We start from the raw sequence: 116,801 nt of genomic DNA, 5'->3' as shown, positions 1-116,801 counted from the left end.
TTTTTTGCTGTGAAACACAGAGGAAGAAGTTAGGCGCAGAAGAAAGTCGCAGATTTGAAACAACGTGGTGAGCAAAAAATTCAATGTTCATTTTTGTATGAGCTATCCCTTTCACAATGACACTAAAAGATGTCTCAGTAAACACTGACAAACACATATTGTCTGATGAAAATTTGCCAGATGGAACATACTAGATGTGAAGTTTTTAGCATACTGTATTTCTATAATGTTTAGTCAAAAGTTCATTTTCAATATCTGATTTGTAAATCCCCAAAACCTGTATTGGCATCCCTTGAGAGAATCTTAAATCAAGTCTCTGAATGTACTGAGCTCTTGTACATCTCAGACAGCTCCTATGATAATTTACCGCAATGAATCAGCTAGTGCAGAAGACAATCATTGCCACCGACACAGGTAATTACACAGCCTAGGCATGGCTAACAAGCTACATAATAGCAGCTGGATCATTGGTCGTGGCTGGGAATTGATGGTGATGGGAAAAACAAAGTTAACGTTAACAAGACTTTGCACTACTCTCTGTATAAATCTGAAATACAGGGCATTTTTACTTCCGCCTTCAAAGACAATTAAATAAAAGTCCACTGCATGTGAAATAGGCTTGTCAGGCTTGGGACAGAGTCGGTAGAAATGGTTTCTTGAAACAGAAGAACTGTCAGATATTCACATATGAGTGTTACCACATGTGAGATGAATATTTTCTAAGAAGTGGCATCAAGCATGAACTTCAAGTGGAATTGGATTTGCAGAGCATATAAAATCAGTTTCATGTGTGCTATTACTAACAACAAATTTAATATGTCTCATTTATAGTAAAACGTTTAGGCTTCACCCTATTTTTATCTACTCTTTAAAATGACAGTACTGTAACTAACCAAATATAACAAGGAAAGTTAACGTGGTTAACTTGTGGTTCCACATGAGTTCCAAGAAGAGCAGCCAATCAATAATACAAAGTTTGATTGCAAGGGAACATTCTCTTAACCCCAGTTCAGGGCTGCACACGGATTAAGCTTTGCAGTAATCTTGTGACTGCTATATTCAGTCTGCACACAGATTAAGGACAACATTTCAGTTATACGGTAATGTACCTTTTCTGTTTTTGGCATGTTTTGGTTTTTTCATTGGTGCAAATATTGACTTAATGTTGACTAATCAACAATGGCTTTTTTGGCTGACACAACATGCTTTTAAAGAGTACATATTATGGAAATAATACTTTAAAAGAATATGCTTAAGTGCAAGAATGTTAGGTTTTCGATTTAATTGCATGTTTATTGCAATTAAATAAAACTGTATTGTAGTTTAAATGTATATTAATTGCAGTTAGATGAAACTGTCGTTTGTTTGACCCAATTAAGTACATCTTTATATAATTTCATAACTACTTGTATTGTCTTTGAAATATGGTTAAAGTGTACTGCTAAATATACTGACATTTACTGTGTATTTATGGTAACCTACAATATAGAATATCATTTGTATTAAAAACCTTTATGTAAAACCTTTATGTAAAATGTATATATATTTAATATTGAATAACATACGACAGATCAAATTATAGTACAAGTACTATGTTCGTCAACACATCAAAATAAGTATACGTCTTTAAAGCACAAAACAATTATTAAAACAATGTACTTTAAAGTAAAACTTTTTTGACATTATTACAAAGTGCACTTTTTAAAAGTGACTTGACTTGTGTGTTAATAAACAAACTTATGAAAGTGTACTGTATGTACAGTTAAGTGGCTTTTTATTTCATCAATGTTATAATATCTGCAAGTAGACCAACAGTTTTTTTTTTAATTATTCTCTCAAGATTTGAAGTACACTACAAGTGCACATTTAATAAAATTAAGCACACTTTTTTTTCACAAGGGTACATAGCAATTCAAAAAGAAATACAATTTCACTGCATTCACACTGGGCGTCAACGTTTGACGGAGGGCGTGTCTGAAGCTTGGAGCATCATAGTGAAAACAGCCAATCACATTACTTTCCGGTGTTGCATGAACGCAATTGGCTAGCGTCTGCGCTAGGGTATTTGCATAAAGCGATGTGATTGGCTGACGCCTGCATTAGCGCTTAAAAGTTGAAGATAGGCTTATTCGAGATGCATCGGCGCTGCGCAAACCGATCGGCGTATGACATCAAAGTACCACGAGAGCGATTCAAAAGCATAAGGAGTCGTATGCTCTCCAAACGCTCTCGTGGGACTTTGATGTCATATGCCAATTGGTCTGCGCAGCGCAGATGCATCTCGAACAAGCCTAATTTTTCAACTTGTGCTGCGAGCAATGCCAGTGACGCGACGCAACGGAACCCACAATTCATTTCGGCAAGGCATGATGTCACCCATTCAAAGTAAATCAGAAGCGTTAATGCCGACGTCTTGTGTGAATGCACCGTAATCTAGTTGTGCTATTTAACCTAATGCAACTTCCACTCTCAAAGCTCCGTGGAACAAAGCTTTGAACTTTATTCTATAAAAAATACTACATTCTTAAAAAAAATATGATTTTACTGAATCCGCTCTTCATTGTAGGCTTTAAAGATCAACATGGAGAAAATCATCCTAAAATTCCCTCTGATATTGCTGGTGCTGCATATACAAGGAGATGAGTTCTCTGACAATCCAGTTCTTTTGATTGTCGGAGCTCCACAGCCGGAAGTCGTGGAGTTCAACAACACAATCTATGCCACTTGTGAAGTAACTCCTGTCCCCAATTTACCATCTAGCCAGCCAGAGATCTTTGGGCAAGTCCTCTTCAAGCAGCTCTTACCCAATGGAACTTTAGAAGTGAAAATCAACCTCCGTGGTTTGCCTGCCGTTGATAATCAAGTGCGTGCCATCCATATCCATCAGTATGGAGACCTCAGTCAAGGCTGCATCACTGTTGGTCCTCATTACAATCCGCAGGGCGTCGACCACCCTGGTCATCCTGGAGACCTGGGCAACTTTGTTTCTAAGCAAGGAGTTATAAGGCAGTTCCTGAAGCTCCCAGAGGCCAAGCTCTTTGGGGCTCAATCCATTCTGGGACGTGCGGTGGTGATTCATGAGAAGGAGGATGATCTGGGATTGGGCTCAGATGAGGAGAGTAAACGCAGTGGGAATGCTGGGAAGAGAATTGCTGGCTGTGTGATTGGCATTACTACTCCAAGCCTGTGGCAGAAGACTGAACCCGGGGAAGATGTGGAGGAGGGAACCGAGAGTCAAAGATGAGAGTGTCGGATGTGGTGGAAGGGCAGATGCGCTGCAGAAGAAAGGATGTGTTGTGTCTTAGAATAATACTTGATACTTACATTTAGGAACTATGATTGAAATAGGATAATAATGATTTACCTTGTATATTCTTTGTCTATGCCCTACATTAATATAAATTAATATTTAAAAATACCTTGAAATTCCCTGGATTTATTGCTATTACAAACACTATGACTATTTAAAGGGTTAGTTCACCCAAAAATGAAAATTCTGTCATTAATTACTCACCCTCATGTCGTTCCACACCCGTAAGACCTTTTTCATCTTTGGAACACAAATTAAGATGTTTTTGATAAAATCCGATGGCTCAGTGAGGCCTCCATTGACAGCAAGATAATTAACACTTTCAAATGCCCAGAAAGGTACTAAAGACATATTTAAAACAGTTCATGTGACTACAGTGGTTCAACCTTAATGTTATGAAGTGACGAGAATACTTTTTATAAGCCAAAAAAACAAAATAACTACTTTATTAAACAATCTGTAGTGATGGGCGATTTCAAAACACTGCTTCATGAAGCTTAAAAGCTTTACGAATCATTTGTTTCAAATCAGTGGTTCGGAACTACCAAAGTCACGTGATTTCAGTAAACGAGGCTTTGTTACATCATAAGTGTTTCGAACCATTTCGAAATTTCAATGGTTCACGTGACTTTGGCAGCTTGACACACGCTCCGAACCACTGATTTGAAACAAAAGATTCATAAAGCTTCGAAGCTTCATGAAGCAGTGTTTTGAAATCGCCCATCACTACAGATTGTTTAATAAAGTAGTTATTTTGTTTTTTTTGGTGCACAATAAATATTCTTGTTGCTTCATAACAAAGGTTGAACCACTGTAGTCACAAGAACTGTTTTAAATGTCTTAAAGTAGCTTTCTGGGCATTGAAAGTGTTAATTATCTTGCTGTCAATGCAGGCCTCACTGAGCCATCGGATTTTATCAAAAATATCTTCATTTGTGTTCCGAAGATGAACAAAGGTCTTACGGGTGTGGAACAACATGAGGGTAAGTAATTAATGACAGAATTTTCATTTTTGGGTGGTTTTCAATGCTTTTAAATAGCTTCCTGGCATCCAGCAATTCATGTTTTTAGACCAGTTTTGGTCTTTTTAGAGACATACAGGGGCATAGCTGGGGCATTTATATTTTTATGTAAACATGTACTATCGAAGATAAAATACCAAAAACAGGGGCCAAAACAGATCATAAGTTCGCCACAAAATTTAAAGTCTTAAGGTGCAGTCTAGACTGTTGTACCATGACAAAAGCTGTCTTTGTTCCCATTCTGCAAAAGTATTTTGAGCAGATAATCTGAAACGGGGCAAAACATCACATTGCTTAACTGTTGCCACCTGATCAACATGAGAGGGGAGATGAGAGGGTCTGTATCTCTTACCATTGGAGAAAGCGTAACGGCTAACTTAATCACGTGCGGAACCTCTCAGCCTATTGTGCAATGGCAGTGACATCAGTGCCCGCTGTTCAAAACTCCTTCCCTGCGTACCGCCTATGAGTACCGCCAGAGCCGGAGCATTAGCATTAGCCGTTACGCTTTTTTGGCTAAAGGTTGCAGGCTTGCCTTCCAGTGGCTTTGATAACATTATTCTTGCAAATATACTACAATGTGAGATATTTTAAGATATTTTTAATATTAATAAGATATTAATATTTTTAGATATTTTTTAATATTAATAAGATATTAATAAGATATTTTAAAGAATGTTTGTATCCAGACAGTTGACGGCACCCATTGTCTTCCATAGTAGGAAAAAAACCCACCATGGAAGTCAATGGGTGCTGTCAACTGTCTGGATACAAACATTCTTTAAAATATCTTATTTTGTGTGCAACAGAAGAAAGAATCTCATACAGGTTTGGAACAACTTGAGGGTAAGTAATGACAAAATTTTCATTTTTGGGTGAACTATGAAGCATGTCAAACTGCACATAGAAGCAATTAAAAATAATAAGATTCTAACACACATGCTTTTTTGTATATTACACTTCCTGTGTTTCTAAACTTGTGATACCCATGTGCTTCTTGGTCAACCTTGTACACATGCATTTTTTTTATTAAATTTGCCCACTGTGCAAGACTGACCATTCTAATTCAATGAGAATAGGGAAGTCCACATCACAGCTACATTAAAGTCAGCATGAAATAAATATTGCCAATTCTTGTTTTTTCTCTTCTCTGATTATGTGTATACTGGCACAAGGGCGGGACAACCTGTCACTCACATAAGATTGACCAATAGCAAACCACAAACATCCAATCATTCAATCAATTCCCCATGGACAAAATCAAGTCCCGCACTACTTTTTTGTTGTTGTTCCAGAAGCTGTTTCACATATATGTCTCAATAGAGAAGAAATGACTATCGCATCTTGTGTTTTATGATGACTTTAACACACATTTCAAAGTGACAGATCCAGCCAACAGAAGTGACATGACTTCCACTCACTAGTAAATATCTGAAATCCAGAAGTTTTCCTGGCTCAGTTTCACGATTTATGTACTGAACAACCACCGACAGACAAGCTGCCTCAATTCCCAAGGCATAAACAAATCAAACAGAATATAAATAAGGGCATAAAAAGCAATGTGCCGTGCGCTTCCTCTTAAGGTCTGTTTGGGACACTGCTCTTGAAGGGAGAACTGCTGAAATAATTGGATGCAATGAATTTCTTTCAGAAGGGAGATGCGATGTCTGCTGCGAAAGGCCGCCATGGGCTAAGTGAACAGATTTGAATTTAGGATTAGTGCTATGCTTGAACTAATAATGTTTATGCATAAAGTCTGAATCGGGATCGCTCTAGTGTTTGCCTGATATCGTGAACTGAAAAGAATTATAATATTTTTACTGTGCGTTGATTTATTCAAAGCTGTGAGCTGTAAGCCTATACACTTTCTGCTTCATGTACGTTCCTCATGCCTGATGAGAGAGTCACTCCAGCGGCTATACTTGCTGGGAACATTTTGCTTCTTAAAATATTGGGAGATACAAAAACTTATAAGCAAAACTGTATTTACTGCTGCCATTACTCAGATCACAGCTCAGGGCAAAACTCTAAAGCCTTTTGAGTTGTTACTGTATGTGGTACATTTCTTAAGGAAACTAACTGGAGGATGTGCGGTTATCCATTTTAAAATTAATAAATTAACATAATACATTTGGTTTTGTAAGGAGTAGTATGCAAAAACAATTTATGTTAGTTTAGCATTTGAGCCTTTAGATGAAAACGTATCTATCATGGAAAAAAACATCAATTCAGTCCAAGTGTGTCCAAACATTTAAATAAATAAATGTAAAATGAAAGCCAATGTCAGTATCCTGGAAAGCATATCTCACTGAGGTTATTAACCCCATGGAAGCATCAGTTTTTAGGTCAGTTTTACAGATGTGGACAAAGTTGTTTGATAAATATGATCAAAGATGACTAAAAATAAATCTGCATTATTTATCCTTTTGATCTTCAATTCATAAAATTAGCAAAAATCTAACCTTTCATTGAAGGAAAAGAATTGAAAGTGGGGGGAAAATCACATTATGAAATAAATCATTTTCTCCAAAACACGTTGGCCACAATTATTGGCTCCCCTAGAATATTTTATGAGTAAAATATCTCTGAAGTATATTCCCATTCATATTTACATTTTTTTAGCACACCAGGGTGATCATGAACATGAAATTGTCCAGCCATGACTTCCTGTTTCACAGGAGTATAAACATGAGGAAACACAAAGGCCAAATTCCCTTAATCATTCATCACAATGAGTAAAACCAAAGAATATAGTTCTGATGTGCAGCAAAAGATTGTTGAGCTTCACAAAATAGAAAGTGGCTGTAAGAAAATAGCTAAAGCATTGAAAATCCCCATTTCCACTATCAGGGCAAAAATTAAGAAGTTCCAATCAACTAAAGATGTTACAAATCTGCCTGGAAGAGGACGTGTGTCTAAATCATCCTAATGCGCAGTGAGGAGGAGAGTTTGAGTGGCCAAAGACTCTCCAAGGATCACAGCTGGAGAATTGCAGAGATTAGTTGAGTCTTGAGTCTCAGAAAGCCTAAAACAAATTATCAAACAGCACCTACATCCCCACAAGTTGTTCGGGAGGGTTTCAAGAAAAATCCTCTGCTTTCATCCAGAAACAATCTCCAGCATATTCAGTTGTCAGACACGACTGGAACTTCAAACGGGTACGGCTTCTATGGCCAGATGAAACTTCTGCCATGGCCATCCCAGTCCCCTGACCTGAACCCTAAATAAAATGAGTGGAGTGAACTGAAGAGAAGAAGAACCAACATGGAGCTGGGAATCTGAAGGATCTGTAGAGATTCTGCATGAAGGAATGGTCTCTGATCTCTTGTCAGGTGTTCTCCAAACTCAGGCATTATAGGTGAAGACTGAGCTGTTATCTTGGCAAAAGGAGGTTGCAAAAAGCATTGAATAAAAGGGTGCCAACTTGTTTTGGAGAAAAACATTTATTTCACAATGTGATTTTCTCCCCACTTTCAATTCTTTTCCTTCAATGAAAGGTTAGATTTTTGCTGATTTTATTAATTAAAGATCAAAAGGATAAACAATGCAGATTTATTTTTATAGTCATCTTTGATCATATTTATCAAGGGTACCAACAATTTTGTCCACGTCTGTAGTTATTTATTTAAACGAAAATGTTCATGGTTTTAAGCTTTAGTTAACTATAATAACCCTGGTTGTAGCACACCAAAATAACATTAAAATAGCATAGCATAACATAAAAAAAAATAATAATAAAAAAAAAGATTTTCCAGACTTTTTTTCCTGCTGCTTTGGTGTCTTTCTGACCCGTCATGAAACATTGACATTAGCTTATGCCAAATTTGAATAAATTCACTACAGTAATCCCAGTTTAGTATGCTTAATATTCTGAACGAAATATGATAAATATAAAAAGTATAACGTTTTATATTTCACCAGGAAGAGAATTATTTTCCTTTATCATTTTTTTTCTTTAGCAAAAAAAAAAAAAAGAAAAAAAAAAAAAGATGTGAATGACAAAAGTTTCATCACCACACTTCCATCGAAAGCCATTATTTTCATTATTTATGAGTAAGAACTGAACTGCTCGCAGGCTGCTCAAAATGCATGCGCTCCTGTAAAATGAATCCCACAAGATTTCATACAACCACCCTATCACCTGCTTCTGAATATTCTGTATGTTTCGCAATGAATAATTCAACAATGTACGTGCGCATCCTCCAGTACAAATGCGGCGTTTCTTGTCTAATAGGACCAAAGAGCAAGAAAAAGCAGCTGGTGAATATGTGTAGCAGTGGGAAGACAGTGACTGACGAGCTGCCATGAGGCAGCAGGGAGATTGCAGGCAAATATGAGAGGCAGCGCACCGTGGAGTCAATCGGTGTGTCACGTCAAACTTCTGATTTTAGTCCTAGTTAAGAAGTTTTACAGTACTAGAGTGAAAGGTAGTCAGTGGCAGCAGGGGACTGTGACAGGAGATGGTGGAGACGACAGTAGGCGGACTCAAAAGATTTGCCTCCTACTTGTGGCGAGATCCAACAATGCAGGCCCACCCATTGTGCAGCACTGTAACACGAGAAGTATTTGATTCTTTCTCTTGCTTTTACATTTTATATTCACCTTGTTTTGCAACATGAAATTAAGCTATTTTCTGTGAATGTGAAAGACTTCTGATTTATTTATTAGCTATAGGTAAATAACTAGATTAACAAAGTGCAGTAAACAGACAAACTATTTGCATTACAAACCAGTGTGTTTATAATTACAATATCAGTTTGCAATGTCAAGCAGCATAACGAGCTGTTTTGTACAGCTAAAATAACTGGAAGTGAATGACACTGAAAGCCTTGCGCATTCAAAATTCTTCAGTAGGCCTACCGTACAATATTGGAATTTTTAAGTTGCATCATGTCATCAGCATGTTCCATAAGGCTACACAGAGTTCTAGACAGACAGGCACCAAACGCCACAAAAAAAAAACATCAGCCGGATTTACAGTTCCTCCTGAACCAAAACAACAAGCTTATGCTCATGTCCGTAACCGTAATTACGAGATGGCAACCCGTGACGTTCTATCCGGAGCTGTTCACGTCCTCGTACTCGGAATTATGCGTTTCTATGTCAACACTATCAACGCCGAAATGAATCTGCAGCAGTCAGGTGGTACAAGTAAGAGCTCTGTGAGTTGTTTACGTTCATTATTAGTACTGTGAATTCGGACATACTTCTTTGGTCACATACAAATACCACATACCTGGGCTGCGCCTGAAAACTTAAAAGTGCTGCCTTAGGAGAACGCATTCCAAGAAGGGCTGGGACAATACATGAATTATCGATTCACGATACAATGGCTGCATACGAAAACTTAAAAATTTTATTTTTAAGTTATCTTGTATCTTTAATTGATGTATTGTCCCAGCCCTAATTCCAAGGTAGGAAGGCATCAAGGCATCCAAATCTGTCCAAATCTTCCTGTCTCCTGAGATACCTTCATCTGATCGATTTTTGAAGGCAGCACAAATGTATCCTTTACTGCCTTTGATATACCACAATCCTGTGCTTTCCAATCTGTGTCAGTTGAGCTAAAAAATAATGATGGCGTCTAAAAGTTGTTGTTGCTGGTCAAATTGTGTGTAAATTTATGTTTTTGACCAATGTTTTCAAATTCATTTCTAGTGAGAAATTGCTATTGTAGTAATTAAATATTTGCTTAGTTATCACCAAAGCTCGCTCTATTTTGCTGAAGATCATTAATTGTTACGCTGCCTGACAAGTCTGTCCGAAATCAGTTTTGTGGGGTACCTTTATGCTTAAACGCTGCCTACAAAGTCATTGCCTATAAAGCAGCGAGGCAACAAGTCAGCTGCCTTAGTTTTCAGACGCAGCGCTGGTGTGTTCCATTTGTCCTCAGAAGTGGGTAAGTCCTAGTTCCCAGCAGGAACTTTTAACTGGAACACCCACACAAGTGAGTTGCGACTGGGAAACTTTGGGGAACCAAAACAACTCTGATTGCTAAGGCTGCCCCGTAATAGTCAACTAAACCGTTACTTGACGAGAAGAGGCTTAGACGACCAAAATTTTATTAGTCGCAGGAAAAAAAATCCACAAGAATTGGCGAAGTCACGCAGTCTGACGGACAGAACAGCTGGTCTATGTGGTAATTTTAGTACATCCAAACGCTCGTCTATCATTCATCGACCTCAAATATGGCTTATCATCTTGCTTTAATGTTAACCTAGAAAAATGTGGGCTATTCAAACGTTTGTACAGAGTGTGAAAGCGGAATAGTACCGCACTTACTGCATGACAGCTAACATGGAGGCGCTGGCGTGATCACTTGCACCTAAAATACTCTGTCATTTTTGGTCATACAACTAAGAGTAATACATCTTTTGAATCTGTGAAGAGTCTTTTATTTGTGTGCACTCACAATAACAACAAAATGTTGTGCTTTTGTAAAATAATGAAAGCATGCAGGATGTGCTTTCTACCGTCTCTCTCTGTGAACTTGAGCGCGCCAAAAAAAAAAGAAAAAAGAATTGAAACTCCATTTAAACTGGCCTCACACACATAAAAAAATATATCTAAAGAAAACGAAATGTCTACTTTTAAATGAACAAATTCAAATGGAAAACAAATATTCTCATTTTATGTAATCCATATAGGCGCGTCCACTACTGCGGCAATGACAAGTCAGCATCGTCAACTTCATCACTGCAGCAAGAAAATACAGAAAACACTAGTTTATCACTTATTTAAATGTTAAAGCAATTTCTTTGCTGTTTTTCCCCGACGCACTCATAATCGCGGATTAGGCTATGTAGGCATTAAAGGCTCTTTATTGTGATTTATATGGTTTATTAATAAACATGCAATTAGTCGACTAATCGCTTAAAATGAACGACTACTAGTCGACCAGAAAAATCTTTAATCGAGGGCAGCTCTACCGATTTCAGAAATCAGTATGGCTGCACACACATCAACCGCAGTGAAACAGTAGTAGGCTAATATATATAGTTTTTTTTAGCACTTTTTTTTATCCGTCTCAAAAACTCTGTGGTGCTCACAGTAGCCTATTATCTAAAAAAATCCAAAATACCGCTTTTTATGTTTTTTCCAAAGCTTTGCCTGGACGTGTCCCTCTTAGTTTTCTGACCTGTGTACTGGAAAGTGGTCAACTCGAGTATGATGTCATTCCCAGCTACAACATCCCTCCTCCGAGGTAAATGGAACGCAGCATAATGTGGGTAGCAAGCAGATGAAAATGTGTTGTCAGAACTAATGAGAAAAATTGACCATGGGTCATTCAAAACAAACAGCAAACCTTTGGAGAATAGTTGTAAAAACAACAACAAAACTTTTTTTATTAGTTCACCCGCTGATGTCATAGATCCACGTGTTCACCGGTGCCTCGAACCACATTCATCCGCTCAGTGGAGCAGAGCAGCAGCAGCACAACCAAAACAGTGTTCTTCCACAACATGTGATTCTATCTTTAACCATTAGAGGGCAACAATTAACAGTGTTGCTTTCATTTTTTAATGAAAAACATAATTTGTTTATTTTTTTCTCATGCTTAATTATTCTTGAACAAGTGAATGGGTAACCTAACTAACCTCACCCTGCAGAGACTGTAAGCCTCATAACTCCATTAGCTCTGACTCCCATCTGTTTCCCAAAAGTCCTTCCTAATGCCACATCAGCTGCCTGGCATCATGCCGCCCAATGTGCCTGTATGTGTAATACTGAGAGAGATTAAAAGAGAAAAAGCTTGGCTTTGCAGAACAAGCAGTTCAAACTTTGCCTTTTGATGTATTTGCAGTCAGGAGCAGCTGCCAGCTGAGTCCACTCCAAGAGGTACGAGTGCCGCTTCTTCGGCTACTCATGGATGTATGTGTGTGAAAGGGACAGAAAGCAATAACTTACAAGTCTGTGTGTATGTATTAGGTCATAATCCTAATAAGTATTTTCAGGGAGGTCAAAATTAATATGTCTTGTTTTGTTTTTTTTAACTAAATAAGATAAAATACTTTTTTTTTTTTTTTTGCAGTGAATGAGACAAAACATTCAAAATGGAGGGGTTTATATTGGCTTCAGTATTGCATACTGTAAGTAATCTTTGACCAATATATTCACACATTATCTTAAGTAATTTTGCTTCAAGTAAATATATCTTGGTTTAGGAATAAATAGATGTTTGTACTGGAAATCAAGACAAGTCTACTGAGTAAGAAAATATTGTTTGCAGTGAATGAGACGTAAAACATTGACAATCGAGGGGTTTATTTGCTTCAGCAATGCATACTGTATGTAATCTGGATTGTGTTATGGATTTTTATTCAGCTACTTTGTACCTGACCAATAAATCACCACATTTTAGACTTCTAAGGAAAGCGTCTTCAGACCCTTCAGACCTTCAGTTCCCCCTCCTATTATAGAATAGAAGAGTCACTTGGTTCAGTAGGCTTTTTCTTTATGGAGGCACCTTCCAAAATATTTTCAAAGTAAGCTCTTGGAATTCCCACAGAGGCTTGAAAGTCGACATTTTCACAGGCGGTTTGGTCAAGAGTAATTGAAGACATTTGCACTACTTGAAGTTGTCCAGACATTGCTGGAGCCAGAGCCAAAGCTGCATCTTCAGCCTCCTCCGCTATCATGCACAACTCCCCTAAAACCTCACCCTCGTTCACAGTTGGGCCTCCCTCCATTTCCCGACCGGAACGTGTTTTTGTGCAGAAGCCTGTCTTTTTTTCCACAGGACCCTCCTTCACCTCGGTCCTGACCTGCCCATTAGTTTGTCTCACAATGTCTGTCCCACACAAGACGATCTCTTCCCTGTTGTCAGGGGTGACAGGTGTGTCCACCTCCTCTCCGCCTCCATCTGGACAGGGGCGGGAGCCGCGCCACATGTTCGGGAAGCTGTCACTGCCAGCTGTGTCCTGCTCCCATGGCGATGGCCCTCCTCTTCCTGTCCTGTCATCTGAGCCAATCAGGGAGACAAAGAAGATTAATGGACATTGTGTTAGTGCCATGCTAATGGAATGGAGCCCTGCGAGGCAAATGTGTCGTTTACCACAGTAGTGAAGCTCAATTAAGAATTCATACCATGGTGAGTGCATTTGGCCAACGGAGATCACATTATGTAGTTTCTGTGACACTAGCGGAATTACAAAAATAAAGCAACTTTGCAAATGCCCCTTTCATGTGTCATGCCTCTCCAACTCAAACATCATATATACAGCTCTACTGGTGCCTGTAAAGGCATGTTTCAACAGGTAAGAATAAGCTACTTTCAATAAGGTCCAACATATTAAGAATACTTTTAGCTGTGTTGCTATGAGTCATGAATAAGCAATTGAGTAGGCAAACGCTCTAGAGCGAACGTGAGCATCTCGCTTATAATAAACCCATTCAAAGTATCTGTACTGGGCACATTTTTTGATATAACATGCCACAACTCTTTTGGTCTAACTGGACACAAAGTAAACATTATAACCGGGAACGTTTGTCTCTCTGAATGGGTGCATGATGGTGCTGTATCGAAGCATCCATTGTAGTACATTGCATCGCAATGCCCCGTTTGCATGTGACCGGTTTAGTCTTTGAAGGTCTAACTGCACTTCTGTAACCGAAGCTGAATTTCTTTTCCCATGTAATGCGTCAGTCATAGTCCCACACCAGCGGCTCCGCCAAACTCTCGCTATAGGTTGAGCTGGAAAGAGATTGACAAGATCTGAATGGACTGCTGTTTTGATGGTGCCTGGGGAGCTCAATGTTTACACTTTTAGGGGACATAAACCAATGTCATGCTAATAAAACTCAGGCCTTGTTTACACTTGGTATTAAAGGGTTAGTTCACCCAAAAATTTAAATTCTGTCTTTAATTACTCGCCCTCATGTCGTTCCACACCCGTAAGACCTTCGTTCATCTTTGGAACACAAATTAAGATATTTTTGATTAAATCCATGAGCTTTCTGGCCTGTGATAGACTACAACGTTATTACCACATTCAAGGTACTAAAGACATTGTTAAAATAGTCCACGTGACTACAGTGTTTCAACCTTAATGTTATGAAGTGACGAGAATACTTTTTGTATGCAAAAACAAAACAAAAATAATGACTTTATTCAACAATTTCTTCTCTTCCCTGTCATTTTCCTTCTAGGTTCTACATCAGAAAGCTGGCTCATCATTGGCCAGCGTTGTTCTGACGTAGAACCTGGAAGTGCTGCACTGTATTCTCGCCGCTTCATAACTTTAAGGTTGAACCACTGTGGTCACATGGACTATTTTAACCCTTTGACACATACGATCACACCGGTGTGATCACACACAGTATTAAGAATCAATGGTTCACAAACTTTTGAACGGGATCATTTTAATAAATTCAGCTATTTTTTGTCTTGTGAATTATATGTAAACATCTTTTATGTAAAATATCTTAATCAGGACAGTACTAAATAAAAAAATAACATGCATTTTGTATTATCTCTTTTATTTTGTTAAAATTTTTCATATTTTCACAGATTCTGCAAGGGGTTCACAAACTTTCAAGTGGCACTGTATGTCCAACATTATAACATGTGTCATTGTGTACTACATCGCGGAAGTTAACGCTTTTTGGATGCAAGTTGAATGTGTATGGCTGTTGCACTGGAAGCTTGTCATTTTACTTACTAGGATGGCTGGAGGATGAACAAATTATGGGATAATTTTCATTTTTGGGTGAACTATCCCTTTAAAATTAGAAATTTTGCCTTGGCAACTAACTGAAATAAAACATTTTTTATTTTCCATTTCAATTAATGTTTATTTTATTTTAAGTAACAAAATTTTTTAGATTTAGTGAACTATAATAACCCCATTAAGGACTAAAATATAAGATTATCATGTAAAATAAGTGTTATAAGACTTATGAGACTCTACAATTAATCACTCTGAATTCTTACAAAGTGACAAAGCTATATAAGTTTCAAATATCACACCAACAAATAAAATACACGACAACAAAAGGCATCCAGCTGGGAAAAGGAGCGTGACGGCCTGTCAGCGAAGGCAACAGCTTAGTTCTGCCTCCCCTCTGCATCATTGCTGCCTATTCTGCTGGATTACTGACCCATATTTGAGAGCATTCAGCTAAAAGGTTAAACACTGCATGCGGCTTATTCATGGGACAACAGAAACGCGAAATACCACTTTACACAGCAGCATCCATATTTATGGGGCAGTCCCGACCGCAAAACACGCCCCAAAAGTTGGTGAATGTCAGCGAACGAGAATTTGCTAGCATTTGCCAAATGCCATGGCATTTGGAAGGGATTGGGTGTTCAGCCGGCCTGACCAATGAGAGTGTGCGTGAAGGATAGGCGTGATAGCAAAGGGACAAGAGGGGTGGGCTGGTCAGAGTATTAGCTAATTACAGCTCTTCAGCCTCTTGGCGGGACGATTAGCAAATGGCAGATTTGGTTACACACAATTACACACGCTCACCTGCAGGAGGTCGTGGGTTAGTGGTTTTTTGTGCTTCTGGCTGATGTGGATGGTCAATAGAGCACAGAGGTGTGGCACTCAGAGTGATGGCATCTCTACCTCCTGTTGAACGCCACAGAGAAGAAGTTGACATCATTTACAGTGTGAAGGGACTGTTATCAATGCAAACTACCAATAGACAATGAAGAGAAGGAATCTCTCTGATATAACCTGAGGTACAACATACTTAAAGGTGCAGTAAGCAATTTCTGAGAAACGCTGTGTAAAGTGGATTGGACCAAGCACCACAACACACTTGTAGCCAATCAGTAGTAGGGGGCGTGTCCACTCATGATGGGGGAGGAGAGAGAGTGAGCAAGAGAGAGATCTGAAGAAACACTGTAGAAAGAGAGATGGCTGAGAGACATTACAAAAAGATAAAAGCTCAGAGGAATATCACTGGAAAAAGAAAGGTTACGATCAGACAAGAGCTTTAGGACCCGCGTTAATATTAGAAAAGCTTTCCAGCGCTGGAGAGACTGAAGCGGAAAGGCCTGAAAATGGATGCAGAGGTTTCTGCTCTATACGTGAGTAACATTGGTTTTGCGTGTCATTGTTTTTTTGGAGCTGGTGTGCTGCTGGTGACTAACAAACTCTTGCTTGTATATACTCTTGTGTACTGTGTGTTCATCTTTGTTCTTCCTTGTCGTTCGTTCATCATCTTCAGGTATGCTAAAGAGACATCCACACTTTTACTGCGTGTTTGTGCATTTTTAGGGGTGGAGGGAGGGGTGTGTTTGTTTGGGTTGATTTCAAATATCAACAGTTTTTCTTAGAAATCGCTTCCTGCACCTTTAAAGCAATAAAAAAAAAATACAGTGTAATAAGAAATAGTATAATAATGCATATGTATGTCATTATATGTATATATATAATGTATAATATTGTCATTTCATAAAATTTTTATTTAAAATGAATTAAATGATAAACAAATTACATAATCATTAGTGCACACAATTTGTAATGCAATTTCATAAATTCAAGTAAAATAATATAAAAAAAAGGACAAAATTTGTAATATTGTAAAATTAAATAAATCATTTTTTACCTTTAATTTAAAATGAATCATGTAAATTATGATAGGTTTTTAAAAGTAATATTTTAATAAAATGTATAATTATGTGTACATTAAATGTAAAAATAATTTAAAATAATATTCATATTGTGAATAAAATACATATATTTTATAAATGTAAAAATGAATACAATTTAATGTAATTTTAATTCTATTACAGAGCTGGCTTTTGACTGCTCTGAGCAGGATGTGTGTCAACTATATATATATATATATATATATAAAAATTTTTAACATTTATTTAATGTATTTTCAATTCTATTACAGAGCAGCTGGCTTGAGACTGTTCAGAGCAGGATGTGTGTCCGTTGCAAATGATGTGGTTTTATGCAATGTTGCACTAAAAAGCAGCACAAAATATCAAGTGTATATAAAATATTTATTTTATTTCACATTATATCTACTTTTAATCCTAATTTAATATCTCTATATTCATACTTTCATATTTCTGTGTAAATGCATTATTTGCATCATTTAACAGGTGTGTAAATGCACCATCTTCAGATGCAGTTTCTGTACTGCCTTTGAAGAACAAAGGCATCATGATGTGACGAGGGAAAATAAAAACTCAAAGGATTTCACTGGTTTGTGATAAATGCCAAAATCTCATTCAAACACAAAAATTTACACCGCTCTCCTACACAAAAGGTGACATTTATAGAGGTACATATGCAGACTGAAAAGGATCAGACTGGCCACATGAACTCAGACACAGAAAGTGACTACAGCTCCCCTCATCTGTCTTCATTAGTACTGGCTGCATGCATCACAGGTTAATGCCATATGTTGCCCACAGGGGACTGAGCACTATATGCTGGTGCCATCATAACACAGGCCACCAGTGCTTACATGCTTCCACTGTCTGATCAGTTTAAACACCGCTTTCTAGGGCCACTGTGGTATGAAATATAATAAACAAGAGAGTCATGCAGTGAATAGGAACCACGGCAGCTTATAGCAGCACTGAGCTTGAGAGATCAACATGAACATGGATTGTAAGCCTTGAGGCCACAAAAAGTATTTTGAATACCTAAAAGTCATATTTAAAGGATTAATTCACTTCAGAACTCAAATTTCCTGATAATTTACTCACCCCCATGTCATTCAAGATGTTAATGTCTTTCTTTCTTCAGTTGAAAAGAAATTAAGGTTTTTGAGGAAAACATTCCAGGATTTTTCTCCATATAGTGGACTTCACTGGGGTTCAATGGGTTGAAGGTCCAATTTGCAGTTTCAATGCCGCTTCAAAGGGCTTTACACGATCCTAGCTGAGAAATAAGGGTCTTATCTAGCAAAATGATCTGTCATTTTCTTAAAAAATAAAAATTTATATACTTTTTAACTACAAATGCTTGTCTTTCGCTGCTCTGCGATGCATAATCACGGTGGAAAGGTCATGCGTGACAAACACCGTGTCCTAACCAGACTCGATGCGATAAGATTCCAGCAACGAGCAATTTGAATGTCCACACTAGACGCGACGCGAAAATGAGAAGCGATAAAATCAATTAAAAACCACAGCCAATCAGAAGAGAGTGTGGGCGGGCTCTCTTGGCAAGAGCACAGCAGACACAATGAAATGGGCAAGTACAAAGTAAAATTCATAAATATTACACAATTTAAATATTGTTTAAAGTACATACGGAGTGACTGAACCAATCTTTGTCATAGAATACACTTGTTTGTTCTCATTGAGTTGACAGTTTGAACGTTCTTGTGCCCATTTATTTATTTTCAAGATCTGAGGTGAATTAGCCAGTGTTGTTTTCATTACAGCTAAAAAGCTATGAACACAGAACGATATTCAAACTCACATTAGACGCTTTTAACATTAAATAAAGCACATAAACAGTACCTGATATTATCATTGCCATACTTTGTGCCATACTAACCAGCCGCGACGTCGCATAGAAATAGAAACCGTTTCTAAAATAGAATATTCGCGTGTCGCCGTCGCGGCTGGTTAGGACAAAAACTCTGATTAACATGGAAAAGATACCTTTTATCGCTTGTCGCAGCGTCGCGGCGCATCTGGTTAGGACACGGTGTTAGGTGGAAGTACTGCAGTAGGGTGGAAAACTTCAAACTCGTCCAACATCATTGTTTTACCTTTATTTTTTGTAAAGACCATTTGACTTAGTCTTACATAATGCGTGGTGCATGGCAAAGCAGTGCAGGACGAACATTTGTGGTTAAAATATATATATATATATATATATATACTTATTTTTTTTTTTTTTTTTTTTTTTTAATGACTGATCGTTTCGCTAGTTGAGGCATAGTTCACCCAAATTTGAAAATTCTGTCATCATTTACTCACTCTCAAGTAGTTCCAAACCTGTATAAATTTCTTTGTTCTGCTGAACACAGAGAACGATATTTGGAAGAATATCAGTAACCAAACAGATCTCGCCCCTCATTTACTACCATAGTAGGAAAAATAAATGGGAGTGAGATCTGTTTGGTTACTGACATTCTTCCAAAAATATTCCTTTTGTGAATTTTCATTTTTGGGTGAACTACCCCTTTAAGACCCTTATTCCTGGGCTGGGATCGTGTAGAGCCCTTTGAAGCTGCATTGAAACTGCAATTTGGACCTTTAACCTGTTGTACCCTGTTGAAGTCCACTATCTGGAGAAAAATCCTGGAATGTGATCCTCAAAATTCTTAATTTCTTTTAGACTGAAGAAAGAAAGATATAAACATCTTGGATGACATGGTGGTGAACTAATCCTTTACCCTATAAAGCTTACTGTATCATATTTGATATGCAAAATTCTAAGGCCTATACAATCATAATTTCTATTATCAATACAATCAGAAGGTTGCTGAAAAACCTGTTGCACACAATCTACTACATGCACTCAGTCGTCTGATTAATAGTTCATCCTTTTTTAGCAAGTAAAATGCCTTTAGGTATAATTGTAAAAATGTCCTCCTTCAGTGACTTTTTGCTGTAAAATCATTACTGATAATATAAAGTAAACCTAAGAATAACTTTTATATTACTATTTCCAGATGAACATTTACTGAACTGAAGCAACTTTGGTTTACTTGATAATCCACACATCATTTCATAGAAAAATCATGTAAAAATGGGAGTATCAAATATGATCCATCAGGCTTTTTAGGAACATTTATTTGTTCATCTCTCAATCATCATTGTATTGCACTGCATTATATAAAAACTGCAGAGCTCTGATCATAAAACTAAGATTTAAATCATATTATTATTATTGTTATTGGAAGATATAGACTGTTAACTGATATTTATATGCATCTTATGTAAGTAGTCTGCTATACTGTTATATAGACCTCAATGATTTACATTATAAGCTATCAGAATTTCATCCTTTTGGACATATAAATATTGACAACTGCACCAAATTGCATATTTTTGCTCAGTTTGTGCATCTGAATAAAACTGAGGTGTTCTCATATTCTCATTATATCATGAGCCATAAAGCCTGATGTATAAAATATGATTCTAAAAAAAACATATGCAAAAACAAACATATGCAAAGTTTTATAGATAGATAAATAGATATACATATAATTTATATATATATATATTTTTTTTTTTTTTTTTTTTTTTTTTTTTTTTTTGTATAAAAGGTTCAATAAACTGTTGCATTTGAAAAAATCTATATTTTTCTGACTATAATTTAATATGTCAGGCTTTACAGGGTTAAAATGTGATTGCATTTAGATAACAAAATATCAAACCAAGTGGTATCAATAAAAAAAAAAAAAAAAAAAAAAAAAAAAAAAAAAAAGATTAACCAGTTTTTAACCAGTTAATGGTGTCCAAAACAACATTTTACTGTATGGACAGACTTTTTTGTGCCACACATAAAGTCATACAGGTATGGAACAACATTAGAGTGAGTAAATTACGACAAAATTTTCATTTTTGGGTGAACTAAACCTTTAAATGTGGTTTGAGTGGCCAAAAACTTTTTGGGCACACTTTATGTAAATCTCCAGCAATGATCCTAGATTGACAGCTGACAGCAGCCGTGCGTCTCCATATGGTCCTCTGGACTACTTGAAGATCTCAAGAGAGGGTTTATTTTTAAGAGGCACCTAAATAATGCTTTAGCGACTCTATGCTCAACTTCCTTTGTTTGAAAAGGTCATTGTTGTGTTATGGAGACCGGCTTCTGAGCTAATTAAAAAGTCGGGCTAATTCTGTATGCCGAACAGCATGGAGCTTCACTGCGGCTGCTTCACAGCCCGCTGTGCAAAACAGGATGGATGGATGAGAGGCGATCCCCACCTGGCAGCTGCCCATCCATCCATTCATTCACTGCTTGTCCCTGCCTCACACTGGGGAACAAAACCATCTAGTTTTATGGACAAACCGAGCTTTGCGTCACATCGTACAGCTCGGAAGTCACAGAAGTCGCGGCAGAAGACTGCTAATTTCCTCTCATGGTGACTTCTGGCACATTTCAAACAAGAAATGATCTCTCTCACTTGTTGTTTTGTCATTGCGATGACAGGTAAAGAGAGTCGTAAGGGGAAAACAAGTTTAAGTCAGACAGGCTGTTCTGACAGGACAGCAGTAGTCAACAAGGAAACAAGTACAACCTGTCATCTAAACAGACAACAAGAAAAAAGGACGGGGATGTTCATGATCGGGAAAAAAAACGTCCTCTATTTTCTTTCTCGAATGCGCTCACTCTGTCCATGCTAAGTACACTTTAGCATACTTTTAAAAATAGTACTCATTACAGAAATAATATACTTTAAAAATATATACTTATTTAAAATCTGAATGTAAAGTTTTTAGACACTTAACTGCACGTTATTTGCAATGAAATTAACTGTAGAGTGCTTTTTTGACCCACATATATAGGACTTATCTTTATATGTAATTTCAAAATTACTTATATTGTCTTTTTAAATATCAAACAATCATTTATGGGAAACTAAAATACACTTTGATGTCATTTCTATTGAAACATATAGGTCATGTATATAGATATATTTAGAATTACACACTTGTAATTATGAAGTTGCAATTTAGTACATTTAAAATATATTAACTAATATTGAATAACACTGCAGTTCAAATTATAATCAAGTACTTTAAATGTGCTTTAGTATGTTACTCAACACATCAACATAAGGTACTTCTTTAAAACATGACAAGATTATCAAAACAATGATTTAAAATGTACTTTAAAGTACAGGTTTTAATTTGAAATTATTACTAAGTGCACTTTTAAAAGTGTACTTAAGTGCGTTAAGAAACGTAGTGTCTTTAAATACACTGAAGTGTCTTTTTATTTCATTGCTATTATATTATCTTTAAGTACATATTATCTACTTGTAAGATCTGAAGTACACTTCAAGTGCACATTTAATACTATTAAATGCACTTCTGTGAAAAAGTGTCATGTTGGCCAATATGTATTATACTGACACCTATTGGCGTGGAGGCACACACTAAATCAGCTTTTATTAGTCTACTATTAGTCTCCATCTCAAGTGAATGACTTTAAACATTTTACCAAAAAGACTATTCATTTCTTTAGAGTTAAAACTTCTTTAATGAAGGAAAAAAAAAATTGCGAGTGCACTTTAAACTGATTTCTCCTGTTCATTTCTGCAAGGCCACCAACTCAATCACTTTCAAAGACTGAGTTGTGATCCTCTCTCTCATCCACAAAGTTCCCTAATAATACCACATTCCCCAAATGTGTTTGTAATGTGGGCAATCAGTTTCAGTAATGGATGCTTGTCAGTTTTATGGCGGCAGAATGACAGTCTTATGACATGTGAGCGTGTGATCTGTGCTTCAGTGACAGTGCTTTACTACCCTCTTGTGGACGGCGACTCTAAGTACTTCTCTTTTACTGGTGCTTGTACTACTATTTTACAAAAGTAGGCCAATGTGGCCACTTATTAAATGGCCCATATCAAATTAAATGAGGACGTTGAAACTAAACTAAAATCGTTTCATTAGTGGAGCTTGCCAAGTCAACCATCACTTTTACTCATACTTGGGGTTTGGGATTTGAACCAACTCCTAACTAAAGTATTGTACCTATTACTTTTCTAAGTGATCAGACTTTTTCAAGTTTTGCCTGGTGCAGGATATAATATACTTTAATGCCATTTCTATTGAATCTTGAATGTCATGTATTTAAATTTATTTGTAATCATTTACACATTTCTAATTAAGTTGCAATTTAGTACATTTAAAATATATTCACTTTAAATGTACTAATCGAACAACACACTGCAGTTCAAATTATAATCAAGTACTTCACATGTGCTTTAGTATGTTAGTCAACACATCAAAATAAGTGTACCTCTTTAAAGCATGACAAAATATTATTAAAACAAAAATTTAAAATGCATTTTAAAGTAAAACTTTTAATTTGATATTATTACAAAGTACACTTTTTGACAAAGGTTATAGGTTTGGTCTAAAGTTGTAATTTTTGTGCTTTTGTAACAAGAATGACACCTCAAATCAAACAGCTTGTTGAGACAAACCTAGAGACTAGAATATCATTATTGCATTCAAGGCTACAATTTTATCCTATAAAACACAAAGATATAAGATAATTAGATATCTGATGATGTGAGGGTATATGGATAATTAATTATAGTAATAATACAACAATATCAACAAATGAAAAATGGAAAGCACAAAAACATGCAAGAAACTCTTACCTGGGAGACTCCAAAGCCCCGAAATTTCCAGAGTCTTCAACTTCCTCTCCAAATCAGCAACTCGGTTTCCCAGAATTCTATAATGCACAATAAATTCACCCAATACAAAATTTATGTATAACATGAGACATCTTTCTTTCAAAACCTTTTGTACAAAACCTGCAGGTAAGATATTTAAAGGGATAGTTCACCCAAAAATGAAAATTCTGTCATAATTTACTCACCCTCGAGTTGTTTCAAACCTGTATGAATTTCTTTCTTCTGCTGAACACAAAAGAAGATATTTTGAAGAATGTCGGTAACCAAACAATTGATGGGTTCCATTGACTTCCATAGTATTTTTTTCCATACTATGGAAGTCAATGGGGCCTGTCAACTTGAAGGTGCATTTTCATTTTTGGGTGAACAGTCCCTTTAAATGTTGATATTTGAAAGTACACTGTAAAAAATGATTTTGTTGAAGTTGTAAGTAAAGATTATTGGAGTACTTTTTACAAGAAAATACTATTTCTGCCTTTCTATGTCACGTTTAATTCAATGCGTTACTTGCCGTCTGAAATGTACTTGCGATTTCTGAGTGAAAATCGTTTCTACACCAATTTTGTTTTTCAGTTTACAGGCTATTTCTGAACTGTTAGTGCAAATATAGTTACACACAAACCTGTTGGTCTGTCTTTGGTGTTGAATGATTATGTTCTTCTCGTGAATGGTCTCCAGTAAGGCTGTCGCTAAAGACTTCAGGTCTGAGATAGACTGAGGTGTGGCTGGTAAACTGCAACCATTATCCTCTGACAACAACCCTTGAACTGCAAACAGCAGGAATAGAGCAGTATTTGAGTGAATAAATGTACACTGTGTATGCAGTCATTTGATATGCTGTACAGCAACATTTCTTTGCTTCTTTGTCAGTTCAGTTCATCAAGCTTTCTAAGAAAAAAGCAATCACGTGACCCAAGCACCTTGTTTAGGAGAAAGCACTCCAGTAAGAGCGCTGCTGTTAGACTTGCCGGTGATTTCAGGATTTCTTCTTCGATCCAGAGCAGTCTACAAGATGAAAAAATACAATATTGAAATAATACAATATTAAAGATGTGTAAAAGACTTCATAGCCTCACCTTATATTTCTGTATGTTACTCTTCAACAGGCTGACCTCCTCTTGAACTTGTTTTAATCTCTCATGCAAGTATCTGCAATATGACAAAACCTTTTGTTACATGAAAAAACACATCTCATCTAAACTGAAATCAAGACAACATGCCTGCCTTTATTAACCCCCTGGAGCTGTATGGATTACTTTTATGATGGATGGTTGCACTTTTTTGGGCTTAAAAAAAACGGCACCATTCACTCCTGTTTGGCTGAAAGAAGATAGTCATATACACCTAGGATGGCTTGAGGGTGAGTAAATTACAGGATCATTTTCATTTTTGGGTGAACTATCCCTTTAAGATGACTTAAAAGTATTTAAAATAAGACAGAACAAAAACAAAAACAAAAAAAAACAAAAAAAAAAGCTAAAACAACTAAAAATCAAGATAATTCTAATTTTAATTCATCCCTTCAACATCTGCTTTGATTTTTCTTTGAAGAACCAGGATTCTCATGGTCTTGAAAAACATGGATATATGGAGGAAGCCTAATTTTAAAAATATGATTTCTAAATGTCAAGTAAATTAATAAAATCTTAAAAACACCATATGCATTTTTATTAAGAATCTACATTTTCTAGTTATGCAAAGCTCCAAAATATTGTAAGTAAAAATTATTTTTTTAAAATTCTTGTTCAGTAAATTACAAACACCTGGAAAAGTCAAACATCCCTGAACAAAATTCAGCTCTTTAATGTTTTAATTTTGTAACTTATTTTAATAATAATTCTTTTAGTTACTTATTTTAATCTATGGACACTTTTAGTTTCTGTAAATTAAAAAAAAACTGTTTTGAAAACAAAACTGATTTATTACAGCATATGAAACCTAGAAACCTAGCCTACATGAGTGGGCCATCTAATATCGTTGTGGACAACAGGAGGGCCTTGGAGTCATATTTTTTTTAGAATCACTGCATTATAATGAAGATCTGACAAGCTACATTAACACTCCCTGACTTGTTCTCCATGCAGAGGGCGTCCACGTCAATGATGCGCTTCTCCTGGCCACCCAGGATGTGGTTCAGCTCGAGGTTGAGACGTTCAGCTTTCTCCTTGAACACTGTCCTCTCTGCCTTTATATCCTGCAGTTCGTCGCTCACCGTCTTCAGACTGTGTTCAAGCTCTTCTCTCTTAAGAAAAAACAGTACCAGTGGATATTCTCACAAAGCGCCATATTTGATTTACGGTCATGATAGTGAAAATATATGATTAGGACACAAGAAAGAGCAAGAAGAATATGTTTTCTCATTCAGTAGAACCTTGAGATTATAAAACTTTTATATAAAACTGATATAAAACTTAAAGACGCACATGCAATGCTGCTTTCTCCAGTTGCCTGACCAGATCCTCACGCTCATGAGCAGGGAAATGTCTGACACCGACTTCATCATCTCCAAGCCTCTGTTTTGTGATAGTCATTCTTAACAGCTATGAAGAGATGATAACAGCAGGGATAAGAAAAGAATACACACACACACACACACATATACATACATTTTATATATATATATATATATATATATATATATATTATATATATATATATATATATAAGAGAGAGAGAGAGAGAGAAAGTCATTAGCTATGTTTCCATCCATGTTTTATGCAAATTTTGGGATATTGCATTAAAAAACAAGATACACAAAAAACGTGTTTAATTGAGGTGGATAATTTTTTTTTTTTATTCTTAAAACTACAATGGAAACACATTTCATGAATAAATTCCTGAAGCATAAACACTCATGTGACTTTGCCTGTGATTGGATAACTGGACGAGCCAAAGGACCTATCACATCACACCGCATCTCAAATGTAGTCATTCTGGAATGCCTGAGCCAAAGTCTGTAATTAAAATTATTTGGTATAATTACCTCCCAGAACTATCACACACGTTTGCGCTCCCAAACATCAGGCATCCGCCTCCGAATGCAAGATAACATGATAGTGTTTGATATTGTGTTTCATTTGTGCGCTCTGAAGCACGTCAATTTTATGCAGGAAAAAAAAGTCACAGGCTTCCCCTGTTGTAGAAGCTTTTTATTATTGTATTACTGATACTTTGTGCGAGTTTCCAATGAAGAGAAGATTTTGTTCACTTGAACGCATGGGACAGAAACAGTGCTTTATTCGCAGATGTTATATACAATATTCCAATTTTTTGAATAAGTTTCATTCACAAATTTGGATGCAAACATACCTATTTTTGAATAATTTTATGTGTACCTTATTGTCTCCCTGGGTCTCACTGAGTCTCTGAGTCAGTTCCTTCACCTCTTCAACTAGCTTCTTATTTCTCTCCCTCGAATCCATCAACAACTGAGCCAAATTCACCTGAGGGGAAAGACAGAAAAGCAGAGAGAAAGAGAAAAGTAATGACCTGCAATAACTTGAAAAGTTAAATAACACAATCATGTATAAATCAACTGACCTGATTACGTTTTTCTGGGGGAAGTGAAGATTCACCATCCTGAAATACATTGTAAAAAATTCTGATGAACTACAAAGCCAAGAAAAAAACATCATAAAATATAATATAATATAATAATAATGCAGAGTATGCCTTCAGAGACACACAATTAGTTCTCTGTATTTCTTCTTCAAGCCCTGGTGTGTCTCTCGCAGCTGGTTGGCCATCAGTTTGTACTGGTCTCTCTCCTGCTGACAGGTGTCCAGCTCTTTTGACAGAATGAGAAGGGCATCCTTCTTGCTCTCCAGCTTACGTTTGCATATCAAGAACTGCAGAAACAAGAAAAGTACCAGTGTGGGCATGTATACTACCAGTCAGAAAAAAAAGTCTCTACATTTACATAAATACATAATTACTGTTAAACAGTCATATTCTGAAGTATTATTACAATTCAAAATAACTGTTTTCTATTTGAACAAACATATTTTAAAATGAAATGTATTCCTGTGATGGCAAAGCTGAATTTTCAGCAGCCATTACTCCAGTCTTCACTGTCACATCAGAATCACTGTTTCCACAAAAATTTGAAGCAGCACAACTGTTTTCAACATTGATAACAATAAGAAATGTTTCTTGAGCAGCAAATCAGCATATTATAATTCTTTCTGAAGGATCGTGTGACACTGAAGACTGGAGTAATGATGCTGAAAATTCAGCTTTGCATCACAGGAATAAAATACATTTTTAAAATATATTCAAATAGAAAACAGTTTATTTAAATTGTGATATTATTTTACAATATTACAGTTTTTTACTGTATCTTTGATCAAATAAATGCAGTCTTAGAGAGCATAGGAGACTTCTTTCAAAAACATTTTTTTTTTTTTTTTTTTTTAAATCATTATTATTTTAAAATTTCAACTGGTAGTGTACATGTGTGGTGAGGCACAAAAGTGTCAACAAAAGTAACAAAAATATCAACAATACAAGCATAATGAGGCTTTAAATATTTAATTATCATGCATCAATAGGGCAGGTAGTTAAAAGTTAAATAAATAAAAAATGTATTTAACAGCATTCATTTATTAAAGTGCCATAAAGACTAAAGCAGTTTCAGTGGGATAAGGCAAAACTGTTACATAAAAACATCTAGGTTACTATTAGTCTCGCGTAGCCAGACCTTCAGACGGACAGCAGAAGGTCTGGACTCTATTGCAGCTTTCATTGGCCAAGGACCGCCTAAGAGGACGTTTGACTGACATGTAATGCAACCAATCACAGTTTGTTTGGTTCCGAGTCATGTTTAGGGGCGTGAAAATGTAAAGTCGATGTCCCTACAATAACAGACCGGCGTGCATCTAATAAATTATTCATTCAAGAATGTTATGCAAGTTTACTGCAACAATGAAGCCACGAACTTCACATACTTTTGAAAATCATTTAGTTGATCCTGGTAAGCGCTCATTGTTCTTCTTCTACGAGGGGGTTTGGCGTCATGGCATTTGTTTCCAGGCGGACCATTAAAGAACACGACACACACATCTCCCGGACATCCTGTAGAATTCAACCAAACAGATGATGACTTCGAAACTCCTGAAGTGTTTCCAGATAAGTGTGCCATATGCATCAGACGTTCAGCCAACGATCCAAAGGGCATGACGTCTGAGGCTGAGACTAGGTTACTATTGTAACCCTCCTTCCATGAAGGAGGGAAAGGAGAAGTTACATCAGAACTGAACTGCCGAACTGGGATCTCGCCTGAGAGCCCAGTCACCTTCAAGTGTAAACTAAACCAGCCAATGCACATTGGCATGCGAGATTTGCATTGCAATCGCACATTCAAGTTTGCGCTGAGGAGCCGAGCCGGTGACATGGCCGCTCAGAGGTGGTGCAGCAATTGTGGCGATGGAACGTAACATCAATATTAACCTGGATGTTCCCTTTCAGTCAGTCATGTTTGACGTTATGTCAGAACTGAACTGACGAATTGGGATCCCTACCAAAGTGCCACAATAGCTACCCCTTCCAGTGCTCTGCGTAAACCAACTGATCCACCCCCGCACCTGCTGTGGTGGAAGACAGGACAGGGCTTTACACAAAGACTGCTGTTAATTCTGACACATTCAGAGAGACTATTGGATAACACTGGGAAAGAATGCCTTTTCCAAGTGGAAAGGAATGCAATGGAGACCACATCCTACCCATAGGGAGGTGTCATTTGGAAATTACACATACGGACTGACCATTAGGGCAGTGCTACATATGGAAGGTCTCTGTGGTAGATTCAGCCTAGTTAGGGTGAAGTCAATTTCGACACAGAGGCAGAGCAAACTCTGCTTAGGGAAAGACACGGGCTCGCCGAGAGAGGAGCCATACCGTGGAAGAATACACATACCATGTGTACACATACATATGTATGTATTGCGATAGTGATCACAACATATGGGCACCTGGCCTAGCACAGGGGTCAACCACTGCCGTACTTACGAGTGTTAGGCCTGGCATCAGATGTCTCCGCCACGTCTGACTGCCGCAGGGTGCTGGAGGAACTCCAAAATGTTTCGTTAGCTAGGGAACTCACCTGAGGAGCAAAATAAGCACACGTATCCAGTCCTTAGGAAGTGAATGGCTCCTCCTTGATGATTGAGGTACACAGCGGCCGCAGTGCTGTCTGTACAGACCAGTACGTGCTTGCCTTGTAGCAGCGATTTGAAGCGGCCCAGCGCAAGCTGTACTGCTAGCAACTCGAGGCAGTTGATGTGCCAATGCAGTCGGGGTCCCGTCCAAATGCCAGAGGTTGCATGCCCATTGTATGTGGCACCCCAACCGGTGGTGGAGCATGCCTGGACACTTGTTTTAGGGGAACTCCTGACTGTAAAAATGCATGGTCCGACCACGGCTGAAGGTTTAGTGACAGACTTGGGTGATTGTCATTGGGACTCAGCTGTGAAGCCAGTGCTGAAGCGGCCTCATATGAAACAATCCCAGCGATGTTACCGCGGCTGCGGATGCCAATCTCAATCTGATGCAAACCAATCGCAGGGACAGATGCATTCGAAAATGCATTTATGCGTTAGCATCTTGAACGGGAGCTTGTAAGGGCCTGATTCAAAACACGGAGGTCCAAGATTGGCCGTAATCCACTGCCTTTCTTGAGTACAATGAAGTAGGGACTGTAGAACCCTGACTTCATGTCGGCTGGAAGGACCGGCTCTATCGCTGTCAATTTTGTTGTGTGTTTATTTTGTTACTGAGAGGAAAACGTGCCGTACATATCACATATTCTATCGAAATGCTTCTCAGCAGCGCGGATGACGTCAGGATGTTAAGCGAGCTCTCAGATAGAGTACCTCAGGGATTACGTGTTTTTGTAGGCAAAACCCGAAAGGACTTCCGGTTCCATCGCCCCAAAGTCAATTGGTTTTTTGAGTGGGTTTTTGCTAAATCGCCTGAAATAAGGTCTGTGGTTAACAAAGCCTCTAAATATTTTCACGTTTTGATCTATGACATAAAACACACCAGTTATAACCTGCTTATAATTTTTTAAACCTTTATTGTGTCTTAAAAACTGCAGTTGCTAACAAATTGCTAAAAGGGACTACTTCCTTTGGCGGGGACTTTAGACGTCATCGTGACAAACAGGACATTTGGACAGCATTTCTCATGAAAAAGTGGATAAGTATTCATACACAGCACAGATCATAATCAGCGAGCATGTTTTTAAATAAAGTTGTTTTCTAAATAAAGTTTGAGAAAGCTTGGTGGTGGTGACGTTGATCCGCGACCATGGTGTGCTGTAGTCCGTTTATAGCCTACTGTTAGCTTTTTATATCTGACGACTTTATTTAGGCTTCAAAATGTATAAATGTTGTGTTAACTTGTAAAGATTATCTTGATAGACAAAACGTGTAAGTGTCATAACACTTTGTTAAACACAGAGCTTATTTTTTGTGATTTTCTAAAAGTCTATGGGAAAAATGCATAGGCTTTCGATCGAGGGAACCCGTGCGCCACTAACTTCCGGGTTGGCCTACAAAAATACATCATCCCTGAGGTACTCTATTCAATGCGTTTCCCGAGTATTTGGATTTTAACGTCCTATTTTGCAAACAAAATGACTCTTGTCGATTTCCTTAGTGGCTCCTTTATAGCTGAAGCCAAAATGAGCACACACACTTCAGCTCTGTATACCGCGGGAGCGGAATAATTCTATCGTCTTGTGAGCTGGGTTTGCTAATGCTAACACCAGCAATGCACGCACCTTCACCTTGCGCTTCTCCGGCTCCGCGTCAGTTTACGTTCTGAGATAGCGGTTGGGTTTTATACAGTCTGTGGTTTAAACCGAACACAAAGCCACAAATCTTGGATGTAAATAAATAAATATATAAATATCGATACAGTATCGCCAAACATAATATCGCGATATTCACATGCATCGACATTTTCTTTCACCCCTAGGGTTTATAAGCGCACAGCGCTGCCTTGTTTACAGGGGTAACCAAGGAAGCGCTGTATTGCCGCTGTTCCATAAGCGCCACCTGCGGTCAGACAGTGAATTTGCGTTCTCATGCAGCCCGTCTGCTGTTATGAATTTCAATCTCAAACAAATGCTCTCTACTTCAATAAAACTGTCCTTGACAATCATCTTGATATTTTTCTCCTCACTGAAACCTAGCAAGTTCCTGGTGATTTTGTGCAGTTAAACCTACTCACATCGGAAGGATATAAATACTAGGGATGGGCATTTTTCCAAAATATTGTATTCGAATGTTTGGCCTCATAATATTCGAATATTCGTTTATTTAAAGGAACACTCCACTTTTTTTGAAAATAGGCTCATTTTGAGAGTATAGTTTCTAGCCATTTCGGCCTAGAAAATCGCAACTTTTCATTTTCCATCGGTCTTAGTACACGATGTAACTACAAAAGAGTCAAATTTTAAATAGGAAAAATATCGAAACTCTTTGGCCATTTTTAAGCGAGATGCTAACGGTCTAATCCGATTCAATGAACTATGCTAAGCTATGCTAAAAGTGGTACCGCCAGTTGGAAAATGACCCTATTTTCAAAAAAAGTGGAGTGTTCCTTTAAATGATGTTACGAGAAAAACGTTATTTTTTTAATTCATCAAGATTTTGTAACCATTTCTGAACAAGCTTACGATTAGGCAATATACACAACAAGCTTACGTTACATCTTAAGGTTTTCTTTTAGTTAAAAAAAGCATTAAACAATATGTGCAAACAAAAAAATATAAAGAACAAAAGCATTTAAGCAGCGCGAACGGGAAAAACGCTAATAAAGCAGACAAGCGACAGGTACAGAACGTACATATACACTCGAGGCAGTACATGGTTATGTTTATTGTTTCACATGTTCATGTTGAGAAAAACAATATCCACATGCTCGGGTGAGAAAACGAGCTGCGCTGACAGACGTTGCAGAAGACACAAAGATAATGGTGTGCTAAGCTAAGTTTCCAACAGCAGCACTTTGTGTTTTCGTAAATATGTCTCCCTCGAAGAAACTTAAAGGAAGCATATGTCTCGAGATCATTTTGCTATCAGATAAGTTATCTTCTCTGCTCACTTGGGGTACAGTTGCGTTTACCTGTCGTGAATGCAGTGATGGACAGCTGTCTTTCCTCATTCGACGGTTGTTTTGATTCCATGTGCTTTCTCATTATGGTGGTGATATTATGATAACTCGGTTTCATTAATTCATTTGATAAAAAATAATTCCATTTTGTAAGATTATTATCATCTATAAGTAATTCCAAACTTCACGAGGCAGACAACAACCTTATGTGACGATCAAATACAATAAACTTGTTAAACACGCTTCACAGCGCCACCCAGTGCATTTAGTTATAACTGCGAGCTTTAGTGCTTAGGATTTATCATGGATTTACTGCATTTACGGCCAGCAAAGCAACATAGTAAAATTCTAATAGTAATTTTATTTTTCGAATATTAATTACAGATCGAATATTCGACTATTTGTGCACATCCCTAATAAATACCTGTCCAGACCATGACTGCACAGTAAAGTGGGTGGTCTTGCTGTCATTTTTCGAGACAACCTCCAGCCCACAAAACTTAATTTTCATGACACCAATACTTTTAATATATGTGGTTCTGAAGGTTGACTTTTTATTATTCTACTCTACTGTCCTCCTAAGACATCTAACTTTTTTTTCTGAACTCAGTGAACTGTTAACCCTTGCCTGCCCTTTGTCTTCCTCTGTTCTTTTGCTTGGTGACTTTAATATTCATGTTATTGCTGTTTGCTCTTAACTCTAACCAATTATTGTAAGTTTTTTACTGTTTTAATTTGACTCAGCATGTTCATTTTTCTACTCATAAGCATGGCCATATCCTTGATCTGATATACATCTGGGGTTGATATTTCTTCCTTTGACACTGGCCTTTCTAAACTTACAGACTTTAGCTTTTGCTTGCCTGTGCATACAAAATGTCCTAAGACTATCATATCTTATCACAATCCTAAAACTGTTGATATTACATCATTCTGTCCTTCCACTGTTGTCTCTGATCTCTCTGATGTCTATGCTATCTCTTCTCAACCACTGATATAATCGATATATCATTCTACCATTTCTGAGATCTTGCAGGGGTATGCTCCTATTAGGCCAGATCTTTCCCTTCTGTTCACACTTCTCACTGGTACACTCCTGAGCTTTGTATCTTAAGTGCTACTGGTAGACGGCTTGAGCATCTTTACAAGAAAACCAGCCTTACTGTTCATTATTTTGCTTTCCTTGAACATCTTAAAAAAATACAAATCTGCTCTGAGCTTGGCTTGATCTAGTTTTGTCTCTGCTACAATCAACAAATCAAGTAATAGGCCAAAAGCATTATTTAATACAATGCATAAGCTCACCAAACCTCCAACTCACAATGCGTTAGCTTCAGATGAACTTTGCTGTTCCTTCATGCAGTATTTACTGGATAAGACAGATGCTGCCCACCAGTGTTTTTCCTAATGAGGCTATGAAGCTCAATTTTGTGCCCAATTCCTCTGGTTAGTCTCTCTCTTGCTTCTCTACAACTAATCCATCTTCCGTCTCGGAGTTAATTTTTAAAGCTAATTCGTCGCCCTATCGTCTTGACCCTGCTCGTACTCCTCTCCTAAAATTGTGCCACTCTGTTATTTCTGCATCTCATTTCATCAATGCATCTCTTACCTCTGCATCATTCCCTATGCCACTTAAAACTGCTGCAGTTACCCCAGTTCTCAAAAAACGCAACCTTGATCCCTCAGGTTTATCTAATTATCGTCCAATTTCAAATTTACTGTTCATTGCCCAATAACTGGAAAGCACTGTTGCCTCTCAGCTTCAGTCTTTTCTAGTTGAACACAATGTCTTTGATCCTTTTCAGTCTGGTTTTCTGTCTGACAGACAGTTCTACATTTCGTTGCAGGACTTTCAATCCCCTACTGCCCATTTGAAGCAAGGTGTCCCCCAAGGATTTGTTCTCGGCCCACTACTATTCATTATTTACATATTACCACTGCGTTAAATCATGTACCGACATGGTTTTAATTACCATTTATATGCTGATGACATTCAAAATGTAGACCAGCTTCACCCACTCAAATCAACAGAATCTCTGCTTGTGTACATGAAATAAAACAATGGTTAACCTCTAATTATTTTTTTTTTTTTTTAAATTAAACATGGACAAAACTGAGATCATTATTGCTGGAACTCACTAGCAGCATTCCTAATGACTTTTCCTTTGAAATAACTGGTACTCTCATTAAATCATCTAATAATGTTAAAAACTTAGGTGTTATTTTCGATTCATCTTTTTCCTTTCAGCCCCATTTCAACTCTGTTACCAAATCAGCATTCTTTCATTTATGCCAAGTTGCCGAGCTCTGTCCACGCTTTTGTCTCATCCCGCCTTGATTACTGCAACACCCTTTTCATTGGTTTACCAGTCAGCTCCATCTTCAAGCTACAGTATATTCAAAACTCTGCTGCCAGAATACTCACCCACACTAAGCGTTCTGCCCACATCACTTCAATTTTGTTTAAAGTCCACTGGCTTCCGGTTGTACATCATATTAAATACCAAATTCTAGTACTCACTATTAAATCTTTGCACAACCTGGCTCCCCGGTACCTCTGTGAACTACTCCTCCATTACACTCCAACTCGCTGAATACGCTCTTCCGATTCTGGCTTTCTCAGTAACCCTCAGTATCGCTTCGTTCAATGGGGGGTAGATCATTCAGCGCCGGTGTACCAAAATTATGGAATTCTCTCCCCCAATCACTCCACTGTGTCAATAATATCTCTGAATTTAAATCACTACTCAAAACCCACCTGTTCTCTGAATGTTATCAGTTGTAAGTTATTTCTTACTTTTATGTTGTTTTTTGTATGTTTTCTTTTGCATTTTGTGTCCTGTTTCCATTGTGCTTTATTATAATTTTTCACTTTGCTGTTGTATATATATAGCATTATTTCACAAAGCTAAAGTCAGACCATGTTCTGCTTCAAATGCTGAAATTATACAATCTAATTTAAATCAAAAACTGCTCATGCTACATGTATGCAGCATCTTTGTTGGGATCATGATTAAAATGCAGTGGCTGCCTATAATTTTAAACAGCTACAGATAGTTCAGCCTGTAATAGATTAAATAAACATCTTGTCCATGTACTCATATGAATAGATTTCTTTTATTTGTATTATTCATTTATTTATTTGATTTAGGTTTTGTTTTAAAATTTCAATTTAGTTTTGTTATAAAGATATTTCAATTTCACAAATAAGTATGCGGCATTTTGTCTGAGAAATATAATATTATAAGAAAATAATAAAAAGACACTTTCTCATTTATAAATTGTCTTAAATCTCATTTCAATCAGTATCGTGAATTGTATCGCATCGTGAGTTGAGTGAATCGTTACATCCCTAAAGACAACATATCAGCAAACCAAAACTTTGATCAGATTCCAAAACACATTCAGTCTAACACATTCATTCAGGATTTTTTTATTTTATTTTTTTTTAATTATTATTATTGCTAAAACTTTAATGAAAATTCTAGTTAATTAAAGAAAAGACAACTTCAGAAGGTTTTCACGAGGTTTCTAGCTGGTCCTTTGTGGTTACTAATTTCTCATGGCTGGTCTACTCTAAATGACCAATTAGCTGCTGTTGAGACTAGTAAGAGCTGGTAGTTCACCTTGGATCAGCAGCAAACCAGCTATTTTAAAAGTGGTTTTAAAAACCACTTTTTCACCAGTGGTTTTACACCAGGGTGCATCAGCAAACTTCAAAGGGGGCTATAAAATGACTTAAAATTATTTAAAATCAGACAAAACAAGCATTACAATAAGCTAAACCAACTAAAAATCAAGATATTTCTCATTTTAATTCGTACCCTCAACAACATTTTTTTTTCTTTGAAAAACCAGGGTTTCCACGGTCTTGGAAAACCTGCATAGGAGGTAATTTTTTAAAATAATTTAAAACAGAACATATTTGGCCTAGTTTCTAGATGTTACATTATGTTTTTTTAAACCTTACTGCCAAAGCACATTCTATTTTGTATGTATCAAACGCTAGAGTTCAGGTGGTTGGCAGCGACACAGTACCATATGGAAACAGCCGTCATCATCATCACCACCGTGTTTAATAAAGCAGCACTCACCTCGCTCACTAAACCTTGCCAGTCACTTTCACTTCTTTTGGACGAGTTCATTTCTTCCTGCGTTTGGCGATAATATTTAATGTAGTGCAAATATAAAGCTAGTATTTTCGCGAGCTTTATGGACAGGCAGAAACTTCACCCTTCCTCTCAGTCACTGTTTACTCTGGGTCAGCTGGTGCACAAGATCCGGGTTTGTGAAACACTGAACCAGCATCGATATTCAGAATGTTAGTGAGGGCGTGGCGATCAACTGTGAATTTCTAGTAGCGAATTTATCAAACAATGTGCAATAAAAGTGTATAGTTTCTTTTTTTATTATTGTAGAGAGGCATTGTACATGTCCGACCAGTAGATGGCGAACACGAATTATGGGAAACGTATAAGACGCGCAATTTGAGATGAATAGTAACATTTTTTCATTGTTTTAAAACAGCTGAATAGTCATTGTATATTTTATACAGATTATTTGCATACAAACAGCCGTTAACACATAACAAACCTCGTTGAATCCAACTCTTCAATGCCGTCAAACGATTAAAAAACTGCTATACAAGGACGTGCAGAGTTCCTCAGGGGCTCAAATGTAAAAAAAAAAAAAAAAAAAAAAAAGTAAGGTGTATAAATACACTACTATTTTTAATGTTTTTGAAAGAGTCTCTTATGCTCATCAAGCCTGCATTTACATTTATTTGATCAAAATACAGAAAAAAACAAAACAAAAAACAGTAATATTGAGAAATTTAAATAATGGTTTTCTATTTTAATATACTTAGAAGTTTGGGGTCAGTCTTTTTTTTTTCTTTTTTTCTTTTTTAAAGAAATTAATACTTTTATTCAGCAAGGATGTGCTAAATTGATTAAAAAAAAAAGTGAAATAGAATTTCTATTTTGAATAATTGCTGTTCTTTTTAACTTTTTATTCATCAATGAATCCTGAAAAAAGTGTAAGTTCCAAAAAATAAAAATAAAAAATTAAGCAGCACAACTGTTTCCAACATTGCTAATAAATTAACATATTAGAATGGTTTCTGAAGGATCATGTGACACTGAAGACTCGAGTAATGATGCTGAAATTAATTTAAATTTTAATATTTTTATCTGTATTTTTGATTGAATAAATGCAGGCTTGGTGAGCATAAGATACTTTAAAAAAAAAAAAATAGTAATGTGTCCAAATTTTTGTAGTGTACATAGTATATATATACTATTGCTGCATAATTATCAAAAATGGTAATATAATAAAGTCCTTTCACTTAACCATTTCGTTTTCTTGTCAGCCTACACTTCACCTAATAGGCCTGTAGGTGACACCTAGGCTTCTTTTAACCAACTATGATAGTTTGATCAAATTGTAAACGGTGTATCAATATATACATTGGCTAAATAAAAGTGACATGAATACTACTTACCATTAATGTGACTTTTGATGCTGCATGGTTTTGTGTGTAGTGCTTTGTAGTCAATCAACATTCATTGTTTCAACAAAACAGATTCAGATCGCTTCATAAATGTAAATTCAATAATTTCTTATCATTTGTTCAATAATAATTTTAATTACCAGTTAATTCAATAGCAAATCATGCGTGATACATCAGATGTTCCTACATGGGGAGTTTTACAGTACTGTAATGTGCAGTTGTCATATACAGTATTATGTAACCAAGTTGACCCAAAACTATTTACTTCCTGTTAAATCTGTCTAAATCAGTTATGAAAAGGTGTGATAATGATGAATTAATATATGACACTGTTTTTCTGCCAATCACTTATTTTATTTTATTTGTCACCCAAAACACATCAGAGCAGCAAACACCACAACAGCATGTTTTGCAGCACTGAAGGTTTCATGATCCATGAGGTCAATTGCATGCAATTACAAAATATTTTAAATTTAATATATATGTTTCAAACTTATATATTTTATAGCTTTATGTAGCAAAAGGATTTGTTGAAAGATTAAATGAACAGTTTTTTTTTCACTAGTAACTAAGAGCAAACCTAAAATAGTTTACTCAGTGTCAGTGTACAATTGTTGTGCTCAGTCAATATGTTTAAATTATTGGTGACTGCATTTCATTTCAGATTTACATTCATGAGTTGATGTCCATCATGACACTTTCTCTGGCGTTCCATCCTTTCTCCTTGGCAAACATGTACACACTCCCAAAAAGATCAGGGAATTCTGTCATCAGGTTGATTTTCACAGCATCTGCTTTACTGTGGAGAGAACGTCACACAAACAACACAATTATTGTGTAAGAAAGTCTTACTTAAAAACTCATCATTTCTATGATTCTGGCTGTTGATCATAATTGATCAGTTGTTACTTTATTTGTACTCTGCCTTGCATTGTAAACACATTACCAGCTTGGGTTGTATATTATTTTTCCATAATTTAACAGTCCGTTGTTAATTATTTCTGTAACTCACGAATGCTCGTGTAGGTTGCGTATAAAACGCAGCAGGCCCAGTGTGTTCTCAGGATAGGCTTTCTTCTTACCATCCAGTTTCTGGACAAGCTCAGACGGCAACTGAGAAAAAGATATTTTGACACATTAAAAAACAAAAAAAACAATGAAGCTACAATGTATTATAGCTAACTTTAACAATGATATTAAGTTCAATTATTATCTTAATCTGGCCAATAATAGCAGGTTTTTCTGATTGTTTTTTCACTTCAAGTTGCTCCCATGTGTCTGATGAAGCACCATTCAAAGAAGACAAAAGACAAAAGAACTTAATTGTATGTATTCATAAGTTATATGGACTGTATTGAGGTTTTACTTACTTTAGTTTTCCATTCAGAAAAGCTTTTCCCCTCTGTGTATTTTGCAATGGCATCAAGGAGCTCCTTATCTGCATTACGACAGTTTTGGGCCTCTTTCTCATTACCCAGAATTTTCAGATACCGCACTCTCCTGAGACAATTTCAGAAACATTAGAATACAATCAGATACCATCTACAGCTATATTATGACATTTATACAGCGGGTAAAATAAGTATTGCATACGTCAATTTTTTTTTTTTTTTTTTTTTGTTAAAATGCAGTAATGCAGCAATTCACATACAATTTTGAACAGACATCGATATTAACTTAAGAAATCTACACAGACAAAGAAATCATAATTTTCCAATCCATAAAAAAACTATATTTTTAATGAAGGGAAATGAAAAGTATTGAACACACTAAGTGAAATTTTATTTAATAATTGGTGGAAAAGTCTTTTTTGCAATGACAGCTTCAAGGCACATGCTGTATGACCAAACTTTAAATCTTGAATGTTCTGGAGGTCTCTCTTGTGAATTTTGATCCTCAGTTCCTTCCACAAATGCTCTGTTGGGTTTAGGTCTGGTGATTTACTGGGACATTCTAACAACTTTATTTTCTTTTTATTCAAACTCTCCTTTGAAGTGTGTTTGGATTGTTGTCCTGGTGGAAGGTCCACCAAAGTCTCATCTTTATCATCCTGGAGGAAGGCAACAAATTCATCTCAAGAATTCCCAGTACATGGCTCCATTCATCTTCCTTTCTTTAATATAGATTCTAACAGTACCATGAGAAGAGAAACAGCCCCATACCATGATGCTTCCACTTTGAAAACATCATTGTTGGTATGGTATTTTTAGGATCATATGCAAAGCCATTTCTCCTCCATACATGGCATGTGGTATTGTTGCCAAAAGTTCGATTTTTGTCCCATCTGACCACACTAAATTCTCCCAGTAGTTCAGACCTTTCCAAATGTTGTGTAGAAAACTTCAACTGAGCTTCAACATGCCTTTTCTTTAATAATGGAGCTTTCTGTGGTGAGCGTGCATGGAGGCGGTGGAGTGCATTTCCTAGTGACAACTGTACCTGCTGCCTCCAAGTCTTTCTGGGCCTCTTTCAGAGTGGTCCTTGGTTCTTGGGCTACAATTCTGACTTACCTTCTGACTCCCTGATCAGAAATCTTGCGAGGAGCTCCTTTGCATGGCCAGTTGATGATAGAATGATGTTCCTTTCAGTTTCGGAAAATGGCCCCAATGGTGCTTACAGAAGCATTTAGGAGTTGGAAAATCCTTCTGTAACCAGTACCGTTGTTATGTACGGCAAAAATCGTGTTGTGAAAGTCTTAGGAGAGTCTTGCCTCTACCCATCATGAGATGTTCAATACTTGTATTCAGAGGTTGGTAAGCCTTTTTCTAACCTAACAACATGCACTAACCCAACTGATTCTAATTTGCACAGGTAGAAAGTAGAGCTACTTCCTGAAATCTGTTGCTTTCTTGGCTTGTCTTGCCTTAGTGTACTGCTTTTTATTAGTGTGTTCAATACTTTTTTCCCACGTCATTTCACTTTATTACACATAACTTTTTTATGGATTGTAGTATTATGATTTCCTTATTTGTACTGATTTTTTGAGCTATACCAACGTCTGGTCAAAATATTATGTGAACTGTTGCATTAGAACTTTGTATGATAAAAAAATGTTAACGTATTCAATACTTATTTTACCCGCTGTATCATCTCTCTATAGTGTCTTTGTAACACCATCCATGTTAAAAGCTATATGCAAATAAATTGTTATTGAAAACATATTTTAGGCTTAAAAGGAATATATTGGGACTAATGGTTCATGGACACTTATTTCGTACTGTATTTCACCTGTCAAAGTCATCAATGTAATATTCTACCTTTCATCAGTCCAGAAGAAGGGGTGTGCAAGGGTCTGCTCCACAGTTGGTCTCTCTTCTGGATTTTCATTGATCATCCATTCGACAAGATCTTTCGCTACATCATCATCCAGATGTTCCAGTGAGTATCTTCCTCTTAAAATGTTGTACTCACAATCCACATCTTCACCAAATGGATGGTGCCCTCCAGAGAGAATGTAGTACACTAACATCCCAGCAACCTTCAAACAGGTTACAGTTACCATTAATTCAGAATCTAATACCGGGTCTGTACATTGCATTCATTAGTTTTTTATTTATTATCGATGGTAGAAATCTATAATATGCCTTTTTTTTTAAATAAGGAAAAAACAAGAATTTATTTTTATATTCAGGGGTAGAAAATGGATAAACAGCTTGAATATTTGATTTCCAAGTGTAGGCATGAATGAAACTCCCCTTTCTGCTGATTGGTCAACCAAACATTAAAACGTGCCATCATCAGTTCTTCTTTAGTTCAGCGCAATGCAATAATAGTCATCCTCTGTTATAGATGTATGGATTCTAAAGCAGTCTACATTTAATCTCTTTCGCATCAAACAACTATTCTAATGAATGGTTTAACACAAACCATACCGGGCAGTGCCTAGTCTTGCACAAAACTGAGGAAGACTGATAACAAGAAATAAGCTGAATTCTTGGTTGTTGTTGTTGTTTCTTTGTTTTGTTTTTTAAATGAAAAACAACAAAGGAGCCGTTTTCAATTTTTTCTGCTTTTAACGTCAAATCAAAAAATGAATGAATGTAAAGACAGATGGACCAAAAACACTTTGAGTTAATAGATTAACATTGAAAACACACCTGAATGTCAGAGCTCCTCTTGTATCCAGTGTTGACCTTCTCCTTTATGGTCTCCTTTGCCTTCCAGCATCTAGTTCCAGCAATTCTTGTTCGTATGGTGGTTTCGCCCAGTTTCAGTCGGCGACTTATGCCAAAATCAGCCAATTTAGCCATTCCTTTTATGTCTATAACAAACATAAGTTCAAATTATTTCAAGGGGGGAAAAAAATTGTTTTTTTAGAATTTTGAATTACTCTGGTTTAACTCCTACCAATCAGAACATTCTGGGGTTTGATGTCCCGATGAAGCACTTTGGTCTGCGGTTTGTGTAAAACCTGTAAGCTGCAGAGAACTTCCTTCACCAGCTTCTTCAGAACCAAACTTCTCTCAGCAGAATCATCTGGTAAATGCTCTTGGATATATTCCTCCAGTGTGTACTCACAAAGCTGAAGAGCAAGATATCCAAAATTGTCATCTTCTGCAAAGTCCACATATCGCACAATGGAGGAACTTTCCAGTTCTGGAAGGCGTAGAAATTCCTCCTCATTTTTGAGAACTTGGTAATTAAACCTAATCATTCGTTTAACAGCCACTTCTGTGCCGTCATTCCTCAATCCAAGGAAAACTTGTGTTCCATCACTTCCATTAGCAATCAGAAATTCAGGGTCGAGAACAAGAGTAAGACTTGGCAGTCTATACGTCTTTTTAGCATCCATGTTAGCTAGCTTCTCAAGCTTTGGCCTCCAACGAAGGCTGGTTTGATGCCACCTTCTTGAGTTCACAACAGGCGGTGTGAACGGCTGCACACTTGAGTTTGATTCCTCGATGGATTTCACTACAGTGTCTGGATACGGTTCCTCTTCATCTTGCAGCTTGCCTTCTTGTGACCCCACTTCTTGCTGGATTTTCTTTTTCTTCTTCTTTTTCTTCTTCTTCCTGGTTGTTGATAGAGCAGCAGTCTCCTCACATAAACTATCCACTGCACTTGAACCCGCTGGATGTCTCAATGATTCATCCAACTTTTGCAGCTTTTTTTTCATGACTTCGTCCATCTCTGTCTCTGCTTTGATAAGTATCATCTCTGGAATGGAAGGCAATCCACATGATGCAACCAGTTCAGAAGCAAAGTCATTTATATTGGCAAACAGTCCATAGGTCCAAAGTCTAATTTGACTTGAATAATCTGGACATGTGAAAGGCAATAGACTTTTGCATAACTTCTCATAGAGAGAATGGTTCCTATTCAGTTTCTGATCAGAGGTCTTCAACATCATGACATTGAGTGTTACGAGTATCATATCATTTACTATTTCTCCTTCTGCACTTCCAAAGCGCTGAAGTCCATTTGTTAGAACTGGCACAAGTTCACTGAATACCTGAGAAGAGATGTTTTCACTGACACACAAAGCAGCATTTAAGCAGTTCAGTGCAATTGGCCAGCGGTCCTGAGGGATTCTTGGGAAGCGCTTGATGAGTCCCTCAATGTATCTGTCTGCACTGTTTGTATCCTTTAACCACTTGATGGCGCTCTGACGATACTGCTCTGCACCAAGACCAATGACACCAAAGTAGAGCTCAAAATAAATCAAATTATCAAAAGGATCCTCTTGAAAGAAATGTTCCTTAAAGACTCTGTAAACTTCTGTCTGGTCTTTCGTTCGTACAGCACAAGAAAAAGAGAAACATATGCGTACTTTGTCAGACACTTCACCCTGTGAAGATAGTTGACAAATCATTCTCTCCACTTTTTTATCAAGCTCTGGATTCACCCCATAGTTCCTTGCAGGTGAAGCTCCAGCCTCTATAAGTGCTTTCACAATGTCTTCACGGCCATTTTTAACAGCACACTGCAATGGAGTAAAAATGTGTATTGATTGTCCATTTGGGTTAGCTTTTGCTGCAAGTAATCTTTTCACAATACTCAATGGAACTCCAGTTGTTAAAGCAGCATAATGTAGAGGTGTTTGTCCATTTGTTGATGGTTTGTTTGGATCAGCTGACTCTTTAAGTAGATAAGAGCAGATTTCTTCATTTCTGCATATAACTGCTGCTGTTAATGGTGTAACATCATCATTCCAGACTTCAGAAGAGTACAAACCATTAATATCTCTACCTTTTAATAATTTCCGAAGTCTCTCTGCCTTGTTGTCTATGATGCATTTTATTAGTAGGTCTGTTTTTCTAGGTCCTGCTGGAACTGGAACTGGAACTGTAACAGGAACTCTTACTTGGATCTGGAATGCCATGGATCTTCAAATGTTCTTTATAATCTGTCAAAAGATGTTAAACACTTGAAATTCAGGCACTGAGTAGCATTATTACTTATTTTCTTATTTCTTTTACATTGATAATAGACACAGTGTTAATTTTTACAAAGTTTTTTAGTCATAGTTTTTGTGTTTAGATGAAAGTCTATAAATTCTGTCAATATGTTGTCATGTCGTATGCATTAATCTCTGTACATTTTACTCTGATTAAAATGCCAATATTGTCAATGAAAAAAATGTGTGAATAAACCATTTTAATAAAATGTTTATATATTTTCAAAACGTTACATACTAGTAAAACATTCCAACTAAACATGTTCATAAACATAAAATATAACACAGAATTGTCCTTGTGAAAACCTGAGCTCCTGAAATAATGGCATACGAGAAGACTGAAGTATTATTTTTTAGTGGTGTTAAAAATATTCTTGCTTTAAGAACATTATTAATGTTTCATGTTTTACAGACTGTTTATGATATTGCACTTTGTGTAATCACACTTGTTACAGAAATGTAAAAACTTAAGTTACACATTTTGACTAGCACATAGGCTTTACTCTGTGATTTCACTTTTGTTGTTTGTCAGAGTTCAAAGAGCAGAGCAATCCTAACATATGATGATCAAACCAGAACATATAATAACTGGAGTGGAATTTTTAATAACCAATTTTTTAACTTTTACTTGGTCTCCCTCTTCTTCAATATTTAGTTATCGTTGTCTATAATATTATAGACTGTAAATATACACTAGTTTGCATGTTTTCATGAAAATGAAACTCGAGGATGGGCGGACCGATCTCGAAGAATAGCTAGTACTTTCGGTGATGGTCCTCACTTAACGAAAGATCCTCACTTAAATTACAAATTATTCAAGACTTGCAATTTGTATTTAACCATGAAAACGCGTATCACAAGAGATAAAGAAAAGGTTGTAAGATACAATGCCTGCTGCACGTGCAGTCGATAGCAGCGCGCTCATTTATACAGATAGAAAATTATTTTCAGAAGTTGTTTTACATCGAGTAGCCACGAATGGAAATGTGGCATTTAATATAACTGGTTTGTGTGTTTAAATTAAAAGTTGCTAAAAGACTGGCAATGATCTGTGATTGCTGATAAATGCTCAACAAAACTGAAGTCTGATAGTTAAATGTTAAAATTACGGCTTTCAAATATCATGTTACTTAAATGGTTATAATTACCTGTTTTATTCTCAGAAATCGCAAAAATTTTACATTCAAAAGAGATAGACCTGTCGGTATCTATCGATGATATCTGGATAGTAGACTACGTGGTATCCGATAAAAAAGCTGCAAGCTTCCTGGTTCTTACACACTATATACGTCATTCCTCCCACAAAAGGGTCAAACCCACTGAAACTTTTATCAAGGACAGTACAAACGAAAAAGCTGTTAAAACCATTTATTTAAGATTTTGTGAAATTGCAAAGTCTTTTATTGTTTATTTGGTTTATTATTTAGTTTTGTTTTTATTTACTTTCTCGTTTGGTTGATATTTTATATTTTTGTATCTTTAACGCTGGTATTTTTGTTGTTGTTGTTGTTTCTGGTTAGTAATTGTTGTTCAAGCATTAATTAAAGTAACCACTGAAACATGTTTGACACTTTCCTGTATAATGCACTGTCGATGCTACAGTATGCATACAGTAGGCTATGCTTATTCATATATTTTTTAATATGAATAAAAAATAAATAAATAAATAAATAAAAAACATCCTTAAATTAGGTGATAATATAAGAAAACTCCGCACTGGAAATGTACTAATTATATGTGCTTTGTAATTCTTTTTTTTTTTTTTTCCTCTCCAGTAAGTCTATTTGTTATATGCACCAAATGAAGCAGATGTAAAAAAATAAAATAAATAAATAAATAAATAAATAAAAATAAAAACTACAAGGTTTTGAACATATAATGATAATGAATGCCTACAGCCAATTCAATCCATTTGTCTTAACCCAGTAATTATGGCATTATGGCATAATTCAATGTCATTTTTATAATATCAACTTCATCAGTGATGAAACATCACCACCTTTCTGAAAGTTAACCATCTTCTTTGTTTCAAAACACTTTTACATTTAGTCAGAAACCAAGTTTCACAGACCTGCCAGGCTCATCCATCAGCCAATCACAGCGCACTCCTTCACCCGAGTACTTCAACCACGCGCACCTGATCCCCATCACCACACAATCACCGGCAGACACTTAAGCACAGCACTCACCTCAGTTCACTGTTCGGTCTTGATTGACACAAGGACTGCTACGCCCATGCTCTTGCGTTGTGGGGAATATTTACCTGCGCTATCTCAGTGATTCTCCTGGTCTCTGTGTAAAGTGTCTCCGTGTGTGTTCTCCTACTGTTCCTGTTTGGTCTGTTTACTTCTGCACCAGCCATCCGCCACGAGTCACTCACCTGCAAAGGAAAAGGACAGTATTACCATTCTTATCTGCTATCACAAGTATCTACTTCAGTCACTTATCTGGTCATCTGTTTATCCCACGCTGTTGTTCAATAAAGTCACTCATCATTACTAACCTGTTGTCTCCTGCTCCTCTGTCCGTAACAATGCAATGGCAACTCTAAAAACAAACTAACCAGTATGAAAACATAATACCAATCTTAGAAACCTTAGATACCTCAAGCATACCTTTTGTCCACAGACAAAAACTCTGTAGGCACAGAGTGGAGAGGAATGAAATCTGGCCAACATATGGTAAAATGACATCTTAAGCTATGTCCACATTAACCAAGATATATTTCAAAAATGCATTTTCATTTCCAAACACTTTCCATCCACACTGGTGTTTTTAAGTGTATTACAAAAGTTGCTTGTCCACACTGAAACGTCAGAAACACTTAAATCACTGTGCCGCACGTGTTAAACATCATAAAAAGCTCCCTGAGGTGATACCGAGACCAGACATAATAAAGTTCTCATGCTATTCTTCTGGCATGATTTTATTAGCAAAATATCCAACTGCTTAGTGGTGCATCCAGGACGCACTCAATCGCCATTTCATGTATGATCTAAAAGGGCAATTGCCCTCATGTTTTGCCGCAGGACTGCAATTGCAAGTAAATTTTCTGTCATTTTTGCAGGAAATTAATATGAAGATTGTACCAAGTAACATTTATTTTTAGTAACATTTATCTTTAGCAACAAGATGAAAGTGAATAGCAAGCAGAACAATGCAATTACAACCATGGCGATTACGGCCATTTAATACATCTCAGTCATTAATGCTTCAGATGTTTTCTTTTTCAGAAGTAGTTTTAGCAGTAGAAGTAAAAGCACAAAACAAGTCACAAGAAATCAAAAATATAAAATGTACAAAAAATCCAATACCATTGTTGGCAAACAATTATTGTAAACAATAAATTTTATACATTTTTGTAATCCTTTCTGTTGTAATCTACCGCCATATAATTGACCTTTTTCTATAACACTGAAGTCTTTTTATTTTACCTGTTTAACCAACAGCTATAGCAATATGATTAAAATTTTAGTTGGAGGACAAAATTAACAAAAAAAGATTGTAATTCATTATATAGGCCTATATGAAATTGGCAATTTCATAGAAGCATAGTGTGGAAAAGGATTATTTATAACTGAATCACATTCAGTTCTAAATAATCCTTTTCCACACTATGCACACTAAAGAATCCAGGTGGGTTTGTGTTCCCACTGGTATGTCAGTAAGGACACCTCAGGCAAGGATTCAGTTTCCAGAATTTAATGGAATGTTTAGAATCGACAGCAATTGACAGCACAGTCAGACCACAGGGCATTTCTTGTTTAGGCACAGGTTGTGGACATTTGTATAGATGTGGTATTGTTTCAGTGGTATTGTTCGAGCCTCAGAAGAACACCTGATGCTCCCCTCTCTTCAGCGAGCGATCACTGGCTGATGTCACACAGTAACGTGTGCTTATTGGCTGTGACTTCTTATCACTGCCGCCCCCAAATATGCTGAGCATATTTGCCCCTTTGTAGGCTTAATCAGTTTACTCAGCTAACTCAGTCAGGGGCTGAGTCTTTGACAGGTACATTCTCGTCTGTGAAAGCAGGAAGGGGAATCAAACGAGCAATAGCCCGGGTGTAGATCTTATCATTGATTTGGGTCTCTGCTTCTCTGATCGGGCCATCTGAACCAGAATCATTATACACAAACATTTCTGCTATCAGGTTCACATGCAGAATCTGTAAGATGTTTATATATTTTTTTTTATTGCCATGAGGTTGCTCTGTAACAGATATTTACATATTTTCCACAAGATAAAGCAAGAACTGAAACTACCCTGTTTAAAAATGTACTACTGACTCTTGGTTTTTTAAATTGTGCCTCTTTAACAGTAAATGTTTTTCAGTTGTCAGGGCCTCATTTCCCCAAAACAATGGATCTTAGTTCATGTTCCATCTTTCCTTACAGTTAAACTCATTAATGAAATACATTCATGATGCAAAATCAATGTACATACTGTAACCAAAAATAACAACAATCAAATCTGTGGAACTGAGCTGAAGAACTTCTTCAGACTCGCCCTGGAGTTCCATCCTCTCTCCTTTGCAAACCTGAACACACTCCCAAAGAGATCAGGGAATGAATCCATCAGGTTGATGCTCTCTGCGTCATCTGGACTATGTAGAGAAAAGAGACACCAAAAAACATGGTCTGACACACAATACTAATGTATTGAATAAATACTGTGCATCACATTACATGTAACTCACTAATGCTCGTGTAGGTTGCGTATAAAACGCAGCAGGCCCAGTGTGTTCTCAGGATAGCCTTTCTTCTTACCATCCAGTTTCTGGACAAGCTCAGAAGGCAGCTGACAAAAGAAATATATTTTCAAAAGTAAAATGATTTTTCAAACAAAGTGTAAAGCAGGGCATGAACTACATTCAAATGATTTGTAAGAAGGAAAGTCTTGAAGACATTATATTAGTTTTTTTTTAAGTTGTTACTATTTTCATTTAATTAAATATTAAAATAATTAAAATATGTTTATATTTATACAAATATGTTTGAATATGTCTGCACTGAAGTTAGACTCACTTTAGTTTTCCATTCAGAAAAGCTTTTCTTCTCTGTGTATTTTTCAATAGCATGAAGGAGCTCCTCATCAACATTACGACAGCTCTCGGCTTCATTCTGGTTCCCCATTTTTTTCAAATACTCCACTCTCCTGACAGGATTTTAAAAAAAGTACAATCTCTTCAGCTGATAAAAAAGTATCTACAGTAGATGCAATTTCCTCTTCATTTAAAATCATAATCTGCTAGTACTATAAGCAGTGCTGAACCTCTCTGGCTTATTTAGACTGATAAATGTCATTACTAAATCAATGGAATATTCTACCTTTCATCAGTCCAGAAGAAGGGGTGTGCAAGGGTCTGCTCCACAGTTGGTCTGTTGTTTGGATCTTCATTGATCATGCCACTCGACGAGATCCTTCGCTACATCATCATCCAGATGTTCCAGTGAGTATCTTCCTTGTAGAATGTTGACTTCACAAAATGGACCTTTACCAAATGGATGGTGTCCTCTAGAGAGAATGTAGTACACTAACATCCCAGCAACCTTCAAACAGATTACAGTGATACAAGTTTAGAATTTTCACCAAATGCAATTTAAATTAATTGTATTTGTAATTCTGTATTTAAGTCAATAATTAAATTTCTAATAATATATTTTTATTATTTAACTTTCAGTTATAATAATTACAGTATTGTTGACTTATAAGAAAAGGAGAGACCACCTGAATGTCGGAGCTCCTCTTGTACCCAATGTTGACCTCCTCATCTATGCTCTCCTTTGCCTTCCAGCATCTAGTTCCAGCAATGCTTGTTCGTAAAGTCGTTTGGCTTAAGTTCAGTCGACGACTTATGCCAAAATCAGCCAATCTAGCTCTTCCATTAATGTCTATAACAAACAGAAGTTTCAAATTAATAGGAGAAAAAAAAAAAAATCAGATAATTTTAATTACTCAGGTATAGCTCCTACCAATCAGAACATTCTGGGGTTTGATGTCCCGATGAAGCACTTTGGTCTGTGGTTGGTGTAAAACCTGTAAACTGCAGAGAACTTCCTTCACCAGCTTCTTCAGAACCAAACTTCTCTCAGCAGAATCATCTGGTAAATGCTCTTGGATATATTCCTCCAGTGTGTACTCACAAAGCTGAAGAACAAGATATCCAAAATGGTCATCTTCAGCGAAGTCCACATATCGCACAATGGAGGGATTATCAAGCTGTGGAAGTCGTAGAAATACCTCCTCATTCTTGAGGGCCTGATAATTGGACTTAATCATTCGTTTCACAGCCACCTCTGTGCCGTCATCCCTCAAACCAAGAAAAACTTCTGTTCCATCGCTTCCTTTAGCAATCTGAAATTCATCACTGAGTACAAGAGTAAGCCTACCGTTTCCCAGCCTATAGGTATTGCTAATATCCATGTTAGCTAGCTTCTCAAGCTTGGGTCTCCAACGACAGCTGGTCTGAACCCACCTTTTTGAGAAATTTTGGTTCTCAACAGGCGGTGTAAATGGCTGCACACTTGAGTTTGATTCCTCAATGGATTTCACTACAGTGTCTGGATACGGCTCCTCTTTATTTTGCAGCCCACCTTCTTGTGATCCCACTTCTTGCTGGATTTTTTTCTTCTTTTTCTTCTTTTTCCTGCTCTTTGAAGGAGCAGCCATCTCCTCATGTAAACTATCCCTTGCACCTGATGGATGTTTGAGTGATATGTTCAGGTTTTGTAGCTTTTTGTTTATGGCTTCATCTTCTATCTCTGCAGTGTTAAGTATCATCTCTGGGACTGAAGTCAATCCATACAATGCCACAAGTTCAGGACTGAAGTCATTTATGTAGGCAAAGAAACTATATGTCCACATTCCAATTAAACTTGAATAATCAGGAAGTGTGAGAGGCAATAGACTTTTGCATAACTTCTCATGGACAGAATGGTTCAATCTCAGTTTCTGCTCAGTCGTCTTCTGCATCATGACATTGAGTATTTTGAGTATCAAAAGATTGACTGTTTCACCATTTGGATTTCCAAAGTGCTGAAGTCTGATTGTTAGAATTGGCACAAGCTCACTGAATACCTGAGGAGAGATGTTTTCACTGACACGCAAAGCAATTTTTAAGCAGTTCAGTACAATCGGCCAGTGTTCCTGAAGGATCCTTGGAAAGCGCTTGATGAGCCCCTCAATGTATCTGTCCGCACTCTTTGTATCTTTTAACCACTTGATGGCGCTCTGACGGTACTGCTCTGCACCACGACCAACAACACCAAAGTAGTGCTCAAAATAAATCAAAGGAACAAAAGGATCCTCTTGAAAGAAATGTTTCTCATAGATTTTGATAACTTCTGTGTGTTTTTTTGTTCTTACAGCACAAAAAAAAGAGAAAGATATATGTACTTTCTCAAACACTTCACCCTGTGAAGATAGTTGAAGAATCATTCTCTCAACCTTTTTATCAAGTTCTGAATTCGCCCCATAGTTCATTACAGGTGAAGCTCCAGCCTCTATAAGTGCTTTCACAATGTCTTCACGGTCATGATCAACAGCACACTGCAATGGAGTAAAAATTTGTAATCCTTGTCCATTTGGGTTAGCTTTTGCAGCAAGTAATCTTTTCACAATATTCAATGGAACTCCAATTGTGAAAGCAGCATAATGTAGAGGTGTTCGTCCATTTGTTGAGGGTTTGTTAGGATCAGCCGACTCTTCAAGTAGATAAGAGCAGATCTCTTCATTTCTGCATATAACTGCTGCTGTTAATGGTGTAACATCATCATTGCAGTCTTCAGAAGAGTACAAACCGTTAATATCTCTGCCTTTTAATAATTTCCGAAGTCTCTCTGCCTTGTTGTCTATGATACATTTTATTATGGGGTCTGTTTTTCTAGGTCCTGCTGGAACTGGAACCGGAACTGCTACTTGGAACTGGATTTCCATGAATCTTCAAATACTCATTACAATCTGTCAAAAGATGTTAAACACTTGAAATTCAGGCACTGAGTAGCATTATTAATTCTTTTTTATTTCTTTACATTGATAAATAGACAGTGTTAATCTTTACAAAGTTTTTTAGTCATAGTTTTTGTGTTTATAAGAAAGTCTTTAAATTCTGTCAATATGTTGTCATGTCATATACATTAATCTCAATACATTTTACTCTGATTAAAATGCCAGTAATTTGTCAAAGAAAAAAAAAGTGTCATTAAATCATTTTGATAAAATGTACAAACATTTTGAAAATATATACACATTTAAACATTCCAACTAAAGATTTGTAAACATAAAATATAACACAAATCTGTCCTTGTGAAAACCTGAGCTCCTGAAATAATGGCATATGAGTACACTGATTTTTTTTAATTTTTTAATTTATTTTTTTTTTTTTACTGGTGTAAAAATATTCTTGCTTTAGGAACATTATTAATGTTTCATGTTTTACAGACTGTTTATGATATTGCACTTTGTGTAGCCACTTGTTACAGAAATGTAAAAACTTAAGTTACACATTGTGAGTAGCACATAGGCTTTACTCTAACTGTGCTTTCACTTTTGTTGTTTGTCCAAGTTCAAAGGGCAGAGCAATCCTAACATATGATGATCAAACCAGTGAGAATGTGTTGACCGGAACAAATAATAACTGGACTGAAACTTTTAATAACTAATTCTCCCTCTTCTTCAATGTTTAGTTACGTCTTTGTCTATAATAGCTAATATAGATTTTAAAATATACAGTTTGCATGTTTTCATGAAACTGAAACTCGGCGATGGGCGGACCGATCTCGAAGAATAGCTACTTTCGGTGATGGTCCTCACTTAACGAAAGATCCTCATTTAAAATATAAATTCAAGACTTGCTATTTGTATTGTTTTTTAACCCTGAAAATGCGTATCACAAGAAAAAAATAAAAGGTTGTAAGTAAGGTACAATGCCTGCTGCACATGCATAGCAGCGCGCTCATTCATAGAGAAATATTTTCTGAAGTTGTTTTACATCGAGTAGCCACGAATGGAAATGTAGCATTTAATATAACTGGTTTGTGTGATGTTTGTTATAAGTTTAAATTAAAAGTTGCTAAAAGACTGGCAATGATCTGTGATTGCTGATAAATGCTCAACAAAAGAGAAGTCTGATAATTAAATGTTAAGATTATGGCTTTCAAATATCATGTTACTTAAATGGTTATAATTACCTGTTTTATTCCCAGAAATCGCAAAAACTTTACATTCAAAAGAGATAGAACTGTATTGGTCTATCGTTGATATCTAGATTGTAGGCTACTTGGTATCCGACAAAAAAAAGTGGTAAGCGCCGGTCTTCCTGGTTCTTACACACTTTATACGTGATCCACCCCACGAAAGCAGGGGCGGAGCTACGGGTGGGCCTGGGCCCACCCAGTCAGATCCAGGGAAATGCATTATTTTTTTTTTTAATAAAACAATTTTCTAACGTTTAACAATTCTTCAATAACTTTTTTAAATTTGATTTGTTTTTTCATGCATTAAATCTCTTAATAAGAATATGCTAATTCGTCTCTTCTTCTTCATGTCACATGCCAGTAGTAGCTAGCCGTTATGTTCTTCGCGTAAATATCCGGATCTCAACCAGCAGCGCCCTTTATGTTAAAAAAAGGCTAACCCGCTATCTATGATGCATTTAATAAAGAAAAACTTCTTGACAAAGATGAAAGGACGCAGTAACATCTTTTATCGTTTGAACGAGAACTAATAGACTAATTAGTTTATGACGATATCAACATCTTCAATTCAAAACCCAGTCGACTTTGACTTGTTTAGAACAGACATCAGCCATACAAAGGTAAGCTATAGGTGTTTAGTCTGGCCCGCCGTGGCATGGTAATGCAATATTTTTTGCATGTAATATTTGTGAGCAAGGGGTTTTCTGAAATGTACACATATAAGCCACTTGTATGGCAGGTTGTCGATACAGGACTCTGGGGCCGTTCACATATCACGTCTTTTGCGCGCTCAAATTCGTTACTTCAAATGTAGGCACGCGGCAGCCGCGCTCATAATGGAATGTAGTGCATTTTCTATGGAAGGCCAAAAGGGCCAAAAACACGTGAATTTTAACACGTCAACAACACGTTAAATACGTGTATTTGACGTGTATTTCACGCGTGAAATATGCGTTAAAAATCAGTTTGAACGGGTCAGTGTCATTGGCTGCTGAAAACTTGGGTCAAACCATTTTTGTGAGCTTAAGGGGGTGTACCATTCATTTACTAGGATGCCACCATTTAACATGCTAGATCAGCTTATTCAGCCTTTTTATTTTGTCTTTTTTGTATAACCTATAGAAATAATATATTTAAATTGCCGTTTTATGAAAAAATAGATTTAATTTTTCCACTTATGCTTTTTTTTTTTTTTTTTGACAATAAAATGCGGCATTATAAGCTCACTGAATCCGAGCATGCTCTCTCTCAGCCATATGACCTGCAAAGTTTTTTCTCTGGTGTGTGTTGGGGTGGGACACGTAGGCTAGCTGAAGAAGATTGGTGTGTGACTAGAGATGATAGACCTGCAAAGTTTTGTTCTAAAGAAATAGTGCAGGTTAGTCATGCACAAATAAAATTTTAAACTGATAATAATGTACGATGCTCTCTGTGTGTGTATGTGTCAGAACATGGGAGCGGAGCGCAAGATCAAAACTTTGTGACATGCTGGATCGAAAATTATTTCTAGTCGACTAGTAGTTGTTCATTTAAGCCAATGGTTGACTAATCACATTTAAATTAATTTAATTTCTTAAATACTGGAGAGAATAAACCATAATGAGCGTTTAGGTAATATAGGTTATATAGCACTCAAGCGCACGCATAAAGCTTGCAGTAAAGAACCGGGAAAAGTAATGATTATGAATGTGACAAAAAAACAGCAAGGAGACATTTTAATTGTTTATTAATAAACTAATTTTTTGTGAATCAGTGTCGGCTGCAAAGATGTTGACATTGCTGACTCTCATCATCTCCGCAGAGATGCACATTTCATTCGGATTAGGCCTACATAATCAGAGAGTAGCCTATTTCTTTTCGTTTTGAATTATTTCGTTTAAAAGTAGACATTTCACGCTTTTTATAGATATATTTCTCATGTCTGCGAGGCAAGCAGCCTGAGTTTCGGTTCATTTAGCCAACAAGACTCGCTCCAGTTCACGTGCAAGTGATCGCGCCCGCGCCTCCATGTCAGGATTAAATTGCTATATTTGCTTCTTATTTATTAAATCCAGGCAATTGGTTGATGAAACATTGATTAAAATTAAGATACAATTTTTACAAAACGAAATTCACTTTCAAGAAAGGCTTTCTACAAAACAAAACTTAATGAAGTGGTCAAAATTATGTCTGACCCGCTCCATGTCTCCCGATATATTGCGCATCTTACGATTTTTTTTTTTTGTCTTAGTCATGCAGTTCACTTTTCATAATCAAATAGATGAAATTAAAAAATAACATTATAATAGCCCTATTTAAACATAAAGAAAACGTATTTGGTTTCATTTTTAATGGCTACCAACACACATATACAGTACAGAGAAATTGCATGTCGTGAGCAAGAGCGGATTATGAGTCGAGTCGGATCGAGCATAATTTATTTTTAGACTTATCTGTTGGCCAGTTGTGAAATACACGTCAAATACACATATTTAACGCATTGATTTTTCACGCGTATTTAACGGGCAGGCGCGTTTATCCGTGGCAGGTCGCGGGGCAGGCGGGTATAGCCGTGGCAGGTCGAGAGACAGGCGCGTATAGCGGTGACAGGGCGAGTGGCAGCTGCCCCTGCCACGCAAAGATTTTACTCCCTCTCCAATAATGAGCTGTTTCATCAACATAAGAGTGTGTTTAGTGTGCTGTGTTAATTGTTTTGAGAGCAACTACATTCATTTGAAGAAATGTGTCAAATTGATTGAGAAAAACTAAATAGCAGTGCCCCCCTATTTGTGTTATGATTTATGAAGATTAAAATAAATACAAATAAAGAAATGTATGCTATAATTATTATATGTAGGCCTAGTTGTAGCCTATTTATGCTCACTGTTAATTTTTAATGATATTGTTCAAAATTTATCCTAGTCTGCTTGTGCAGGAACGCCACACCAGCAGGTGGTGGTAAAGTTTTACGCGTTTACACGTCAGTTTCACACGTTTTGGCCCTTTTGGCCTTCCATATGTGACATCTCTATGAGGGGTGATTTCTACAAAATTTGATGATTGCTTAGCAAACTGAGAGGAGAACTAACGTGTATACGCTCGCCAGCCGTCTGGCCAAAATCCCATAGTATTCAGGCGTCAGACGTAAGATATGAGACGTTAGACGTCACGGTCACGTGTTGGAGCTCGGCGGCGACGTAGTTGAGAAAGTATATTTTTTACTTTGCGTCTGGATAACGTACGTGTGGACTAACGTCTGGATAATGTATGTGTGACATTGATTATAATATTTTAGCTTTATTCCTATTTTGCCCAAAGGAAGCTTTAAGGTGTAAATGTTCATAAGTTGGAGGAAGCATTACAAATCCGTCTCCCTGACTGAAGCTTGGCCATTCCTCCGGCCACCTCTTTTGCGCAAGCACCGCATTAACAGCTGACTTTTCTCCGTTTAAAGGACACACCGGCACAAGGGCCATTCCAGCTGAACTAAGGCCTTCACCTCTTAATATGGAAAATAATAAAAATTAACAAGCCCAAAGATGCATATAAGTGGCCATGGTAACACTGCAAGTGCGCGCTTGGCTTGAAGCAGCTAAACAAATAAAACACAACAGAGACGAGCTCGACGGTCAAACATGTTTTTTACAAGCGCATAAAATAATGTAAAGTACTGCAATGGCATAAAAAACCTTAAGGTTAGCACAACGAAATTAACAAATATATTGCATGGTTATACACGCTCGTTTGAGATGTGTTGCATTAATTATTATTAGTAGACTTATTTATTTGTTCTTATGTGCTTGCATTCGATTTGTCTAATTCCATAAATTGAATTATTATATTTAAGCTTTATAGGCTATATTTAGTCAAACATGTCACTGAATACATTAAGCTATTTATTATAGTTTTTTTAGGTGATGTTACTGGGTAAGTGAATTAAGAACAGTGCTCAGTCATAAAAAAAAAAATTATGTTGTGTGTGCGCGTGAGACGCCGGCGCGATCACTTACATTTTCTTATAAAAGCGGACAAATCCTGTTTTTCTCCATTCAGAAGCGCTGCAGGTGCCTGAAGATGATGATGATGAATCCTCATGTTCTGTTGTTTATTCTGCTATTTGTTCATGTAGGCTAAAACTAAACCCCTGGGATTTTATTAATGGGTCACAGACACGTATCCATCGTAATTTCGTTTAATTCTAATTTTATTTTACCTTGTCGGTTAATGAAAAGATAATGATCTCGTCGGTTGAAATTCAGGGGGGAAACGAAATGACATTGACAAGGCAACATTTCTAGTTTTCGTTTAGTTTAAGTTTTTTTTAACTAATATTTATATTTTCTTATATTACAGGATTATTTCGATTAGCATAAATGTTTTTAATAGTTTTAGTTTTTGTTATTTAACTATAATAACCCTGCCTGGGAAAAACATCCACAGAACTGCAGTACAGTCAATTTTCCAGCTGTTTAAGCCATGAATATTTACAAGTATTCACGAATTATTTAATGCCGTCTGGGACACAATCTCAGGCCGGGAGTCTCAGACTCATCAAAGCCAATAAATACAGTTATTGATGCTCGGGAAGCCAACAGCAATTTCTTAACGATCTGCATTTCATCTGAAAGAGGTTCACCTGAAAATGTTGTGCACTAGAGGGAGCCACAGGATAAGGAATATTTTAAGCTTATTTTCCTTATTTTTAAGGCCGGAACACATCAAGCCGACGGTCAGCCGTCGGCCAGTTTTTATTCGTCGGCCGACTAAGTTTTCTCAGTGTGTTCCGCACCGTCGGCTGAAGTTGGTCCTCGTCGGCTTTTCTTCGGCCGATTCGAAATGTTGTATCGGCGTTGGAGCTCGTCGGTCCGTCGGGCCATCTGATCATTCTGATTGGCCGTTCAGCTACTGCCACCTGCTGGTACGGAAATGCATTTCATCTTGCGCAGGCGCAGAATGACGTGCTACTTGGCCGTCGGGTGTCGAGCGTCGGTTTAGTGTGTCAGGGAAACTTTGGACACAGACACTGCCGACGTGAGCCAACCCCGCAGTCTGCTTTCGTCGCCACTAGTTCGTCGGCGTCGGCTTGGTGTGTTCCGGCCTTTAAGCTTATCTGTTTCCATACTTTTGAATGTATAACCATTAAATTTCTTTAACCATGTTCTGACAATATAGTTTTACTTCACATCTGTGAATTATAGGCTATAGCTTATTATATTATAATTTCTTTTAAAATATTACATGATTGAAGTGTTTACTTGATAATGGGCCATTGCTTGCACTCTGAATTAATCTTTTAATTTCGAATGTCTTTTAATTTAACTGTCTTTAATGCATCATGCACTTTTCTTATAAAGGGTTACTATGGGGGACAAAACTCTGAAACAACATGTTTTACTTGGATAATGCTGTCATTATCTTAGCAGTAGTGTTTATGACAGGAGAAATGTGTTGATTAGTTGTTTCTGGTTGTCATTTCAGGACATTAAGCCCAGGCATTTTCAAGTTAAGCAATAGTGTAGGTCATGTTTTCGTCAACATATTTAAACAAAATTAGGAATGGAGAAATATTCAGCGATTTTGAGGTGCTAAAATGTTAATGTTTTTTTCTTTTTGCTCAAAACAAAGCAAAAACACTAATTTACAGAACTTCAAAATAACAACTGGCAAAAGTTACTTCAGATGTCACGGCGTAGATGTCACGTAGCTTCTCACATGGCTTCTCAAGCGAGAAGGGAGGCGACGAAAGTGTCACGCTTCTTATTACACGTCATTGGTCACGGCTGATTGCTTAGTTAGCAAAGTAAATATACAGGTGCTGGTTATTTAATTAGAATATCATCAAAAAGTTGATTTATTTCACTAATTACATTCAAAAAGTGAAACCTGTATATTATATTAAATCATTACACACAGACTGATATATTTCAAATGTTTATTTCTTTTAATTTTGATGATTATAACTGACAACTAAGGAAAATCCCAAATTTAGTATCTCAGAAAATTAGAATATTCTGAAAAGATTCAATATTGAAGACACCTGGTGTCACACTCTAATCAGCTAATTAACTCAAAACACCTGCAAAGGCCTTTAAATGGTCTCTCAGTCTAGTTCTGTAGGCTACACAATCATGGGGAAGACTGCTGACTAGACAGTTGTCCAAAAGATGACCATTGACACCTTGCACAAGGAGGGCAAGACACAAAAGGTCATTGCAAAAGAGGCTGGCTGTTCACAGAGCTCTGTGTCCAAGCGCATTAATAGAGAGGCGAAGGAAAGGAAAAGATATGGTAGAAAAAAAGTGTATAGGCAATAGGGATAACCGCACCCTGGAGAGGATTGTGAAACAAAACCCATTCAAAAATGTGGGGGAGATTCACAAAGAGTGGACTGCAGCTGGAGTCAGTGCTTCAAGAACCACTACACACAGACGTATGCAAGACATGGGTTTCAGCTGTCGCATTCCTTGTGTCAAGCCACTCTTGAACAACAGACAGCGTCAGAAGCGTCTCGCCTGGGCTAAAGGCAAAAAGGACTGGACTGCTGCTGAGTGGTCCAAAGTTATGTTCTCTGATGAAAGTAAATTTTGCATTTCCTTTGGAAATCAGGGTCCCAGAGTCTGGAGGAAGAGTGGAGAGGCACACAATCCACGTTGCTTGAGGTCCAGTGTAAAGTTTCCACAGTCATTGATGGTTTGGGGTGCCATGTCATCTGCTGGTGTTGGTCCACTGTGTTTTCTGAGGTCCAAGGTCAACGCAGCCGTATACCAGGAAGTTTTAGAGCACTTCATGCTTCCTGCTGCTGACCAACTTTATGGAGATGCAGATTTCATTTTCCAACAGGACTTGGCACCTGCACACAGTGCCAAAGCTACCAGTACCTGGTTTAAGGACCATGGTACCCCTGTTCTTAATTGGCCAGCAAACTCGCCTGACCTTAACCCCATAGAAAATCTATGGGGTATTGTGAAGAGGAAGATGCGATATGCCAGACCCAACAATGCAGAAGAGCTGAAGGCCACTATCAGAGCAACCTGGGCTCTTATAACACCTGAGCAGTGCCACAGACTGATCGACTCCATGCCACAACGCATTGCTGCAGTAATTCAGGCAAAAGGAGCCCCAACTAAGTATTGAGTGCTGTACATGCTCATACTTTTCATGTTCATACTTTTCAGTTGGCCGCGATTTCATACAAATCCTTTCTTTGTATTGGTCTTAAGTAATATTCTAATTTTCTGAGATACTGAATTTGGGACTTTCCTTAGTTGTCAGTTATAATAATCAAAATTAAAAGAAATAAACATTTGAAATATATCTGTCTGTGTGTAATGACTGAATATAATATACAAGTTTCACTTTTTGAATGGAATTAGTGAAATAAATCAACTTTTTGATGATATTCTAATTATATGACCAGTACCTGTATAAACGACACCTCATACATCTCCCAACTCAAATACAGGGGCTTGAGAAACCATAGCCGATTCTCAATATGCGTTCTTGTCTGTACTTGTGTTCTTGTGGCCTTGTGAAACATCATCAGTCGCTGTCCAAGTACTGTTCCAATAGGTTGTTTGCAATCACATGGTTCTGGTGACGCGCAAAATTAATGTGGAGGGCAAGCAGTGAAATGAATGGAATGGAAGAGATGTGAATGGAAGAGATGGGGAAAAGTCCGTACTGTGCTGGTTTAGAAAGGTATAAACAGAAAATCACAACATATTTTGGACGTGAACCTTATGTTATGAAGAGGAGCGATATTTTTACTGAATTGAAAGACTTGACTGCCATCGAGGAGGTAGATATAGACTTATGTAGCCCCGCCCCTTTTCAGCGCTGCGCTCGTTGTCTTTTGACTTCGGGCTTGTATTTCCACAGCGATCTAATGTATTTATGAAAGAACTCATTTTAAAATCTTCCCGGTCTACTGACATTTGTTAAGACATCTGCTTTAAACATAACAATGCTCATGATAACTTTCATTAACTCTACAACAGGTAAATCCACTTCACCAGCTAATTATTCTTCAACAGTAATGCCATAGAAATATACAGAGCTACCGCAAAAACGGAAGTTCAAAGACTCTAAAGATGGCGGCGCGCTTGTTTCTCTGGTAAATAAGGTCTATAGAGAATGTGAAGCTGCCGTCACGCCGTGTTCAGGTCTGGGTTTGTTTATATCGTGCCGCCTTTCTACTAGTGACGTTAAGGGCAGTATTTTTGATTTTCTGTTGTGATTGTGAAAATGTCGCCATTGTAGGTCATTGAATCGAGGAGCTCACATCATCGTTCAGGGAAAAAACTGGACGGTGTAATACAATTTTCGCCTTTTCTACGTGTAAAAACACTAAGGGAAGCAGGTTGAGGAGGTGACAGGGAGACGCCGTATATCAAATCTAATAATTGTCACTCATTGAACCCACTGCCTATCACTCAATAAAATAATCACAAAGCTGAGTGTTTTTGAAAGTGTTGTATTTTGTTTGGTTTAATAATTAACATTACATTTGCGAGTATGACTCTCACTCGGCTTGTGAATGAGTATAACTTGCATGCAGCCACTTCAAAACTGTTAACATGCTTCTATGGGTTTGATTTTGGTTGTCATTTGTTGAAATAAATACAAAAAAAAATTAAAGCTGCAAGCAGTATTTACCGGGGTTCAAGCACTTTAAGGCCTTTAAGCACATATGCTTAAAAAGGAATTGTTTTATTTAGCAAGCATGTAACCAATGAAATCATAGAGGAACTGTTATTATATATGCTAAAACAAACACAGAAAGAAAAGGCTTAAACAATAATACTTGGTCCATACTAAGCATGCTTACACACACACACACACACACACACACACAGAGAGAGAGAGAGAGAGACAGACACACATATTTTCTTGAAGATTTAGTATTTTTATATGCATGATAGGTAAAGATGTTTTCTGCAAATCTCAGTAAAACATAATTTTCAGGTTTCATTTTACTCATAATGTGGCATAACTGTTAAAATTAATACTCTAATTGAAATGTAGTGGTGAATTTAGACAAAAAATGATAGTAAATGTTAAAATAGTGATTGTATTAAGTCTAAATATGAATTATAGTACAATATTAGTGAGGAGTATGACAAAATTAGCAGGTGGCAGCAGAGGACCACTTATTGGCTCACTTTTATTAACTTTCATTTTAAAAGTGTCTGTTTTGTGTTAAGTTTATTTTCCTTGTTAACTCCATTAATTAAACGTGCTTACACACACATTTTGTTGCAGATATGGATATTTAAAATCAATAATGAGGCAAGAAAATGTTTTTTTTTTTTTTCAAAAGTTTTTAAGCGCCAAATCACAATGTAGCACAAACCATAAGGCAAAACCTACCATGTTTGGTATCGTTGGACTCGGCAAGGATTCAGGAGTGTAAAGACGTGACTCCTGTGAAAATAAGTCGACCACATCCAAAATTATATATATTTTCATCTAAAACCATTAAAAACATGTTTTTTCACAATTATAGCGCCGCCTATGGTCCGATCAACACAAAAAATTGGTGTGCTTCTTTAGAGTCATATGCTGCATGTGCTCACCTATTTTCGTGAAGTTCTGAGTTTCGTTTAGGCTTTTGGCTATATTTAGCCACGCCCACTTTTTAAATGACCGTGTTATAGCGACCCAAAGGGTAAAGTTCAACTTTTTTTTGATAATTACTGATCTAGAGAGTCCAGAGAATTGTCCTGCACTGGTTTCATTCCGATGGGGCGAAAAACCTAGGACTAGTTCGCAAAAGTATGTTTTTCACATATTTGTGAATAAGTAATGAACGATTTGATTGACAGCATTGATTCTTGAGGTAAAGTTGTTCAGCATGAGGAGATCTATCAAATGATATGCATTTTGTGTGGATTTGTGAAAAACCACGTGATTACTGAGGCGTAAAACTCATTAGCACCAACTAGTGGCTGATTTCTTTCAAAATTCTTACAGACCTCTAGGCCCATGAGTCGATCATGCACACCGAGTATCGTTCTGATCGGCCTCCATTAACCTTGTCTAATAGGTGCTCAAAATTCATTGGCCGATGGCGGCCATGTTTTTTGAGATACGCCAATGTCCTCGTAGACCATCATGCCCCCTTGGACCAAGACACTGCATGCCAAATTTCAAGTTGATTGGCCACGATTTTTTTATTGTGACCAAAGATTGAGTCCGTACACATGTGTACCGAGTTTGGTGCAAACATCTCATTTCGTTCTCGAGTTATAGCCATTTTAGTAAAAGTGGCTCCACCCTCATCGTACGTTTTGGCGACCGTGAAACAAAATTTCAACTTTTTTTTGATAACTTTTGATATTCAGACTCCAGAGAACATTTCTGCACTGGTTTGGTTCTGATCGTGTGAAAAACCTAGGACTAGTTCGCAAAAGTAGGTTTTGGACAAAATTCAAAATGGCGAAAATTTTTTCTAGGCGGAAATGAAATCGCCAAAACACGTATTTCCCGATTTGAGCCAAGGATTCCAATGATTTAAGACACTTGATTCTAGGACAAACGGTCTAGGAGTTATGAGCGATTTTGCATTTTTGATTGCTGTAGCGCCACCTATTGGCCGATTGGGACGAGTCCGGGTATCTGAGTAGCGAGCAAGGCTACTACCATCTGACAAAGTTTCAAGTCTCTAGGCCTTATGGTTTGGGCTGCCTGATGCGTTTTATGGCGGAATAATAATAATAATTAAAGCTGCGAGCAGCATTTATCGGGGTTCAAGCATTTAAGGCAGTTTGCATAAAAAGGACTTGTCTTATTTAGCAAGCATGTAACCACTGAAATCATATATGCTAAAACAAACACAGAAAGAAAAGGTTTAAACAATAATACCTTATACATACGAAGCATGCTTACATACACACACACACACACACACACAAACCAAAAAAATCATAATATTCAGGTCACAATGTAATTGTAATGTTTTCTTACTGCAAAGACATAAATCACATAAACAAATGAAGTGGTAAACCTTTGAAAAATGTGATTTGTAATTTTATTATAAGTATTTATGTAGTTTAAAGGGATTTTAAATGACAAAACATTGAAACCTTGAAACCTTGAATTATATTAGTGGCCTTCTGCTGCCATCTGGTGGCACAAAATGACAGTGTCAGGCAATTTAATATAGAAAAATATGGTTTTAAAGGTTTTTTGACAGTTATAGCGCCACCTATTGCCTGATCTCCACCATTTTTTTGTGTTTGTGTGTCCTCAGAGTGTATCCATACATATGTGTGCCAATTTTTGTGAAAATATCTCATTTCGTTTTGAAGTTATAGACACATATATATGAGAGCATAAAAAATGACCCATGAAAGACTTTGATTGGATTTTTTTTGCCACTTCCTATCAAAATTTTGACATTTGGGCTTTAACATTTAGTAAACCAACTTAGGTTCCATGTTTCCTACGGTGGTTTCGTCTCGATCGGACAAACGGTTTCGAAGATATTCGCAAAAGTTTTTTAAGCTAAATCACAACGTGGCACAAACCATAAGCCGAAACCTGGCAAGTCTGGTATCGTTGGACTCTGCAAGGATTCAGGAGTCTAAAGACATGACTCCCATGAAAATAAGTCGATCACACCCTGCATACACTTTCAGCCAAAACCATTAAAAACACAAGTTTTTTAAAGTTTTCTAACAGTAATAGCGCCACCTATGGTCCGATCTCCATAAAAATTGGTGTGCTTCTTTAGAGTCATATCCTGCATGTGCTCACCAATTTTCGTGAAGTTCTGAGTTTTCTTTTAGGTTTTATAGGCTTTTGGGTATATTTAGCCACGCCCACTTTTTAAATGACCCTGTTATAGCGACCCAAAGGGTAAAGTTCAACTTTTTTTTGATAATTATTGATCTAAAGAGTCCAGAGAATTGTCCTGCACTGGTTTTATTCTGATCGGGCGAAAAACCTAGGACTAGTTCACAAAAGTAGGTTTTTCAAATATTCATGAATAATTAATGAACAATTTGATTGACAGCATTGGATCTTGAGGCAAAATTGTTCAGCATGAGGAGATCTATCAAATGATATGCATATTGTGTGGATTTATGAAACACCACGTGATTACTGAGGCGTAAACCTAGTGGCCAATTTCTTTCAAAATTCTTACAGACCTCTAGGATCATGAGTCGAACATGCCCACTGAGTTTGGTTCCGATCGGCCTCCGTTAACTTTGTCTAATAGGTGCTCAACCTTTATTGGCCGATGGCGGCCATGTTTTTTGAGATATGCCAATGTCCTCATAGACTATCATGCCCCCTTGGACCAAGACACTGCATACCAAATTTTAAGTCGATCAGACTAACGGTTGCATAGTTATAGCTGTTTTCATGTTTTTTTCGTTATAGCGCCACCTAGTGGCCAATTGTCACAATTTTTTATCATCGACCGTGAATCAAAATTTCAACTTTTTTTTAATAATAATTGATATTCAGACTCCAGAGAAGATGTCTGCACTGGTTTGGTTCCGATCGGGGCGAAAAACCTGGGACTAGTTTGCAAAAGTAGGTTTTTGAAAAAATTCAAAATGGCGGAAAAATTTGCATACCGGAAATGAAATCGGAGATCGAAATTTCCAATTCAGCTTTCCAATGATATAAGACACTTGAGTCTGGGACAAACCGTCTAGGAGTTATGAGCCATTTCGCGCATTTGATCACTGTAGCGCCCCCTATTGGCCAATTTGGGTCATAACTTTTGAGGTTCTCCCCAAATTGAGGACTATCATTTGGCCAAGTTTCAAGTCTCTAGCATTTACGGTTTGGGCTGCACGATGCGTTTTAGCGGAGAATAATAATAATAAAAATCCTGACAATTTCAATAGGGTTTCAGCACTTCGTGTTTGAACCCCTAAAAATAAAATACAGTGTGTCGGTGTCTGTCATAGACTGTAAAAAAGGGTGTCTGTCTGCTGAATGCCCATCCGATTCTTCTCCATAGTCATATGGGAAAGTGAATATTTACAAAGAAAACATTAAAACTACAGTTACATTTACACCCTTCCAACAAAGAAATTGATCGACTTCTGTCAGCTTGTTGAACATTTTTTTATTTGGACATTTTCTACCATATGATGGCTGAAGCTGAAGCAGCAGCACGTGCCCAGCGCGTGACACTGTTTTCACAGTAACCAGATCAACATAAGCTGAATTCTACAAAACTGAAGTGAAAACACCAAATGATCATGCAATGGGATAAAATATCTTCTCTTCCCTGCAAACGATACCATGAAGAATGTGATTATTTAACCAAGTCAAAAACAAAAAAGGTAAGCAGGTATCCATATTCATTTCAGTATCAGCAGACGCAAAACACTATAAAAAGGTGACAACTTTTAAAGTTAAAAAACGATGTCACGTAAACAATAAAAGCTCATTGTGGTTTCTCGGTTTCATAGATTTGAGCAACCATAAATGACGCAAAACATAGAAATTTTGAGTTTGTGATAGGATACCTATATAGAAAAATCACATTCAAAGTTCACATCTAGTCAAGTACAGTTAAAATCCCCGGATGTGTTCTTGATCCGCCCCTTTTATGGAGGATGCATCGAGACAAAGAGCTTGGAACCCAAGCGGCGACATTTTGATACTTTTTGGGTAACAGCCACTAGATGGCGCTCCGGTAGCGCAGCCGCCATTATGGGGTGAAAATACTAACTGGACCATAGAATCCTTCACATCCGCACCCAAAATCGGCGAATTTCACTGCCAAATCAGAAGCGCAATAGAACAGTTTTTTAAATTAAGTCACCAGTAAATTGTATGGCTCCTACAGTAAATGTTGTATTGTCTTATATATGTTTTATTTTACCAGTTGTGGAATCCAACCATTCATCCATCTGAGGTAATGTAGTTAGCCTACTTTTGAGTATTTCCATTTTATGCAACTTTACACATTCATTAATAATAAATTGATAATTAATAAATTTAAGATCATTTTTGCAGCGAATAATATATTTCAGACCTAGTGGAGTAGGCTAATAGGTCTGAATTGAAATATATCGTACGTTTTAATGGATCACGCTACAAACATAATGATCTTATAATACATGATGCATTGCTGTGTCCGTTATCGCATAATTCCTTTTGGACACTTTTGCTTTAATGAACATTAGACAACACTGCAAAATCAAGCTGTTATATTCATAGATTTATTGTCCAACATTCCCAATTTTTCTGATGTATGTCCTTAATTTAATTTCATATGTTGGTATTAATTCAGTGTTTATAATGCTAATGCTTGAAGAATTTTAACACCAAACTGACTGGGTTTCTAGTGAGCAAAGGTTTTGTGAAAAAAATGGAAGACTTAAACACAAGGTGTGTAACATAAACTGTTAAAAGAATTTGATGATCATTAGTGATAGTATTTTATTCTGTGTTGTCATCATTCAGGTTGGATTTCAGCTTTAATGTACGTTTTTTTAACAAAGCAGCTGATATTGCCATAGTGGACTGACGACTCGCTTTCACCCCAAAATGGCGGAAGCGCAGGGCTGCTGCTGGGCGCCGGTGCTGCAATGGAACGTTCTATTGAGTGTCGCTTCTTGTTAGTGTATATTCTTTGATCGAGAGGTGACTTGTGCGGACTTGAGACAGCCAGGTATCCCAGAATGCATCTCGCACTAACCAGAAAACCTGCGTAATTTAAACATATTACTGTGTTATTATGTCATGATATGTAGTTTTAAGAGTTTTTCAGGCAAGAATATACTGGTTTAAAGCTCAGTTTTGCAGTTTATTGATAAAGATAGCGCCTATTTGAAAATTTGATCTGACGTTTTCGGAGTTGTGAGATCCAGGCGATCACCGGGCGCTCAGCGCTCATGTAAGAGCCAAGAACAGCCTTACCTCGGCTAGTCCTTCTGATGTTTGCCGCTGGCTCTGATGTCTCTGTAGTGGAGTCATTCTATGAAACGGGTGCCATTTTCAATTTGCATTTTTCAAAATTTTAATTAAGAACAAACTTTTTCTTTAAACAAACCTACAACTTGAAATATATGTGTAACCAGGTGAAAAGTTTATGTTAATCACAAAACTGGTTATTAAAGTCCTGCTCTTAGTAAACAGCACCTATAACGTGTTTTACTGTCTTTCTCTTATGTTGATTTAATCTTATGCTGGCCCTTTAAGAAAACTTGACACTGTGGCTGTCTGGAAGTGCCGCGAGAGTTGTATGAGAGCAGCGCTATTCACGATGCGGTTCGGATGGTGTGCATGCGGTCAAGATTTAGTGCTTATAATGTTCACTAAATGAAAAAAATATTGAGAAATATACACTTTATGAGTTAGACACCGTTTCTCAGTGTTTTGTTGTTTTAAATGGCCGTGTACTTTGCCGATTAACACTGATTTCTGTTGGGACGCATCGTGTTGTCGAATCAAATCAACATTGTCTTTCAAAGAAGCAGGGGAGAAAAAGTGCTCCGTAGGCCTTCTGGGTGTGTTTCCGGTGCGAGCGTGAAGCATCAGAGGGAAAATCAAGCTCATCAGATGCCTTGTTAATGTGTACATGAGCTAGAGTGGTAATGACCAAATGAGGCTGCTACCGTTGTCTATGTTGGCTAGTTTTGAGATTCATTTCTTATTGTGACTAAGAACAAAAGAGACAAACTTTTGGGTTGAGAAGCAAACTTTATTGATTTCAACAACTGTTCACCTGCTTGAACTTTTCTACTCTGATTTCCCAAAAAATTGCATAATTAACACTGCACTATTTCAAGTGCAGTCTGGAATAAAAGATCCCCGTTTATATTCTTCATCCTGTGTCCAGCGTTATTAACTCACATCCCGGGCTACATATGTTAATTCGTCTTTTGTATATCTAACGGTTGATCTTTGGTCTCATGAATTTATAATTTGTTCCCTGGCAAATCGTTTTGGCTGAAGGCAAAGTGACGTTTCATAACTTTATATATTTAGGCTATTTAACTTTACCTTTTTAGCCTACTAAAGCGATTTTGTACGTTTGACTGAATTGTTTATTCCAGCGTTATTACTAACTCACATCCCGGGCTACATATGTTAATCCTCCCAAAAACATTTTCCCACCTCAGGCACAAAATCTTTATTAATATTATCCTTTTTATTCAGGCAAGGAAGCCATTCTTGTACCACCCCGTCACGGACAATATGTATGCCATTGGAGTAGTAAAACAAAAAATAGATTTTTAAAATCTAATGTTTTCCTAGTAGTAAAATGTCCCTTTTTTGGAAACCATCAATAGAAAGTCTGTAATTTAATATTTTTTCTTTTATTCTTGAAATATGAATTTGACGTTTCAATGGCCTCATTGTTTGTACTGAAAAAATGAATTCACTTAAAAAATACAAATAAAGTTACATTTATCTGATCAGTCCACACAACAAGAACATCATTCAACATTAATTTATGTAATATTTCATTTTCTTTCCATTTTTTTTCCCCATTCTTTCCATAATCAAATGATCCTGTGACGGCGTGGTAACTGATGTGACGGGGTGGTATGGACAAAGTGTTTCTCTATATGATCTGCTGGTTTTAAATTTTAAAAACTGGGGAGATATTAACATTGAGTGAGCGAGCCAAACAGTGTTGCCAAGTCTGCGGGCTACTTTTACACTGTTGCCGCAGGTTGTTTTTCATGTCCACGGGTTGAAGCGAGCCCAAATAACATGATATTTAGCCCTTGGAATGCACATTTTACCCAGGGAACCCTGCCAAAAAAAAAAAAAATGTTTTACCCCCCAGAACGTAATTTTTATCGGGGGGCATTTTGGGATGAAATTTACCACCCCGTCACATACCACCCCGTCACGTTTGGTAAATTTAATCCCAAAATGTCCGCAAATCTCCCATGTGGTCAAGTTTCTCACCTAGCATACATGCATTCAATCTGAAATATAATTTTCTTTGTATTAATAATGTAAAAAAATAATAAAAAACAGTTCCCTTTCGATACTTCACTCGTACTGCGTATGGGGAAAGGTCTCCTTTTTCCCCGTTACTGAAGCCTTTTTCAATAACGCAGTGTAACTGCATCGTCATTGGTTCACTCATGGAAAGTTGTTGAACCAATGACGGCGCGGCATAGCTGCGCGGCCTATGGCGACAAAGCGCGCGAAGAAGCCCGCCAAAAGGGGCGGGGCTTACGACTATATAAGCAGGCGTTTCGCCATAGGATTTCAGTTCTATCTCCTTCAGCGATGACAACGCATCTCTTTGCTGATCTCCGAGCTGAAGCCTTCGCCGCCTGGAAGAAGCTCTCGCCTAACAAGCTCTCGCCGCCGTCGAAGAGCCTCCCGAAGACAGCCCCGGCACCCTCGCAGACTGCCGCTTCGAGCGCCGCTCTCGAGCCGCCTGCTACCCGGTTCCGGCCGCCTCTCAGCGCGTCTCCGCACCCTCTACCTCTCAGGCAGCGCCAGCGTTCACGCCCTGCAAAGTGCTCCTCCTTCCTGAGACGTCAGGGACCCCGGCCTAAGATTTCGCTGGACCCGACGCCTTCTAAGTCCTCCTGATCTGCCAGGAAGGAAGAGGATGGGGCAAAGTCACCACCCCAAAAGCTCCTTCGTTCAGTCTCCCCTCCGCCCCGTTTAGTTCCGGGCATGGGAGATATGTTCAGTGTTGTGCTAACTGGACCCACAAATGTTGCATCCATGCAAAACGCCGTTTTCACGGTGAACACTATAAATACTTTACCTCCTCAAAGAAAGAGCAAACTTCCTCTTCCACTCTCTCCGGTGTATGGGCCCCCAACCGGCGGCCCGTCATCCGATGCCATTCAACCCCTTGTCACGCGGGCCGAGGCCTGGCAGGCCATCCCCGGGGTGTCAAGCTGGATCCTGGGGACCATAAGTCGGGGCTACTCGCTTCAGTTCGCCCGAAGGCCCCCGCGCTTCAGCGGGGTGCTTCAGACTTCAGTAAACACAGACGACGTTCATGTCCTCCGAGCCGAAGTCACGAAGTTATCTCGACGACTGGCTCATTCTGGCCCAATCGCGAGCCGAGTTAGAACATCACAGATCCGTGCTCCTCAGCCACTTGGAATGCCTGGGACTCAGGGTCAACTTTGCCAAGAGCTCACTGCTTCCCTGCCAATGTATCACGTTCCTGGGTGCAGTTTTCGACTCAGTCCGTATGACGGCGGTAGTCTCGCCAGAGCGCGCCCTGGCCATTCAGCAGCTCGCGGCTTCAGTCAGGAACAAAGCCTACCTCCCTCTGAAGTTCTTCCAGAGGATGCTAGGGCTGATGGCTTCCGCCTTCCCGGTTTTGCAGCTCGGCCTCCTCCGGATGCGGCCTTTACAATACTGGTTGAAGTTTCGGGTCCCTCCTCATGCCTGGCGGCACGGCCGCCTGCGTCTCAGGGTCAATCAGGCCTGTTTGACAGCTCTGAAACCTTGGACGAACCCTGTATGGTTCAGTCATGGAGTACCCCTTCAGGCGGTGTTCAGAAGGATGGTGCTCTCGACGGATGTGTCCAACATGGGTTTGGGCGCTCTTTGTGAGGGCAGACCGGCCTTCGGCTCGTGGTCTCGCAAGGAAAGCCATCTGCACATCAACTGCCTCGAGATGCTGGCAGTGATCCGAGCCCTTCAGGCGTTTCAGGCACACCTGACGGGACGCCACGTCCTAGTCCAGTCGGACAGCATGACAGTGGTGTCATACATAAATCACCAGGGCGGCCTTTTGTCCAGCCGCTTATGCGCACTGGCGAAGCGTCTTCTGGAGTGGGCATTACCGAGGTTACAGTCGCTCAAAGCGACTCACATACCCGGGAGAACGAACTTGGGAGCAGATATGCTATCTCGGAGCAATGTCCCCTCAGACGAGTGGATGCTCCACCCCCAGATGGTTCTCACGATCTGGGAGTTCTTCGGGAGGGCAGAGATAGACCTCTTCGCCTCAGAAGACAACTCTCACTGCCCAATTTATTTCTCGAAGGAGGAAGATGCTCTGGCCCACGACTGGCCCTGCACCCTCCTTTTCGCTTTTCCCCCGATCACCCTGATCCCTCAGGTCATCAGGTGAGTCAGGGAAGACAAACACAGAGTCCTCCTAGTGGCCCCGCTCTGGAGGAGCCAAGTCTGGTCCTCAGCTGTTCAGGCTTTCCACGGAAGCCCCGTGGCCGATCCCCCTGAGACAGGATCTCCTCTCTCAGGCGAACTGGACGATCTGGCATCCCCAGCCAGAACTTTGGGCTCTGCACCTCTGGTCCCTCGATGGGAGCCTGTAAACCTCCCAGGGGACGTGCTAAATACCATCTCTCAGGCAAGAGCCCCGTCCACGAGACGCCTTTATGCCCAGAAATGGTCGGTCTTTGTTGACTGGTGCTCTGCACGCAACATAGACCCTGTGGAGTGTGACGTATCACCGATACTGTCTTTCCTCCAGGGGCATTTAGATATGGGTCGCACCCCTTCAACGCTCAAAGTTTACGTAGCAGCCATTGCAACGTTTCACGCTCCTATCGCTGGCCAGTCAGTGGGACGAAACAGCCTTGTGGTGCGTTTCTTGAGAGGTTCTAGGCGATTGAATCCACCTCGACCTCTCACCGTTCCCACCTGGGACCTCTCTTTGGTCCTCAGAGCTCTCAAAGGGCCCCCCTTTGAGCCACTGTGTTCAGCTGACCTCAGGCCCCTGATGCTCAAAACCGCTCTGCTACTTGCACTAGCATCGGTCAAGCGTGTTGGCGACTTGCAGGCCCTCTCTGTGAGCCCTGCATGCCTTGAGTTCGGGCCTAACGACTCCAAGTCGTTCTGAAACCTAGGCATGGCTACGTTCATAAAGTGCTCTCGACTCCATTCAGAGCACAGGTCATTTCCCTCTCAGCGCTTCCTCCCTTGTCAGACGAGCGAGAGCTGGAATTACTCTGCCCTGTCAGGGCATTGAGGACCTATGTCGAGCGATCACTGCCTTTCCGGCAATCCGATCAGCTCTTTATCTGCTTTGGCGGCCACACCAAGGGGTCTTTGGTCTCAAAGCAACGTCTTTCGCGTTGGATAGTCGATGCCATTGCTCTTTGCTACTCCTCTATGGGCCTGAACTGCCCCATAGGAGTTAGAGCCCACTCCACTAGAGGAATGGCTTCCTCTTGGGCATGGTCCGGTGGAGTTTCTATTAAAGACATCTGTGAGGTGGCCGGCTGGTCCTCGCCATCCACTTTTGTCAGATTTTATAACTTGGATATCCCGACCTTACAAGCTCGGGTCCTCTCGGTATGACTCAGCGGCCTCTATCGAGCTCCGCCTCATGCCACTTTTGCAAGTGTAACACTTGGGTTCGATGGCTCCGGCCCTCTCACTTGTCCGCTGGTTCCCTCGCGGTGTCCATGACAAGTTCAGTCGTTCCCTGCCGTGGCACGGCGCAGTTGAATTCGTTCCCCATACGCAGTACGAGTGAAGTATCGAAAGGGAACGTACTCGGTTACTAACGTAACCTCGGTTCCCTGAGATACGGAATGAGTACTGCGTTACATGCCGTGCCACGAGGCTGCGGCTTCAGTGTCGTCGCTTCAGTCGTATGACCTGAAATCCTATGGCGAAACGCCTGCTTATATAGCCATAAGCCCCGCCACTTTTGGCGGGCTTCTTCGCGCGCTTTGTCGCCATAGGCCGCGCAGCTATGCTGCGCCGTCATTGGTTCACTCATGGAAAGTTGTTGATAATGGCTAGATAATGCAGTTACACTGCGTTATTGAAAAAGGCTTCAGTAAAGGGGAAAAAGGAGACCTTTCCCCATACGCAGTACTCATTCCGTATCTCAGGGAACCGAGGTTACGTTAGTAACCGAGTACATTTTCCCTATCTATTTTGTGTGACGGGGTGGCAAGTTTAAGCTTGACGGGCCCTGCCTAACATGAAAAAGCAACAAATAAACAATGTAAAAAAAAAAAATTACATAGTTGCCTGCTTTTGTTCTTGGTGGCTATAAGGCTCAAATGATGTCACTTCGGCTTTGTGATGTCATTTAAAGGAACAGTGCATTATTTATAGATAAAACAAGTTAGTGTGATGGGGTGGTAAGTCAAACTGGGACGCAGACAAATCATAAAATATTTACAAAAACAAAAAAAATGGTTTATTGTGAATAAATATATTTTGTGTAAACAGGGACACACATATAATCCTGAAAATAGTATATGTTTGAAAAAAATATATAACTTATTTGGTGATATTTTAGATGCAAATGTCATGTTAGTTAACACGGACATGTGAAATTGGCTATGTAATAATGAAAAATTATTAAAAATAGTATGTTAATCTTCAAATAAAAGGATTTTATCATATATCATGTTAAAAAGAACACTTGAATTAATAACTTTAAGCTTTGGAAACAGACTTTGGGACATTTTTTTGTGCCTTATGCATCTGATCAAACATTGCGGACCCAAATGGCACCCGTTTCATAGAATGACTCAGTGGTTAAACATGAGATAATTCATCTTTTGTATATCTAACGGTTGATCTTTGGTCTCATGAATTTATAATTTGTTCCCTGGCAAATCGTTTTGGCTGAAGGCAAAGTGACGTTTCATAACTTTATATACTTAGGCTATTTAACTTTACCTTTGTATCCTACTAAAGCGCTGATTTTGTACGTTTGACTGAATTGTTTGCCTTATTTTTTTATTGTATATATTCTTATACCTTTTATACTTTTATAATGGTTATTATTGATCGTTAAAACTGACATTTAACAAAAAGAGACAGGTGTGTTTTATGTTATATTTCATTTTATTACAGTAAAGATAATCAGATGCACATATGTTTAATATTTTTGAAATGTTAACGAAAAGAGGCTGGGTTGTTTTATATGTCGTTTTGTTATACATACTATAGTGAAGATAATCAATGAACGCGTTGCCTGAACCACATTTGTGAGGCTATATATGTTTTTTGTTTTGTTTTTTAAGTAAAACGAAAAGAGGCAGAGTGGTGTTTTATAAAACATTTCGTTTTATTGTTGCCTAAAATATACATACAGAGATAACCGGAGAAGCCAGAGCGAGCTGAGTGACGTTATCAAGTACGCTGCTGTACCATTTGCAGAATCGCCGGACTTAATTGTGTCCTCTCGTCCACGGAAGTCTGTTCTGCTGAGTCGAACTTGCCAAGTCAGAACTACTAAGGACGCAAGTCTGAACTTTGCGAACTTGGTATTGAGAAACGCCTCATGTCTCAACATGTAGAAGTAGACTATATTAAAAGACAAGACAATAAATAATGTCAACATATGAGGAATACTTTTAGCTGTTTTGCTAATCGGGTTTATGTGTGCGCGTTTGTCACAAGCTGCTTTTTTTTTTCTTTTTTTTTTTTTTTTAGAATCGTAAGGCAAGAGCTTACTTTTTTGTTATATTTATTTATCCATATAGCTTCCTGTTACCATGCCAGGTTATTTCCAAATGTGTGATTATTATTTTTTTTTTTAGGTTATTTTTTTAAATCGGTTGGTGCTGTTGGTTAATGTTGTAACTGCAATTTTTTTCTTGTTCTTATCTCGTTCTAGATTTACTTGAATTGATATTGTCACGTAATATTGTTAGATTAAATAACGTAATTTGAATTTGCCATACCTTGACTTTTAGTGAATTGACGCCACTGAGGGACGGTCCATCATTTTTTTCCCTCCCAAATTAAGCCAGTTGAAAAACATGGGATGATGCGAATTATTCTGGCCCACCCACACCTTTAGAGGCCCACCCACCATCAACTTTCTGCCTCCGCCACTGCACGAAAGGGTCATGTACTGTAAGTAACCACTGAAACATGTTTGGCAGCTTCCTGTATAATACACTGTCGATGCTACAGTGTGCTAGTAATATTAATTTTTTTCTTTTGGGGTTTTGTTCTCTCTGTATCCCAGCTTGCAAAACAGTAATGAAAAGAAGTTCTTATTTTAACGCACTTGTTATCAAAATAAGTCTGACATTACTGTCACTAGTGCTTAAAGGGTTAGTTCACCCAAAAATTTAATTTCTGTCATTAAGTACTCACCCTCATGTCGTTCCAAACCCATAAGACCTTCGTTCATCTTCGGAACACAAATGTAGATATTTTGATGACATCTGAGAGCTCTGACTGCTCCATAGACAGCAATTTAACCACCAATTTCAAGGCCCAGAAAGGTACTAAGGACATCGTTAAAATAGTCCTTGTGACTGCAGTGGTTCAACCTTAATGAAGCAATGAGAATACTTCTTGTACGCGAAAACAAAACAAAAATAACGACTTTATTCAACAGTTTCTTCTCAGAGAGCTCTGGGATTTCATCATAATATGTTAATTTGTGTTCCGAAGATGAATGAAGGTCTGGATCGACATGAGGGTGAGTAATTCATGACAGAATTTTCATTTTTGGTTGAACTAACGCTTTAAAGGTGCAGTAAGTAATTTCTGAGAAACACTGTTGATATTTGAAATCAATCCAAACAAACACACCCCTCCCTTCATTGCTCCGCCTCAAAAATGTGTGGATGTCTCTTTATCATAGCTGAAATTGAAGATGATAAGCAAACGACAAGGAAGAAAAAAAATAAACATATAGTACACAAGAGTAAATACAAGCAAGAGTTCATTGTTAGTCACCAGCAGCACATCAGCTCCAGACAAACAATGGCACTCAAATCTAGGGTTGGGTATCGTTTTAATTTTAGCGATTCCGATTTTGCTTGTCGAATCCGGTTCCGATTCCAATATTTTTTTATGGAGAGAAAAAAGAGCACATACTTCAAGAATAATGTTTTTACCTATTATTCTTGCCACATTTAGGCTATAACCAGTAGGCTGTAACTGTTAACTGTGACAATTTGTCTAATAATGAAATAAATAACACTTTCAATAAGGAATGATCAGAAGCAATTACAAACCAAAACTATTTAGGTATAACACAAAAAATACAACATAAAATATATAACAGGCAGTTGCTATTGGAGGCAGTAACATAAGAGAGATTAAAATGCAAAGTCAGTAATATTGAATACATTAGTACTCCACTAGGTGGCAACAAGTGGCTGTTTAAAAATGAATTAGTCGTTTAAAACGGTGGATCGTCCATTAACTAAACAAGTACTCATGAATAAAACAGAATTAAATAATTTTTAAAAAGTGATTGAATGAATGATTCAAATTAATATAGGCTAATTTTAAATAAACTAGAACATGTTGTCCTGTAGCTGCCCGAATGTATTTAATCGTGATCACTATTTTAAAAAATAAAGTAAACAAAACTTCTTAGGGGCTGTTCACATATCGCGTATTTTGCATGCTCAAGTTCGTTATTTCAAATGTAGGCACATTATTTAAAATGTTCATTATTTCAATTGTTTCCAGGCGCGCCTATGCTGTGGAGAGATGAAAACATCTCAACATTTCAGAATGCCGCAAGTGCACCGCAGGTCATGTGACAAGGACCAACTGATCAGCTTCGACCTTTCCGTAACAACAACAGGGCGGGTTTTATTTCTCATCTCCATAAATATATCTAGTAGTAAAGCTAATTCAAGGGCTAGAAATCAATTTATTCTTTGCTGATACTTCCTCATCATCATGGAGAGCACAGTTCATGGTTGCATAGCAACGACAGACGCCACGGGAGCGCAAGCGCTTTGGAAAGGAGGAGAAAGCGGCCGCGCTTTCCACGCATTTTTAGACGCGACATGTGAACGGCCCCTTAAACACGGTGCATTCCTTCAGATTAATGCAGTGTTGAAGCAAAAGTCAGTGGCCGTTGTAATGGACTGCACATGTGCGTGATGAGATAAGGTCTTTGTCGCAGGTCCTAGCAGATATTTACAACTGTAAAATGCTCACTACCGTTCGTCGTGCGAGAATGACTGAAAAAAGTCAGGAATCGATAATCAGAATCGAAATGCGTGCATCGTATCGAATCCCCGGTTCTTTGAAATTTGGAACCGGTTCTAAAATGGAACCAGTTCTCGATACCCAACCCTACTCAAAACTGTCCTGTTCCTATTGCTAAAATTACAACACCAGCATATCTTGGTTCTGTGAAACATAGCAAAACCAATGTTACTCATTTATGGAGCAGAAACAATGCAACCTCGGTGTCCATTTTCAGGCCTTCCCGCTTCGGTCTCTCCAGTGCCCCGTTAACGCGGGTCCTAAAGCTCTTGTCTGATCATAAACCTTTTTCTAGTGATATTCCTCTGACCTTTTCTCTCAAACTTCTCTCTTTCTACAGTCTTCAAATCTCCCTCTTGCTCACTCTCTCCTCCCCCATCATGAGTGGACACGCCCCCTACTGCTGATTGGCTACAAGTGTACTTTTCCACTTTCAACTTTTCAACACTTTCAGAAATCACTTTTTGCACCTTCAAATGTAAAAAGTTGTTTACATTCATTGCACAGAAGCAAAAAAAAAAAAAAAAAATCTTTTGACTCCAAAAGTCAGTTGGATTATTTGTTTGTATTATTGTTGAATATTCTGTATTAATTAGATGTATGATGGTTTTAAAGGTTTGTGCTTTTGACAATTTCCCTGTATTTAAGCATAGATTATCTTTTCCATTCACAAAAGGTTTCATTCTTGAATTCAATACACCCAACCACATAATCTCACATTTCTGCCTAATGACCACACAACTGAAATTTAAGTTTTGATTCACTTCACTCTGAAAAGATCTTAATAAATAAAATAGAGGCAAATCATTTTAACAAATTACTTGACATTACAACTTATTCCATTAACTAAAAGACAGATATGATTTCAATAAATATGTGATAAAATGAGGTAAAAATGTTCTTTACACTGTGTTCCAAATTATTATGCAAGTGACATATCAGTAGGATTTCAGTACAATAAACATTCAGATTTTAGTTTTTCTGTTTGCTTCCCAGAACTCCCTCATCCCAAAACCCACTAATTATATTGCCCAGAAAAATGTCAAATGCCAACTGCCGAAGGAGGGTTTGCTTCCTTGAAACACTCAAAAACCTTCTTCTCAGCATCCCACAGATAGATCTGTGAGAAGGTGTAGTCAAGTCAAGTCAAGTCACCTTTATTTATATAGCGCTTTTTACAATGTAGATTGTGTCAAAGCAGCTTTACATCGATAACTGGTACATTGTTTGGCTGCACAGCAGCTCTTAAAGAATAGTGTCAATGCAGGCAGATCAAAGCACTGTTGAATATCAAATGTCAAGTCAAGTGTCCCCAACTAAGCAAGCCAGAGGCGACAGCGGCAAGGAACCCAAACTCCATCAGGTGACATTAGGTGGCAGACAAGTGGCAAATTGGTGTTAAAATGGAGAAAAAAACCTTGGGAGAAACCAGGCTTAGTCGGGGTGCCAGTTCTCCTCTGGCCAACAGTGCTTTGTTACAATTCAGGTTGCTATCATAAGTCCAATAGGATCGCAACATTAAAAGTATTTATTTCAGTTCCATCCAATTGAGGATCGTATTGAGGATCACGCCAGTATGGACGGTTGTTGAGGAACTGTGTCATGGCTGTCGTGTCGATGAGGCCCTCACAGTGGATGATCTAGTTGACTCAATCTCTGCTGATACGTCAGGGCTGCGTTGTGGTCATGTCAAGGTGCAGGTCCTTGGTCTCACCTGGATACGGCCCGGATCCGGTTGACTACGGTGAACCTCGGGATAAACAGAAAGACTAATATTAGCGTAGATGCCATTCTTCTTCTGATGTAACGAGTACATCAGGTGTTATAGGAAGTGTTCCCGGTTCCGGCTGACCTAATTTATGCAGCCTAATAATCCTTTAACGGATTTGAAAATATAAATTGGTAATGTGTTATGTGTATGCCAGGTTAAAGAGATGCGTTTTTAGTCTAGATTTAAACTGACAGAGTGTGTCTGCTTCCCGAACAATGCTAGGAAGATTGTTCCAGAGTTTAGGTGCCAAATAGGAGAAGGATCTACCACCTGCAGTTGATTTTGATATTCTAGGTATTATCAGCTGGCCTGAATTCTGAGATCGCAATAGACGTGAAGGACTATAATGAATTAGGAGCTCGCTCAGGTACTGGGGAGCTAAACCATTTAGTGCTTTGTAAGTAATTAGCAAGATTTTAAAATCTATACGATGTTTAACAGGAAGCCAATGCAGTGTTGACAGAACTGGGCTAATATGGTCATACTTCCTGGTTCTAGTAAGAACTCTAGCTGCTGCATTTTGTACGAGCTGTAGTTTATTTATCAGGCGAGCAGAACAACCACCCAGTAGAGCATTACAGTAATCTAGCCTTGTTCTGCATTTTTCATTGAGAGCATATGTCGTAGTTTAGATATATTTGTAAGATGGAAGAATTCGGTTTTACAGATGCTAGTAACATGGCCTTCAAATGAAAGATTGGTATCAAAGAGCACACCCAGGTTCCTAACTGATGACGAAGACTTAACAGAGCAGCCATCAAGTGTTAGACAATATTCTAGGTTATTACGTGAAGAAGTTTTTGGTCCAAAAATTAGAATCTCTGTTTTTTCTGAATTTAGCAGTAGGAAATTACTGGTCATCCAATTTTTTATATCAGCTATGCATTCCGTTAATTTTGTGAATTGGTAAGTTTCGTCAGGGCGTGAAGAAATATAGAGCTGAGTATCATCAGCGTAACAGTGAAAACTAACGCCATGCTTCCTAATGATATCTCCCAAGGGTAGCATGTACAGAGTGAACAGCAACGGTCCTAGTACTGAGCCTTGTGGTACTCCATATTGAACTTGTGATCGATATGACATGTCTTCGTTTACTACTACAAACTGATAACGGTCAGATAAGTATGATTTGAACCATGACAATGCAATTCCACTAATGCCAACATAATTTTCAAGTCTATTTAATAGAATATTGTGATCAATAGTGTCAAATGCGGCACTACGATCCAGTAACACTAATAGAGAGATACAACCACGATCTGATGATAAGAGCAAATCATTAGTAACTCTAATGAGAGCAGTCTCAGTACTATGGTACGGTCTAAATCCTGACTGGAAATCCTCACAGATACCATTTCTTTCTAAAAAGGAACATAGTTGTGATGATACTGCCTTTTCTAGTATTTTTGACAGAAAAGTGAGATTTGAGATCGGCCTGTAATTGACTAATTCTCTAGGATCAAGTTGTGGTTTTTTAATAAGAGGTTTAATAATAGCCAGCTTAAAAGTTTTTGGTACGTATCCTAATGATAAAGATGAATTGACGATATTGAGAAGAGGATCTATGACCTCTGGAAGCATTTCTTTCAATAGCTTAGTCGGTATAGGGTCTAACATACATGTTGTTGATTTTTTTTATGATTTAACAAGTTTAGACAATTCTTCCTCTCCTAAAGCAGTAAATGAATTGAATTTTTCCTCAGGGACACTACAATGCACTATCTGACACGATACTGTAGTAGACGGTTGCATGGTTATTATTTTTTCTCTAATATTATCAATCTTGCAAGTAAAGAAGTTCATAAAGTCATTACTGCTGTGCTCTTTGGAAACATCAGAAGTTGAAGCTTTATTTCTTGTTAATTTAGCCACTGTATCAAATAAATACCTAGGATTGTGTTTATTTTCTTCTAAGAGTTTTGAAAAATAGGCAGATCTAGCAGATTTTAAGGCCTTTCTGTACTCAATCATTCTCTCTCTCCACGAAATACAAAATACTTCTAGTTTTGATTTCTTCCAGCTGCACTCCATTTTTCTGGCTGCTAACTTTAGGGCCCGAGTGTGCTCATTGTACCATGGCACTGGATTAATTTCCTTAATCTTTTTTAAACGCAAAGGAGCAACTGAGTCTAATGTGCTGGAAAAGACAGAGGCAATAGTTTCTGTTGCAACATCGAAGTCTTCTAAGCTGTCTGGTATGCTAAGGCGATGAAAATGATCAGGAAGATTATTTATAAAGCAATCTTTAGTGGTAGAAGTGATGGTTCTACCATATTTATGGCATGGAGGCAGTTTAGCCGCCTTGACTAAATGTAGTATACACGAGACTAGATAATGATCTGAGATGTCGTCACTCTGCTGCAGAATTTCAACAGCATCAACATCGATTCCATGTGACAATATTAGATCTAAAGTATGATTACGACAATGAGTGGGTCCTGACACATGTTGTCTAACACCAATAGAGTTTAGAATATCTGCAAATGCCAATCCTAATGCGTCTTTTTTATTATCTACATGAATATTAAAATCACCAACAACAAGGACTTTATCTGCAGCTAGTACTAACTCTGATAGAAAGTCAGCAAATTCTTTGATAAAGTCTATATTGTGTCCTGGTGGCCTGTATACAGTAGCCAGCACAAATGTCAACTTACATAATGTTACGTAAAGTACCATAGTTTCGAAGGAATTATATTTGAAAGACTTCTGACTAATACTGTAAATATTACTATAGATTACAGCAACACCTCCCCCTTTGCCTTTCTGACGGGCATTGTGTCGATAATCATAACCTTGAGGTGTAGTCACTTCCCAGAGCCAGGTAGTACCTTTCTTTGAAGGAAAAAGGCTGCAGGATCATGGAGCCTCTTGAAGGAAGGGCCTGAACCTCAGAAAACTCTTTAGCAGTCCAATGCAAGTCTTTGGAGTCACCGATGTACTGGGTCATGGCCAGATAAAGCTCCTCCTTGATCCAAAAGACCTTGACAGCAACTACATCTTCCATGTTAGGGATCTCACCCTGTGAAGGAAATTTCTGAGTGCTCCTGCTCCACTGATAGATGACCGGTACTTGGGAACGACTTGCTAGGATAAGATGGGCCTTACCATCCAAACTGACAAACTCTGCATCTGTATCACGAAACCATTCATGAAGGGACTGTTAGGAGTCAAAGCCCTTGTCGTTCAATTTATAGAGAGTGGACAGACCAGCCTTTGAGCTGTCAGCGATGATGAAGAATCAGTTGTTGCCAATCTGAAAGGCCTCAATGTCATTCGGCTTGGAAATCTTTGATGCTTCAATGTCCTGGAACTTTGTAAACTTGCTTTGGTCTTCATCAAACTTATAGATGTGGGAACTACCAAAGAGTTGAGCAACAATAACAAAGACCTGGTTCTGGATAATCACAGACTATCGCAGCCAACAATGGACTGACCTGAGATGAAAGAAAACACACCGTTGGGAGCCGCGATGGCCACGTACATGTCGTTCTTGAGGGAGAACGTGTCCACAAACAAAGACTCGGTAGGCACAGAGTGGAAAGGAATGAAATCTGCCCCACATATGGTAAAATGACATCTTAAGGTGATGATACATGGGGCAACTTTGCCGAGTGATGTTGCTTTGGCACTTTCCCATTGAGGATGGGCAACAAATTATGATCTAAAGCAGTGGTCGGGAACCTGTGGCTCTTTGACAAAAATTACTTGGCTCGCCAGTTGTCTCCTTTCACTAACATTTTACAGTTAAAAAAATATATAACTAAAACTAGAAATCTTTTTCCTACAGAAAATACAATTAAAATTCCTTTGTTTTACAGCGAATCAAAATGAATGAAAAGTCAGTTTACAGTAATATTACGTTAGGTTACATTACGTTTTGGCTGGTTAAGCTTCACAACACCAATAAACGGCAAACAATTTGCGTTTCTATGGTAATCTTGCGCATGCACATTCAAGCAACAACCATATAGGGCTACTGCTGAAACTGGAACTGGAACAGGAACTCTTACTTGGATCTGGAATGCCATGGATCTTCAAATGTTCTTTATAATCTGTGGAGAGATGTTAAACATCATTGCCATTATGGCCATTTAAGTTGCACTTAAATAAATATACCATTTGTATTTGTGCCAGTAAATAACATTTAAATAAAGGGAGCAATTCCAATAGGGTCGTCGCACCATCAGTGCTTGGGCCCTAAATACAGGTTAGGACTTTAAAGTCCTAAATATTATGCTGGTCATAACTGCATCCAATTTTAAAGAGGCAGTGATCAGATCTGAGGTTCTGTTTTTGTTGTGTTAAACGAGTAGCCTGGGACAATGACAAATTAAAAAAAAATACTTACGCACAATAGTTTCTTACTTTTTGAGTGTAATGGCGTTACAAGCACTCTTCAGATTTGCATGGAAATTAAACTTATACGTCCTTCCTCGTTCTCACACCTGGCACAACACGTAATTTATTACAGGATCACCTGAGTAAAACAATGTGTTCGGCAATTCGTTGAGTATATCATACTGTACATTTAAATTAGAAATAGTAAATAGGTTATAAACAATAAAATATTTCCCAATTGCGTAGACTGTGTGCTCTGCGTTAGTTTAACAATGACAAAGGGATTAGAAAATATATGTTAAAATAATAGGACAGATAACTGCTCACCTGCTCTGTGCTGCAGTTCTGCATGAGTTATCATCAAATCTATGCCTTTCTGCAGCTGCTCAAACCATACCTGTCCAAAGTTCTCCTTAAGCGAAGTTTAAAATGTAAGAGCCAAACCAGGTTTTATCTACAACACTGAAGAAACGATTGTAGGATGTTTCAAAGATGGGTTAGGCCTATAACTTTGTTTTGAAAGTCCACTTTAGACATTCTACTAAATATAAATAACTTTCAACCACATGTCAACTAATCTCATTAATTTGCAACTACATGTCAACTAACTCTCATTAGAGTATTACTAGACTGTTAGATTAGAGTTAAGGTTAGTAGAATAAGTTGAAATGTACTTGAAAAGTTACTTATAGTCAGTAGTGTTTGTTGGGGAGCATCAAAATAGTGTTAGTAGATATTAGTAAAAGTGTTAGCAGATATTAAGCAGACAGTCTACTGAATCACTAATAACTGGTAGATGACATGCTGTTACTTATATAGTTAGTAGAATGTCTAAACTATGGACTATCGAAAGTGTTACAAAAGATAAAATTAAGAAAATGAAAAAAAAAAAAAATGAACAGAACAACATTCAGATTACTATATTATATTTTACAGTATGATTAGAAAAGGACAAAGTTTGAGGTGGTTTGTAGGGACAGTTTAATTGTAAGATCTGTAAGAAATGCTAAAGCCAGTCTCACATATTTGAAAAGCTACAAAAAGTAAGAGATCCTGGTAAGCTGACTGCTGTAATTCATACGTTAGAGCTTCCATAACTGAAGGTGGAGGGTTGTTTGATAACATTTAGAGTAACACATCACTTCTTTAAAACAGAAATATTTTTTTTGTGACATGAATTTTTATTTTAAGCAGTTTAATATAGCCTTGGAGAATAATTTTCTTTCAAAATCAATTACAAACTTTTGAAAATTTGCTTCCAAAAATGTTTTACTTTTGTTGTGCCAGCCAAGGAATTGCCATTAAGATTCACTCAACAAGTGTAGCTTGTGTCCTGTGGGTTACTGTGGGTTGCTCTGGGTTTTACCATGGTTTAGGACAAAATGTTGCCCCAGTGAATATTATTCATACATATTGAGGCCATTCCAGCCTGTTTTGTCACGGCCACAGAGGTGTTTTTTGTTCTTCCATTTAAATAGTTGCATTTAGATCTGTTGTTTCCTTCTACTTCCTTGGCTTTGTGTTACAGTCACAGTTTTTATAATGAGACAGTCAGAAAATTTCATTACATCAATTTTATTAACATTTAATAAACTCATTCACAAAACATTTCTGTTATTAGGTTTACATGCAGAATCTGTAAGATGTTTATATATTTTTTTATTGCCTTCAGGTTGCTCTGTGAGATATTTACATATTTTCCACAGGATAAAGCAAGAACTAAATTACTGTTTAAAAATGTACTACTGACTTTTGTTTTTTTTATATTGTGCCTCCTTAACTGTCAATGTTTTTAGTTGTTAGGGCCTCATTTCCCAAAAAACAATGGATCTTTGGTCTTCTTACATCTGTCGCTACATTTAAACTCATTCATAAAATACCTTCATGATGCAAAATCAATGTACATATTGTAACCAAAAATAAAAACAATCAAATCTGATGAACTGAGCTGAAGAACTTCTTCAGACTCGCCCTGGAGTTCCATCCTCTCTCCTTTGCAAGCCTGAACACACTCCCAAAGAGATCAGGGAATGAATCCATCAGGTTGATGCTCTCTGCGTCATCTGGACTATGAAGAGAAAAGAGACACCAAAAAACATGGTCTGACACACAATACTAAATTATTGAACAAATGTGCATCACATTACATGTAACTCACTAATGCTCGTGTAGGTTGCGTATAAAACGCAGCAGGCCCAGTGTGTTCTCAGGATAAGGTTTCCTATTCATTTCCATTTTCTGGACAAGCTCAGATGGCAGCTGACAAAAGAAATATATTTACAAAAGTAAAATGATTTTTCAAACCAAGAGTAAAGCAGGCCATGAACTACATTCAAAAGATTTGTAACAAAGAAAATCCTGAAGACATTAAATCATTTTTTTTAAGTTGTTACTACTTTCATTTAACTAAATATATCAATAATTAAAATATGTTTATATTTATAGAAATATGTTTGAATATGTCTGCACTGAAGTTAGACTCACTTTAGTTTTCCATTCAGAAAAGCTTTTCCTCTCTGTGTATTTTTCAATAGCATGAAGGAGCTCCTCATCAACATTACGACAGCTCTCGGCTTCATTCTGGTTCCCAATTTTTTTCAAATACTCCACTCTCCTGACAGGATTTCAAAAACAGTACAATCTCTTCAGATGATAAAAAAGAGTATCTACAGTAGATACAATTCAGTTTTCCCCTTCATTTAATATAAAACCAGAATTTGGTAGTTCTATAAGCAGTGCTGAACCTCTCTGGCTTATAAATGTCATTACTAAATCAATGTAATATTCTACCTTTCATCAATCCAGAAGAAGGGGTGTGCAAGGGTCTGCTCCACAGTTGGTCTGTTGTTTGGATTTTCATTGATCATCCACTCGATGAGATCCTTCGCTACATCATCATCCAGATGTTCCAGTGAGTATCTTCCTTGTAGAATGTTGACTTCACAATATGGACCTTTACCAAATGGATGGTGTCCTCTAGAGAGAATGTAGTACACTAACATCCCAGCAACCTTCAAACAGGTTACAGTGATACAAGTTTAGAATTTTCATCAAATACAGTTTAAATGAATTGTATTTGTAATTCTGTATTTAAGTCAACAATTGAATCTTTAATAATATATTTTTATTATTTAACTTTAAGTTATAATAATTACAGTATTGTTGACTTATAAGAAAAGGAGAGACCACCTGAATGTCGGAGCTCCTCTTGTACCCAGTGCTGACCTCCTCATCTATGTTCTCCTTTGCCTTCCAGCATCTAGTTCCAGCAATGCTTGTTCGTAAAGTCGTTTGGCTTAAGTTCAGTCGACGACTTATGCCAAAATCAGCCAATCTAGCTTTTCCATTTATATCTATAACAAACAGAAGTTTCAAATTAATAGGAGATCATTCTTTAATTATTAATCAGATCATTTCAATTACTCAGGTATAGCTCCTACCAATCAGAACATTCTGGGGTTTGATGTCCCGATGAAGCACTTTGGTCTGCGGTTGGTGTAAAACCTGTAAGCTGTAGAGAACTTCCTTCACCAGCTTCTTCAGAACCGAACTTCTCTCAGCAGAATCATCTGGTAAATGCTCTTGGATATATTCCTCCAGTGTGTACTCACAAAGCTGAAGAACAAGATATCCAAAATGGTCATCTTCAGCGAAGTCCACATATCGCACAATGGAGGAACTATCAAGCTGCGGAAGTCGTAGAAATTCCTCCTCGTTCTTGAGGGCCTGATAATTGGACTTAATCATTCGTTTCACAGCCACCTCTGTGCCGTCATCCCTCAAACCAAGAAAAACTTCTGTTCCATCGCTTCCTTTAGCAATCTGAAATTCATCACTGAGTACAAGAGTAAGCCTACCATTTCCCAGCCTATAGGTATTGCTAACATCCATGTTAGCTAGCTTCTCAAGCTTGGGTCTCCAACGACAGCTGGTCTGAACCCACCTTTTTGAGAAATTTTGGTTCTCAGCAGGCGGTGTAAATGGCTGCACACTTGAATTTGATTCCTCAATGGATTTCACTACAGTGTCTGAATACGGCTCCTCTTTATCTTGCAGCCCACCTTCTTGTGATCCCACTTCTTGCTGGATTTTTTTCTTCTTTTTCTTCTTTTTCCTGCTCTTTGAAGGAGCAGCCGTCTCCTCATGTAAACTATCCATCGCACCTGATGGATGTTTGAGTGATATGTTCAGATTTTGTAGCTTTTTGTTTATGGCTTCATCTTCTATCTCTGCAGTGTTAAGTATCATCTCTGGGACTGAAGTCAATCCATACAATGCCACAAGTTCAGGATTTAAGTCATTTATGTAGGCAAAGAAACTATATGTCCACATTCCAATTAAACTTGAATGATCAGGACGTGTGAGAGGCAACAGACTTTTGCATAACTTCTCATAGACAGAATGGTTCAATCTCAGTTTCTGCTCAGACGTCTTCTGCATCATGACATTGAGTATTTTGAGTATCAAAAGATTGACTGTTTCACCGTTTGGATTTCCAAAGTACTGAAGACTCTTTGTTAGAATTGGCACAAGCTCACTGAATACCTGAGGAGAGATGTTTTCACTGACACACAAAGCAATTTTTAAGCAGTTCAGTACAATCGGCCAGTGTTCCTGAAGGATCCTTGGAAAGCGCTTGATGAGTCCCTCAATGTATCTGTCTGCACTCTTTGTATCTTTTAACCACTTGATGGCGCTCTGACGGTACGGCTCTGCACCACGACCAACAACACCAAAGTAGAGCTCAAAATAAATCAAAGGAACAAAAGGATCCTCTTGAAAGAAATGTTCCTCATAGATTTTGATAACTTCTGTGTGATTTTTCATTCTTACAGCACAAAAAAAAGAGAAAGATATATGTACTTTATCAGACACTTTACCCTGTGAAGATAGTCGACGAATCATTCTCTCAACCTTTTTATCAATCTTTTGATTTGCCTCATAGTTCATTACAGGTGAAGCTCCAGCCTCTATAAGTGCTTTCACAATGTCTTCACGGTCATGATCAACAGCAAATTGCAATGGAGTCAACATTTGTAATCCATGTCCATTTGGGTTAGCTTTTGCTGCAAGTAATCTTTTCACAATACTCAATGGAACTCCAGTTGTGAAAGCAGCATAATGTAGAGGTGTTTGTCCATTTGTTGAGTGTTTGTTAGGATCAGCCGACTCTTCAAGTAGATAAGAGCAGATTTCTTCATTTTTGCATAAAACTGCTGCTGTTAATGGTGTAACATCATCCTTCCAGTCTTCAGAAGAGTACAAACCGTTAATATCTCTGCCTTTTAATAATTTCTGAAGTCTCTCTGCCTTGTTGTCTATGATGCATTTTATTATGGGGTCTGTTTTTCTAGGTCCTGCTGAAACTGGAACTGGAACCGGAACTGCTACTTGGAACTGGAATGCCATGGATCTTCAAATACTCATTACAATCTGTCAAAAGATGTTAAACACTTGAAATTCAGGCACTGAGTAGCATTATTACTTATTTCTTTTACATTGATAATAGACACAGTGTTAATTTTTACAAAGTTTTTTAGTCATAGTTTTTGTGTTTAGATGAAAGTCTATAAATTCTTTCAATATGTTGTCATGTCGTATGCATTAATCTCTGTACATTTTACTCTGATTAAAATGCCAATATTGTCAATGAAAAAACTGTGTGATTAAACCATTTTAATAAAATGTTTATATAATTTCAAAACATAACATACTAGTAAAACATTCCAACTAAACATGTTCATATAACAAGGAATTGTCCTTGTGAAAACCTGAGCTCCTGAAATAATGGCATACGAGAACACTGAAGTATTATTTTTTAGTGGTGTTAAAAATATTATTGCTTTAAGAACATTATTAATGTTTCATGTTTTACAGGCTGTTTATGATATTGCACTTTGTGTAATCACACTTGTTACAGAAATGTAAAAACTTAAGTTACACATTTTGACTAGCACATAGGCTTTACTCTGTGATTTCACTTTTGTTGTTTGTCAAAGTTCAAAGAGCAGAGCAATCCTAACATATGATGATCAAACCAGAACATATAATAACTGGAGTGGAATTTTTAATAACCAATTTTTTAACTTTTACTTGGTCTCCCTCTTCTTCAATGTTTAGTTATCGTTGTCTATAACATTATAGACTGTAAATATACACTAGTTTGCATGTTTTCATGAAAATGAAACTCGAGGATGGGCGGACCGATCTCGAAGAATAGCTAGTACTTTCGGTGATGGTCCTCACTTAACGAAAGATCCTCACTTAAATTACAAATTATTCAAGACTTGCTATTTGTATTTAACCATAAAAACGCGTATCACAAGAGAAAAAGAAAAGGTTGTAAGATACAATGCCTGCTGCACGTGCAGTCGATAGCAGCGCGCTCATTTATACAGATAGAAAATTATTTTCAGAAGTTGTTTTACATCGAGTAGCCACGAATGGAAATGTGGCGTTTAATATAACTGGTTTGTGTGATGTTTGTTACAAGTTTAAATTAAAAGTTGCTAAAAGACTGGCAATGATCTGTGATTGCTGATAAATGCTCAACAAAACTGAAGTCTGATAATTATGTTAAAAGTACGGCTTTCAAACGTTACTTAAATGGTTATAATTACCTGTTTTATTTCGAGAAATCGCAAAAACTACATTTAAAAGAGATAGACCTGTCGGTATTGGTATATATCGATGATATCTGGATAGTAGACTACGTGGTATCCGATAAAATAGCGGTAAGTGTCTTCCTGGATCTTACACACTATATACGTCATTCCTCCCACAAAAGGGTCAAACCCACTGAAACTTTTATCAAGGACAGTACAAACAAAAAAGCTGTTAAAACCGTTAATTTATTTAATACATTTAAGATTTTGTGAAATAGCAAAGTCTTTTATTGTTTATTTGGTTTATTATTTAGTTTTGCTTTTATTTACTTTCTCGTTTGGTTGATATTTTATATTTTTGTATCTTTAACGCTGGTATTTTTGTTGTTGTTGTTGTTTCTGGTTAGTAATTGTTGTTCAAGCATTAATTAAAAAAGAAAAGAAAAAAAAGTAACCACTGAAACATGGTTGGCACTTTCCTGTATAATGCACTGTCGATGCTACAGTATGCATACAGTATGCTTATTCATATATTTTTTAATATGAATAAAAAAATAAAAAAAAATAAATAAATAAAAAACATCCTTAAATGAGGTGATAATATAAGAAAACTCCGCACTGGAAATGTACTAATTATATGTGCTTTGTAATTCTTTTTTTTTTTTTTTTTTTTTTCTTCCTCTCCAGTAGGTCTATTTGTTATATGCACGAAATGAAGCAGATGTAAAAAATAAATAAATAAATAAAAATAAAAACTACAAGGTTTTGAACATATAATGATAATGAATGCCTACAGCCAATTCAATCCATTTGTCTTAACCCAGTAATTATGGCATTATGGCATAATTCAATGTCATTTTTATAATATCAACTTCATCAGTGATGGAACATCACCACCTTTCTGAAAGTTAACCATCTTCTTTGTTTCAAAACACTTTTACATTTTGTCAGAAACCAAGTTTCACAGACCTGCCAGGCTCATCCATCAGCCAATCACAGCGCACTCCTTCACCCGAGTACTTCAACCACGCGCACCTGATCCCCATCACCACACAATCACCGGCAGACACTTAAGCACAGCACTCACCTCAGTTCACTGTCTGGTCTCGACTGACACAAGGACTGCTACGCCCATGCTCTTGCATTGTGGGCAATATTTACCTGCTCTATCTCAGTGATTCTCCTGGTCTCCGTGTAAAGTGTCTCCGTGTAAAGTGTCTCCGTGTAAAGTGTCTCCGTGTAAAGTGTCTCCGTGTAAAGTGTCTCCGTGTAAAGTGTCTCCGTGTAAAGTGTCTCCGTGTAAAGTGTCTCCGTGTAAAGTGTCTCCGTGTAAAGTGTCTCCGTGTAAAGTGTCTCCGTGTAAAGTGTCTCCGTGTAAAGTGTCTCCGTGTAAAGTGTCTCCGTGTAAAGTGTCTGCGTGTGTGTTCTCCTACCGTTCCTGTTTGGTCTGTCTACCTCTGCACCAGCCATCCGCCACGAGTCACTCACCTGCAAAGGAAAAGGACAGTATTACCATTCTTATCTGCTATCACAAGTATCTACTTCAGTCACTTATCTGGTCATCTGTTTATCCCACGCTGTTGTTCAATAAAGTCACTCATCATTACTAACCTGTTGTCTCCCGCTCCTCTGTCCGTAACAATGCAATGGCAACTCTAAAAACAAATTAACCAGAATGAAAACATAATACCAATCTTCGAAACCTTAGATACCTCAAGCATACCTTTTGTCCACAGACAAAAACTCTGTAGGCACAGAGTGGAGAGGAATGAAATCTGGCCAACATATGGTAAAATGACATCTTAAGCTATGTCCACATTAACCAAGATATATTTCAAAAATGTATTTTCATTTCCAAACACTTTCCATCCACACTGGTGTTTTTAAGTGTATTACAAAAGTTGCTTGTCCACACTGAAACGTCAGAAACACTTAAATCACTGTGCCGCACGTGTTAAACATCATAAAAAGCTCCCTGAGGTGATACAGAGACCAGACATAATAAAATTCTCATGCTATTCTTCTGGCATGATTTTATTAGCAAAATATCCAACTGCTTAGTGGTGCATCCAGGACGCACTCAATCGCCATTTCATGTATGATCTAAAAGGGCAATTGCCCTCATGTTTTGCCGCAGGACTGCAATTGCAAGTAAATTTTCTGTCATTTTTGCAGGAAATTAATATGAAGATTGTACCAAGTAACATTTATTTTTAGTAACATTTATCTTTAGCAACAAGATGAAAGTGAATAGCAAGCAGAACAATGCAATTACAACCATGGCGATTACGGCCATTTAATACATCTCAGTCATTAATGCTTCTTCACCTTCAGATGTTTTCTTTTTCAGTAGTTTTAGCAGTAGAAGTAAAAGCACAAAACAAGTCACAAGAAATCAAAAATGTAAAATGTACAAAAAATCCAATACCATTGTTGGCAAACAATTATTGCAAACAATAAATTTTATACATTTTTGTAATCCTTTCTGTTGTAAACTACCGCCATATGTTTGACCTTTTTCTATAACACTGAAGTCTTTTTATTTTACCTGTTTAACCAACAGCTATAGCAATATGATTAAATTTTTGTTGGAGGACAAAATTAACAAAAAAGATTGTAATTCATTATATAGGCCTATATGAAATTGGCAATTTCATAGAAGCATAATATGGAAAAGGATTATTTAGAACTGAATGTGCCTAGTGCACAGTTCTAAAGAATCCAGGTGGGTTTGTGTTCCCACTGGTATGTCAGTAAGGACACCTGAGGCAAGGATTCAGTTTCCAGAATTTAATGGAATGATTTAGAATCGACAGCAATTGACAGCACAGTCAGACCACAGGGCATTTCTTGTTTAGGCACAGGTTGTGGACATTTGTATAGATGTGGTATTGTTTCAGTGGTATTGTTCGAGCCTCAGAAGAACACCTGATGCTCCCCTCTCTTCAGCGAGCGATCACTGGCTGATGTCACACAGTAACGTGTGCTTATTGGCTGTGACTTCTTATCACTGCCGCCCCCAAATATGCTGAGCATATTTGCCCCTTTGTAGGCTTAATCAGTTTACTCAGCTAACTCAGTCAGGGGCTGAGTCTTTGACAGGTACATTCTCGTCTGTGAAAGCAGGAAGGGGAATCAAACGAGCAATAGCCCGGGTGTAGATCTTATCATTGATTTGGGTCTCTGCTTCTCTGATCGGGCCATCTGAACCAAAATCATTATACACAAACATTTCTGCTATCAGGTTCACATGCAGAATCTGTTTATATATATTTTTTATTGCCATGAGGTTGCTCTGTAACAGATATTTACATATTTTCCACAAGATAAAGCAAGAACTGAAACTACCCTGTTTAAAAATGTACTACTGACTCTTGGTTTTTTAAATTGTGCCTCTTTAACAGTAAATGTTTTTCAGTTGTCAGGGCCTCATTTCCCAAAAAACAATGGATCTTAGTTCATGTTCCATCTTTCCTTACAGTTAAACTCATTAATGAAATACATTCATGATGCAAAATCAATGTACATACTGTAACCAAAAATAACAACAATCAAATCTGTGGAACTGAGCTGAAGAACTTCTTCAGACTCGCCCTGGAGTTCCATCCTCTCTCCTTTGCAAGCCTGAACACACTCCCAAAGAGATCAGGGAATGAATCCATCAGGTTGATGCTCTCTGCGTCATCTGGACTATGTAGAGAAAAGAGACAACAAAAAACATGGTCTGACACACAATACTAATGTATTGAATAAATACTGTGCATCACATTACATGTAACTCACTAATGCTCGTGTAGGTTGCGTATAAAACGCAGCAGGCCCAGTGTGTTCTCAGGATAGGCTTTCTTCTTACCATCCAGTTTCTGGACAAGCTCAGAAGGCAGCTGACAAAAGAAATATATTTTCAAAAGTAAAATGATTTTTCAAACAAAGTGTAAAGCAGGGCATGAACTACATTCAAATGATTTGTAAGAAGGAAAGTCTTGAAGACATTATATTAGTTTTTTTTTTAAGTTGTTACTATTTTCATTTAATTAAATATTAAAATAATTAAAATATGTTTATATTTATACAAATATGTTTGAATATGTCTGCACTGAAGTTAGACTCACTTTAGTTTTCCATTCAGAAAAGCTTTTCCCCTCTGTGTATTTTTCAATAGCATGAAGGAGCTCCTCATCAACATTACGATAGCTCCCGGTTTCATTCTGGTTCCCCATTTTTTTCAAATACTCCACTCTCCTGACAGGATTTTAAAAAAAGTACAATCTCTTCAGCTGGTAAAAAAAGTATCTACAGTAGATGCAATTTCCTCTTCATTTAAAATCATAATCTGCTAGTACTATAAGCAGTTCTGAACCTCTCTGGCTTATTTAGACTGATAAATGTCATTACTAAATCAATGGAATATTCTACCTTTCATCAGTCCAGAAGAAGGGGTGTGCAAGGGTCTGCTCCACAGTTGGTCTGTTGTTTGGATCTTCATTGATCATCCACTCGATGAGATCCTTCGCTACATCATCATCCAGATGTTCCAGTGAGTATCTTCCTTGTAGAATGTTGACTTCACAAAATGGACCTTTACCAAATGGATGGTGTCCTCTAGAGAGAATGTAGTACACCAACATCCCAGCAACCTTCAAACAGGTTACAGTGATACAAGTTTAGAATTTTCCTCAAATGCAATTTAAATTAATTGTATTTGTAATTGTGTATTTAAGTCAATAATTGAATTTCTAATAATATATTTTTAATTATTTAATTTAGTATAATAATTACAATATCGTTGACTTATAAGGAAAGGAGAGACCACCTGAATGTCAGAGCTCCTCTTGTACCCAATGTTGACCTCCTCATCTATGCTCTCCTTTGCCTTCCAGCATCTAGTTCCAGCAATGCTTGTTCGTAAAGTCGTTTGGCTTAAGTTCAGTCGACGACTTATGCCAAAATCAGCCAATCTAGCTTTTCCATTTATGTCTATAACAAACAGAAGTTTCAAATTAATGGGAGAAAAAAATCAGATCATTTCAATTACTCAATTTTAACTCCTACCAATCAGAACATTCTGGGGTTTGATGTCCCGATGAAGCACTTTGGTCTGTGGTTGGTGTAAAACCTGTAAACTGTAGAGAACTTCCCTCACCAGCTTCTTCAGAACCAAACTTCTCTCAGCAGAATCATCTGGTAAATGCTCTTGGATATATTCCTCCAGTGTGTACTCACAAAGCTGAAGAGCAAGATATCCAAAATGGTCATCTTCAGCGAAGTCCACATATCGCACAATGGAGGGATTATCAAGCTGTGGAAGTCGTAGAAATTCCTCCTCGTTTTTGAGGACCTGATAATTGGACTTAATCATTCGTTTCACAGCCACCTCTGTGCCGTCATCCCTCAAACCAAGAAAAACTTCTGTTCCATCACTTCCTTTAGCAATCTGAAATTCATCACTGAGTACAAGAGTAAGCCTACCATTTCCCAGCCTATAGGTATTGCTAACATCCATGTTAGCTAGCTTCTCAAGCTTGGGTCTCCAACGACAGCTGGTCTGAACCCACCTTTTTGAGAAATTTTGGTTCTCAGCAGGCGGTGTAAACGGCTGCACACTTGAGTTTGATTCCTCAATGGATTTTACTACAGTGTCTGAATACGGCTCCTCTTTATCTTGCAGCCCACCTTCTTGTGATCCCACTTCTTGCTGGATTTTTTTCTTCTTTTTCTTCTTTTTCCTGCTCTTTGAAGGAGCAGCCATCTCCTCATGTAAACTATCCCTCGCACCTGATGGATGTTTGAGTGATATGTTCAGATTTTGTAGCTTTCTGTTTATGGCTTCATCTTCTATCTCTGCAGTGTTAAGTATCATCTCTGGGACTGAAGTCAATCCATACAATGCCACAAGTTCAGGATTAAAGTCATTTATGTAGGCAAAGAAACTATATGTCCACATTCCAATTAAACTTGAATAATCAGGAAGTGTGAGAGGCAACAGACTTTTGCATAACTTCTCATAGACAGAATGGTTCAATCTCAGTTTCTGCTCAGACGTCTTCTGCATCATAACATTGAGTATTTTGAGTATCAAAAGATTGACTGTTTCACCGTTTGGATTTCCAAAGTGCTGAAGTCTGATTGTTAGAATTGGCACAAGCTCACTGAATACCTGAGGAGAGATGTTTTCACTGACACACAAAGCAATTTTTAAGCAGTTCAGTACAATCGGCCAGTGTTCCTGAAGGATCCTTGGAAAGCGCTTGATGAGTCCCTCAATGTATCTGTCCGCACTCTTTGTATCTTTTAACCACTTGATGGCGCTCTGACGGTACTGCTCTGAACTTGGACCAATGACACTAAAATAGTGCTCAAAATAAATCAAATGATCAAAAGGATCCTCTTGAAAGAAATGTTCCTTAAAGAGTCTGTAAACTTCTGTCTGATTTTTCTTTTGTACAGCACAAGGAAAAGAGAAAGATATATATTTTTTCTCAGACACTTCACCCTGTGAGGATAGATGACAAATCATTCTCTCCACTTTTTTATCAAGTTCTGGATTCATCCCATAGTTCCTTAAAGGTGAAGCTCCAGCTTCTATAAGTGCTTTCACAATGTCTTCATGGCCATGATCAACAGCATATTGCAATGGAGTAAAAATTTGTAATCCATGTCCATTTGGGTTAGCTTTTGCAGAAAGTAATCTTTTCACAATACTCAATGGAACTCCAATTGTGAAAGCAGCATATTGTAGAGGTGTTAGTCCATTTGTTGAGGGTTTGTTTGGATCAGCCGACTCTTCAAGCAGATAAGAGCAGATCTCTTCATTTCTGCATATAACTGCTGCTGTTAATGGTGTAACATCATCATTCCAGACTTCAGAAGAGTACAAACCATTAATATCTCTGCCTTTTAATAATTTCTGAAGTCTCTCTGCCTTGTTGTCTATGATGCATTTTATTATGGGGTCTGTTTTTCTAGGTCCTGCTGAAACTGGAACTGGAACCGGAACTGCTACTTGGAACTGGAATGCCATGGATCTTCAAATACTCATTACAATCTGTCAAAAGATGTTAAACACTTGAAATTCAGACACTGAGTAGCATTAGCCTATTACTTCTTTTCTTATTTCTTTACATTGATAATAGACACAGTGTTAATCTTTTTTAGTCATAGTTTTTGTGTTTAGATGAAAATCTATAAATTCTGTCAATATGTTGTCATGTCGTATGCATTAATCTCTGTACATTTTACTCTGATTAAAATGGCATTATTGTCAATGAAAAAAAAATGTGATTAAATAATTTTGATAAAATGTATAAACATTTTTAAAATATATAAATATTTACTATTAAAACACTCAAAATAAAGATATAAACATCATAAACATAAAATATAACATGAAACTGACCTTGTGAAAACCTGAGCTCCTGAAATAATGGCATACGAGAACACTGAAGTATTATTTTTTAGTGGTGTTAAAAATATTCTTGCTTTAAGAACATTATTAATGTTTCATGTTTTACAGACTGTTTATGATATTGCACTTTGTGTAATCACACTTGTTACAGAAATGTAAAAACTTAAGTTACACATTGTGAGTAGCACATAGGCTTTACTCTGTGATTTCACTTTTGTTGTTTGTCAAAGTTCAAAGAGCAGAGCAATCCTAACATATGAAGATCAAACCAGAACATATAATAACTGGAGTGGAATTTTTAATAACCAATTTTTTAACTTTTACTTGGTCTCCCTCTTCTTCAATGTTTAGTTATCGTTGTCTATAACATTATAGACTGTAAATATACACTAGTTTGCATGTTTTCATGAAAATGAAACTCGAGGATGGGCGGACCGATCTCGAAGAATAGCTAGTACTTTCGGTGATGGTCCTCACTTAACGAAAGATCCTCACTTAAATTACAAATTATTCAAGACTTGCTATTTGTATTTAACCATAAAAACGCGTATCACAAGAGAAAAAGAAAAGGTTGTAAGATACAATGCCTGCTGCACGTGCAGTCGATAGCAGCGCGCTCATTTATACAGATAGAAAATTATTTTCAGAAGTTGTTTTACATCGAGTAGCCACGAATGGAAATGTGGCGTTTAATATAACTGGTTTGTGTGATGTTTGTTACAAGTTTAAATTAAAAGTTGCTAAAAGACTGGCAATGATCTGTGATTGCTGATAAATGCTCAACAAAACTGAAGTCTGATAATTATGTTAAAAGTACGGCTTTCAAACGTTACTTAAATGGTTATAATTACCTGTTTTATTTCGAGAAATCGCAAAAACTACATTTAAAAGAGATAGACCTGTCGGTATTGGTATATATCGATGATATCTGGATAGTAGACTACGTGGTATCCGATAAAATAGCGGTAAGTGTCTTCCTGGATCTTACACACTCTTTACGTCATTCCTCCCACAAAAGGGTCAAACCCACTGAAACTTTTATCAAGGACAGTACAAACAAAAAAGCTGTTAAAACCGTTAATTTATTTAATACATTTAAGATTTTGTGAAATAGCAAAGTCTTTTATTGTTTATTTGGTTTATTATTTAGTTTTGCTTTTATTTACTTTCTCGTTTGGTTGATATTTTATATTTTTGTATCTTTAACGCTGGTATTTTTGTTGTTGTTGTTGTTTCTGGTTAGTAATTGTTGTTCAAGCATTAATTAAAAAAGAAAAGAAAAAAAAGTAAACCACTGAAACATGTTTGGCACTTTCCTGTATAATGCACTGTCGATGCTACAGTATGCATACAGTATGCTTATTCATATATTTTTTAATATGAATAAAAAAAAAAAAATAAATAAAAAACATCCTTAAATGAGGTGATAATATAAGAAAACTCCGCACTGGAAATGTACTAATTATATGTGCTTTGTAATTCTCTTTTTTTTTTTTTTTTTTTCTTCCTCTCCAGTAGGTCTATTTGTTATATGCACGAAATGAAGCAGATGTAAAAAATAAATAAATAAATAAAAATAAAAACTACAAGGTTTTGAACATATAATGATAATGAATGCCTACAGCCAATTCAATCCATTTGTCTTAACCCAGTAATTATGGCATTATGGCATAATTCAATGTCATTTTTATAATATCAACTTCATCAGTGATGGAACATCACCACCTTTCTGAAAGTTAACCATCTTCTTTGTTTCAAAACACTTTTACATTTTGTCAGAAACCAAGTTTCACAGACCTGCCAGGCTCATCCATCAGCCAATCACAGCGCACTCCTTCACCCGAGTACTTCAACCACGCGCACCTGATCCCCATCACCACACAATCACCGGCAGACACTTAAGCACAGCACTCACCTCAGTTCACTGTCTGGTCTCGACTGACACAAGGACTGCTACGCCCATGCTCTTGCATTGTGGGCAATATTTACCTGCTCTATCTCAGTGATTCTCCTGGTCTCCGTGTAAAGTGTCTCCGTGTAAAGTGTCTCCGTGTAAAGTGTCTCCGTGTAAAGTGTCTCCGTGTAAAGTGTCTCCGTGTAAAGTGTCTCCGTGTAAAGTGTCTCCGTGTAAAGTGTCTCCGTGTAAAGTGTCTCCGTGTAAAGTGTCTCCGTGTAAAGTGTCTGCGTGTGTGTTCTCCTACCGTTCCTGTTTGGTCTGTCTACCTCTGCACCAGCCATCCGCCACGAGTCACTCACCTGCAAAGGAAAAGGACAGTATTACCATTCTTATCTGCTATCACAAGTATCTACTTCAGTCACTTATCTGGTCATCTGTTTATCCCACGCTGTTGTTCAATAAAGTCACTCATCATTACTAACCTGTTGTCTCCTGCTCCTCTGTCCGTAACAATGCAATGGCAACTCTAAAAACAAATTAACCAGAATGAAAACATAATACCAATCTTAGAAACCTTAGATACCTCAAGCATACCTTTTGTCCACAGACAAAAACTCTGTAGGCACAGAGTGGAGAGGAATGAAATCTGGCCAACATATGGTAAAATGACATCTTAAGCTATGTCCACATTAACCAAGATATATTTCAAAAATGCATTTTCATTTCCAAACACTTTCCATCCACACTGGTGTTTTTAAGTGTATTACAAAAGTTGCTTGTCCACACTGAAACGTCAGAAACACTTAAATCACTGTGCCGCACGTGTTAAACATCATAAAAAGCTCCCTGAGGTGATACCGAGACCAGACATAATAAAGTTCTCATGCTATTCTTCTGGCATGATTTTATTAGCAAAATATCCAACTGCTTAGTGGTGCATCCAGGACGCACTCAATCGCCATTTCATGTATGATCTAAAAGGGCAATTGCCCTCATGTTTTGCCGCAGGACTGCAATTGCAAGTAAATTTTCTGTCATTTTTGCAGGAAATTAATATGAAGATTGTACCAAGTAACATTTATTTTTAGTAACATTTATCTTTAGCAACAAGATGAAAGTGAATAGCAGGCAGAACAATGCAATTACAACCATGGCGATTACGGCCATTTAATACATCTCAGTCATTAATGCTTCTTCACCTTCAGATGTTTTCTTTTTCAGTAGTTTTAGCAGTAGAAGTAAAAGCACAAAACAAGTCACAAGAAATCAAAAATGTAAAATGTACAAAAAATCCAATACCATTGTTGGCAAACAATTATTGCAAACAATAAATTTTATACATTTTTGTAATCCTTTCTGTTGTAAACTACCGCCATATGTTTGACCTTTTTCTATAACACTGAAGTCTTTTTATTTTACCTGTTTAACCAACAGCTATAGCAATATGATTAAAATTTTAGTTGGAGGACAAAATTAACAAAAAAGATTGTAATTCATTATATAGGCCTATATGAAATTGGCAATTTCATAGAAGCATAATATGGAAAAGGATTATTTAGAACTGAATGTGCCTAGTGCACAGTTCTAAAGAATCCAGGTGGGTTTGTGTTCCCACTGGTATGTCAGTAAGGACACCTGAGGCAAGGATTCAGTTTCCAGAATTTAATGGAATGATTTAGAATCGACAGCAATTGACAGCAGTCAGACCACAGGGCATTTCTTGTTTAGGCACAGGTTGTGGACATTTGTATAGATGTGGTATTGTTTCAGTGGTATTGTTCAGCCTCAGAAGAACACCTGATGCTCCCCTCTCTTCAGCGAGCGATCACTGGCTGATGTCACACAGTAACGTGTGCTTATTGGCTGTGACTTCTTATCACTGCCGCCCCCAAATATGCTGAGCATATTTGCCCCTTTGTAGGCTTAATCAGTTTACTCAGCTAACTCAGTCAGGGGCTGAGTCTTTGACAGGTACATTCTCGTCTGTGAAAGCAGGAAGGGGAATCAAACGAGCAATAGCCCGGGTGTAGATCTTATCATTGATTTGGGTCTCTGCTTCTCTGATCGGGCCATCTGAACCAAAATCATTATACACAAACATTTCTGCTATCAGGTTCACATGCAGAATCTGTTTATATATATTTTTTATTGCCATGAGGTTGCTCTGTAACAGATATTTACATATTTTCCACAAGATAAAGCAAGAACTGAAACTACCCTGTTTAAAAATGTACTACTGACTCTTGGTTTTTTAAATTGTGCCTCTTTAACAGTAAATGTTTTTCAGTTGTCAGGGCCTCATTTCCCCAAAACAATGGATCTTAGTTCATGTTCCATCTTTCCTTACAGTTAAACTCATTAATGAAATACATTCATGATGCAAAATCAATGTACATACTGTAACCAAAAATAACAACAATCAAATCTGTGGAACTGAGCTGAAGAACTTCTTCAGACTCGCCCTGGAGTTCCATCCTCTCTCCTTTGCAAGCCTGAACACACTCCCAAAGAGATCAGGGAATGAATCCATCAGGTTGATGCTCTCTGCGTCATCTGGACTATGTAGAGAAAAGAGACAACAAAAAACATGGTCTGACACACAATACTAATGTATTGAATAAATACTGTGCATCACATTACATGTAACTCACTAATGCTCGTGTAGGTTGCGTATAAAACGCAGCAGGCCCAGTGTGTTCTCAGGATAGGCTTTCTTCTTACCATCCAGTTTCTGGACAAGCTCAGAAGGCAGCTGACAAAAGAAATATATTTTCAAAAGTAAAATGATTTTTCAAACAAAGTGTAAAGCAGGGCATAAACTACATTCAAATGATTTGTAAGAAGGAAAGTCTTGAAGACATTATATTAGTTTTTTTTTTAAGTTGTTACTATTTTCATTTAATTAAATATTAAAATAATTAAAATATGTTTATATTTATACAAATATGTTTGAATATGTCTGCACTGAAGTTAGACTCACTTTAGTTTTCCATTCAGAAAAGCTTTTCCCCTCTGTGTATTTTTCAATAGCATGAAGGAGCTCCTCATCAACATTACGATAGCTCCCGGTTTCATTCTGGTTCCCCATTTTTTTCAAATACTCCACTCTCCTGACAGGATTTTTAAAAAAAGTACAATCTCTTCAGCTGATAAAAAAAGTATCTACAGTAGATGCAATTTCCTCTTCATTTAAAATCATAATCTGCTAGTTCTATAAGCAGTGCTGAACCTCTCTGGCTTATTTAGACTGATAAATGTCATTACTAAATCAATGGAATATTCTACCTTTCATCAATCCAGAAGAAGGGGTGTGCAAGGGTCTGCTCCACAGTTGGTCTGTTGTTTGGATCTTCATTGATCATCCACTCGACAAGATCCTTCGCTACATCATCATCCAGATGTTCCAGTGAGTATCTTCCTTGTAGAATGTTGACTTCACAATATGGACCTTTACCAAATGGATGGTGTCCTCTAGAGAGAATGTAGTACACTAACATCCCAGCAACCTTCAAACAGGTTACAGTGATACAAGTTTAGAATTTTCCTCAAATGCAATTTAAATTAATTGTATTTGTAATTGTGTATTTAAGTCAATAATTGAATTTCTAATAATATATTTTTAATTATTTAATTTAGTATAATAATTACAATATTGTTGACTTATAAGGAAAGGAGAGACCACCTGAATGTCAGAGCTCCTCTTGTACCCAATGTTGACCTCCTCATCTATGCTCTCCTTTGCCTTCCAGCATCTAGTTCCAGCAATGCTTGTTCGTAAAGTCGTTTGGCTTAAGTTCAGTCGACGACTTATGCCAAAATCAGCCAATCTAGCTTTTCCATTTATGTCTATAACAAACAGAAGTTTCAAATTAATGGGAGAAAAAAATCAGATCATTTCAATTACTCAATTTTAACTCCTACCAATCAGAACATTCTGGGGTTTGATGTCACGATGAAGCACTTTGGTCTGTGGTTGGTGTAAAACCTGTAAGCTGTAGAGAACTTCCTTCACCAGCTTCTTCAGAACCAAACTTCTCTCAGCAGAATTATCTGGTAAATGCTCTTGGATATATTCCTCCAGTGTGTACTCACAAAGCTGAAGAGCAAGATATCCAAAATGGTCATCTTCAGCGAAGTCCACATATCGCACAATGGAGGGATTATCAAGCTGCGGAAGTCGTAGAAATTCCTCCTCGTTCTTGAGGGCCTGATAATTGGACTTAATCATTCGTTTCACAGCCACCTCTGTGCCGTCATCCCTCAAACCAAGAAAAACTTCTGTTCCATCGCTTCCTTTAGCAATCTGAAATTCATCACTGAGTACAAGAGTAAGCCTACCATTTCCGAGCCTATAGGTATTGCTAATATCCATGTTAGCTAGCTTCTCAAGCTTGGGTCTCCAACGGCGGCTGGTCTGAACCCACCTTTTTGAGAAATTTTGGTTCTCAGCAGGCGGTGTAAATGGCTGCACACTTGAGTTTGATTCCTCAATGGATTTCACTACAGTGTCTGGATACGGCTCCTCTTTATCTTGCAGCCCACCTTCTTGTGATCCCACTTCTTGCTGGATTTTTTTCTTCTTTTTCTTCTTTTTCCTGCTCTTTGAAGGAGCAGCCATCTCCTCATGTAAACTATCCATCGCACCTGATGGATGTTTGAGTGATATGTTCAGATTTTGTAGGCTTCATCTTCTATCTCTGCAGTGTTAAGTATCATCTCTGGGACTGAAGTCAATCCATACAATGCCACAAGTTCAGGATTTAAGTCATTTATGTAGGCAAAGAAACTATATGTCCACATTCCAATTAAACTTGAATAATCAGGACGTGTGAGAGGCAACAGACTTTTGCATAACTTCTCATAGACAGAATGGTTCAATCTCAGTTTCTGCTCAGACGTCTTCTGCATCATGACATTGAGTATTTTGAGTATCAAAAGATTGACTGTTTCACCGTTTGGATTTCCAAAGTGCTGAAGACTGTTTGTTAGAATTGGCACAATCTCACTGAATACCTGAGGAGAGATGTTTTCACTGACACACAAAGCAATTTTTAAGCAGTTCAGTACAATCGGCCAGTGTTCCTGAAGGATCCTTGGAAAGCGCTTGATGAGTCCCTCAATGTATCTGTCTGCACTCTTTGTATCTTTTAACCACTTGATGGCGCTCTGACGGTACGGCTCTGCACCACGACCAACAACACCAAAGTAGAGCTCAAAATAAATCAAAGGAACAAAAGGATCCTCTTGAAAGAAATGTTCCTCATAGATTTTGATAACTTCTGTGTGATTTTTCGTTCTTACAGCCCAAAAAAAAGAGAAAGATATATGTACTTTCTCAAACACTTCACCCTGTGAAGATAGTCGACGAATCATTCTCTCAACCTTTTTATCAATCTCTTGATTTGCCTCATAGTTCCTTGCAGGTGAAGCTCCAGCCTCTATAAGTGCTTTCACAATGTCTTCACGGTCATGATCAACAGCAAATTGCAATGGAGTAAAAATTTGTAATTCAAGTCCATTTAAGTCCTTAAGTCCATTTGGGTTAGCTTTTGCTGCAAGTAATCTTTTCACAATACTCAATGGAACTCCGGTTGTGAAAGCAGCATAATGTAGAGGTGTTTGTCCATTTGTTGAGTGTTTGTTAGGATCAGCTGACTCTTTAAGTAGATAAGAGCAGATCTCTTCATTTTTGCATATAACTGCTGCTGTTAATGGTGTAACATCATCCTTCCAGTCTTCAGAGGAGTACAAACCATTAATATCTCTGCCTTTTAATAATTTCTGAAGTCTCTCTGTCTTGTTGTCTATGATGCATTTTATTATGGGGTCTGTTTTTCTAGGTCCTGCTGGAACTGGAACCGGAACTGCTACTTGGAACTGGAATGCCATGGATCTTCAAATACTCATTACAATCTGTCAAAAGATGTTAAACACTTGAAATCCAGGCACTGAGTAGCATTATTACTTATTTTCTTATTTCTTTTACATTGATAATAGACACAGTGTTAATCTTTACAAAGTTTTTTAGTCATAGTTTTTGTGTTTAGATGAAAGTCTTTAAATTCTGTCAATATGTTGTCACATCTTATGCATTAATCTCTGTACATTTTACTCTGATTAAAATGCCAATATTGTCAATGAAAAAAAAGTGTTATTAAATCATTTTGATAAAATGTATAAACATTTTGAAAATATATAAACATTACTAGTAAAACATTCCAACTAAAGATTCATAAACATAAAATATAACACGAAACTGACCTTGTGAAAACCTGAGCTCCTGAAATAATGCCATATGAGAACACTGAAGTATTATTTTGGTCCCACTTTATATTAAGTGGCCTTAACTACTATGTACTTGCATCAAAAAATAAGTACAATGTACTTATTGGGTTCATACTGAATTGCAAAACACTTTTGCTGCTATTGAGGTGGGATACGGGTAAGTTTAGCGAAATCTTTGGTGGTATGGGTAGGTTTAAGGGTAGGGGTAAGGTGTAAGGGATGGGTCAACAGTGTAATTATAAATGTAATTACAGAATTAATTGCATGCAGGTGTTTTTAAAATATAAGTACAATGTAATAACATGTATGTACACAATAAGTGCATTGTATCAAATTATTAATTTAAATGTAAGTACATAGTAGTTCAGGCAAAAATATTCTTGCTTTAAGAACATTATTAATGTTTCATGTTTTACAGATCAAACCAGTCAGAATCTGTTGACTGGGACAAATAATAACTGGACTGGAATTTTTAATAACCAATTCTCCCTCTTCTTCAATGTTTAGTTATCGTTCTCTATAATATTATAGACTGTAAATATACACTAGTTTGCATGTTTTCATGAAACTGAAACTCGGGGATGGGCGGACCGATCTCGAAGAATATCTACTTTCGGTGATGGTCCTCACTTAACGAAAGATCCTCACTTAAATTACAAATTCAAGATTTGCAATTTGTATTTAACCATGCAAATGCGTATCACAAGAGAAAAAGAAAAGGTTGTAAGGTACAATGCCTGCTGCACGTGCAGTCGATAGCAGCGCGCTCATTCATACAGATAGAAAATTATTTTCAGAAGTTGTTTTACATCGAGTAGCCACGAATGGAAATGTGGCATTTAATATAACTGGTTTGTGTGTTTAAATTAAAAGTTGCTAAAAGACTGGCAATGATCTGTGATTGCTGATAAATGCTCAACAAAACTGAAGTCTGATAGTTAAATGTTAAAATAACGGCTTTCAAATATCATGTTACTTAAATGGTTATAATTACCTGTTTTATTCTCAGAAATCGCAAAAATTTTACATTCAAAAGAGATAGACCTGTCGGTATCTATCGATGATATCTGGATAGTAGACTACGTGGTATCCGATAAAAAAGCGGCAAGCTTCCTGGTTCTTAAACACTATATACGTCATTCCTCCCACAAAAGGGTCAAACCCACTGAAACTTTTATCAAGGACAGTACAAACGAAAAAGCTGTTAAAACCATTTATTTAAGATTTTGTGAAATTGCAAAGTCTTTTATTGTTTATTTGGTTTATTATTTAGTTTTGTTTTTATTTACTTTCTCGTTTGGTTGATATTTTATATTTTTGTATATAACCCTGGCATTTTGTTGTTGTTGTTGTTTCTGTTTTGTAACTGTTGTTCAAGCATTAATTAAAAAAGAAAAGAAAAGAAAAAAAAAAGTAACAACTGAAACATGTTTGGCACCTTCCTGTATGATGCTACAGTATGCTATAATTTGAATAAAACAAAAAAAAAACAAAAAAAACCCCATCACTTGTTAAAAAAAAAAAAAAAACCTACAAGGTTTTGAAAATATAATGATAATGAATGCCTACAGCCAATTCAATCCATTTGTCTTAACCCAGTAATTATGGCATTATGGCATAATTCAATGTCATTTTTATAATATCACCTTTATGAGTGATCGAACATCACCACCTTTCTGAAAGTTATCTTCATTCTTTCAAAACACTTTTACATTTTGTCAGAAACCAAGAGTGATGTAGTTTTATAAACAGCATACAATTACCAAATGCTAATCAGTGTTCATAAGCATTTATTTACAATAGTCAAAAACAGTATGCCTAACATTCAACAAACAAGAGTATAAAAACATTATTTACTAAATTAAAATTCTATTTTTTTGCATATCAGATTAAGCCTTATTCATAACTGGTATGAATAAGGACATTATCAAATAAGAGTTGTTCTTTATTGAGTTTTTCTAACACTTAAAGGTATTAAATATTAATGGCTGAATATCATGCTTTTGCAGGCTGCAATAATTATTTGAGGTCTTGTTCTTCTTATCTCAGCTTGCAAAACAGTAAGGAAAAGAGGTTCTTATTTTAACAAATTTGTTATCAAAATAAGTCAGACATTCATGTCATGTCATGATTTATGTCACTAGGTTTCATTATTTATGAAACGCTGTTGATATTTAAAATCAATCTAAACAAACACACCCCTCCAATCATTGCTCCGCCCCCAAAATGCACAAACACGCAATGTAAGAGTGGATGTCTCTTTATCATAGCTGAAGCTGGAGATGACAAACGAAAAACAAGGAAGAACAAAAAATGAACATACAGTACACAAGTATATATAAGCAAGAGTTTGTTGTTAGTCACGAGCAGCACACCAGCTCCAGACAAACAATGCACTCAAAACTGTTACTATAGCTAACATTACAACAACAGCATATCTTGTTTCTGTGAAACATAACAAAACCAATGTTACTCACATATGGAGCAGAAACAAAGCAACCTCTGTTTTCAGGCCTCACACTTAGGTCAATATTAACACGGGTCTTAAAGCTCTTGCACAGTCCATAACCCTTCTTTTTCCAATGATATTCCTCTGACCTTTTCTCTTTTGTAATGTCTCTCAGCCATCTCTCTTTCTACAGTGTTTCTTCAAATCTCCCTCTTGCTCGCTCTCTCTCCTCCCCCATCATGAGTGGACACGCCCCCTACTGCTGATTGGCTACAAGTGTGTTGTGGTGCTCGGTCCAATCCACTTTCAACAGCGCTTCTCAGAAATCGCTTACTGCACCTTTAAAACAAATAACTGTTTACATTCATTACACACACACACAAAAAACAAATCTTTTGACTCCTAATGTCAGTTGGATTGTTTAAATTTATGAGTAAAATTAAAGGGATAGTTCACTCAAAAATGAAAATTATCCCTTACCCTCATTTTAACAAATTACTTGACATTACAAATTATTCCACTGACTAAAAGAGAAATGTTTTCAATAAATAGTGAACAATCAGATAAAAAATATTCTTTAATTGAATTCTCTAAAGATAATATGACTGCATTTTGTCACCTGTATCACCAGTCGATCTGCATGCCTGCTCTGAATCTTTTTTCAATGTTGTTGCAGCCACGTCATGCATGTTATCAGCTGCTGTATACAGAGATTTGAAAGGATCTCAAAGGTACAGTATATATCATTATGTAGAGTGATTTAGGTAGTTACAGGTGACAAGTGTAACTCTTTTCCACAGTCCATGCACCATACTTTCGGCAGAAATGTCCTCTGATTCAACAGGGCTGAGGAATTGTCATATATAATATATAATAATTCCAATATAGTAAAACAAAAAAAGCCAGGGCCTTCCCAGCATCTTTGTAAAACTACACAGATGCATGATGTAATGCTTATTTTACTATGAACCTGATAATGCCATATTACGTTGGCTTCCCAGACCTCTCTCATCCCTATTGCCCAGAAAATTGCCCAACTGCCGAAGGAGGGGTTGCTGCTGAGCAGACGTGCCTTAATTGCAACTGTGTCCACAATAGCACTCAAAGGCTCAGATCAATGATGATATGCTCATAGATCTGTGTGCTACCCTTAAAACTAGAGGCAAATACAAAGTCCCTCCGGTCAGTGGAGACCAAGTCAAGTCAAGTCACCTTTATTTATATAGCGCTTTTTACAATGCATATTGTGTCAAAGCAGCTTTACAGTGATAACTGGTATATAATTTTTTGGCTGCACAGCAGCTCTTAAAGAAAATGGTGTCATTGTCCATCTTAAGTAAATTCAGTATTGATTCATTCGGTTGTAAGAATCAATAGTTATTAATTTAGTTAATTTATCTATATCAGCACTGGAGTGAACAGTGATGTCATCACCCAGCTCAGTTCAGTTAGCATACAATGGTGTCGATGCAGGCAGATCAAAACACTGTTGAATATCAAATGTCAAGTGTCCCCAACTAAGCAAGCCAAAGGCGACAGCAGCAAGGAACCCAAACTCCAACAAGTGACATCAGGTGGCAAACAGGTGTTAAAATGGAGAAAAAAAACCTTGGGAGAAACCAGTCTCAGTCGGGGGGCCAACAGCGAACAGTGCTTTGTTATGATTCAGGCAGCTATCATAAGTCCAACTGGGATCGCAACAGTCAAAGTATTTATTCAGTTCCATCCAGTTGAGGATCGTATTCATGCCGGTATGGACGGTTTGTTGAGGATCTGTGCCACTGGTTGTCGTGTCGATGAGGCCTTCACAGTGGATGATCTAGTTGACTCAATCTCTGCTGACACTTCAGGGCTGCGTTATGGTCGTGTCAAGGCGCAGGTACTCGATCTCACCTGGATACGGCCCAGATCCAGCTGACTACGGTAAACCTCGGGATAAACAGAGAGACTAATATTAGCGTAGATGCCATTCTTCTTCTGATGTAACGAGTACATCTGGTGTTATAGGAAGTGTTCCTGGTTCCGGCTGACCTAATTTATGCAGCTTAACAATCCTTTAACAGATTTGAAAACATAAATTGATAATGTGTTATGTGTATGCCAGTGTAAAGAAATGCGTTTTTAGTCTAGATTTAAACTGACAGAGTGTGTCTGCTTCCCGAACAATGCTATGGAAGATTGTTCCAGAGTTTAGGTGCCAAATAGGAGAAGGATCTACCGCCTGCGGTTGATTTTGATATTCTAGGTATTATCAACTGGCCTGAATTTTGAGATCGCAATAGACGTGAAGGACTATGATGTGTTAAGACCACAGTGAAGGAATGTGGAGCCTGGATGTAGACTTCCTTGAAATGCTCAAAAACCTTCTTCTCAGCTTCCCAAAGCCAGGTAGTACCTTTCTTTGAAGGAAAAAGGCTGCAGGATCATGGAGCCTCTTGAAGGAAGGGCCTGAACCTCAGAAAACTCCTTAGCAGTCCAATGCAAGATTTTGGAGTCACCGATGTACCGGGTCATGGCCAGATAAAGATCTTCCTTTATCCAAAAGGCTTTGACAGCAAGTACATCTTCCATGTTAGGGATCTCCCCTGCAAGGCAAATTTCTGAGTGCTCCTGCTCCACCGATAGATGACCGGTACTTGGGAATGATTTGCTAGAATAAGATGGGCCTTACCATCCAAATTGATACATTTTGCATCTGTATTACGAAACCATTCATGAAGGGACTGGTAGGAGTAGAAGCCCTTGTCGTTCCATTTATAGAGAGTGGACAGACCAGCCTTAGAGCTGTCAGCGATGATGAAGAACCAGTCATTGCCAATCTGAAAGGCCTCAATGTCATTCAGCTTGGAAATCTTAGATACCTCAATGTCCTGGAACTTTGTGAATTTGCTTTGGTCTTCATCAAACTTATAGATGTGGGAACCACCAAAGAGTTGAGCAACAATGACAAATACCTGGTTCTGGATAATCACAGACTTACAGCCAACAATAGACTCACCTGAGAAGAAAACACACTGCATGAGATTTGTTGTGCCATACACAATCCTTCATATCATGACTTTACCATGATTGCACCTGTGATGTTGTCATAACTCCTGAAGTTCATCTCGACGTCAATACACATCATTCTTGTGGGAAAACATGTCTACAGACAAAGACTTCGTAGGCACAGAGTGGAGAGGAATGAAATCTGGACAACATATATTAAAATGACATCTTAGGCTATGTCCACATTAATCCGGATATATTTGAAAACGCCATTTTCATTTCAAAACACTCTCTGTCCACACTAGCGTTTTTAAGTGTTTTCCAAAAGTGGCTTGTCCACACTGAAATGTCTGTGCATGTGTTAAACATGAAAGCTCCCTGAGGTGATACTGAGAGACCAGACATAGTTAAGTTGGCATGTTTTTATTAGCAAAATATATAGGAACAAAATCAATCAATAAGCATGAACAGATTAGTATCTTGTGCCCCTTTCTGTAGTTAAAAATAAATCCCAAAGTCCTCTTGTTGTTTTCTATACAGTAAACTAAAGAATGGAAAAAGAAAAAAAAGAGTAAAAGATGATAGTCAGTGGGCATGAAATAGAAGCAGGATGATCAACTGAAGCATTAAAAACCCAAACAACCCTTTATAAAGTAGCCTATCTGTGAGAAACAGACTATTCAATAAAAAAATAAAATTAATAATAAAATATTAAAATAATACAATTAAATAATAAAAATAGTATTATAATATATATATATATATATATATATATATATATATATATATATATACACACATTTAGAATTATACATTCAGACGTTCAATTAATGTGCATATCTTCAATATTTCAGTCATGACAACTCTCGGAGTGGATTCAGCATTTATTGGCATGGGGCATGAAGTATACATGGCTTGATTTTGGCGTACGAGATCTGCTACGCTGCTGCTGCTGCTGAGGAAATACAATAATTTGTTCAGCTTAGTCAAATATAACAAACAAAGAAAAGGCTGCTGCAAGAATGGTAGAACCCCCGTAGCAGATCTCTACAGGTGGCGCTGGGGAGGAGGAGGGATAACAGAGCTTTCACATTGCGCATCTCATCAGCATCAGCAGGCTTCTTCTTCCTGAGTAAGAAAGATGACGGTTTATGTCCTTGTATTGATTATCATGGACTTACTGTCAAGTTCCGTTACCCTCTGCCTCTAGTACCTGCAGCTCTAGAACAACTCCGCTCTGCTAAATACTTCACCAAACTTGATCTGCGCAGCGCTTACAACCTGATCCACATTCGTGAGGGAGACGAATGGAAGACAGCTTTCTCCACGACCACTGGCCACTACGAATACTTGGTAATGTCGTTCGGGCTGGTCAATAGTCCTTCTGTGTTACAGGCATTCATCAATGATGTTTTCCTAGACATGCTGAATCGGTGGGTCACAGTTTATATCGACGACATTCTCATATACTCTAACTCATTTGAAGACCATGAAAGACATGTTCGCTCTGTGCTGCAACGTCTAATCAAGCACCAGCTCTACACCAAGGCAGAGAAATGCGAGTTCCATCAAACTTCTGTCGCGTTCCTGGGTTACATCATCAGTCCAGAAGGGGTCGCCATGGACAATTCCAAAGTACAGCCAGTACTGAATTGGCCCCAACCAACCATGGTAAAGGAGCTCCAACGATTTCTTAGTTTTGCCAACTTTTACAGACGCTTCATCAGAGGCTTCAGTACCATTGCAGCTTCCCTGACCACCATGCTTAGGAAGGGGGGAAATCAACTACCATGGTCCATGGCAGCCACCAACTCCTTTCAACTGCTGAAGGAACGTTTCACCACGGCTCCCATTCTGCACCACCCTGACCCTGAACTGGAATTCATTGTGGAAATTGATGCTTCCAGCACTGGCATCGGAGCAGTTCTCTCGCAGAGACATGGTAATCCACCCAAACTATACCCCTGTGCATTCTACTTTTGTAAACTCAACCCAGCAGAACAGAACTATGATGTGGGAAATCATGAACTGCTAGCCATGAAAGTGGCTTTCGAGGAATGGCGACATTGGCTAGAGGGAGCTAAACATCCGTTCCTGGTGCTAACTGATCATCGCAACTTGGAATATCTGCGCTCAGCCAAACGACTCAACCCAAGGCAGGCTAGGTGGGCATTATTCTTCACCCGATTCAAGTTCACAGTTACCTATCGGCCCGGCTCCAGGAATATCAAAGCAGACGCTTTGTCCAGGCAATTTGAATCTTCTGCAGTTACCCTTGCTAACGAGCCTATCATTTCACCCACACTTGTTATAGCCCCAGTCCAATGGGATATCAAGACCGAGATCACAGAGGCCCAGGGTGCTGACCCATCACCACCACACTGTCCCCAAGATCTGACCTACGTTCCAGCCACCTTACATGACAAAGTAATTAAATGGGTACACAGCACACCTAGTTAAGGTCATCCAGACATCAACGCTACCGTTCAACTCCTCAGTAACAAGTTTTGGTGGCCATCTCTACAGTCAGATACCATAGCTTTCATCCAGAATTGTGCCACCTGCCAAATGTCCAGGTCCTCCCGTCAGGTTCTAGTCAGTCTGCTCCAGCCATTACCCATACCACAGCGTCCGCGGTCTCACATAGCCATCAATTTCATTACTGACCTCCCTAATTCTCAGGGTCACACAGCCATTCTCACCGTGATTGACCATTTCTTCAAGGCCTGTCATCTCATCCCCTTACCAAAGTTGCCTTCTGCTCTAGAGACTGCTGAACAATTATGCAATTGTGTGTTCCATTTCTACGGACTTCCAGAGGACATAGTGTCAGATCGGGGACCCCAGTTTACCTCTCGGGTATGGTGAGCTTTCTTCCAGAAACTTAATGTCAACATCAGCTTAACCTCAGGTTACCATCCACAGTCCAACAGCCAGGTGGAACGCCTCAACCAAGAACTCACCCGGTTCATCAGATCATACTGTAACCGTAATCAAACAGGTTGGAGTTGATTTCTATTCTGGGCTGAATACGCACAAAATTCCATCCACAAGCCCTTCACTGGATTAACTCCATTCCAATGTCTGCTTGGCTACCAACCTCCTCTCTTCCCCTGATCAGGAGAACCCACGGAACTCCCTGCGGTAAATGATTGGTTACAACGAAGTGAGAATGTATGGAACGAAGCGCATTTACATTTGCAAAGAGCAGTAAGACGTCAAAAGGAACACTCACCCCAACTACCGCCCTGGACAATGGGTCTGGCTACCTACACAGGATTTTCATCTCCGGCTACCATGCAGAAAACTCAGCCCCAGGTACGTGGGTCTTTTCAAGATAATAACACAAATAACTCCTGTTTCCTTTTGTTTGTCTCTCCTATCCAATTATCGTATCTCACCCATGTTTCATATCTCCCTGCTCAAGCCTGCTGGTGGTCTGAAAGGAGAGGAGAACCTAGAGGGGGCTGGTGACCAGAGACCTACACCCATAATCGTGGAAGATGAGGAGGCTTACTAAGTGCATGAACTGCTAGATTCCAGACGCCGGGGCTCTGCAATACCTTGTGGACTGGGAGGGGTTCGGTCTGGAGGAGCGGTCGTGGGTCAACTCGGATGATATCCTAGACCCTTCACTTACTGCTGACTTTCATCGGACCCATCCGGACAAACCGGCCCCTCGACCTCGTGGAAGACCCCGGCGTCGATTTTACTCCTCGCGTCAGGGGCTGCTCGCAGGGTGGGGGCTCTTTCACAAATCAAGCCTCTGTGGCTCCCTCCGATCACCGCCAGAGGGCGCCATCACCCGAGTATTGATCTTTCTTATGGACTTAATTTCTCATCATCCCGTACCTGGTGATGATTACACGCACACCTGTAGCCAATCCCGTGGACTATTTAGCCAGCACTCTCACACGCTTGTTGTGAAGTTTTGTTTTGCTGTGGCTAACAACTCTGAGCATTTATCCCTGTTTATGTGTATGACCCTGGACTGTTTACCTTGTAACGATACCTTGCTGCCTGCCTTGATTAGTGAGCTCTGTCTGCCTGGATTACGTTTATACTGTTTGCTGCCTGTCCTGATCCACTGCCTGGTTAACGATTACGTCTCTACCTTGCCTTGTTTGTACCTGACGCTGGTGATTGACCCCTGCCTGTTTGTTCTACGAATATCTGTTAATAAAGCTGCACGTGGATTCTAACTCTGTTGACTCAGCGTTACAAGGATATTGTACAGAGAAATATTTTCCATATTAGGTGGTCCATCTAGGATGTAGTGTTCAGCGTCTGAGATTAGAGTTCAGTAGACTGACAGCTGAGGGAAAG

At 37.8% G+C, this 116,801-nt stretch overlaps 6 protein-coding genes, 1 long non-coding RNA gene and 1 pseudogene across 14 annotated transcripts; 2 read left to right on the top strand and 6 right to left on the bottom strand.

Moving 5' to 3' along the window:
- Positions 1-938: 938 nt before the first annotated feature.
- sod3a (superoxide dismutase 3, extracellular a) lies at positions 939-3,418 on the top strand. Its single transcript, XM_051900655.1, has 2 exons — positions 939-1,100; positions 2,567-3,418. The coding sequence occupies exon 2, from the start codon at positions 2,582-2,584 to the stop codon at positions 3,242-3,244; it is 663 nt and encodes a 220-aa protein (XP_051756615.1). The 5' UTR covers positions 939-1,100; positions 2,567-2,581; the 3' UTR covers positions 3,245-3,418.
- A 9,162-nt stretch (positions 3,419-12,580) lies between these two features.
- ccdc149a (coiled-coil domain containing 149a) lies at positions 12,581-37,063 on the bottom strand. Of its 2 annotated transcripts, none has more exons than XM_051900651.1 (12): positions 36,861-37,063; positions 27,336-27,497; positions 27,190-27,228; positions 26,985-27,092; positions 26,073-26,189; positions 25,719-25,891; positions 24,726-24,798; positions 24,570-24,654; positions 24,272-24,416; positions 23,611-23,687; positions 15,807-15,908; positions 12,581-13,294 (listed from the first exon to the last, which is right to left on the bottom strand). In XM_051900651.1, exons 1-12 carry the CDS (start codon positions 36,909-36,911, stop codon positions 12,747-12,749), a joined length of 1,680 nt encoding a protein of 559 aa, XP_051756611.1. In that variant the 5' UTR covers positions 36,912-37,063; the 3' UTR covers positions 12,581-12,746. The 2 variants fall into 2 exon arrangements, with proteins under 2 accessions (XP_051756611.1, XP_051756612.1); XM_051900652.1 differs by lacking the exon at positions 36,861-37,063 and adding an exon at positions 32,779-32,996.
- A 1,547-nt stretch (positions 37,064-38,610) lies between these two features.
- LOC127516229 (uncharacterized) lies at positions 38,611-99,835 on the bottom strand. Of its 4 annotated transcripts, none has more exons than XM_051900645.1 (8): positions 99,756-99,835; positions 45,824-45,873; positions 42,626-44,624; positions 42,376-42,539; positions 41,536-41,756; positions 39,649-39,778; positions 39,291-39,391; positions 38,611-39,077 (listed from the first exon to the last, which is right to left on the bottom strand). In XM_051900645.1, the coding sequence occupies exons 3-8, from the start codon at positions 44,598-44,600 to the stop codon at positions 38,951-38,953; spliced, it is 2,718 nt and encodes a 905-aa protein (XP_051756605.1). In that variant the 5' UTR covers positions 44,601-44,624; positions 45,824-45,873; positions 99,756-99,835; the 3' UTR covers positions 38,611-38,950. The 4 variants fall into 4 exon arrangements, with proteins under 4 accessions (XP_051756605.1, XP_051756604.1, XP_051756606.1 ...); XM_051900644.1 differs by lacking the exon at positions 99,756-99,835 and adding an exon at positions 91,515-91,595; XM_051900646.1 differs by lacking the exons at positions 42,376-42,539; positions 42,626-44,624; positions 45,824-45,873; positions 99,756-99,835 and adding exons at positions 50,407-50,570; positions 50,652-52,638; positions 53,868-54,026.
- Positions 48,362-108,742, bottom strand: LOC127516227 (uncharacterized). Of its 3 annotated transcripts, none has more exons than XM_051900642.1 (7): positions 108,033-108,742; positions 104,675-106,666; positions 96,265-96,428; positions 95,868-96,088; positions 49,704-49,833; positions 49,376-49,476; positions 48,362-49,282 (listed from the first exon to the last, which is right to left on the bottom strand). In XM_051900642.1, the coding sequence occupies exon 2, from the start codon at positions 106,640-106,642 to the stop codon at positions 105,422-105,424; it is 1,221 nt and encodes a 406-aa protein (XP_051756602.1). In that variant the 5' UTR covers positions 106,643-106,666; positions 108,033-108,742; the 3' UTR covers positions 48,362-49,282; positions 49,376-49,476; positions 49,704-49,833; positions 95,868-96,088; positions 96,265-96,428; positions 104,675-105,421. The 3 variants fall into 3 exon arrangements, with proteins under 3 accessions (XP_051756602.1, XP_051756599.1, XP_051756601.1); XM_051900639.1 differs by lacking the exons at positions 48,362-49,282; positions 49,376-49,476; positions 49,704-49,833; positions 104,675-106,666; positions 108,033-108,742 and adding exons at positions 94,227-95,141; positions 95,235-95,335; positions 95,564-95,693; positions 96,504-98,496; positions 99,708-99,858; XM_051900641.1 differs by lacking the exons at positions 48,362-49,282; positions 49,376-49,476; positions 49,704-49,833; positions 104,675-106,666; positions 108,033-108,742 and adding exons at positions 94,227-95,141; positions 95,235-95,335; positions 96,504-98,496; positions 99,708-99,861.
- Positions 83,294-85,207, bottom strand: LOC127515662 (leucine-rich repeat LGI family member 2-like; annotated as a pseudogene).
- On the bottom strand, positions 86,406-91,610 carry LOC127516228 (uncharacterized). Of its 2 annotated transcripts, XM_051900643.1 has the most exons (7): positions 91,467-91,606; positions 88,287-90,279; positions 88,036-88,199; positions 87,637-87,857; positions 87,331-87,460; positions 87,005-87,105; positions 86,406-86,914 (listed from the first exon to the last, which is right to left on the bottom strand). In XM_051900643.1, exons 2-7 carry the CDS (start codon positions 90,253-90,255, stop codon positions 86,776-86,778), a joined length of 2,724 nt encoding a protein of 907 aa, XP_051756603.1. In that variant the 5' UTR covers positions 90,256-90,279; positions 91,467-91,606; the 3' UTR covers positions 86,406-86,775. The 2 variants fall into 2 exon arrangements, 1 of the variants encoding a protein (XP_051756603.1); XR_007930952.1 differs by lacking the exon at positions 87,331-87,460 and having other exon boundaries at positions 91,467-91,610.
- LOC127516236 (uncharacterized) lies at positions 93,472-103,125 on the top strand. Its single transcript, XR_007930953.1, has 2 exons — positions 93,472-94,315; positions 102,488-103,125. It is a non-coding gene; the product is annotated as an uncharacterized LOC127516236 (long non-coding RNA).
- A 1,846-nt stretch (positions 108,743-110,588) lies between the features above and the next one.
- Positions 110,589-112,611, bottom strand: LOC127515661 (leucine-rich repeat LGI family member 2-like). Its single transcript, XM_051899544.1, is given in 5 exon segments — positions 110,589-110,676; positions 111,792-111,875; positions 111,877-112,072; positions 112,075-112,485; positions 112,563-112,611. Coding segments are annotated over 5 exon segments (828 nt in total).
- Positions 112,612-116,801: the final 4,190 nt, after the last annotated feature.

Source organism: Ctenopharyngodon idella, chromosome 7 (assembly GCF_019924925.1).
Source record: "Ctenopharyngodon idella isolate HZGC_01 chromosome 7, HZGC01, whole genome shotgun sequence".
In the NCBI taxonomy this organism is placed as follows: domain Eukaryota; kingdom Metazoa; phylum Chordata; class Actinopteri; order Cypriniformes; family Xenocyprididae; genus Ctenopharyngodon; species Ctenopharyngodon idella.
This window is presented reverse-complemented; position numbering and strand designations above follow the sequence as displayed.

Coding starts and splice junctions, on each gene's coding strand:
- sod3a (XM_051900655.1), top strand. CDS start 2,582: ATGGAGAAAATCATCCTAAAATTCCCTCTGATATTGCTGGTGCTGCAT.
- ccdc149a (XM_051900651.1), bottom strand. CDS start 36,911: ATGAACTCGTCCAAAAGAAGTGAAAGTGACTGGCAAGGTTTAGTGAGC. Junction 24,417..24,569: donor AGTGCTTTCTCCTAAACAAG/GTGCTTGGGTCA, acceptor TGCTGTTTGCAG/TTCAAGGGTTGTTGTCAGAG. Junction 23,688..24,271: donor CACCAAAGACAGACCAACAG/GTTTGTGTGTAA, acceptor TGTGCATTATAG/AATTCTGGGAAACCGAGTTG.
- LOC127516229 (XM_051900645.1), bottom strand. CDS start 44,600: ATGGCATTCCAGATCCAAGTAAGAGTTCCTGTTACAGTTCCAGTTCCA. Junction 42,540..42,625: donor ACCCCAGAATGTTCTGATTG/GTAGGAGTTAAA, acceptor TGTTTGTTATAG/ACATAAAAGGAATGGCTAAA. Junction 39,078..39,290: donor CGCAACCTACACGAGCATTC/GTGAGTTACAGA, acceptor TTCTCTCCACAG/TAAAGCAGATGCTGTGAAAA.
- LOC127516228 (XM_051900643.1), bottom strand. CDS start 90,255: ATGGCATTCCAGTTCCAAGTAGCAGTTCCGGTTCCAGTTCCAGTTTCA. Junction 88,200..88,286: donor ACCCCAGAATGTTCTGATTG/GTAGGAGCTATA, acceptor TGTTTGTTATAG/ATATAAATGGAAAAGCTAGA. Junction 87,858..88,035: donor AGAGGAGCTCCGACATTCAG/GTGGTCTCTCCT, acceptor ACCTGTTTGAAG/GTTGCTGGGATGTTAGTGTA.
- LOC127516227 (XM_051900639.1), bottom strand. CDS start 98,472: ATGGCATTCCAGTTCCAAGTAGCAGTTCCGGTTCCAGTTCCAGTTTCA. Junction 96,429..96,503: donor ACCCCAGAATGTTCTGATTG/GTAGGAGTTAAA, acceptor TGTTTGTTATAG/ACATAAATGGAAAAGCTAGA. Junction 96,089..96,264: donor AGAGGAGCTCTGACATTCAG/GTGGTCTCTCCT, acceptor ACCTGTTTGAAG/GTTGCTGGGATGTTGGTGTA.